Here is a 144,179-nt window from a genome sequence, read left to right on the forward strand (position 1 = left end):
TTGTACATGAAATTTGTACATAGTTATGGTATAGTATGTGATGCTTTGATACATGTATGAATTGTGCATGTTCAAATCAAGTTAAGTGTATCTATCTGAAATATATATCACTTCTTTATTGTAAAAACATTCAAAATCACTTCTTCTAGTTTTTAAAACATAGTGAATCTATAATCTCTGCTCTGAGTAACCTCTGGTAACCATTGTCTGCTCCCAGTTTTTATGATAACATTTTTAGATTCCACATAGTGAGAGCTCATTCAGAGGTCCCTTTTCTAAGAGTGAATTTTAGCTAAAGAAAGCCAGGGTATAAGGAAGAGAAAACAATGAATCTAAGAAATAGTAAACCTAATCCAGGATGTCACTGAAAATAAATTGTAGGGAATCAGTTGTCCAGTAGGCTTGGAAAACAATCAGCACAAAACAGAGTTAGAGGTTGGGAGGGAGGTTCCTTTTCAAAAAGTAGGCAGAGTTTTAAAAAACAAAATGTGGTAAAAGCCAACTGCTGTTTACCTGCTTCACCTAAAAATACCAATCTTGGCAGCATTCAAGCCTCTTTTTGCCATAAATGCCTGGTGATATTCACCCTCCTCTAGTTCTGGCTTATGCCTGTTTTTGTGTTGCTATTTGCTGCTCTGATTCCTATAAACTAACTTATAAATGTAACTCCCAACATCATATCTTTCATGTAGCTTATAATTACAAAATAATTATATTTAACAATTATTTAATTGGATTGTAATTTTTTTATTCAAAATTTATTCTTCTGCCAGGCGTGATGGCTCACACCCAGCTACCTATGTGGGGGTGGAGATTGGAAGGTCAGAGGATCCAGGCCAGCCCTGGGGGACAAAGGAGAATGTTAGTGAGACTGTTAGCTAGCAATTAGTCATGAGTGATGGATGGATGAGGCAGGATAGATAGATGAGGAGACTGAGAAATTATATTATTTAAATAAATATTAAAAGGTCCAGACTAGGACATTGAAACAAGAAAGTAAAAACTAAAAGGAGGACTTTCTCTGTCCTCCTCCTTTTAATGTTAAGTTACAAGAACAGGGAGACATGAAGGGTTCTCTGCATCTGCCTTCCTCTTTGAAATGTTAACAAGCTGCAAATCTCCTTGAATGGGCAGAGGGAAGGGCTTGTCTGCCAAAGGGAAGTTCTAAAGCACACCTATTGTCTCTGTTTTGGGTAGGCCTGGATGACTTCTCCCTGTTTTAACACCCATTTTAGCCACTCAGATCCATTATCTTAGAGATTAGAGCTTGCTAGACATGACCTTTGTATTTCTCCCAGCCTGGAAAGTATAAGACTAAGAGATGAGGACCACCATTTTGAGTTTCTACTCCCATTTCCTGCACTGGGAGCAGGAAATGTTTCTTTTTTTCATTTCTCCTGACTTTTGTCTTGTTATACTTTCCTAATAAACTTTACTGTTAGATTTACTGCATTTTTGTGTCTTGCTTGAATTCATCTCTTACCAGACACAAGAAGTGATGTATCTACCAGCATTAAAGCTTTCTGGTAACAAGACTCCATCCCAGCCAACAAGCCAGGCATGGTGGTTTGTACCTCTAATCCCACCTATGTGGTAGGCTTAGGTAGGAGGATCATGGGCCAAGGATGTGTTATGTGCCGGTTTGAAGTTTTGCAGGCTGGTGTCGAGAGTCCTTGTCTTTACAGGCCAGAGAACTGGCTTTTAAGGCAGCTGATTGATGAACCAAAGCTGGTATATGAAGTAGGATTTATTAGAGAGAAAGGAAAGGCTACAGCTAGAACAGTGCAGCGTAGCCTGGAAACTGGTAGCTTCCTGCTTAGGTGAAGGTTGGGTGTTTTATGGACGTTTTAACTCTGGGTTAGGTGGGTTCTTTTCATTGGCCATGGATTTGTGTGTTTTCTTAGATGAACTGCTCTATTTGCCCCTTATTGGGGGAGGGGAAACAATTTTGAGAGCATTTTGCTCATCATCCCTGTGGCAGATCTATCAGATCCTGTATCTCTCTTCAGGGTGCAGAAATGCAGGTTTACAACTCCTCCTTAGGATGCAGGAACCATAGTGCTCTCCATGGGGGGATGGGATACTCACTCATCTGCCTTAGGTCTCCAGACCCAACAGCTGGTCCTGGGCAAAAATGTGAGATCCTGTTCAGAAAATAAATAAAGAAATAAAGAGCTGAGGTAGGGGTCTCAAGTGGTAGAGTGTCTGCCTAACAAATTCAAAGCCCTGAGTTCAAAAACCCAGAACTACAAAAATATTATTCTTTTAAGACATGAAGATATTTACATCTTTTTGATATTGCTACAGAGAGCAAATATCTTTTTTGTAAACTATTTCAGCTGTTATGTATATGTTTGTATATCTCCTTTAAAAGTAGAAAAGTAACAGTCTTTTCTGTTACTGTCATACTTAATTTGTTCACATTGGCGTTGTGACTGTTTTATTCAATCCAAGGGACTGTTTGTTAATAAGCATAACTGACAAACCTGATATGGTCGTAAGAAGCCCTTTTCAGGTCCAAGAAAGCAATACAGTTAACTCTGAAAACTTGAGGTAAACTTATGAGTCACAGCCTTTTAAAAAAACATTTTTTAGAGTACTTATATCACAGTGTATAAGATGCTTTAAGTGAGAGTCATTAAGTTATCCTAAAATAAATTTGTTATGTGTGGGGTCAAATATAAATAATATTAAGCATTTTCCTAGTTCAGAATTTGCCTTATCACTTCAGAAGGCCAAAAGCTGCATGTTCTCTTTTATATGTGGAATATAGACCTAATAAAAATACAGCAATATTATGAAATACAGGTCACACTAATGGAAGTTCACACATGAGTGAGGGAGGATAAAAGAAGGAAGTCAAGAAGGTGAATATGGTTGATCTACTCACTATACATGAATGAACATAGAATTTTTACATTCATCATATCACCATAAGAAGGGGACTAAGACAGTGTAGCAGTCCCATAACATAAATCAGCCCCATGTCATCTTAGGAATGCAGAAGCCCCTGTAACCTGGGAGAGGTGGAGAAACCACCTCGGGCAGAGGACCAGGAGGTACTGGAAGCCCATGCATGCCAAGAATGGACATTTAGGATTCCACTATGAACTGTTCTTTAGGTTAGGGTGGAAGCTTTACATTATATATACATATATATATATATATATATATATATATATATATATATATATATACATATATATATATATATATATATATATATATATATATATATATATGTATATGTATGTATATGTATATATCCCCACTCCAACGCTCAGGGAGCATCCATTTCCAGATCCTGCTATGTGTCTCTCTACTCAGCCTTTCTCTATCAATAAAGTTTCTTTCTTGCCTGTAACTCTTGTTCTCCAGCCATTTGTTCCTGAGAGTGTTCTGAGAGCAAGAACCCTTTAGTGTGCCATGGATTTCCCTGTGACATCTTGTGCCCATGATAAGAAAAATAAGAAAAATCGAGAAGACGAGCCAATTTGGGTTATAATACATATATAAATGGAATTGTCACAAGGAAACTCCCTGTATAGCTATCTTAAGCAAACAAAAATGTCATTTTTTTTCTTTTACAAAATTGGAGAACAAGGACATGGAACAGGTCCTGCCTGTGGGTTGGTGCCAGTGGGAGGGGGTAGAAAGTGGGAAAGGGCATGGGAGAATAAATATAGTGCAAATAGTGTGTACACATGCATGTAAATGTGTTAATGGCATTGGTGTAGTCTGTGATCAGAAGACTTCCAATTCTTTGTCTCACGTGGAAGAGTCTATTGCAGGACACGTGGGTGTAAATGGAGTTTATTAAAAGTTAAGGAAGGGAAATACAAGAGGGAGCATGGTAGGTGCAGGGGGAGTCTTCCAGCAGAGAGAGCTTGATTTTCTTCTCTAGGTGCTTTAAAAATTTACGTTAATCTATGGGAAGGGAAGAGCCAGGTGATTCCATCCAATAATCATGAGTGTGTATGTGGGGGGCGGGGGACACAGGCAATTTCCAGTCAGGTGAGGGTGGTCTGGCCCATCCCTGAGCCAGATGTGGGCAACCTACATATACATATGAGTTTCAAACTTTCCCTATTTCTAGTCTGCCTCAAATGGTAAAATGATACCTCTTGAAACTATTCCAGGAATGGGGGGAGGGAGGATAAAGGAAAATGGTGGAGGGGGTGAATTCAAATATGATATGTTTGTTATATTGTAAGAACTTTTGTAAATGCCACAATGTACCCCCACTAAGCACACAGCACAACAATTAAAAAAAAAAAAAGAATTTGCCTGATCCTAAATTTGAACTTTTCCTAGGCTTTTAGTAGTGGTATAGAAAGAAATAAGAGCTGCTGATTTCAATATACATTTAAAAAATGAAAGACAGGATGGTAAAACAGATCCTGTTTGGGGGTAGATGCCTGTGAGAGATGGGAGGGTAAACAGAGAGAGTAAAGAAGGGCGAATATGATCAATGTATTTTGTATGAAAATGACTGATGATACTTAATGAAATTGTTCTAAAAGAGGGTCAAAGGGTCAAGGGAGAATGATGGAGGGGTGAATGTAATTAAGATGTATTGTATATTTGCAGATGATATGATCCTATACTTTAAAGACCCAAAAAACTCTACTCAAAAGCTCCTAGACACCATCAATAACTATAGCAAGGTAGCAGGATATAAAATCAACATAGAAAAATTATTAGCATTACTATACACTAATAATGAACAAACTGAGAAAGAATATATGAAAACAATTCCATTTACAATAGCCTCAAAAAAAAAAAAATCAAATACCTAGGTGTAAATCTAACAAAAGATGAGAACAACCTCTACAAGGAAAACTATAAACTTCTGAAGAAAGAGATTGAGGAAGACTATAGAAAGTTGAGAGATCTCCCATGCTCATGGATTGGTAGAATCAATATAGTAAAAATATCTATACTCCCAAAAGTAATCTACATGTTTAATGCAATTCTCATCAAAATTCCAATGAAATTCATCAAAGAGATTGAAAAATCTACCATTAAATTTATATGGAAACACAAGAGGCCACAAATAGCCAAGGTAATACTCAGTCAAAAGAACAATGCTGGAGGTATCACAATACCTGACTTCAAACTATATTACAAAGCAATAGCAATAAAAACAGCATGGTACCAGCACAAAAACAGACATTAAGGCCAGTGGAACAGAAAAGAGGACCCAGATATGAAGCCACACAACTATAACCAACTTGTCTTTGACAAAGGTGCTAAAAATATATGATGGAGAAATAGCAGCCTCTTCAACAAAAACTGCTGAGAAAACTGGTTAGCAGTCTGCAAAAAACTGAAACTAGATCCATGTATATCACCCTATATCAATATTAACTCAAAATGGATCAAGGATCTTAATATCAGACCCCTAACTCTAAAGTTGGTACAGGAAAGAGTAGGAAATACTCTGGAATTAATAGGTATAGGCAAGAACTTTCTCAATGGAACCCCAGCAGCACAGCAACTAAGAGACAGCATAGATAAATGGGACTTCATAAAACTAAAAAGCATCTGCTCAACAAAAGAAATGGTCTCTAAACTGAAGAGAACACCCACAGAGTGGGAGAAAATATTTGCCAGCTACACATCAGACAAAGGACTGATAACCAGAATATATAGGGAACTTAAAAAATTAAATTCTCCCAAAATTAATGAACCAATAAAGAAATGGGCAAGCGAACTAAACAGAACTTTCTCAAAAGAAGAAATTCAAATGGCCAAAAAACACATGAAAAATGCTCACCATTTCTAGCAATAAAGGAAATACAAATTAAAACCACACTAAGATTCCACCTCACCCCTCTTAGAATAGCCATCATTAGCAACACCACCAACAAAAGGTGTTGGCAAGGATGCAGGGAAAAGGACCCCTCTTACACTGTTGGTGGGAATGTAAACTAGTACAACCTCTCTGAAAAAAATTTGGAGGCTACTTAAAAAGCTAAACATTGATCTTCCATATGATCCAGCAATACCACTCTTGGGGATATACCCAAAAGACTGTGACACAGGTTACTCCAGAGGCACCTGCACACCCATGTTTATTGCAGCACTATTCACAATAGCCAAGTTATGGAAACAGCCAAGATGCCCCACCACTGATGAGTGGATTAAGAAAATGTGGTATCTATACCCAGTGGAATTTTATGCAGCCATGAAGAAGAACGAAATGTTATCATTCACAGGTAAATGGATGAAATTGGAGAACATCATTCTGAGTGAGGTTAGCCTGGCCCAAAAGACCAAAAATTGTATGTTCTCCCTCATATGCAGACATTAGATCAAGGGCAAACACAACAAGGGGATTGGACTATGAGCACATGATAAAAGCGAGAGCACACAAGGGAGGGGTGAGGATAGGTAAGACACCGAAAAAACTAGCTAGCATTTGTTGCCCTCAATTCAGAGAAACTAGAGCAGATACTTTAAAGCAACTGAGGCCAATAGGAGAATGGGACCGGGAACTAGAGAAAAGGTTAGTTCAAGAAGAATTAACCTAGAAGGTAACACACACGCACAGGAAATTAATGTGAGTCAATGCTCTGTATAGCTATCCTTATCTCAACTAGCAAATGCCCTTGTTCCTTCCTATTATTGCTTATACTCTCTCTTCAAGAAAATTAGAGATAATGGCAAAATGGTTTCTGCTGGGTAGCGAGGGGTAAAGGGGGGTAAGGGAGGGAGGAGCGGGTAAGGAAGTGGGTGGGAGGAAGGGGGGAGAAATGACCTAAACACTGTATGTACATATGAATACAAGAAAAGATGTATTATAAGCACACATATAGCTTTCACAATGTATTCTCCCTGTATAACTATTATATGTCCCTCCCTTCAAAAAAAAAAGAACATAAAAGCACAAATTGCTGATGGTTTTAAAGGTTCTATTTCAGCCAAGAACCTTGACTTGCATTGGAAGGGTTTCAGAGGGAAATGATATCTAAATATGGCTATTTTTGACCCTCTATTGTGAAATGACAGGAAAGAATTATCATTGGAGAACTATTTTTATTTCACATCAACAAAGAGAGAGGGATGTTTCAGAATTTAAATTGGTATTTAGTAGGACTATAATCAAAAATCACAAGTTTTATTGAAGTATAATTCATATCCCATAAAATTTGCTTATTTTAGATATAATTCAACAATTTTCAATAAATGTTGAACTATTCAACCATCATCACAATCTAATTTTAGAACATTTCTATCATCTCAAAAAGAAATCTATCCATTGTAATCCCTCTCTATTTCCACTCTGAGCCCCAGGTAAGCACCAGTCAACTTTCTGTCTGTCTAGATTTGCTTTTTCTGGATATTTCATACAAGTTAAATTGTACAATATATTTTGTATGGCTTCTCTCTTAATACATATCATCTGCAAATAGGGGTAGTTGAATTCTTCTTTTCCTTTTATATCCCTGTTATTTCTTTTTCTTGACTTACTGATTTAGTTTGGAATTCAAACACTATAATTAAATAAGAGTGGAAATAGTGAGCATCATTTTCTCATTCCTGACTTTGGAGAAAATGGCTTCATTTTTTTCCCCCACATTTAGTATGATGCTGTCTATTCATTTGTCAGACATACCCCTAATTACATTGAAGTACATTTCTTATATTTCTAGTTTCTTCAGAAATTTTCATCAAGGATTGTTGAAATTTTGTTAAAGGCTTTTTTTGCATCTATTAAGATGTTTATCTGATTTTTGTTCTTTATTCTGTTGATGTGCTGAATTAGGTATATTGATTTGTGAATGCTGAACCATTCTTGTATTCCTGGGATGTAACTAACTTGATGAGGGTGTTTAATCTTTTTAATGTGTTGTTGATTTCAGTTTTCAAGTATTTTATTGAGAATTTTTGCATCTATGTTCATTAAGAAGATTGGTCCTTAATTTTATTTGTTGTGTCTTTCTCTGGTTTGGATATCAGGGTAATAGTGGCTTCATAGAATAAATTTGACAATACTTCTTCCTTTTCCATTTTAAGGAATAATCTTAACAGCATTGATGTGTTATTTCTTCCTTAAGGGTCTGGTATAATTCAGCATTAAGTCCATCCACTCCTGCACTCTTCTTTTTTTGGGGACACTTTACTACTGCTTTAATTTCATTGCTTTCTATAAATCTGTTTAAGTTGTTGATTTTCCTCTTGGATGAATTTAAGTAGGACATATGCATCTAGAAATTTACCCATTTCATCTTAATTTTCCAGTTTTTTAGAATATAAGTTTTCTCAGCATTCCCTAGTGAAACCATGACATTCATTGTTTTTTTATATCCCCCTTTTCTGAATTTTATTTATTTTTATTTTATTTTATCATTTTTACACTTACTTACATTTACTTGCATGTGTATACAATATTTGTGGCCGCCTTACTTCCCCTGCCTCCCTTCTAGGCAGAATAGACTGATTTTATTGAAGAGAAAACACAAGAGATAAGAAAAACCTAGTGTTTTTGCTAGTGTGAGATAAAAATAGCTAAATAGATTCCTAGCATTGCTTCCTTGCACATGTGTATTACAACCCACACTGGTTCATCTTTACCAGACCTCTACTTTTCTTCCTGGTCCCCTTCCCATAGTAGACTCTGCCAGTTTAAGTTTACTATATTTGTTCCTGTACAGTGAGCACATCAACAACATTCAAGTTTTAGGTTTCCTTCTCTTTCCCTGTTCCTCCCGTGGGCATTCTCCCCTAGTGTCAGACCAATGACTAATATTACTGCATTTATTTTAGGTCTATAATCTGCACAGGAGGAAGAACATTCAATTTTTGGCCTTCTGAGCCTGGCTAACTTAGTTTAAGATCATGTTCATCTCCAGTTCTATCCATTTACTTGCACATGACAAAATTTCATTCTTCTTTGTGGCTGAATAAAATTTTACTGTGTTTAAGTACCACATTTTCTTAATCCATTCATTGGTAGTGGGGCTTCTTGGCTGTTTCTATAGCTTGGCTATTGTAAGTAGTGCTACAATAATCATGGATGTGCAGGTGCCTTTGGAACAACCTGAGTTGCATTCTTTTGAGTATATCCCTAGGAGTGTGATTGCTGGATCATATGGCAGATCTATGTTTCATTTTTTGATACCTCCATACTTTTTTCCAAAGTGGTTGTACTAGCTTGCATTCCTACCAGTGGTGTATGAGGGTTCTTTTGTCCCCACATCCTCACCAACATTTGCTGTTGTTGGTGTTCTTGATGGTAGCAATTCTAATAGGTGTGAGGTGGAATCTTAGTGTGGTTTTGATTTGTATTTCTTTTATGGCCAGGGATGGTGAGCATTTTTTCATGTGTTTTTTAGCCATTTGAACTTCTTCTTTTGAAAAAGTTCTGTTTAGTTCAGTTGCCCACCTCTTTATTGGTTCATTGATTCTGGGAGACTTCAGATTTTTGGGCTCCCTGTATAATCTGGTTATCAGTCCCTTGTCTAAGGGACCACTCCCATTCTGTGAGTGGTCTCTTCAATTTAGAGACTATTTTTTTTGTTGTGCAGAAGCATTTTAATTTCATGTAGTCCCATTTGTCCATCCTTTCTCCTATTTGCTGGGCCACTTGAGTTATACTGAGGAAGTGTTTGCCTATACCTATTGCTTCTAGAGTTCCCTGCTCTTTTATGAACTAACCTCAAGGTTTTGGGTCTGATATTAAGGTCCTTAACCTACTTTGAGTTGGTACTAGTTCAGGGTGACAAGAGTGGATCTAGTTTCAGTTTTCTGTTGGCAGATAACCACTTTTCCCAACAACATTTGATGAAGACACTGTCTTTTCTCCATTGTATGTTTTTGCCACCTTTATCAAAAATAAGGTGGGCATAGTTGTGTGAATTCATATTTGGGTCCTTTATTCTGTTCACAGGTCTTCATATCTGTTTTTGTGCCAGTACTGTTTTTATTGCTATGGCTGTGTAGTTTAGTTTGAAGTCAGGTATTGTGATACTTCCAGCATTGCTCTTTTTTTCTCAGTATTGCCCTGGCTAGTCATGTTTTTTTGTGTTTCTAAATGAACTTTAGGGTAGATTTTTCAATCTCTAAAATGAATGTCCTTGGAATTTTGATGGGAATTTCATTGAACATGTAGATTGCTTTTGGTAGTATAGCCATTTTTAGTATGCTGATTCTACTAATCCATGAGCCTAAGAGATCTTTCCATGTTCTGTAGTCTTCTTCCATCTCTTTTTTCAATGGTTTGTAATTCTCCTTGGAGAGGTCATTTACATACTTTGTTAAGTTTATTCCTAGGTATTTGATTTTTTTTGAGGCTATTGTAAATGGAATTGTTTTCCTATATTCTTTCTCAGTTTATTCTTTGTTGTTGTATAGAAAAGCTACTGATTTTTATAAATTGGTTTTGGTTTTTATAAATTGGTTTTCTACATTGCTGAAGCTGTTTATGGTGTCTAGAAGTTTTTGAGTGGAGCTTTTGGGTCTTTGAGGTATAGGATCATGTCATCTGCAAATAGAGACACTTTGACTATTTACCTATTTGTATTCCTTTTATTTCTTCTTCTTGCCTTATTGCTCTGGTTAGGAATTTCAGGACTATGTTGAATAGGAGTGGTTGATATCCCCTTTTTCATCTTTAATTTTATTAATTTGGGTCTTCTTTCTATTAGTTTGGTTTAGGGCTTGTCAATCTTTTTTAACTTTTCAAAAAAACCTTTTTGTTTCATTGATGCAGTATTTTTTGTTGTTGTTCATTTTTAGTGTCTATTTCATTAATTTCTGCCCTTATCTGTTTCTTTTTGCTAACTTTGAGGACAGCTTGGTATTGTTTTTCTTAGTGCTTGAGATACATTAGGTTATTTATTTGAAATCTCTGATATTTTAATCTAGCACTCATAGTTATAAACTTCCCTTTTAGGACTGCCTTTGTTATTTCCCCAAAATTCATATAAGCTGTATTTTTATTTTCATTTGATTCTAGGAACTTTTAAAAAATCTCCTTCCTTATTTCTTGGACAACCAACTGATTATACAACAGTGCATTGTTTAGTTCTATGTTTTTGAATATATTTTTGTGAATACATTTGCTATTGATTTCTAGGTTCATTCCATTGCTGAATAAAATATAGGAAGTTATTTCAATTATCCTATACTTGTTAAGACTTTGTTTATGTTTTAAAATACCTATTTTGGGGAAAGGTCCATGGACCACTGGGAATAATGTATATTCTGAAGCTTTTGGGTGGAGTATTCTGTAGATGTCTGTAAAGTCCATTTGGTCTATAAAGTCATTTAATTCTGTTTTAATTAATTAACTATTAGTATAGATGTTTGACACTAGACCCTGAGGCTTACTATCATTGAATTCTGAAGATTCTTTTTTCATTTCTCCTGTGGATGACCTATGTATTTATGAGAGGGGTATTGAAGCTACTTAATGTTATTTTACTGGGGTTTATCTGTGCTTTAATGTCCAGTAGTGTTTTCTTTTTAGAATTGGGTGTGCTAATATTTATTGCATATGTGATTACAATTGTTATCTCCTCTTGATGGATTTTTCCTTTTATCAATATGAAGTGACCTTCTTTGTTTCTTCTGAGTAATTTTATTTTGATGCCAAATTTGTCAGTGTGAGTACAGCTACTCTTGTTTTCCTTAAATGTCCATTTGCTTATAAAATCTTTTTTTCTTCCTTTTGTTTTAAGCCTGTGTCTTGTCAGTGAGGTGTATTTTCTTCAGCAAAATATAGGTTTTTTTTTTTTTTTGATTTTTAATTCAATCTGCCAGTTTGTGTCTTTTGATTGGGCAACTGAGACCACTGGTATTTAGAGTTAGTGAATGGTATGTTATAATTCCTGCCATTTTGTTGTTTTTTGTAATGTTTGAGTCCTAATACTCATTTTCTTATAGATTCATCTAGTGAGTTTTATTCTTTCCCATATTTTCCTGGTTGTGTTTATCTTTCTTTTTTTTGTGCAAGATTCCTTTAGGTATCTTCTTCAGTGCTGGGTTGTTGGTGATGAATTCCTTTAGTTTTTGTTTAGTACAGAGATTTTTTTTAAATTTATTTTTATTTTTGAATTAGCACACATCAATAATATGAGGGGATTTCATTGTGATATTCCACATGTGTACAATGTACTTCGAATACTTTCACCCTCCATTATATTCCATTTCCCTATTTGCTTCTCTGCCCTTTTTCAAAGTGCTTGGTAAGTTTCATTATGCTATCTTCATATGAACATACGCAGTGTATCCTTTTCTTTCCCCCTTAGCCCTCACACTAATAGCCCCCAGACAGTCCTCCATGTACATTCTTGTCCCATTATCATCATCACCATTGTTGTCATCATGATCATCTTAAGTCTAGGTTCCACAAATGAGCAAGAACATGCTTTATTTTGGCTTTTGAGTTTGGCTTGTCTCTCTCAGCGTGATGAACTCCAGTTCCATCAGTTTTCCTGCAAATGGCATAATTTCATTTTTCTTTATGGTTGAGTAATATTCCTTGATATATATATATTATATACATTTATATTATACATATATCATATTTCTTTTATCTATTCATCTGTTGTTGGGCACCTTGGCTATTTCTCTATTGTGAAGAGAGATGAATTAAACGTGGATATGCAGGTATCTCTCTTGCACATTGATTTATGCTCCTTGAATATATGCCTAAGAGTGGTTTAGTAGGGTCATAAAATAAGTCTATTTTCAGTTTTTTTGTGGAACTTCCATACTGATTTCCATAGTGATTGCACTAGTTTACATTCCCACCAATGGTATATGAAGGCTCATTTTTCCCTGCATCCCCACCAGCATTTGTTGTTTATTTTCTTTATGATGGCCAATCTGACTGGGGAACTAGTTATTTTAGTATAGTTTTGATTTGCATTTCCTTTATTGCTAAGAATGCTAAACATTTCCCCAGCTATTTATTAGCCATTTTTATTTCTTCTTCTGAGAACTGTCCATTTTTTTGCCCATTTGTTAATTGGATTATTTATTCTTTTGCTGTTTAGATTTTTGAGCTCTTTATATATTTTAGATATTAATCCTTTATCTGGCTTGATGCTGTTTCTGCAGTGATCCTCAGGCAATGGGATTTTCTTCCATTCTATGTGGTCTTTTTTCTGGTAATTATTTCTTTTGATGTGCGGAAACTTTTAAATTTGTTGCAGTCCCATTTGTCAATTCTTGCTCTTATTTCCTGGGCAAATGGACTTATATTCAGAAAATAATTACTTATGCCTGTATATTCCAGAGTTTTCCCCATTTTTTCCCCTGTGGTAGTTTCAATGTTTCAGTTCTCACATTAAGATCTTTGATTCATTTGAAGTTGAGTTTTGTATAGGGTGAGAGATAGGGGTCTAGTTTCAGTCTTCTGCATGCATATAGCCAGTTTTCATAGTCTTATTTACTGAAGGGGTTGTTTTTTTCTCCAGTGTATGTTTTTTGGCTCCTTTGTCAAAGATTAGTAGGCTGTAGTTGTGGGGTTTTATTTTATTCTATGTCATTGGTCTTCATGTCTATTTTTGTGGAGAATTTTATTCCTTCTTCCATTATGAAGGGTAGTTTTCCTGGATAATAATTATGTAGATTGTTGGTTATTTTCTTTCAGAGCTTGAAATACATCATTTCATGTCCTCCTTGATTTTAGAGTTTCTGTTGAGAAATCTGCTGTTATTCAGATGGGTTTGCCTTGATATATTACTTGGCATTTCTCTCCTGAAGATTTCGATAATCTTTCCTTGCTCTGAATGCTCTTGTGTTCTTTATGGCTGTCTCTTTCTCAATATTTGGGAAAATTTCTCCTATTATTTTACTGAATATGTTTTCTATGCCTCTAGCTTGCACCTCTTCTCCTTCTATACTGTTTCCTTATAGGTTTGGTCTTTTAATGGTGCCCCAGTGGTCTTGCATGTTTCATTCATTTATTTTTTCCTGTATCTTTGTTTTTTTCATGTATACTCATATGTTTTCTAAAAATATTTCTTATGTTTCTGCACTGGAATTTTGTGCATTGAGGCCATGTCATTGGTTGGAACTTTTAATCACCTTTTGTCTTTCACTCAAATTGTTCTGTATGTGCAGGACTGTGTAGTGGCAGGGTTGTGGTGTAGTTTATCACTAGTGGACTGCGAGGTAGCTCAGTAGCCAAACTCTTCCTGAGTTCTCAGAGCACCAGTCCTGATGCCCAGCACCATTCAGAGAAAAGAAAACTAGCACAAATTTCATCTAGTTTTTTGTGTATGAGTTGATATTGTATGAGGATTTTAGGTCAGGCTGGTTGAGGGTCTGTGGCCCAATTCCATGCTTCTTTTGCCTTAGATGCATTGTGTAATGGAAACTTCTGCCCACAAAGAACTTTGTAGTCTGTGGGCCAGGCAGTTTCACACTTGCTGTATAGGTCCCCAGTTTGCACTACCAGGACCAGTTTTCATGCAAGCTTAAGGGTGTCTCCCAAATGCTTCTAATTGTGGGGGAACCAAACAGTGCATTCAGTCCTGCACTGGTTATGGAGATCTGAGGGACTCAGGGACTCTGCCTGAATGGTTCATCCCCTCAGGCACTGCCTATCAGTCCATCACCCTGTTGGAGGTAGAAGGCTGTGGGATATCACATGATTCCCGGGTCTTGTGCTCTGCCTGGCAGCAAGTACTCACAGCTAACAGATAGCTTCTGAATGCTGAGCACTTTGCCGGTCACTGGCATGGTGCTGTTTCTGCAGTGATCCTTAGGCAATGGATCACCAGGGAGGGCCATGCCACTGATTACCATGCTTTGTTGCCCAATCTCCAACTGCTTATACGTCTCAGTGGGTTCACATTAGACCCTCTTCCTGTCCACAACCACCTCTTGTGGCCACCTACCCATCAGTCACAGTGGCAGGATGTCCCAAGACTTCCTGAGTCATGGTTTTTCATTGGTTTTCAATTTCCCAGAATAGCTCATTCTCAAGCTCTGCCTGGAAGCAAATGCCCATGGCCAGCAGGCAATTCCTGGAGTCAGGCCATTCCAATTATAATGAGCTTGGTGGTTTTTTTTCCCACTGTGATCCTCAGGCAATAGGGCTTTCTTTAGCCAGGGAGGGCAGATCCACCAACCACTGTGCCTTTCGCTGGCAAGCTCCTGACTGCTTAAATTTCTCAGTGAACCCACTTTAGATCCTCTCTCTCTCTCTCTATGACCACCTCTTGTGAATGTCTCCCTCCCAGATACTGTGAACTGGTGTCCCAAGGCCCCCTGAGCTATGACTGTTCATTATTTTTAGGCTCCCAGGGCAGCTCAGTCTCAAACATTTTCTAGCAGCAGACTCCTGTAACCAGCTAGCAGGTCCTGGGACCTGAGCACTTGGCTGGCCTCAGGTTCTGGGGTCTGCTTCTGTAGTGATCCTTAGGCAATGAAACTTGCTCTCACCTGGGAGAGCAGGGCTGCTGATCACTGTACTCTTTACTTCCTGAGTTCCTGGCTAACTAAAATTCTCAACTTGCCCATGTCAGATCTTCTCTCTCTCCCTGACTACCTCTCCTTTCCCTCCTATACACTTGCCTGGTATCCCCAGACACCCTGAACTATGATTGTTTCTTGTTTTCAAGTCCCTTGAATAGCTCAGTCTCTAACAGTAGGCCCTGTTTCAAGATGGCATCTTGCCATAGATACCTGAGACATCAGGAGCAGAAGCAAGACTTTCTTTTTGATACTAGCCTGTCACACAGGGGAAGTTACTGTCTCACCAAATTCCCACACTGGATTTATAGCTTGTGGGAGGTGGGCTTGTTCTACAGTGAAGTCTGCCAGTCTATCATCAAGGCTGCCTCACTTACCTTGTGGTGGAGATTTTGGTTTTCCCTCTCTCCATGGGAGCCAGGGCTGGAACTGCAAATTGCTTCCTAATTTATTCTGTCACCTTTCTGATTCTCCATGATTTCCAGCTGTCTTGTGCCTCTTTCATGGTTCTCAGAGCTCTTTTTTTTTCTCTCTTCTAAATATAGTCTCTCCTTTGTTACTCTGACTCTTTTCATTCACAGAGTCAGATAAAGCTTCAATAGAGGATGGCAGAATACTACCATCTTTCCTCATATTTTAGTATTTATCCATAAAAGAACCATATTATCCATTTTCCTAATGACTACTAGAAAGAGCATTTAAGCACTTGCTACAAATTATTTCTATTTTTGTAGCTTTGGGCACCAAATTATTACAATGTTTTAATTGTTGAGTCAATTTTTTAAATCAATAAATAAGAAAATTTTACATTATCAGAAATTTATTATATAGACAACTTTGGATGTAGAATCAGCTTGAATTCTTTTTTTTTTGTTGTGGATCTTTTCTTTTTTCTTTTATTATTCATATGTGTATACAAGGCTTGGGTCATTTCTCCCCCCTGCCCCCACCCCCTCCCTTACCACCCACTCCGCCCCCTCCCTCTCCCCCCACCCCCTCAATACCCAGCAGAAACTATTTTGCCCTTATCTCTAATTTTGTTGTACAGAGAGTATAAGCAAAAATAGGAAAGACCAAAGGTTTTTGCTCGTTGAGATAAGGATAGCTATACAGGGCATTGACTCACATTGATTTCCTGTGCGTGTGTGTTACCTTCTAGGTTAATTCTGTTTGATCTAACCTTTTCTCTAGTTCCTGGTCCCCTTCTCCTATTGGCCTCAGTTGCTTTAAGGTATCTGCTTTAGTTTCTCTGCGTTAAGGGCAACAAATGTTAGCTAGTTTTTTAGGTGTCTTCCCTATCCTCACCCCTCCCTTGTGTGCTCTCACTTTTATCATGTGCTCAAAGTCCAATCCCATTGTTGTGTTTGCACTTGATCTAATGTCCACATATGAGGGAGAATATATGATTTTTGGTCTTTTGGGCAAGGCTAACCTCACTCAGAATGATGTTCTCCAATTCCATCCATTTACCAGCGAATGATAACATTTCGCTCTTCTTCATGGCTGCATAAAATTCCATTGTGTATAGATACCACATTTTCTTAATCCACTCATCAGTGGTGGGGCATCTTGGCTGTTTCCATAACTTGGCTATTGTGAATAGTGCCACAAAAACATGGGTGTGCAGGTGCCTCTGGAGTAACCTGTGTCACATTCTTTTGGGTATATCCCCAAGAGTGGTATTGCTGGTAGATCAATGTCTAGCTTTTTAAGTAGCCTCCAAATTTTTTTCCAGAGTGGTTGTACTAGTTTACATTCCCACCAACAGTGTAAGAGGGGTCCTTTTTCCCCACATCCTCGCCAACACCTGTTGTTGGTGGTGTTGCTGATGATGGCTATTCTAACAGGGGTGAGGTGGAATGTTAGCGTGGTTTTAATTTGCATTTCCTTTATTGCTAGAGATGGTGAGCATTTTTTCATGTGTTTTTTGGCCATTTGAATTTCTTCTTTTGAGAAAGTTCTGTTTAGTTCACTTGCCCATTTCTTTATTGGTTCATTAGTTTTGGGAGAATTTAGTTTTTTAAGTTCCCTGAATATTCTGGTTATCAGTCCTTTGTCTGATGTATAGTTGGCAAATATTATCTCCCACTCTGAGGGTGTTCTCTTCAGTTTAGAGACCATTTCTTTTGATGAACAGAAGCTTTTTAGTTTTATGAGGTCCCATTTATCTATGCTATCTCTTAGTTGCTGTGTTGCTGGGGTTTTGTTGAGAAAGTTCTTACCTATACCTATTAATTCCAGAGTATTTCCTACTCTTTCCTGTATCAACTTTAGAGTTTGTGGTCTGATATTAAGATCCTTGATCCATTTTGAGTTTATCTTGGTATAGGGTGATATACATGGATCTAGTTTCAGTTTTTTGCAGACTGCTAACCAGTTTTCCCAGCAGTTTTTGTTGAAGAGGCTGCTATTTCTCCATCATATATTTTTGGCTCCTTTGTCAAAGACAAGTTGGTTATAGTTGTGTGGCTTCATATCTGGGTCCTCTATTCTGTTCCACTGGTCTCCATGTCTGTTTTTGTGGCAGTACCATGCTGTTTTTATTGTTATTTCTTTGTAATATAGTTTGAAGTCAGGTATTGTGATACCTCCTGCATTATTCTTTTGACTGAGTATTGCCTTGGCTATTTGTGGCTTCCTGTGTTTCCATATAAATTTCAAGGTAGATTTTTCAATCTCTTTAATGAATGTCATTGGAATTTTGATGGGAATTGCATTAAACATGTAGACTACTTTGGGGAGTATCGACATTTTTACTATGTTGACTCTACCAATGCATGAGCATGGGAGATCTCTCCACTTTCTATAGTCTTCCTCAAGCTCTTTCTTCAGAAGTGTATAGTTTTCCTTGTAGAGGTCTTTCACATCTTTTGTTAGGTTTACACCTAGGTATTTGATTTTTTTTGAGGCTATTGTAAATGGAATTGTTTTCATATATTCTTTTTCAGTTTGCTTATTGTTAGTGTATAGAAATGTTAATGATTTTTCTATGTTGATTTTATATCCTGTACCTTGCTATAGCTGTTGATGTTGTCTAGGAGCTTTTGAGTAGAGTTTTTTGGTTCTTTAAGGTATGGAATCACATTGTCTGCAAATAGGGATATTTTGACAGTTTCTTTACCTATTTGTATTCCTTTTATTCCTTCTTCTTGCCTAATTGCTCTGACTAGGAATTCTGGTACTATGTTGAGTAGGAGTGGAGATACTGGGCATCCTTGTCTCATTCCTGATTTTAGAGGGAATGGTTTCAGTTTCTCTCCATTAAGTATAATGCTGGCTGTAGGTTTGTTATATATAGCTTTTATAATGTTGAGGTACTTTCCTTCTATTCCTAGATTTCATAGAGATTTTATCATGAAATAGTGTTGGATATTATCAAAGGCTTTTCTGCATCTATTGAGATGATCAAGTGGTTTTTGTCTTTGCTTCTGTTAATGTGCTTTATTAACACATAATATTTTTGTATGTTGAACCACCCCTGCATTCCTGGGATGAAGCCTACTTGGTCTTGGTGAATGATCTTTTTCATGTGTTGTTGAAATGGTTTGCCATTATTTTATTGAGGATTTTTGAACAAAGTTCATTAAGCAGACTGGCCTATAATTTTCCTTTTTGGAGTTGTCTTTGCCTGGTTTTGGATAAGTGTAATATTGGCTTCATAAAATGTGTTAGGCAGTTTAAGGAGAGTTGGTATTGATTCTTCTTTAAAGGTCTGATAGAATTCAGCAGAGAATCCATCCAGTCCTGGACTTTTCTTTTATGGGAGACTCTTGATTGCTGCTTCAATTTTATTTTGTGTTATAGATCTATTCAGGTGATTAATGACTTCTTGGTTCAGTTTTGAATGATCATAAGTATCTAGAAATCTGTCCATTTCTTCAAGTTTTTCAAATTTATTTGAATATAGGTTCTCAAAGTAGTCTCTGATGATTTCCTGGACTTTCTTGGTGTTTGTTGTCTCCCCTTTTCCATTCTTGATTTTACTAATTTGGGTTTTTTCTCTCCTCATTTTAGTCAGGTTTGCCAGGGGTCTATGTATCTTGTTTATTTTTTCAAAGAACCAACTTTTTGTTTCATTAATTCTTTGTATGTTTTTTTTTTGGTTTCTATTTCATTGATTTCAGCTTGCATTTTTATTATTTCTCTCCTTTTATTTGTTTTGGGATTTGCTTGTTCTTGTTTTTCTTGGAGTTTGAGATGTATCATTAGGTCATTGATTTGAGATCTTTCAGTCTTTTTAATATATGCACTTATGGCTATAAACTTTCCTCTCAGGACTGCTTTGCTCTGTCCCATAGGTTCTGGTAGGTTGTGTTTCATTTTCATTGACTTCCAGGAACCTTTTAATTTACTCTTTTCTTTCATCAATGACCCGTTGTTCATTAAGCAATGAGTTATTCAATTTCCAGCTGTTTGCATGGTTTTTGTCTTTCTTTTTGTTGTTGAGTTCTAGTTTTATTGCATTGTGATCAGATAGTATGCATGGTATAATTTCTATTTTCTTATATTTGATGAGGCTTGTTTTGTGCCCTAAGATATGATCTATTTTGGAGAAGGTTCTGTGAGCTGCTGAGAAGAATGTATATTGTGTAGAAGTTGGATGAAATGTTCTGTAGACATCAACTAGGTCCATTTGATCTATGGTATGTTTTAGATCTTGGATTTCTTTATTAATTTTTTGATTGGATGACCTATCTATTGATGAGTATTTAAGTCTCCCACTACCACTGTGTTGGAGTTAATATATGCTTTTAGGTCCTACAGGGTATCTTTGATGAAATTGGGTGCATTGACATTGGGTGTATATTTGTTATTTACTTTTGATAATTGTTAGTATCCTTTTGATAATTGTTATTTCCTTTTGGTCTATTTCCCCTTTTATTGGTATGGAATGTCCTTCTTTATCTCATTTGATCAATGTAAGTTTGAAGTCTACTTTGTCCAAGATAAGTATTGCTACTCCTGCCTGTTTTGGGGGCTATTTTTTCATTGACTTGGTAAATTTTCTTCCAGCCTTTCATCCTAAGCCTATGCTTATTCTGTCAATGAGATCAGTCTCCTGTAAGCAACAAATTTTTGGATCTTCCTTTTTAATGCAGTTTGTCAAATGTTGCCTTTTGATGGGGTATTAAGTCTGTCAACATTAAGTGTTAGTATTGACAGGTATGTGGTGATTCCTGTCATTTTGCTGTCTTAGTTGTTTGAGGGTTTGATTGTGTGTAGCTAAATCGATGTTACTCTCTAAGTTCTTGCTTTTTCTTTTCCTGTAGTTTGGTACTGCCTGCCCTTTCATGGTTATTTTGGGTTTCGCTTTCTGTGTGCAGAATCCCTTGAAGAATCTTTTGTAGTGGTGGCTTTGTGGTCATATATTGTTTTAGTTTCTGCTTATCCTGGAAGACTTTTATTGCTCCTTCCATTTTGAATGATAATTTTGCTGGGTAGAGTATCCTAGGGTTGAAGTTATTTTCATTCAGTGTCTGGAAGATCTCACCCCAAGCTCTTCTTGCTTTTAATGTTTCCTTTGAGAAGTCTGTTGTGATTTTGATGGGTTTACCTTTGTATGTTATTTGTTTTTTTCTCTCTTAAAGCCTTCAATATTCTTTCTTGAGTCTCTGTACTTGTTGTTTTAATGATAATATGCCATGGGGTAGTTCTATTTTGGTCAGGTCTGTTCAGTGTTCTGGAGGCTTCCTGCACCTGTATGGACATAGATTTTTCTAGATTTGGGAAATTTTCTGTTTTTATTTTGTTGAATATATTACACATTCCTTTTGCTTGCACCTCTTCTCCTTCTTCAATGCCCATGATTCTCAGGTTCTGTCTTTTGATGGAGTCAGTAAATTCTTGCATTTTCTTTTCGTAGGTCTTGAGTTTAACTAATAGTTCTTCAGTTTTTCCTTTAATTACCATTCATCTTTGTGTTCTGAGATTCTGTCTTCTGTTTATTCTATTCTGCTGGATTGACCTTCCATTTTGTTTTGCATTTCTGTTTCATTCTTTTTTCTGAGGTTTTCTCTATCCTGAGTTGCTTCTTCTTTGATATTGTCTATTTTCCTTCTGAGTTCATTTATTTCTTTATTAATCATGTTCTTTGTTTCACTTTGGTATTTATACAGTGCTTCTCTAGTTTCTTTTATTTCTTCTGGTGCTTTCTCAAATTCTCTATTTTTGTTGTCTTGGAATGTCTTGAGTGTCTCCTGTAAATTTTGGTTGACAATATCCAGTATCATCTCTATAAAATTCTCATTGATTACTTGCAGGATTTCTTCTTTTAGATTATTCTTGTGGTCTTCTTTGGGTTCTTTGGCACAGTTTATCTTCATTTTGTTGGAGTCTGGATCTGAGTATCTGTTTTCTTCATTTCCCTCTGGTTCCTGTACTGATTTATTATTGGAGGGAAAGTGGTTTTCCTCTTTTTTCTGTCTTCCCATCATTGCCCTTGCTCTTATTATTGTCCCTGTAATTCCATATTGTCTAGCTTGTAATAATAACAATTATGATTTCTGGTGGTCTGTGTCTTCCCAAGCAGTCTGGGAGCTGGCATCTGGTGGCATGGGAGCCCTCCTGGTTTCTCTGTTTAATGTGGAGTGGGTATGCTATGCGTGGGCTGGGGGTGTGGAGGAGTGGAGTTTGCCTCTTCTTGGTGGTTTTTCCTGCCAGGCATATCTGCAGTGTCTCTCCAAGATTTTACTTTAGGAAGTATGCTTTCTGCTTCCTCCCTGTAGTCGCCATCTTGGAATCTTCCTATCACCATTGTGATTGAATGATCACATATTGGTTGTCCAGGATATTTCTGTGGGTTGGGCAACTAGCCCAGTTGTTGATGTGTTCTTTTCAGTGCTCTAAGTTGTCATTGTTTGTTTACTGCCTCCTCACAGTTTCTGATATTAAGGATTTCCTAGAGCACTTCACATCTTACAACTGGAGGTGAATGCCACTCTGTGTACACAAAAGTACAGCTCATCATTCAACAGTGAGGAGCTCAGATATATGTTTATAAGGAACTGAATGATTCAGATGTTTGGGGTGACCAGTTTTACATTGGGCACATCTATGATAGTATGATTGTTAGGACTGCTGGATATAACAATAATAGAAATACAGCAATGGGAATATGACAGAATTCTCCTCCTCTGCAGTCATATCTCTTAGGTGTATACTCCAAGTAATTTAATGTAACTGTTATGTTATAGCAAATCATTTTAATAACTGAAATTGCAATGCCTTGCATTTGGGTGTCATATCTTTTATCTCTGTAAAACTGTATCCCACATCACCAGTTCTGCTTGAGGCATTAAATTGTGATCATGTTAAAAAAAAAAAAAACAAAACCAGTGACTAGTTAAATTTAATAAAGTTTACTACAGGAAAAAAGTTTCTCAATTGGGCAGCATTCCAGACCAAAGATTGTTCAGCATGCCACACCCTACTCCATGTGCAGAGAAAAAGAAGTGATATACAGGAAATCCCAGTTGGCTGTAGTTAGCTTTTGCTTTATATGGACATGATCAGATAAGTTGGCCACCTATGATTGACTGAAGCTTGACTGCCTCAATTGGCTGAGACTCGGTTGCATGGTTGCAAGGAAATACTCTTGAATTAGGTTACAGTTTGTTTACAGTTTACTATGTACAGAGACCACTTTAGGCCAGAGTTATCTGTCAAGAATAGAGACTGGTTTAGGTCAAAATTATTCTGGTTCAACAATTATATCACAGAATTCTTAAAACATTGATGAATTGGTTATTAAAGCATTTTAGATAATAAAACTGAAAATTTATTTTGAAAATTTTGGGATTTTATTTTTTATTTCATTGTGAAATTTTCAACTTAAGTGTTGGTTATAGGGCTACATAATGGAAATCCAAAAGATATACTTCTAATATACTTCCAAAACCTTTTCCAGAATGCTTATGTGAGGGAAATTTTAGAATAGCAGAGAAGTGCCTTGGTAAAGTGATATAGCAGTATGTAGCTGGCAGACTTTCCCACATAACACAAAAAGGCAGCCAACTATAATAGATAGGGTAGGAAGCTATAATGCCAGTTGCCATAGAATGGTAAAATCCACTTTAAGCAGTCTGATGTAGCCAGGGTCTGTTGGTCAAAGGTATCACCCAGGGGCCCCCAAGAGATTCTGAGGAGTCAATGTAGATGTTGTGGATGGTCATTTACTGACCAGAGGAAAACAACTAAATATTTGTTCCTCAGTACTACTTTTGTTTTTTGCAGAATACAGTTCTTAACTTTTGCAAGTGTGAGCTCTACAGCACTATTGGGAAGGGGCACATTTTTTTCTGTAAAAAAAGGAAGTTTATATCTTCAGGAGCTTAGATGTGGTTGTGAGTTTTGAATTTTTACTACCTAAAACATTACTTCAACCTGAAAATATTCAAGACCAAATATTACCTTGCTATGATAAAGCTTCAGTATGGTCTCTGTAGAAAACTGGATTTTCACTTATTTATTTTTGGAAACAGTTTCTCACTATGTAGGCCAGGTTGGCTTGGAACTCCATATATAGCCCAGGATAGCCTCAAACTTGTGATCCTTCTGCCTCAGCCTCCTGAGTGCTGGGATTACAGGCCTGTACCACCACACCCAAATTAAGACTGTATTTGTTTAAATAAAAATTTATATTATTGGCACATTAGTTAGCTACAAAATATTCTCTTATAAGAGTGGGCTGTTGGATGCATTATTTTGGTGATGTTTATTTGATTAGAGAGTAATAACTTATGGCTACAAGAGATACAGTTTTAATATTTTTTATTTTTTATGACATAGTTAGTCAAGATAAAACATCTTTTATTCTCCCAACTACTTCTATGGGAACTTCTAGTTTGTGATCATAAAGATATGTAAGAACTGAGGAGAAAGCACATGGTAATATTTCTAACACATGCAAGGTCTGGTCTGGTAGAAGGTGGGGAGGTGAAGCAGCTCATGTATGGAACCCACTTATTTTCATCACTGGTGCCTAAGGTCTAGTAGGTGTTCAGTAACTTTGCCCTCTTTAAAATGGCTCCTAATGATTTGTGGGAATATTCTAAAAGTATTTTGTTTGTACTTTTGAGCCAGCCCTTCTCATTATTTTATTGTCCCATTTTTTTTTTTTTTAATTTGGCTTCTTTCCTTTGATCTGTCCTCTGGCACTTGGGTAACAATATCTGTGGGGTTTCTTTGAATCCCACTGATATTCTGAAGTCTTTCAAGTGTTAAAATCATTATTTGCATTTTTCAGTGTCCTCAGAAAGACATTTACTTGCTTTTAACTTTATGCTTTTCCTCCTCAAGGGTACCAAAGTGGAGTTGCTTGTGCCCTTACATTGCTCCCACTACTGAGGCCTTGACTGCCTGACCATTTCATTTCTTTGGGGTAGTTTCCCCCAGGAAGTGCCCCATTTTTTCATCCTAATGTATTTCTAGTGGGATGTCTTACCTTGTATAGATCTATAACTCTTGTATATGGACTGAAGTTAAACCACCAACCTTGCTTATTTCTTTCCCTCACATAAGTTACTAAACATGGAATTTCATAAAATACAAAGCTCTATTATGTGAAATCAGCATCTTATTGTCAATGCCAGAGCTACCTCTTCAGGTGGAGGCAGCTGTGCCCATTTCATTTTTCTTGGGTGCTTATCAGGAGGACAAGAGTTTAGCACTAAGCAGGAAGGCAGACGAATGGTTAGACTTGAAGTAAGGTTTCTCCTGGGTAAGTGAGGGCTGGGGTGAATGGGGATACAGAGCATTGTGGAGAGGATTTCAAGAACAGGAGAAATAAAGCATTACCTGGCTCTTTTGGAAAGTGATGATGGGTAGATCTTTTTATTAGTTACCAAACAAACTTAAAACAAATCTTCCAAAGAGGAAGTTAAAAAATAGAAAATTATAGGGAAAAAAAGTCATCATGCTATATATTAAATTTTTCCTTTTATATACTACAAATGTTAAGCTAAATAAATGAGAAACTTCAAATATATTAATTTTACTTAATACATTCCATATTTAGACTGGTATGTTAGGGAAGAATATTAGCCATGGGAATTAACAAACTTGGTCATATTTGACTTACAGTAAAGATATTTTCAGTTCAAGCCAAAATTTCAGGCTAAGTGGGGCAGGTATGAAATGAAAATAAAGTGACATTGTTTCCCTATTACCTTCAAAGGACTGTTTTCTTGACCAAGAGAGCATTTTCATCCTGATTATGCAGAATTGTTCTAGAGAACAAAGCAGTATGGCAAAAGTCAACATATATATGGGTGGGGTAGGGTGATGGTGGGGAAGGGGGTGTGGTGGTGGGGTGGTGGTGGGGGAGGGGGTGTGGTGGTGGGGTGTGGGGGGGTATTTTCTTATAAATTAAGCTTCCCTTATGAGATTAGACACTTAAAAACTCCCAACGGTGTCTCAACACTCCACAGGGTTTTCCTTGAGGACCTATGCACACATTTTGGGGAGTTGATTTTAACTTTTCTGACTCTGCTCCTCCATCAAAAAAGGAGAAGGGGGAAGATAAGACAGAGTAATCGAGAGTTATTTTGATTAAAGTACAATACATTCACGGGTAAAAAAAAAATGGTGAAACCCGTTTAAACAACAAATACATACATAAAAAATAAAGAACAGGAATATAAACCAGGTCTAGTTTGAGGTGCTACTAGTGAGAGAGGAGAGGGTAAAGGCAGAGAGCTAAGGAGGACAAATACAATGTACTTTATCTACTTGTGTGAAAATAGAACAATGAATTCTGTTGAAATGAGGGGAAGGGGATGAGGGAAAATGATTATGGGGAGTGAATCTAACCAAGGTGCACTGTAAGCATATGTAGAAATGTCACAATGAAACCCCCTTGTAGGTGATTGGATTTTGGTCACATGATAAGGTGAAGCACACAAAGGAGGTATGAGGATAGGTAATAAACCCAAAAAACATGATAGTATTTGATGTGCTCAATGCAAAGGAACTAATGCAGAAATTTTAAAGCGACAGAGGCTGATAGGAGAAGGGGACCAGGAACACTAGAATATAACACATATGTATATGAAAACAATGCAAGGAATCTCCCTGTATAGCTATCCTTATCTCAATTAGCAAAAACCCTTTGTCCTTCTTATTATTGTTTATACTCTCTCTTCAACAAAATTAGAGACAAGGGCAAACAGTTTCTGCCTGGAAGTGAGAGGGTTGAGGGGGAGAGGGAGGGCATGGCATGGGGGGATAAGAAGGGGGTGGTGGTTAGAGAGGAGAAATGACCCAAACATTGTATGCACATATGAATAAATGAAAAAAAGGCCAGAAGAGAAAAAAGTAAGTTATTAAGAATGCTAAGGGTGGCTATGAAAGGGAGGACACTGAGCAGCACAACCCAGGACAATGGCAAATGGAATCATCTGAGAAGTAAAGTGCTTGCTCTGGAAAATTCTATCTTGAATCTAAGCAGACCTACAGAACTACATTCTTACTGCCAGTCAAAAAAGTGAGGGGGGAGAAAGAGTGGGGAAGGGAATTGGGGGGTGGGGAGAGAAATGACCCAAACAATGTTTGCACATGTGAATAAATGAATTTAAAAAAAAAAAGTAAGGGGGAAAGAAAAAAACTCTCTGCAAGTATTCATGAACCCTCTCACACTTGCAAACTTTCTAGTTCAACTGTGCTTTGAATAAATGACTTATCTGCTTACTAATGGTATTTGCCAAACCTTCTTAAGTTGTCTTGTTACTTAAATAAAGAAGGAAAGAGTTTAAATGGATTCATTTTTAACTGTGACTTCTAAACCACATTGTTTTGTTTGCCTGGTTGTGGGGCTTTAAAGGAGATAATTTAAACCTTTAAGTTTGTATCATAAGGCACTTTTTCTGTAGGCACACCATAAATCTGCAAGATGAATTGTGACTCATTGCTGTAGGTGTTAGTATGTGATTATGTAAGCATTGCCAATAATGAAAAAAATTACTAGAAATATGGCAAAGAATAAATAAAAGCAGAACTATCTATAAAAAAAAAGAAACCTCCTTTGTACATCTAATATATGAAAATGTTAAAAAAAATTAAAAAAAAAAAGGAATAAGACTAAGCCAGCAATCCTAAACTCCAGTAGTGTATTGGGATCTTCTGTGGACTAAAAATGTGTTGCCCAAATCCCCTCTGGGAGGTTCTATTTGCTACTTCTGAGGAGTGGTCTTGGAGTTTGTGTTTTACCAAGTGTAGAATCAGTTGCTTAAATAATCTCTTGTCCTTTTAAAAAGTGGGAGTGGAAATTGGCCTGGGGAGACAAAGTATGGGTGCCTGTGGAGGCTACTCTGAATTTTTTGCATGAATTTACCTCTGAGAATGAGATTAGAAGAGTTTGCTTTTCTGACCTATTAACCATTACTAATTCAAAGCCTGTCACTTAGCTCAGCTCAATGACCAGGTTGACACTGCCAGTGCATGACATGATCCTCTTGGCACAAAACCTGTGATTTATCCTTGTTTGTATGAATAAAACAAGTGCCCTTTGCTTACAAATAAATGAGGAGTTTTCTATTAATAAAAATCGGTTTAAGGTTGCAGAGGGAGGGCTGCCATTGCTAATGTTAAGATATGAATTCTCATTTCTCTTTTGATGCTCTCGTGGTATTTCTGATTAGAAATAGAGTTCTGGTTAGGGTTTGCAATCAGGGCCAGGAGAATATGTGTCTTCCGTTCCAGCATTAATTTGCAAAAAACAAAAACCAAAACAAAAAGCCTCCTACTTGCATTGGGTGAATGTGTTCAATTGGTGGCAGCAAAGTTCTTTCCAGAAAATTCTGAGACCTTGGTCTTAGATATTTTGAGGAGAAGCAGAGGCAACAAAGCAGCATGTTAATAACATCCATGTTTTCCGTTAACCTGCAGAACTATAAATTTATTGCATGTGCTCAGGAAAAAGAAAAACAGGTAAAAGGAAGATTTCTTGCTGTCTCTGTCTAAATCTAACCCTCTAAATATGTTCCTTTGTTTTCAAATACAGAAGTAGTATGTATCAGCTTCAGATGGGGGATTTAGACAAACTGTGATCCAAAAAGGTGTGCATTTGAGGATTTATTGTTGGTTGTCATGTAAATTTATTAAAATGGAAGCTTTGATCTTGAAATACATCCAGACAAGATTAATGAGTTAGCATCTGGGGAAATCAAGTATTTGGTATAATGAAAGGATAAGGAAGGCTTTACAATTTCACGTTGGCAAAGATAAAAAATTCAGTATTTAAACGCCTTTTAGATTTTTATTTGAATAGCAACTATAATAAGTGCCACAGAGCATTAGGTGATAGCTGACTATTATATAGGCTAAAAGGACTTGTAAGCAATAAGCAGATGAAAATAAATGACAAAAAAAGAAATGAAATTGGAAAGTTAGCACTGCATATAAATAGAGACATTTTATGGTTTATAACTTCAGTTTTCTGCCTGTGCCCCGGTGGTGAATTAATCATTGTGTCTGTTAAATTGGGTGTTAATTCAGGGGCAAGTGGATAATTGAACCCTAAACTAGCCCACTGATTGCTTTGCTGTTGTGCTACTAACTTTATCTAAGTGATTATCATCCAGAATGTCTCATTCTCTTGGGGACACTGTCATCAGTGTTGACACCATTATTGTGAGATGTGGGGGTGAAGGAGAAGAGATACTCAATTGGAGAAAATAGGTACTCAGGGAGTGGCTCTGGAAAAATTGTTTTGATATCTTTGGGACATAATGATCTAGGAGACTGCAATCTAGAAAGATGGATAAAATGTGAAAACATGGTTAGCAATTGATGTAATGCATGTAAACAGCCAGACATTATGCTTTTATTCTAATGCTAAGCTTTAGAACATGTGATGATTACTAATATTTCTGAATTGAAATTCAGATTATAATCCTTAACCTCTCTTCTACATTGTTTTAATGATGTAAAGGTTTTTCATGACATATTTGCAATTTTGCTCTTAAAGCAATTTTTATTTAGGTTGCTAATTATCTTATGTTAAAGTTGCTTAAAAACTTACAAATATTGTATGATTATTTCTTAACTTCAAATACTTGAGTGTTGAAATGGCAACTTATAAGTTATCCAGCATGAGCTTAAATCAAATAGACACCATCAAACCTGAACATTCTAGGTTAAAATTTCAAAGTCGGTTGGAATGTAGCCATGCAAATCCCATTTAGAGTAATGGGATTTTTCAAACTTGAAATGGTGCTCCATGTGCACAATTTTGAGAACATGCCCTAAAAATACTCTTTCTGTTCTTGTCATCATATTGTCAGTCAGATCAAAGTTTGTTTCTTCTTCATCTTTCAATTTTAGAATTGTATCAAGGCAACAGAACATTGTGAACATAAACATTTCACTTGTGGGGAATTTATGACTGGATATTAGAAAAAACATAAGAAATTTTGAAAATGAATGTCTTTTATTATAGCTGAATCTAAAAAATATGCTGCAAAAAATTTTCCATTTAAATACAGAGGTGAATAATTTTGTACGCTTATTGAAATTTATATAGTAGTTACCTCATTTCAAGATAAACTTTCAGAAATAGATTCTCTCCAGTGTGAACTTAAGTCATATAATTCCATTAAATATTGAACATTGTAGGTTAAAATTTCAGAGTAGGTTGGAATATAGAATCACCATAGGAAATTTTTCTTAGGTGACCCCTGAATCCTGTATTAAAAAACAAGTTGGGGATGGGGATGTAGCACAGTGATAGAGTATTTACCTAGTATACATGAGGCCCTGGGTTTGATCTCTAGATTATAAAAAAATAGATAAATCATGGGTGTTTCTGGTGGGCACCAAGATTGAAAACTGGTGGCCCATTGCATTTAAAGAAGTTACCTAGGTCAGAGACCTTGGTCTACCATCAAATGGTTGGTATCCTTTCTTTTGTTGAGGGTCCTATAAGTGACTTGCTGTTATAGAATTAATAAACTGTAATATGTGAGAATGAAAGATGCAGATAGGTAAGAACGTTCTTTTTCTTATGTTTTTCTTCCATATAGTCTCTCTCTTTTCCTTCCTAACCTCTCCCCATAGCATGGCTATCTAATTTGTCTCTTTTCATCTGTACATTTGTAAGCAAACATATAATAGTACCTCTAAATTGTTTGAGGGGTTAATTATATGGCAAATTTTCAATTCAACAACTATTAAGTTGTTGGATTTTGTAAACTAGGTATTAAACACAGCACTATTAAAAATTAAATTAGCAAGACATGGTGGTGCACGCCTGTAATCCTGCACCTCAAGAGGCTGAGGCAGGAGGATTATGAGTACAAGGCCAGCCTGGGCTACATAATGAATTCCAGGCTAGCCTGGGATACATGGGGAGACCCTGTCTCAAGAAATTGTATTTATATTAAAATAAAAGGAAATTCATAAAACATATTGCTTTTAAATTCTTTTTATTACTTTTAACTATTATGTCTGATGTGTTGAGGTTATATACATCAATTGACTGATGAAAGAAATAGTATTTTCCATCTCTTCCAAACTTGGCTGTGTGTGAAGCCAGGGCCAGGGAGACTATACTGTGGTAATTAGCAAATGGTGCAAGTAAGGCAGGGCTTGATTTAATCACTTGTTGATTGTCTAAATTTTAGAAGTGATGGAGAAAATGTTAAATGCAGAATAATCTTAAAGTGTGTCTCTTCTGTAGCTATTAATTTGTGAATAGCATAAAAATATGAGGAAATTTCCTTCCCATATTTGCAAACTGTTTTTTAATTAAGCAAAGAAATCACTAACATCATTCCTGAATGACTGAAATTCTGGAATATATCTTCCGTATTTTACTTTTGTCTTCCATCTTAATATAAACAAAATTGTTAACTAATATTTATGTCACAGCCACACTCATTTGTTAATGATGTGACTTTTTTGCTGAATTGTATGGTAATCAAGTATATATTCATAGTCTGATTTTGTGACACTATTGTTGGGTATACAATTATAAAATATGATAGTAGATTTTTAAGAACTAGCAAGTCACATTGAAATTATATGGAATTTACAGTAAAGACTATTACATGTTTTATTATCTGTGAATTATTACATATCTTTTATATCATCAAAATTTATAACAAAATATTTATGTATATACATGCATACATATGTCTGCATATATATAAAGTATAAATTATATTGTAACATAAAATATATACATAAAGCATATTATATAAATAAATAATATATTTTGTATGTATATCACATGCACATATGTATACACACACATATTTTCCTGGAGATCTGGTTGTTAAACATTTACCAGGTCATCACTGCTTATAAATCTTGAAATGGGGTGGGACATCATTTAATTTAAATATTCTGCATTCAGATATTGGCTAGATGTAAGTTTAAAGCAGCTCACCTTGGTTAGGTTTATGTATAGGTGGAGAGGCATTTGCTAATGTGTGATTTCCCTTTCCACTATGTGTTAAATTCTAATTTAGAGATGTATTGCTTTGGGTTCTGGGTTCTGGTGCTTTTTGATTTTGTATGTAGTTTCCAGATGGAAATATGTTTATTAGGAATACCAGTTAAAATATAGTTTTCTGGCAACACTCTCCCCCCCAAACCTGCTAAATCATAATCATAGGTAGTATGGGCCAAAGAATCTACCTCTCTTTTGAATTATTTTCTACACTGGGGATCAAACTCAGGACTTTTACATGTGATAGGCAACTGCTACCACTGAGTTACACTCCAGTTTCTTAAGAATCTGTCTTTTTAATATTTTCCAGACTGGGATTTGGGAGTACTCTTAGTCTATTTTCTGTTGATGCAACAGAGAATACCATAGATTGTCTATTTATAAAGAAAAGAAGCTTATTTCTTATAGTTCTGGAGCCTAGAAAGTCTAGTATCACAATGTAAGGGCCTTCTTGTTATGTCATATCTGGATGAAAGACATCACTTGATGAGAAAGAGGAAGAGTGTTAGCTTGGGTCTTTCTTCCTTTTTATACACAGGCACTAATCCCACTATGGAAGCCCCACTCTCGTTGCTTCATTTAACTTTAATCAGCTGCCTAAAGCTCCACTTCCAAATACTCTCAACATATGCATTTGAGATTAACTTTCTGGACATGAACTTTTGGGGGACATATTCAAATCATCTGCAGTGAGAACCACTGATTTAACCTTGTGTTAAATATAGATAATCAATAGTGTAACTGAGCTGGTCTAGTCAGACAGGATTGACAGCAGAGATCCAGGCCATGTGTACCCAGCACTTCTTACCCTATCTCTCCCAGGAACCTAAATTGAATGGAATCACAAATCCTGGTAAGAGATATGCCAAGCACAACCAAGCTAACTGCAAATGGAAATTCTGCATACACACTTAACTGTCTTGAAAAATATTAGAAAAGATTCCCTTGGCTTCATTGCTCATGCAAGAATTGTGCTGGATATTCAAGTGCAGTGTTATGAAAATCAGGAATTGTTCATTTGTTTTATGTGCACTAGCTATATGGCTCCCCCAAATGCACGCCCATCTGTCCTACAGTAAAAATATTAATGTTTTATGCCTGCAGTTTTCTTATAAACTACTGGCAGAAATGAAATGATCATTATCTGGTTGGTCATTTTGAAACCCCTTGCTGTTTTCCAGGACTGGTTCTGGGCCTTTCATAAGGCTTTCAAGGTGTCCAAACTAAGTCAATGAGAATAATCATTCTCTTTTTAACCCAACACACCCAGTTTGCCTGGAAATCAACAGGGTTTCCTTCTATCCATCCAATTAATATTTAATTGTATTTTTTCCAAGGAGAAGGTCAAATGTTGCTAAAACAACATGAAGTTTCTCTGACTTTTACTTTTTAGAGTCATGTTTGGAGTCATTAAGAAAGGTTCTATATCCCAAAATCTACTAAGTAATGTGCGAATGATGTAAATATATTTTCTAATTTCTTGAGTGTCCAGGCAAGTGTAGTTAAGATATTATAAGAATATATACTAAGAGACAATTGTGTATTTGTGAACATCTCCTTTCTTACCACCTAAGAAACACTGGACATGTTGGCTGATACAATTTTCTTTTTAATTTTTAGTTATGTCTTTGATACAAGCATCATTTTTAGTTAAATTGCTTTAGCACTTTTATGCTGTTATCCACAACAGTTATTTATTTATTTTGGTTTAGGAACTCTCAAAGAAGAAGGACTATAATTACTAAAGCCATTTTATGGATAAGATATCTTTAACATTTAGAAATACAGATATACATTATATGCTGTAAATAAGCCAATTTTTTTGTATTTGTGTTTCTAGATATAGTACTCATCCCTTATAATCTGGAGTAAGTCACATGTATACCTACTTATGGCTGAATCATAAGTACTTAAAGTATTGATATTCAGATGGAGTCTTAATGAACATTCTGGGGTCACATCACTTTTGAATATAATTTAAGCAAACAACAGGAAGGGGCAGGAGGAGAAAGTGAGGGAAGAGAGAGAAGTAACAGGTGGCTTTACCATCCAACTCAATGTGTCTATGATCCAAAGTATGAGGAAGAGGCACCAATCTGTTGCTCTTCCTCAAGTGTTCATTTCTTTTATGACTCTCATGGCATGAGATCTTACTGTGAGGTTATGATTGTAACATTCAACGATAATTATTTATTAGCACAATTTGGACTCCAAATACAAACTATTTTTTTCAACTGATGTTCAACCAAAAAGAACCATCTAGTCTAGTCCTGGAGGAAAATCTGTGGTTGATTTATTGGAATATTAGTTTCCAATGTGGCTCTCCTAAGCATAATTTTCATATATATTTTTTATGTTTCATGCATTATAAAAATCTAGAACCTAAGAGGAAAGTTTACAATATGTCTATAGCAAGGATACTTTAAAATAATGAAGATAATTCTTAATCACAAGTATCAAGAATCCTGGAAAAGATTTCTTAGGAAAATTGCCCTATTGGTGCCATTGTTAGGAAATATAAGATTTCTGAGAGAAATAAATTATTCTTCCATGTTGTGCAAAAGCAAGGCAGGAGGATTTGTGGAGAGAATAAAGAGTATCAGAGTCTAGTGGGAATTAGGTATACATAATTCATAGGATTGAGAAATAGACTTTTGAAAAATGAAGAAGGCAGTAAAAGAAAGAGAAAAAGACCAAGGAGAGCGTGGAGTTTGAGTGAGTACATCAGAGGTGGTTGCCAGGACAAGCAGATTCAAAGTTATTCAGTTGCAATGTCTGACCGTGTGGTAGAGCGGGAGTGTGTGGCCCCTGCTAATATACAACTGCCCACCATGAAGTCCATAGCCAACACAGGAGGAGAGATGATTTGAGATGCTGTGTGATAAAAGAATAAAGAAGAACAAAGAGGAATTGGCCTTCTGACATACATATTGGTGGCTAATGTAATTTGGCCAGGGAAATTAGGAGTATAAACTCTGATTTGTTTAAGTTACTTACAAACCAAGGCACTTTTATTTTTATAGTGTGGAGTGTTTTATTCGAGTATTCAAGAAGCTGTAGTTATATTTTGAGCTATACTAACATTTTCAGTGTCCTGTCTTTATCTCTTAGTGTTTGTACTCTTTAGAGAGTCTACAACTTTCTTGACCTCTGATACTATATTTTAGTCCTTTGAACTCATCATTTTGCTTGACTTTTAAAATGCAAAAGCCCTGAGACCAGATTGAAGATAGGTCTATGGGTCAGAAAAGAGGCATATGGGAAGTGAAAGGAAATGGAGGAAGAGAGTTCACTTGTATGTACCTCACTATACTTGCATTGTGTTTGTTACCAGTTAAGTGACTGTATGATTAGGATCATTCACCCTCATTTACATGTATTCAGTATAACCAGCAAAAGGAATCACATAATGTCATGACATAATTTTAAGCAGGAGAGTACCAGTCTTTTCATTTACATTTTAAAAAGTTCACTTCTCCTGCTTTGTGAAAAATAAACTGCAGAGGAAAACTATGGAAACAGGAAGCAGTTAAGTCATTTAGGCTGTCTAAGCCAGAGATGACCTGACATATATTAGGGTAGCCCTCGAGATAGAAGGAGTTAGATTGGAGTGGTTCTTCAGAGGTACAACAAGCTCTATAAAATCAAACGCATACTTTTTATTTAAAATTTAATTATGAAAATATACTTTTTAATTTAAAAACAAATCTCAAAGTTGTTATGAGAATTAATTGAGATGGTATGTATAAATGTTACAGTGATGAAGGAGCTTTTAAGTAAATATCAGAGAAACAACACGGGTAGTGGAAAGAGTATATGCTACAGCAGTTAGAAAAACCTGGTTTCACCCTTGTTTTGCCACTTACTCACTGAGGCTTACTTACATTCATTATCTCTTACTGTGCCAAATAACCTCCAAATATAGCATCTTGAACAACAAATGTTTAATCTTCTCAAACAGTTTCTATGAGTAAGATACTTAGGGTAAGCTAAGTATCACAGCCCTGGCTGTGACTCAGGGCTCTCATGAGGCTACCGTCATCTGAAGGCTTGACTGGGGCTTGGGAGCTGCTGCCAAGCTGGCTAACTCACATGGCTGCTGGCAGGGGGCCTCAGTTTCTTGCCATGCTAACTTTTTTATTGGGCTGTATTATGAACTGAATGTTTATGCTCCTCCCCCTCAGTTCATATGTTGAAGCCCTAACTTTCAACTTGATTATATTTGGAGAGAGAACCTGTGAGGAGGTATAAAGGTTAAGTGAGATCATAAGGATGAGGCTCTGTGTTAGTTAGTGTTTTTGTCATTGTGACAAAATACCTGATAGACAACAATTTAAGAGAGGAAGGACTTATTTTGGCTCATAGTTTTAAAGGTTTCTTTTTATCATATAGGGAGGTGTGGTAGCAGTTCACTCATGGCACAGAGGAAGGAGAGAGGAGAGAAAAGAAGAGGAAGAGGAGGTAAAGAAACAAGGGTGAACAGGGGAGACTAGATATAACATTCAAAGGTACACCCCCAGTGATCTACTTCTTTCAGCTTGGCTTTACCCCCTAAAATTTTCACCACTTCCCAAAATAGCACCACTAGCTGGGTACCAAGCATTCAACAGATGAACCTGTGAGGAACATTTCAGAGTCAAGCCATAACAGGCTTTTGTTTGGTAGGGCTGGTATTCTCATAAGAAGAGGAAGAGACACCAGACACATATGGTCTCTCTTTCATGTAAGGGCTAGCAAGAAGGCAGCCATCTATAAGCCAGAAGAGTGCTAGTTCAGGGACTGTATCGGCTAGCATCTTGATCTTGGATTCTCACCCTCAACAACTTTGAGAAATCAATTTCTGTTGTTAAGCTATCTAGTCTTTGGAATTTTGTTTTAGAAGCTTGAGGTGACCAATATAGGGTGCTTGAGTATACTAAAGACATGGCAGATTGTGTGCCCTAGAATGAGTCATCTAAGAGAGAGAAAGGAGGAAGCCTTAATATCTTTTATGATCTAGTCTCAGAAGACACAAAACAGATACTTTGGCCATATTATGAATCACTAAATTTATCCTTAGTCAAGGGCAAGAGAATTAGGCCCTACCCTTGCCATAGATCTTCTTTAAAGTAGCTTAATTTTTTCTTTTATGAAATGGGAACCAATAAGAAAGTATATTGAATGGATGAAGTAAGTTAGGTAAAATGTGTATTAACACATGACTGGCTAGGTGGCTGCTCAATAAATGTTAGTTTCCTTCTTGGCAATTTTCAGATAACCTGAAAACAAAGAAATGAATACTGGATAATGAAGTTATTCTGAGTGGCTATTAAATATGTATCTTATCTTTTCTATGTTCATGGTAACATATTTTGCATTAAGTGAACACATATTAAACCCCGCTTATCTAATTTAATTAGGCACATGAATTTAATAGTGACTATATTATTTTTCTCCTTGAGATTAAAATATAAAGCTCTCAGGAACTTTCCATATGTAGGAACTATTACATATGTCAGTGACATATTTTCTTAATTTTCTATATATAGGAATTTTAAGGACTAAAAATTTAAATTGAAATAATGTATCTCTAACACAACTATGTGAAAATCAGTAGAATCTAAAAATAGAAAAGAAATTCATGATTACATGTTTGCAACCTTATTTTTCTACAAAATCTAACAGTATTAAAGAGAGATTCAAGAATAAGTTTTGACTTTTACTAAATTATTATTTTTTTCTTGTTTTCAAAAGAAACCCATTCTCTGAATGCAGGATTTGAGATAATGATGAATACCTTGTGAAGTAGAAAACTGACCATAGCAGGAGACCATTGTATTAGATTTTTAAAGTTCAGTATTTATTGTTTGAAGTAAATATTTAAAAAGTTGAATGCCTGGGAACATGGTCTTCTCTCTTACCCAGGATCAGTGATACTTAGATTATATTTATTAGCAAATATATAATAAGTAAATACATAAATGAATAAAATTTAAGAGAAGAGAGAGTTTGATTTTGGTTATAGCAAAGTTAAGTGTGATAGCAGTTTTATTTGATATATTTTGGAGCAGAGATACTGACTGTGTTATTGTGCTACTGACTGAATAATTCTTAATGTTAATCTCTGTTAGGGAAGAGATTTGGCATATTAATTTCTAAGTGTGATATTTTTGTGTGTGGTTTCCATTTCAAAACACAATTTGGGGAGAAGTTTTACTCAAAGTACTATTGTACCTATATAATTACTTCGGCTGTAGTAGTCACTTCACTGTGTATATCTATATCAAAAACATTATGTTGTATATCTTAAATTAGTATAACTAAAAAGTAAAACAAATGAACTAAAGTTCAAAAAGCCTTATCTGTGTAGTGCTCTTTATAAGATCTTGATTCACACATAACTACCTCCCGTGAATTTCCAATAGTGTATTCCACATGCAATTGAAATTCAACATTTCCAAAAACAAGCTCTTCAACTTGGCCTTGAAACCTTTTCTTACCTATCCCCAAATCTTTTAACTCAGTGAAGACAAAATAATCATCCAGCTTCTCTTGCTAGAAACTTGGGTAGAATGTTTAACTTTCTCTGTTATTTTCCTCCTCTACATGTCTTTTTTCTCCACATGTAAATTAATCACTTGATCCCATTTATTTGTTTCAGGCTAAGTGTCTCTCTAGCCTGTCTCTTCTGGCACTAACCCTTTTCTGGTTGCTGCTAGTATTAGGTTCTCAGTATTTCTCTAGCTTGTCATCTGCTTTCCCATCTCATCTTTCTCCAGGTTTTTGTTGCAGTCAGAGTCATGTTATACAGTGCAAATCTGATCATGCAACTCTTGTGCATAAAGTCCTTCAGTGGCTCTCCATTTAGTATACCAGTTTAAAGATCAGTCTCTAACACAGTACACAATGTCATTCTACATTCTGACCTTGCATTTCTCCTCAACCTATTTCTTCCACCCCATTTTATGCCCCTTATCCTCTAGATATGCCTTCCAGACTGAAAAGTTCTGTAGTGCTTCTGTGCCATGGCACATATCATTTCCTTATTCTCCAATTTATAGATTTTTCCAGTCTGTCAAGTTATACCCATCCTCCAAGCCATGACTCAATGTTATATTTCATTTGAGGATTTTTTTGGACACCACCAGACAGTTAGCTCTGCCTGCCTTTGAGCTCCCATTGTACTTTGTGTTTGTTTATGGTGTAGTGTTTATTTTGATCATATAAAAATTAGTTATAATCTTGTGAGGTGGGCTAAGAAAGGAAAAGTTCAGGACTCTTAAAACATGGAGTTAATATTGTATTTCAGATTGAACATTGAGTCTTCTTTTCAACTGCAAATATGTGCAGATTATTCACACCTTGGCCCAGGAACCAGACAAACCCCTCTCCACTCATTGGTTAATGGTGATCTAAAATTGCTCAGGTTTTCCCCCTTCCATAGGTTAGCGCAGGTTTTAAAAGCATCTGGAAATAGACAGAGCCCCTGCTGCTTCTCTCTGCTTCCATCTCGTGCCCGACCCATCATGGCTGTTTATAACTTTTTTCCTAACCTTTAATAAACCTTTATTGTCACCCTTGTTGTGTCTACATATCCTGCCTGGATGCATCCATGTGGGATATGAGAATCTAGATTTTCTGTTCCAAGTGACTGCAACACTTGCTACTCTCCTCCACACAGTGTGGGTTTCTTGAGAAGATGGGCTATATTTACATTATAAGTGCCTAGCAAGAAGCTCTAAAGATAATAGAAACTTGACAAATGCTTATTAAACAAGTAAGTACAGAAAAGTGTCGTATTAAAAGCTTGAATATCATCAACATCTTCATAGACAGAAGATTCTATAAGGGTGAGATGTGTTCATCAAAAACTCTTTCTTATATCCACTCCACAAATTCATCACTGCTGGAACATTGCTAAACAAATCCATTTATAAGAAACTTTGGTTATCTGGTACCCTCAAACATTTGAGTGGCAATGAGCCCAAAAGTAAGGAAAATTTTAAATGAATGAATCTTTGTTTGGAAAAATATTCCAAATCCATTTATACAATGAATAAGGACAACTGAAATCTTGACATAGGATGACTGATACATTCCCTGTGTAAACAGAAGGTAATAAAAGCTCTAGCAGAAGGCAAACTTTCTTGTGTGAAATCTGAGCATCATAAACGAGACAGGTGGTAGACAGGAAAGAAAAGAAAGGGATACATCAGAAAGAAAGGTGGTAACAGCAATATTGGTAATGGAAGGAATCATATAACTCCAGAAATCTTAGAAGAAATTCAGAAAGTCTGCAAGAAGTTAAAACAAGTTTTCTGTGAATAAGGGTGTGTGTAGGGGTGTGTGAGAGTGTGTGTGTGTGTGTGTGTGTGTACAATTAATGACACCTTATAGTTCTGGAAGCTCCAGTCCTTAAGATCGAATTCAGAAGACTAGTTTTTCCAGAAGATGGTGGAGGATGATGGAGATTTTAATGAGGGAGTTCTTTATGGCCAGGATGTGGTTAAGACTCCATTTGGTGCTCACTATTATATGTGGGTAAGTACTTGATAAAATATGTTCCAGATAGATGGAATACTGTGACAAATAAGGAATGTTTGTGATTAAATCCAATTTTTGTTTAATGTCTCTTAGACAGTTTGGCCTGGCTGTAGGATAAATTTTTTTACAAAAAGGTAAAATAGACTTTCAGTATTTCTAGCCTTTCTGATGCTTTGGCAATGAACCTAATCTTCCTAGCATAATCACTAAAACCTATCCACCAAGTTAAGCCCATTGCCAGTGATTTCCATTCACTACGGTCTTTCAGGATCTTTAGGTGGACTTTATTATGCCAGTATTTTCAGCAAAAACTAAGATTAGTAAATTGTGGATCAGGCTCAGGTTTTTCCCTCCTTTATCAGCTAGTCTTAAAAACTGCCCAATTCCATAGGCATGAGATGAGAGATTAGAACCACCATACAGAAGCTAGGCAACATGAAAGTCTGGGCCTGTTTGTGTAATTTACTTGTGCCTTTTGGTCCTGCTCAGGACAGATTCTGCAAGTGACGTTTTCATCATGTGATGGATTGCTGCTGTATTATTTGGACCTTATCACTTTGTGGCTGACAATACCTAGTGTGTGAGGAACATCTTCTGTTGGACAGTGGCTTGATGTGCCCTATTCAGACACTGAGTGTATGTTAGGTCTCAGCATCATGCTGGGAACTGCCTTTCTAATAGAGAACCGTTTTCTGTTGTAGACAACAGATGAATCACAGGGGTCTGTGCTGAGTTTCTGCAAAAAATACACAGGCCATCATTTGGATCTTGGATACCTCTGGTACTTTTGGATCTTTTCAGTCATATAGCCTAAGTGCCAGGGCTGCTTCTGTCCTGTCCTGATTTGGTCTTGCTACAGAGCCATCTTTTGCTCTAGGCTTACTTAAAAACGGGAGCCTGCTTAGGTACTCAATAAATGGTTTGGAGCAATTTCGCTAAGTGTGTTGTATAGTCCCTAAAACCTAAAGAGAATAGTCAGTGCTCTGCCTCTGTCTCAGTGATAGGAAGGCAAGATGAAAAAACTTACCCTTTATTTTTAAAAATTATCCTTTTGCTTTTTATTACATATTTATACTTTTCTACTTTATAAACTTTTTACACAGTTATGGAGTTTCATCTTCCCTTCTACCTTTCTCCTTCCAACTCAGCACAAGTAAGAGCCTTAGTAAATGAGATATTGCATCATGCCAATAGTTATTACCACTCTACTTAAGCCTAAAAATGTGGATATTGTTATCTGGCTGGCAAGTGAAACTATGTTAGAATCCCATCCAACAGATTGCTTCCAGGGACTACTTCTTGTGACAATTTTCTTGGTTGGTTCTAAAACTAGGATTGATGGGCACATGATTTATTTGAAAGATTAAGGAAATACTGACAGATTTGGGGAACTGAGACAGGAAAGGAAAGGTAGCATCCCATGGTACAGCAAGTGAGTTATTGCAGTGGATACTTGGCCTTCACTTCATTGGGGAATTCTGTGGTCAGTGTAGGCATGTCTCAAGATTATGTTCCTGGAGGAGTTATGCCTACTCCATTTAGTCATTGATTGAGAGTTTGTGGGGGCAGTAGATAAATCATTAACTCCCCAGTATTTCTAGATTGCTATATGGGTGGGTAAAATAGACATGGATGTCCAGTGAAGAGCTTCATCAGTTGGAAAATTGAATTGATGTGTGCTTAAATAGGAAGGTCAAGGGGATATATGGACAGGATGTTGATAATGACTGTTACAATGTCCAATTATAACTAGAGCAGAAAGCTTTAGGGCCTGTATATTAAAATTTGGAATATGAAATATATTCATGAAGCATAGCATTCTCATAGATGATACAATAGTTATCATTACCTATTTTTTCTGCTGATGTAAAAATAGCAATAGCACTACTGAATCCTTCATAGTCTATTAGGCCACTGAGGTTTTGTTTTAGAATAGATAAGAAATATTTGGCTCTTGATAGTAAATAACCAGATCAAAGATCTATGCACTATAGAAGGTTAACAGAAGGCTATGTACTATAATTCCACACTGAGTAAATGAATATTTGAGATAGAAGAAATGTATATGATTTAAAAAATTTTGAATTTTTCATTATTTCCACTAAAATAAGAATTCTATAAAAGGTTTACATGAAGTCTGCAAAACTTTTCAAATGCTAGGCCAATCCTTCATATAATAGATCATTCAATTAAAAATTTCCAAATAACTTTTAGCTTTGCTGTTTGTTAATCTCCCCAAAGTACAACTTTGCATTTAGTTTTATACACTGCTGCAATTATCTCTAAATATTTCTAAATGTTTGTCTCATAAGTATAATTTTTATATTTTGCTTTCTGAATTGCCAGGATCTTTATTATGGATAAGAATTTATATTTTACTCCAGGAAGAAGGTATTGAAAAACAGAAATATTTAGGAATAACATTTTGGCTTAACTGCTCTATTCTTTCCCAAATAGTCTTATAAACACTTATCATTTCTCTTAATGATAAATACAGAAGTATTACATTGGTTCTACTTTAGGAAACAAAGAAAATGTTCAATAGTTTCAATTTGAAGCTGTCCAGAAAGAGTCCTTTGAACAATTAGTATGTGATAAGAACTTTTAAATAAAAGATAAATTCAAATTAAAGAAACAATTAGTATGAAATAAAAAATACATTTAAACAAAAGATAAATTCGAATTTGGAAAACAAGGTTAGAAAGCTGTTTCATTGCCAGCTACATGACTGTCTGAATATGTAAGTATAATTTGCTAAAGACTGTGATGTTTCCTTAATCATCAGGACTTTTAAAATCAGTTAGTAATGCAAAGGTCTAACTCAAAGTCTATAAATTCAACCTATATGAACTCAACCTTTGTGAATACAGTGACTTTGCTCTTTTTTAGATTTAAGAAATTTATCTATGATTATATCACCCTGAGAACAAGGAAAGGAGAATAAGTGTCAGGATATTGCTATGATCCTTCTTTTAATATGATAACCACCTTCCAAATGTTTAGGTTTATATACTGAGTATTCCCTGGTTCAGATTACATAGTGCATTAGAGGTAATTTGGTACAGGTTAGCATGACCCAGTCTCAATTCTGTCTTTGTTAAATTTTGTCTTCCTAAGCAAAACAAAACATTGAGTTAATCATGATTCTTTGAATTGGTCAGAAAAGTAAACAAGCTGAACAGGAATAAGCCTTGGAAGCTGGAGAGAAGCCAGGAGGGAGAATACTGAAGACTCAGCCCTCTTTGGGAGATGAGATCTCTGTCTTGGGATGGATATTGGACTGAACTCATAGGATCTTCTTCCTCTTCCTGTTCCTCTGCCTGTCCTCCTCCCCTTCCCTGCTTCCTACACTTTCCCTTTCTCCTCTTCTAAAATTTTGGTTCTCAAATTTCATAAGCGTATATTTTTCTAAGTTCTACTATTAAAAATGTGGCCTGTGGACCAGCTGCACTGGCATTACTTGGGAACCTGCTAGAAATGCAGAGTCTCACATGTGTGGAATCAGAATTTGCATGTCAGTCAGTAATTTGTATGCACTTGTCTGACTCTCATCTTTCCTCTCATCTTTTCTATTCCCATTTTTTCAACTTTACCTTCTAGCTCTTCTGGATTTTCAAAACTTTCAGGAAACATGTCACCTTTGCAACGTGATTTTTAAAATTCTATGTTGCTCTAACAGTATCCTATTCTAATCTTACAGATACAGTATGATTTCCGTCTTGAGAATCTTAATTTAGATAAAAATTATTTTCTGTTTTTCTGAATTATCAGTTTCTTTGGGTCAATTGTTCCGTTTGTTTGCCATGGATTTTTGCTTTTATGTATCTTTCTCTTAATTATTGGAGTTTTTTATTATCTATTCTCATTCATGCAGAAACTGTAAGGTAAGTCTGGACATGCTGATTTTGTGCTCTTTGTAATAGGCAGAGAGAATCAGCCTGCAGGGAAACTGTAGGAACCATCCCAAAAGGTTAAGGGACCTACTCTGATGGGCTAGAGGTGGGAGATCAGTTTCTTTAGAGCACATGTCATACTTTGTGTGTGGAAGTAAGCATGGCCCCTCTCAGTGGAGGGCTAAAGTGCTTGGGAGGAGAGAGAGAAGGTAGGAGGGGCATAGTTCCATAGACAGACGACTATAAGGCTTGCAGATTTTTTGTTCCTCTTTTTATTGCCACCTTCTTTGTCTTCTAGTCTGATCCTTGAGTCTTGTCTGGATTCATTTAGATGGACCAGAGAGCAGTTCCACAGCTTTGCTTTGCTTTGTCTTTTCATGTTTTAGAAAAAGAAATCATTAAGATCTCTGCTAAGTGAAAGTTCTTTTGCTATTATTATTGCTCTTGGGACTTTTTTTTGCTGTCATTTCACTAGGAATTTTGGAGACTGTGAGGTCCTTTTTTTTTGTGGTACTAGGGTTTGAACTCAAGCCCTTGAGCTTGAGTTAACACTGTACCATTGAGCCAGGATACTGTCCCTACATTTGGTTCTTGATTATTACCAGATTATGGTGAGAATGTTTTTATTGCAAATTTTATCAACTCACTAGGTAATTGGGTAGGATTTTTTGTAAAATTGGTAAATTCTGTATTGACATAATTTTCATATAATCACACATACCAAGACAGGAACTGCATCTGTTCCTGACAGAATATCAAGCACCTGAAACACAGTGAAGTGACTGTGTTGTTTCCGCACATATGTGTATGCATGCAAGCACGCACTTTTCTGTGAGCAGGTGAGCAGGCATCAAGAATGGTGAATAGTGATTGACATTTGAGTGATAGCAAAATGGTCATGTTTTGAATTTTTATTAAAAGAAGCATAATTTTTATCATGTCTCAGGATAAACCTATGACTTCTATTTTACAACTTATAGAGTTGGCTCTGTATACTTTTGACAGTTATTTTGTGTTTATGACATAATAATTTTTTTTCCCTTGAAAACTATGTAGGTGGGATATTTCTTCTTTCCAAGACAATTCACTCCAATCCTAGCCTTATTCAAGATAATCTTTTCTTCTGTCTGGAAGTCAGTTATCTGAGGGTTTCCATTCTTTTCTCCACCATCTTTACAATCCTCCTAGAACATGTTAGATGCATTGACTAAGGTTTCGTTATTTTCTCTCTTTACATTTCTAAGTTTCACTTAAGATTTCTGTAGCAAAACATCCACATCTGTTTTATTATTTACATCACTTTTTCCTTTTTCTCTCTAGAGTTCAATTTCTTTTGTTGTTAGTGTCTAACATAATGCTTTGGTTTTAGGCTTCTTATAGCAAAAACCGCATTTTAAAAATTATGGCAATTCTGTATCCTTAAAGTTCATGCTGTTAAAGCCAATTTTGAGCCTGGGCAAAAGAAGTAGTCTGTATATAGCCACAGACTTATTTTAAATGTGCTAACTGTATTTTCTGCTACTTACAATGATAAGAACTAGGTTAGGTATTGGAATCCAAAGTTGGCTAAAACCCAGATACTGTTCTTCTAGGAGTTTTTAATTAAATGGGTGTGAGATGTACCAATGTGTATGTGTGTGTGTACATGAACACATACAAGCACACATACATAATTAGTTAGTTAGAAAGTTAACCATTGAAGTCCATCTAAAATGGTGCCATTATACTTATCTCTCTCTGCCTCTCTTTCTCTCTCTCCCTGCTCTTGAATAATAGGTATAGTACATAGTCTCCAAACTGGTGAATATGACCATATTTGGAAAGAACGTTTTTGCAGATGCAATAAAATTAAGGATCTTGAGATAAAGTCATCCTAGAATACAAGATTACACAAATGGATCCTCATTCCAGTGATGAATGTCTTTATAAAGGAGAGAGTTGGAGGAGAGGCCCATAGTGGCCTCTGCCAGTTTATGATCACTATATTCACTCCTATACCGTGAGCACATCAATCATATTCAGGTTTTAGGTTTCCTCCCTTTTCCTATAATTCCTGTGTGTGTTCTCCCCTTAGTGTGTGACCCATGTCCAATAATATTTCTGTATTTGTTGTAAGTTTATAATCTGCATATGAGGGAGAACATGTGATTTTTGGCCTTCTGAGCCTGACTAACTTCGCTTAAGATGGTATTCTCCAATTCCATCCATTTACTTGCAAATGACAAAATTTCATTCTTCTTTGTGGCTGAATAAAATTCCATTGTGTTTAAATAGCAGATTTTCTTAATCCATTCATCAGTAGTGGGGCATTCTGTCTGTTTCCATAGCTTGGCTATTGTGAATAGTGCTGCAATAAACATGGGTGTGCAGGTGCCTTTGGAATAACCTGAGTCACATTCCTTTGGATATATCACTAGGAATGGGATTGCTAGATCATATGGCAGATCTGTTTAGTTTTTTAAGAGGCCTCCATATTGTTTTCCAAAGTGGTTTTACTAGCTTACATTCCCACCAGCAATGTATGAGGGTTCCTTTTCTCCACATCCTTGCCAACATTTGTTGTTGTGATATTCTTGATGGTAGCTATTCTAACAGGTGTGAGGTGGAATCTTAGTGTGGTTTTGATTTGTATTTCCTTTATGGGCAGGAATGCTGAGCATTTTTTTTATGTGTTTTTTGGCCATTTGGACTTCTTCCTTGAAAAAGTTCTGTTTAGTTCAGTTGCCCACTTCTTTATTGGTTCATTGATTATTTTGGGGAGTTTTGTTTTTTGTGCTCCCTGTATATTCTGGTTATCAGTCCCTTGTCTGATGTGTAACTAGCAAAGATTTTCTCCCATTCTGTGGGTGGTCTCTTCAATTTAGAGACCATTTTTTTAGTTGTTCAGAAGCTTTTTAATTTCACGTAGTCCCATTTGTTCATCCTTTCTCTTAGTTGTGGTGCTGCTGGAGTTCTACTGAGGAAATCCTTGCCTATACCTATTGCTTCCAGAGTATTCCCTGCTCTTTCCTATACCAACTTCAAGGTTTCAGGTCTGATATTAAGGTCCTCGATCCATTCTGAGTTGATACTAGTATAGGATTATAGTTATGGATCTAGGTTCAGTTTTCTGTAGGCAGATAACCACTTTTCCCAGCAACATTTCTTGAAGAGACTGTCCTTTCTACTTTATATGTTTTTGGTGCCTTTGTCAAAAATAAGGTGGGCATAGCTGTGTGGATTCATATCTGGGTCCTCTATTCTGTTCCACTGGTCTTCATGTCTGTTTTTGTTCCAGTACCATGCTGTTTTTATTGCCATGGCTCTGTAGTATAGTTTGAAGTTGGGTATTGTGATACCTCCAGTGTTGCTCTTTTTGCTGAATATTGCCTTGGCTATTTGCAGTCTCTTGTGTTTCCAAATCAACTTTAAGGTAGATTTTTCAATCTCTGTGATGAATGTCATTGGAATTTTGATGGGAATTGCATTGAACATGTAGATTGATTTTGGTTGCATAGCTATTTTTAGTATGTTGATTCTGCCAATCCATGAGCATGGGAGATCTTTCCATCTTCTGTAGTCCTCTTCAATCTCTTTCTTCAGTGGTTTGTAGTTCTCCTTGTAGAGGTCATTTATATCCTTTGTTAAGTTTATTCCAAGGTATTTGATTTTTATTGAGGCTATTGTAAATAGAATTGTTTTCCTATATTCTTTTTCAATTTTTTCATTGTTGGTGTTTAGAAAGGCTACTGATTTCTGAAAGTTGATTTTGTATCCTGCTACACTGAAGCTGTTTATGGTGTCTAGGTGTTTTGGGGTAGAGTTTTTGGGTCTTTGAGGTACAGGATCATGTCATCTGCAAATAGGCATACTTTGATTATTTCTTTTTTTTTTCTTTTATTATTCATATGTGCATACAAGGCTTGGTTCATTTCTCCCCCCTGCCCCCACCCCCTCCCTTACCACCCACCCACTCCACCCCCTCCCGCGCCCCCCCTCAATACCCAGCAGAAACTATTTTGTCCTTATCTCTAATTTTGTTGTAGAGAGAGTATAAGCAATAATAGGAAGGAACAAGGGGTTTTGCTGGTTGAGATAAGGATAGCTATACAGGGCATTGACTCACATTGATTTCCTGTGCGTGGGTGTTACCTTCTAGGTTAATTCTTTTTGATATAACCTTTTCTCTAGTTCCTGGTCCCCTTTTCCTATTGGCCTCAGTTGCTTTAAGGTATCTGCTTTAGTTTCTCTGCATTAAGGGCAACAAATGCTAGCTAGTTTTTTAGGTGTCTTACCTATCCACACCCCTCCCTTGTGTGCTCTCGCTTTTATCATGTGCTCATAGTCCAATCCCCTTGTTGTGTTTGCCCTTGATCTAATGTCCACATATGAGGGAGAACATACGATTTTTGGTCTTTTGAGCCAGGCTAACCTCACTCAGAATGATGTTCTCCAATTCCATCCATTTACCAGCGAATGATAACATTTCGTTCTTCTTCATGGCTGCATAAAATTCCATTGTGTATAGATACCACATTTTCTTAATCCATTCGTCAGTGCTGGGGCATCTTGGCTGTTTCCATAACTTGGCTATTGTGAATAGTGCCGCAATAAACATGGATGTGCAGGTGCCTCTGGAGTAACAGTCTTTTGGGTATATCCCCAAGAGTGGTATTGCTGGATCAAATGGTAGATCGATGTCCAGCTTTTTAAGTAGCCTCCAAATTTTTTTCCAGAGTGGTTGTACTAGTCTACATTCCCACCAACAGTGTAAGAGGGTTCCTATTTCCCCCGCATCCTCGCCAACACCTGTTGTTGGTGGTGTTGCTGATGATGGCTATTCTAACAGGGGTGAGGTGGAATCTTAGCGTGGTTTTAATTTGCATTTCCTTTATTGCTAGAGATGGTGAGCATTTTTTCATGTGTTTTCTGGCCATTTGAATTTCTTCTTTTGAGAAAGTTCTGTTTAGTTCACATGCCCATTTCTTTATTGGTTCATTAGTTTTGGGAGAATTTAGTTTTTTAAGTTCCCTATATATTCTGGTTATCAGTCCTTTGTCTGATGTATAATTGGCAAATATTATCTCCCACTCTGTGGGTGTTCTCTTCAGTTTAGAGACCATTTCTTTTGATGCACAGAAGCTTTTTAGTTTTATGAGGTCCCATTTATCTATGCTATCTCTTAGTTGCTGTGCTGCTGGGGTTTCATTGAGAAAGTTCTTACCTATACCTACTAACTCCAGAGTATTTCCTACTCTTTCTTGTATCAACTTAAGAGTTTGGGGTCTGATATTAAGATCCTTGATCCATTTTGAGTTAATCTTGGTATAGGGTGATATACATGGATCTAGTTTCAGTTTTTTGCAGACTGCTAACCAGTTTTCCCAGCAGTTTTTGTTGAAGAGGCTGCTATTTCTCCATCGTATATTTTTAGCTCCTTTGTCAAAGATAAATTGCTCATAGTTGTGTGGCTTCATATCTGGATCCTCTATTCTGTTCCACTGGTCTTCATGTCTGTTTTTGTGCCAGTACCATGCTGTTTTTATTGTTATTTCTTTGTAATATAGTTTGAAGTCAGGTATTGTGATACCTCCTGCGTTGTTCTTTTGACTGAGTATTGCCTTGGCTATTCGTGGCCTCTTGTGTTTCCATATAAATTTCACAGTAGATTTTTCAATCTCTTTAATGAATGTCATTGGAATTTTGATGGGAATTGCATTAAACATGTAGATTACTTTGGGGAGTATCGACATTTTTACTATGTTGATTCTACCAATCCATGAGCATGGGAGATCTCTCCACTTTCTATAGTCTTCCTCAATCTCTTTCTTCAGAAGTGTATAGTTTTCCTTGTAGAGGTCTTTCACATCTTTTGTTAGGTTTACACCTAGGTATTTGATTTTTTTTGAGGCTATTGTAAATGGAATTGTTTTCATACATTCTTTTTCCGTTTGCTCATTGTTAGTGTATAGAAATGCTAATGATTTTTCTATGTTGATTTTATATCCTGCTACTTTGCTATAGCTATTGATGATGTCTAGAAGCTTCTGAGTAGAGTTTTTTGGGTCTTTAAGGTATAGGATCATGTCATCTGCAAATAGGGATATTTTGACAGTTTCTTTACCTATTTGTATTCCTTTTATTCCTTCTTCTTGCCTAATTGCTCTGGCTAGGAATTCCAGTACTATGTTGAATAGGAGTGGAGATAGTGGGCATCCTTGTCTGGTTCCTGATTTTAGAGGGAATGGTTTTAATTTTTCTCCGTTAAGTATAATGCTGGCTGTAGGTTCGTCATATATAGCTTTTATAATGTTGAGGAACTTTCCTTCTATTCCTAGTTTTCTTAGAGCTTTTATCATGAAATGATGTTGGATCTTATCAAAGGCTTTTTCTGCATCTATTGAGATGATCAAGTGGTTTTTGTCTTTGCTTCTGTTAATGTGGTTTATTACATTTATTGATTTTCATATGTTGAACCACCCCTGCATCCCTGGGATGAAGCCTACCTGGTCGTGGTGAATAATCTTTTTGATGTGTTGCTGAATTCGATTTGCCATTATTTTGTTGAGGATTTTTGCATCAATGTTCATTAAGGAGATTGGCCTATAGTTCTCCTTTTTGGAGGTGTCTTTGCCTGGTTTTGGGATAAGTGTAATACTGGCTTCATAAAATGTGTTTGGCAGTTTTCCTTCCCTTTCTATTTCATGGAACAGTTTAAGGAGGGTTGGTATCAGTTCTTCTTTAAAGGTCTGATAGAATTCAGCAGAGAATCCATCAGGTCCTGGACTTTTCTTTTTGGGGAGACTCTTGATTGCTGCTTCAATTTCATTTTGTGTTATAGGTCTATTCAGGTGATTAATTTCCTCTTGGTTCAGTTTTGGATGATCATATGTATCTAGAAATCTGTCCATTTCTTTTAGATTTTCAAATTTATTTGAATATAGGTTCTCAAAGTAGTCTCTGATGATTTCCTGGACTTCCATGGTGTTTGTTGTTATCTCCCCTTTTGCATTCCTGATTCTACTAATTTGGGTTTTTTCTCTCCTCATTTTAGTCAGGTTTGCCAGGGGTCTATTGATCTTGTTTATTTTTTCAAAGAACCAACTTTTTGTTTCATTAATTCTTTGTATGGTTTTTTTGGTTTCTATTTCATTGATTTCAGCTCTTATTTTTATTATTTCTCTCCTTCTATTTGTTTTGGGATTTGCTTGTTCTTGTTTTTCTAGGAGTTTGAGATGTATCATTAGGTCATTGATTTGGGATCTTTCAATCTTTTTAATATATGCACTCATGGCTATAAACTTTCCTCTCAAGACTGCCTTAGCTGTGTCCCATAGGTTCCGGTAGGTTGTGTTTTCATTTTCATTGACTTCTAGGAACTTTTTAATTTCCTCTTTTATTGCATCGATGATCCATTCTTCATTAAGTAATGAGTTATTTAGTTTCCAGCTGTTTGCATGTTTTTTGTCTTTACTTTTGTTGTTGAGTTCTACTTTTACTGCATTGTGGTCAGATAGTATGCATGGTATTATTTCTATTTTCTTATATTTGCTGAGGCTTGCTTTGTGCCCTAGGATATGATCTATTTTGGAGAAGGTTCCATGGGCTGCTGAGAAGAATGTATATTGTGTAGAGGTTGGATGAAATGTTCTGTAGACATCTACTAGGTCCACTTGACCTATTGCATATTTTAGATCTTGGATTTCTTTATTGAGTTTTTGTTTGGATGACCTATCTATTGATGATAATGGAGTGTTAAAGTCTCCCACAACCACTGTGTTGGCGTTTATATATGCTTTTAGGTCTTTCAGGGTATGTTTGATGAAATTGGGTGCGTTGACATTGGGTGCGTACAGATTGATGATTATTATTTCCTTTTGGTCTATTTCCCCTTTTATGAGTATGGAATGTCCTTCTTTATCTCGTTTGATCAATGTAGGTTTGAAGTCTACTTTGTCAGAGATAAGTATTGCTACTCCTGCTTGTTTTCGGGGGCCATTGGCTTGGTAAATCTTCTTCCAGCCTTTCATCCTAAGCATATGCTTATTTCTGTCGGTGAGATGAGTCTCCTGTAAGCAACAAATTGTTGGATCTTCTTTTTTAATCCATTTTGTCAAACGGTGTCTTTTGATGGGTGAATTAAGTCCATTAACATTAAGTGTTAGTACTGATAGGTATGTGGTGATTCCTGCCATTTAGTTATCTTAGTTGTTTGAAGGTTTGATTGTGTGTACCTAACTTGATGTTACTCTCTACTGTCTTGCTTTTTCTTATCCTGTGGTTTGGTGCTGCCTGCCTTTTCGTGGTTAAGTTAGGTGTCACTTTCTGTGTGCAGGATCCCTTGCAGAATCTTTTGTAATGGTGGCTTTGTGGTCACATATTGTTTTAGTTTCTGCTTATCATGGAAGACTTTTATTGCTCCATCTATTTTGAATGATAGCTTTGCTGGGTAGAGTATCCTGGGGTTGAAGTTATTTTCATTCAGTGCCCGGAAGATCTCACCCCACGCTCTTCTTGCTTTTAATGTTTCTGTTGAGAAGTCTGCTGTGATTTTGATGGGTTTACCTTTGTATGTTACTTGTTTTTTCTCTCTTGCAGCCTTCAATATTCTTTCCTTAGTTTCTGAACTTGTTGTTTTAATGATGATATGTCGTGGAGTAGTTCTATTTTGATCTGGTCTGTTTGGTGTCCTGGAGGCCTCTTGCATTTGTATGGGAATATCTTTCTCTAGATTTGGGAAATTTTCCGTTATTATTTTGTTGAATATATTACGCATTCCCTTCGCTTGCACCTCTTCTCCTTCTTCGATGCCCATGATTCTCAAGTTTGGTCTTTTGATGGAGTCGGTGAGTTCTTGCATTTTCTTTTCACAGGTCTTGAGTTGTTTAATTAATAGTTCTTCAGTTTTTCCTTTAATTACCATTTCATCCTCAAGTTCTGAGATTCTGTCTTCTGTTTGTTCTATTCTGCTGGATTGGCCTTCCGTTTTGTTTTGCAGTTCTGTTTCGTTCTTTTTTCTGAGGTTTTCCATATCCTGGCTGTTTTCTTCTTTATTGTTGTCTATTTTTGTCCTGAGTTCATTTATCCATTTATTCATTGTGTTCTGTCTTTCACTTTGGTGTTTATAGAGTGCTTCTATGGTTTCCTTTATTTCTTCTTTTGCTTTTTCAAATTCTCTATTTTTATTGTCTTGGAATTTCTTGAGTGTCTCCTGTACATTTTGGTTGACCCTATCCAGTATCATCTCTATAAAATTCTCATTGAGTACTTGTAGTATGTCTTCTTTTAAATTATTCTTGTAGGCTTCATTGGGTCCTTTGGCATAGTTTATCTTCATTTTGTTGGCGTCTGGCTCTGAGTTTCTGTTCTCTTCATTCCCCTCTGGTTCCTGTACTAATTTTTTGCTGTGGGGAAACTGGTTTCCTTGTTTTTTCTGTCTTCCTGTCATTGTCCTTGGTGTTGTTACTGTCCCTGTACTGTGTGTAATTAAGTATTTTCTAGCTTGTAATAATAACAATGGTAATATTGAGAATGGAAGAGTGAGCTGAGATGGAAAGCAAGAAGTTAAAGAAAAGGGGAAAACAAATATACAGACAAGAGGGAGAAAGCAGATCAAGGTATCAGACAAGAGAGTTTCAAAGGTATAAACAGGGAGTGTTAGTGTACTAATCGACAGTAAGCTGAACAGACAATAGAGTGACAGAGAGAGGATTGAAAATCAAAGATAAAAAAATAAAAAATAAGTATATGAAAGTAATATCTATTTATAAAAATGAATTAAAATAAAATGGAAAATAGAAAATTAAAAAAAAAAAACAAAAAACCAAAAAACTTCCAAGTTTATATGCAATGCAATTTCAGTCTTAATAATTTGGATGTCCGTCTCAATCTCCAGTCCTGGAGTTGGTGCCTCAGATGTTGTTCTGTAGTTGTCTCATCAAAGGGGATGCATAAAGTAGAACAAAACTACACTCACACACACACAGAAGAAGAAAAAAAAAAAGCCCCACCAAGTGTCCCCAGTTCAAATGCAATACAGTTTCAGTAAGTTTTTCGGCTTGCAGGTGTAATTTGGTTGTTCTCTCATCAAAGGTAGGGAGAAAAAGAAAAAAAAGCGTCTGGAGGCAGTTCTGAGAGTGGTATCTGCAACTGTGGCTCGCCTGCCTGCTGCTCTCAGCCTGTAGTTGGTGGCGTTATTTATGCAGATCTCTGGGGTGAGCTTAGCACTCACCTGGTCCCACAGGCTTTGTTTGCTCAGAGTTCTCCTGTGCGGGGGGCCTCTGCCACAGGCTTTTCCCTTTCCAAGCACTGGGAAAGGTGACACTGCCCCGCGTTGTCAGGCCTGTGTGTTTATTTACAGTTCACGTGGGAAGTGGGTCTTCCCTCCTCTCACAAGCGTCCCCGATCCTGGTTGCTGGGCGCGCCCCGCTCCCGCCAGAGCCTCTCCGGCCCACCCGGCTCGTTTATTTACAGTCCCGGGAAGGAGTCCCTTCCCCCAATCTTCAGTGCTCAGGGCGCCCCACCCTCTTTCCAGCGTGTCTTAACTGTTCTTATTGCTTAGTACTCAGTTTCTCTTTTTTTCCGGGGTGGAGGTCAGTCTGTCCAGGGGGCTATGCTGCTCTGGCCCAGGCTTGTCTGTGGGGCTACCGCGGTACCGTGAAGCTCACCTGGTCCGCGTCTTCCCGAGCCATATGGGCGCCGGCCACTGGCGGCCCTGGGGGCTCTCCTCGGTTCTCCGTTTAACGTGAAGTGGAGATTCTCTGCGCTGGCTGCAGATGTGGAGGGGTCAAAGTTATGCCTTTTCACGGTGATTATGCCTGCAAAGTGTGTCTACAGCGTCTCTCCAAGATTTCACTATAGGAGGCTCGCTTTCTGCTTCCTACCTCTAGCCGCCATCTTGGAATTCCCCTGATTATTTCTTTACCTATTTGTATTTCTTTTATTTCTTCTTCTAGCCTTATTGCTCTGGCTAGGGATTCCAGGACTATGTTGAATAAGACAGTGGCACCCTTGTCTCATTCCTGACTTTAGGGGAAATGGTTTCAGTTTTTCCCCATTAAGTATGATGTTGGCTATAGGTTTGGTATATATAGCCATTACAATGTTGAGGCACATTCCCTCTATTCTTAGGTTTCTTAGAGTTTTTATCATGAAATTGTGTTGAATGTTATTGAAGGCTTTTTCTGTATCTATTGATATGATCAATAGGTTTTTGTCTTTGCTTCTATTAATGTGCTGTGTTACATTTATTGATTTGCATATGTTGAACCATCCCTGCATCCCTGGGATGATGCTGACTTAGTCATGGTGAATGACTTTTCTGATATGTTGTTGGATTCAGTTTGTCATTATTTTATTGAGGATTTTTGCATTGATGTTCATTATGGAGATTGGCCTTTTGTTCTCCTTTTTGTATTTTTCCTTGTCTAGTTTTTGAATGAGTATAATCCTGGCTTCACTGAATGAGTTAGGCAGTGTTCCTTCCCTTTCTATATTGTGGAAAGTTTAAGCAGAGTTGGTGTTAGTTCTTCTTTAAAGGTCTTGTAGAATTCAGCCAGAGAATCTGTCAGTTACTGGACTCTTTTTTTGGGGGGGAGATTCTTAATTGCTGCTTCAATTTCATTACATGTTATGGATCTATTTAGGTGGTTAATATCCTCTTGGTTCAGTTTTGGATGGTCAGAAGTATCTAGAAATTTGTCCATTTCTTCAAGATTTCCCAATTTATTAAAATATGGGTTCTCAATGTAGTCTCAGACAATTCCCTGGATTTCCTTGGTGTTTGTTGTTATCTCCCCTTGTGTGTTTCTGATTTTACTAATTTGGATCTTTCCCCTCCTCATTTCACTCAGATTTGCCAGGATCTTGTCAATCTGATGTGGTCTCACCAGGTGACTGGCTTGTTAGTAGAAATTGGTTCCTTCTGTCCACAGGGCAAGTTGCAATTGGGAGCTGAGGTAACTCACTTCCAGTTCATGCAGGGTGGTCAGAGCTATTGTTGTTTTCACCACGTGTTGCCTTACAACTGCAACTCTGTTTGGTCAGCTCCTCCCCCAGCAAGGTGGGGCAATTCAGTTTTGAGTACTGCCTTCTGTCCCATAAGAACAGCTCCAGGATTCACCACCTACCCTGCTTTGGGAGGTTGGCTTGTTGCCCCATCTCTGCTTTCAGACTTTGTGCCTCTCCCAATGTCTGCTCCATGTTAGTTTGGCTCCACTGGGAGGTTGGCTTATTACCCTACCCTCACTCTCAGCCTTTGTTGTTTTTCCCATGTTCATTCACTGAGAGTTCGGCACTGAGAGTTTAGCTCCTTGCCAAACTCCTGTTTTCTGGGGCAGGTTCAGTGTTCCATCCCCACTTTCACTGTTGGTGTTAATTACAATTTGCTGTTAATGCTTTTCAGTTTTGTTGGTGGAGATTCAATCTACCCAGGGGTCATGCTGGATTACGTTCCTGGAGGTGGGTAGGGAAGTCATGTGTGTGTGTGATGCTCACCAGTTTGTTCTGTAGATTCACACAAGCAGTTTTTGGAGCAGGCCAGCAGGGAGAGATGGCACCACTTTTCTTAGTGTGGCATGCTATAAGGAGGCTTTCCACCAGTTAGGGGTCCAGGATGTTGAAGAGTTTGATTATGATTGATGCTCTATCTTCTGCTTGTTGAGAGGAAAAAAAAAAAAGAATCATTTAGGGGGCTTTTTTCCCAGGGTGTGCAGCATGGGATTTTCCTGGCAGTTAGGTGCAATTAAAAGTTGTTTTGTGGGTCAGCCCTTGAATTTTATGTGCACCTAATGTGTTGGTGGTTTTTTATTTTGGCTAGAAGCTTCAGAATTACCCTAGTGTAGCTCTGATGTCTCAAGGTGGTTCTTGGAGTCCTGGAGATTAGGATTTCTGAAAACCTACCATAACCACCATCTTGGATCCAATTTTCTGTTGTTTTAAGCCATTAAGTTTGTAGTAATATTTTGATGTGGACTCAAGAAATTAATGCAACTGGTGAGAAGAGATTAAACTTTGGCTGACTAGAATCATTGCTCTATGATATATTTTACTGATAAAAATTTAATTCTTATGAGATGATTTGGAAAGTTTAAAAGACAGTTGCCTGGGGTTACATAAAAATGATACGGGGAGAAAGTTGAGGTTCATACCTATATTTCCTGGGCAAGGGGAAGTCAGGTGAAGAACATGATTAATGAAGATAAACTATGCCAAAGAATCCAATGAAACCCACAAGAATAATTTAAAAGAAGACATACTACAGGTACTCAATGAGAATTTTATAGAGATGATACTGGATATGGTCAACCAAAATGTACAGGAGACACACAAGAAACTCCAAGACAACAAAAATAGAGAATTTGAAAAAGCAAAAGAAGAAATAAAGGAAACCATAGAAGCACTGTATAAACACCAAAGTGAAACAGAGAACACGATTAATAAAGAGATAAATGAACTCAGGACAAAAACAGACAACATTAAAGAGGAAACCACCCAGGATATGGAAAAACCTCAGAAAAAAAAAATGAAACAGAACTGCAAAACAAAACAGAAGGCCAATCCAGCAGAACAGAACAGAGGACAGAATCTCAGAACTCGAAGATGAAATGGTAGTTAAAGGAAAACCAATTAAACAACACAAGACCTGTGAAAAGAAAGTGCAAGAACTCACCAACTCCATCAAAAGACCAACTTGAGAATCATGGGCATCAAAGAAGGAGAAGAGGTGCAAGCAAAGGGAACGCATAATATATTCATCAAAATAATAACAGAAAATTTCCCAAATCTAGAGAAAGATATTCCCATACAGATGCAAGAGGCCTCTAGGATACCAAACAGACCAGATCAAAATAGAACTACCCCATGACATATTATCATTAAAACAAAAAGTTCAGAAACTAGGGAAAGAATATTGAAGGCCATAAGAGAGAAAAAACAAATAACATGCAAAGGTAAACCCATCAAAATCACAGCAGACTTCTCAACAGAAACATTTAAGGCAAGAAGAGCGTGGGGTGAGATCTTCTGGGCACTGAATGAAAATAACTTCAACCCCAGGATACTCTACCCAGCAAAACTATCATTCAAAATAGATGGAGCAATAAAAGTCTTCATGATAAGCAGAAACTAAAACAATATGTGACCACAAATCCACCACTACAAAAGATTCTTCAAGGGATTCTGCACACAGAAAATGACACCCAACATAACCATGAAAGGGCATGAAGCACCAAACTACAGGAAAAGAAAAAGCAAGAAAGTAGAGAGTAACCTCAACTTAGGTACACACAATCAAACCCTCAAACAACTAAGAAAACTAAATGACAGGAATTACCACATATCTATCCGTACTAAAACTTAATGTTGACAGACTTAATTCCCCCATCAAAAGGCACCACTTGATGAAATGGATCAAAAAGGAAGATCCAACAATTTGTTGCTTACAGGAGACTCATCTCACTGACAGAAATAAGCATAGGCTTAGGATGAAAGGCTGGAAGAAGACTTACCAAGCCCTTGGCCCCCCAAAACAGGCAGGAGTAGCAATACTTATTGTGGACAAAGTAGACTTCAAACCTAAATTGATCAAATGAGATAAAGAAGGACATTCCATACTAATAAAAGAGGAAATAGACCAAAAGGAAATAAAAATTATCAACCTATATGCACCCAATTTCATCAAACATACCCTGAAAGACCTAAAAGCATATATTAACTCCAACACAATGGTCGTGGGAGACTTTAACAACCCATTATCATCAATAGGTAGGTCATCCAAACAAAAAATCAATGAAGAAATCCAAGATCTAAAATATACAATAGATAATGGACCTACTTGATGTCTACAGAACATTTCATCCAACTTCTACACAATATACACTCATCTCAGCAGCCCATGGAGCCTTCTCCAAAATAGATCATATCCTAGGGCACAAAGAAAGCCTCAACAAATACAAGAAAATAGAAATTATACCGTGCATACTATCTGATCACAATGCAATAAAACTAGAACTCAACAACAAAAGTAAATACAAAAAACATGAAAACAGCTGGAAACTAAAGAACTCATTACTTAATGAACAATGGGTCATTGATGAAATAAAAGGAAATTAAAAAGTTCCTGGAAGGTAATGAAAATGAAACACAACCTACTGGAACCTAAGGGACACAGCAAAGGTAGTCCTGAGAGGAAAGTTTATAGCCATGAGTGCATATATTTAAAAGACTGAAAGAGCCCAAATCAATGACCTAATGATACATCTCAAACTCCTAAAAAACAAGAACAAGCAAATCCCAAAACAAAATAGAAGGAGAGAAATAATAAAAATAAGAGCTGAAATCAATGAAATAGAAACCAAAAAAACCATACAAAGAATTAATGAAACAAAAAGTTGGTTCTTTCAAAAAATAAACAAGATTTACAGACCCCTGGCATACCTGACTAAAATGAGGAGAGAAAAAAACCCAAATTAATAGAATCAGGAATGCAAAAGGGGAGATAACAACAAACACCATGGAAGTCCAGGAAATCATTAGAGAATACTTTGAAAACCCATATTCAAATAAATTTGAAAATCTTAAAGAAACAGACAGATTTCTAGATACATATGATCATCCAAAACTGAACCAAGAGGAAATTAATCACCTGAATAGATCTATAACACAAAATGAAATTGAAGCAGCAATCAAGAGTCTCCCCAAAAAGAAAAGTCCAGGACCTGATGGATTCTCTGCTGAATTCTATCAGACCTTTAAAGAAGAACTGATACCAACCCTCCTTAAACTGTTCCATGAAATAGAAAGGGAAGGAAAACTGCCAAACACATTTTATGAAGCCAGTATTACACTTATCCCAAAACCAGGCAAAGACACCTCCAAAAAGGAGAAGTATAGGCCAATCTCCTTAATGAACATTGATGCAAAAATCCTCAATAAAATAATGGCAAACCGAATTCAACAACACACCAAAAAGATCATTCACCATGACCAAGTAGGCTTCATCCCAGGAATGCAGGGGTGGTTCAATATATGAAAAATCAATAAACGTAATAAACCACATTAACAGAAACAAAGACAAAATCCACTTGATCATTTCAATAGATGCAGAAAAAGCCTTTGATAAGATTCAACACCATTTCATGATAAAAGCTCTAAGAAAACTAGGAATAGAAGGAAAGTTCCTCAACATTATAAAAGCTATATATGACAAATATATAGCTTTCTACTTAACGGAGAAAAATTGAAACCATTCCCTCTAAAATCAGGAACTAGACAAGGATGCCCACTATCTCCACTCCTATTCAACATAGTACTAGAATTCCTAGCCAGAGCAATTAGGCAAGAAGAAGGAATAAAAGGAATACAAATAGGTAAAGAAAGTGTCAAAATATCCCTATTTGCAGATGACATGATCCTATACCTTAAAGACCCAAAAAACTCTGCTCAGAAGCTCCTAGACAGCATGAATAGCTACAGCAAGGTACAGGATATAAAATCACCATAGAAAAATCATTAGCATTTCTATACACTAATAATGAATGAACTGAAAAAGAATATATGAAAACAATTCCATTTACAATAGCCTCAAAAAAAAAATCAAATACCTAGGTGTAAATCTAACAAAAGATGTGAACGACCTCTACAAGGAGAACTATAAACTCCTGAAGAAAGAGCTTGAGGAAGACTATAGAAAGTGGAGAGATCTCCCATGCTCATGGATTGGTAGAATCAACATAGTAAAAATGTCTGTACTCCCAAAAGTAATCTACACGTTTAATGAAATTCCCATCAAAATCCCAATGACATTCATTAAAGAGATTGAAAAATCTACCATTAAATTTATATGGAAACACAAGAGGCCACGAATAGCCAAGGCAATACTCAGTCAAAAGAACAATGCTGAGGTATCACGATACCTGGCTTCAAACTATATTACAAAGCAATAACAATAAAATCAGCATGGTACTGGCACCAAAACAGACATGAAGACCAGTGGAACAGAATAGACGACCCAGATATGAAGACACACAACTATAACCAACTTGTCGTTGACAAAGGAGCTAAAAATATACAATGGAGAAATAGCAGCCTCTTCAACAAAAACTGCTGGGAAAACTGGTTAGCAGTCTGCAAAAAACTGAAGCTAGATCCATGTATATCACCCTATACCAATATTAACTCAAAATGGATCAAGGATCTTAATATCAGACCACAAACTCTAAGTTGATACAGGAAAGAGTAGGAAATACTTGGGAATTAGTAGGTATAGGTAAGAACTTTCTCAATGGATCCCCAGCAGCACAGCAACTAAGAGATAGCATAGATAAATGGGACTTCATAAAACTAAAAAGCTTCGGTTCATCAAAAGAAATGGTCTGTAAACTGAAGAGACCACCCACAGAGTGGGAGAAAATATTTGTTAGCTACACATCAAAGGACTGATAACCAGAATATATAGGGAACTTAAAAAACTAAATTCTCTCAAAACTAATGAACCAATAAAGAAATGGGCAAGTGAACTAAACAGAACTTTCTCAAAAGAAGAAATTCAAATGGCCAAAAAAACACATGAAAAAAATGCTCACCATCTCTAGCAATAAAGGAAATGCAAATTAAAACCACGCTAAGATTCCACCTCATCCCTGTTAGAATAGCCATCATTAGCAACACCACCAACAGGTGTTGGCGAGGATAGGGGGAAAAAGGAACCCTCTTACACTGTTGGTGGGAATGTAAACTAGTACAACCACTCTGGAAAAAAATTTGGAGGCTACTTAAAAAGCTAAACATTGATCTACCATTTGATCCAGCAATACCACTCTTGGGGATATACCCAAAAGATTGTGACACAGGTTACTCCAGAGGCACCCGCACTACCATGTTTATTGCAGCATTATTCACAATAGCTAAGTTATGGAATCAGCCAAGATGCCCCATTACTGACGAATGGATCAAGAAAATGTGGTATCTATACACAGTGGAATTTTATGCAGCCATGAAGAAGAACGAAATGTTATCATTCACTGGTAAATGGATGGAATTGGAGAACATCATTCTGAGTGAGGTTAGCCTGGCCCAAAAGACCAAAAATAGTATGTTCTCCCTCATATGCGGACATTAGATCAAGGGCAAACACAACAAGGGGATTGAACTTTGATCACAAGACAAAAGTGCGTGCACACAAGGGAGATATGAGGATAGGTAAGACACCTAAAAAATTAGCTAGTATTTGCTGCCCTTAACACAGAGAAACTAAAGCAGATGCCTTAAAAGCAACTGGGGCCAATAGGAGAAGGGGACCAGGAACTAGAGAAAAGGTTAGATTAAAAAGAATTAACCTAGAAGGTAATACACATGCACAGGAAATTAATGTGAGTCAATTCCCTGTATAGCTATCCTTATCTCAACTAGCAAAAACCCTTGTTCCTTCCTATTATTGCTTATACTCTCTCTTCAACAAAATTAGAGATAAGGGCAAAGTAGTTTCTGCCGGGTATTGAGGGGGGGAGAAGGAACAGGCAGAGTGGTGGTAAGGGAGGGGATGGTGGCAGGGGGGAGAAATGACCCAAGCACTGTATGCACATATGAATAATAAAAAAATAAAAATTAAAGAAAAAAGAACATGATTAACTTCTTTTTTATGGCATTCCATAAGTGGCATTTTAATTTTATTCTTTCAATTAGCAAAAAGAACTTCAATTTTAGTAGAAAGAAAATATCACTTGCATATGCAGAGACTAAAAATTAACTGACAACATGATGGTATGAGAATTATTTACATGGATATGGTAATGAAAAAATTTTCAACTCTCCCACAGTGAAAGTGGCAAGAGAGCAAGCTGAAATAACCACAAGAAAGAAGTAGGCTATAGAATAAATTTCTTGTAGCAGGGTGGAAAATTAAAAGCACTGTTCCCCAAATATGCAAGGAAAATGGTAGCTCTTTCTTGAGTCTTATTAGAATTTTTCTTGTAGAAATTACTTAATGAATTACTTTGATATAAAACTATGTAACAACTACTCAGATGAAGAATAGAATATTACCAGTACCGAAGAAGTCCCACAAGCCTTTTTCAATTATAGTCTCCTAATATGCATCTCTGAATACTTGAATTTTGTTTTTGAATTTCTTATAAATCAAAAATTGAAAGTATGTATCAGAGAGTTTATGGAGAAACAATGAATTTAAGAAAGACTTTGAGCCAATCATCAAGCCCAATAAAAACTGAAACATTTTATAGAAAACATTAAGTATGTCATGGGATTTAAGTGATACTCATTATATAACCAATATCAGACTATCATACCAGAAGAAAACCTTATAAATATAATGTCAGAGCTAATAAAATGCAGCAGTATTATGAAACACTGGTCACAATAAGGAGACTCATGCACGGGAAGGGTAGGGTGAAAGAAGGAAACTAAGAACTTGAATATGGTTGATATACTTTCTATACAAGAATGAATATAGAAATCTTAAACTGACTGAAACTACCATAAGAAAGGAACTAAGGTAGAGTGAAGAAAATTAGAGGAGATAAACCAATTGGGGTTATAATACAGATACACATGGAAATATAAGAAAACTTCCTATTAGGTATCTTTATCTCAAAAAATTTCATTTTTTAAAAACTTTTCTACAAAATTGGAGAACAAGAGGGCAGATCAGGTCCTGTGGGGGGGGGAGGGAGGTTGCAGGGAAAGGGGGTAGGAGGGTGAATATGGTGCAAAAAATGTGTACACATGTATGTAAATGCAAAAATGATACGTGTTGAAACTGTTCCAGGAATCAGGGGAGGGGGGTAAAGGAGAGTGGTTGAGGAGGTGAATTTAAGTATGATATATCTGATATATTGTAAGAACTTTTGTATATGCCACAATGTACCTCCACTCAGCACAAAAATAAAGAAAAAAATACAAATATAATGTCAGAGGAAAAGCTATTTTAGGTAGTGTAAGCCTCATTCAATATCCTAGCATTGATATTGAAAAGAAAATTTGAAATGAAATTTAGGAGCTCCCTTAGCAAATGCTCAGGACCTAATTCTCATTTAAGAAACATCATACTAGAGAGAAACTTTACAAATACAATAATTGTGGAATAGCCTATAAATAAAGATTAAATGAAATAAATATCAAAGATTTCTTGCTACAAAGAAAACATTCAAATCTAATAAGTATGCAGTAATATTTAAGAAGCTCATTGAAATATTATTGCTATACAGAACTGCACATATTTCACTTCTATGAGTTTGGATATTTGTACATCCCATGATACCATCACCATGATCAAGGTACTAAAAAATCTATCACCTTTCAAAATTTTCTTGAACTTGTATATATGTGTATTTGGCAGTAAAAACTCTTGACATGATTTCTATCCTTGTAATGTCTTTTAATGTACACCATACTAGATTGTTAACATCAGCTACTATATTGTATCTCTTGAACTTATTTATCTTGCACAACTAAAGCTTTATACCATTGATCAACATCTTCCTTCTTCTCCTTCTGTAGTCATCCTTCTATTTTCTACTTCTATGTGTTTTTTTTTCTTTTATTATTCATATGTGCATACAAGGCTTGGGTCATTTCTATGTGTTTGACTATTTTAAATACCTCATGGAATATCATGTGTTCTTGTCATTCTGTGACTGCTAGTTCACTTACTATAATGGCCCTGAAGTTTACATTGTTGCAATTGGTAGAAATTCCTTCTTTTTAAAGGCTGCATAATATTCTGTTGAATGTATATATCACATTTTCTTTATCTATAGTTTTTTTCATATCTTGTCTGTTGTGAGTAATGCTGAAATGAATGTGGGAGTGAAAATATCACTTTGAGAAGCTAATTCACTTCCTTTGGAGATGTATGTGTCCAGTAGTGGGACTGCTGAATCAGGTGGTAGTTTTGTTTTTAATTTGCTGGAAACCTCTAATCCTTTTTTCCCTAGTGGCCACACCATTCTACATTCCCACCAATAGTGTGTAAGTCTTCCAATTTTTCTATATCTTTGTCCATACTCATTCTACACATTGTTTTTTTTTTTTTGAGACAAGATCTCACTATGTAGTTCAGGCTGTCCTTGAAGTCCCAAACCTCTTGCCTTAACTTCCCAAGTGCTAGAACTATAGGCATGTACCACCATGCTCAGCTTTGGTGGAGCTTCTTGTGTCCAGTGTTGTTTTGTTCCCCCATGTTTTTCTATACTATAGCTCTCTCATTTTCATTATAGTTTAGTGTGCCATTGCAGGAATGTGTACATTGTACATATTGATAGATATTTGTGTTATTTCCAGTTGTTTTTGCTAGTAATGATGCTTCAAACATTCATGTGCATGTCTCTTAGTGTGCAAATGTCCACATTTGTATAGAATTTATTTGTAGGAGGGGAAGTTGCTCAGTGTGTATTATTTTATTTTTATTACATTATTTTTGAACTGGGTGTACATTGTGACATTTACAAAAATTCTTACAATATAGCATAGTTGAATTCACCCCCTCCATCACTCTCCTTCATGGCCCCTATTCCTGGAACAGTTTCGACAGGTCTCATTTTTCCATTTTCTTACATGTGTACATAATATTTCCACTGCATTCACCCTCCTACACCTTTCCTTACATCCTACCCTCTTGCACTGGTACCAGCCCCCAGACAGGATTTGTTTTATCTTCCTGTTCTCTATTTTTGAAAAAACAAAACAAAACCAAACATTTTTGTTTACGATAGCTCTACAGGGAGTTTCATTGTAACACACACATACATACACATATGTAAATATATATGTGTATTATATTATATGTGTAATATATGTATATGTGTATATATATATATATATATGTAGGTATTATAACCTGAATTGGTTCATCCCTCTATTTTTCTGCTTTCTACCTTAGTCCCCTTTTAATGGTGATTTCAACAAGTTTAACAATTCTATTTTCATGCTTGTGTAGAAGGTACATCAACCATAATGCTTGATAATGGCAAATTGAATGAGTTGGTGCACCAATCTGAAACCTGTATGAGACTTCCTGTGGTTTTGTGTCTTGACCAAAACTCGGTATTATCAAGCTTTTCCATTTTAGCCACATCTGATAGATGTGTAGTCATATCTCATTATAATTTTAATTTACATTTTTACTTTTATGGTTAAAATTAAGGCTAAGAATCTTTTCACATACTTACAGTCCATTCATATTTCCTATCAAGTCTCTTGCTTATTTAAAAAAAGGTGTTATTTTGATTGAAGGTGTGGCTCAACTGATAGAGCACCTGTTTTTTTTTAAGCACAAAGTCTTGAGTTCAAATCCAAGTCTCACAAAAAAGTGTTATTTTTCTTTTTCCTGCTGATTTAAAGTAGATTAAAAAATGTATTTAAAAATGTATTTTGTCTATTAGACCTTTTAAGTTTTTTGTGTTGTCAAGAAATACTCTCCATCTCTGTTGGTTTACTTTTAGTTTTCTTAATGGTATTAGGGACAGAAGATTCAGTTTTAATGTGGTACAACTTCTCTTTCTTTTCTTTATGGCTAGTGATTTTTTTTGTCTTATTTAAACAATTTACATAATATGCATTAAGAAGACATTATCCAATATTATCTTCTATCTTAGAGATGTCCAATAGAAATACGAGGGCTATATATGCAATTTAGAATTACCTACCTTTTAAAATTTAGGAAGAATCAGGTTAATTTACTTTTAATAATATGTCTTACTTTATTCCATACATCTCAAAAGTTAGCATTTCAGCATTTAATTAATATAAACATTTATCAATATTTTATATTTTCAAAATTATATAAACTCTTTGAAATCTAGTCTGTATTTTACACTTATGGTTGTGGTCTACTTCATAGTAGTTAATTTCAAGTGATTAGTAACCACTGGTGGCTAGTGACTATCTTAGAGGCAGCAGTTTTAGAAGACACCTTGTTTTGACACCTGTGTATGGGACAATGCAGGGATCAAGTTTTATTTTTTCCCCACATGGTAATCTAATCATTCCAGTTAGGTACATTGAAAGGAACATTTTCCCCATCACTCTGTAAATGTTTAAAAATGAGTAGGTGCATTTCTGTGCTTAATAAATGTTTACTTCTTACTGTGGATCTAGTTTTTCCATGAGACACACTGTCTTGGCTGGTGGGGATGGAAGGAACAAACTGTGACTTCTCAATCAGCTGAGCCTGAGTCTCTGCCAGTTTAACACTATCTTTCAGGAAAGTCACTTTCCTTTGTGAAAATGTGCAGTCTCAGATTTATTCCCATTTCTCTTCCCCCCCACCCCCCCACCAAGATTTGGCCCAGGTATGAGGGGCAATGACATGACCTTGGAGTGCTGGGGAAGAAGGGCATTTGATCTAGCAGTAGGTGCTTTGCTAGCCTTTGTGCCTTTCTGGTTCCTACTACAGCAGATATGTATCTTGGCATCTTGGAATGGGATCTGTTAATTTGTGGCAGACAAAATTGACTTTTGTTTTCTTGTATCTGGTAGAGACTAGTCACCCTTGTAATTTTTTCTCACATAAACTTTACTCCTTTCTGAGTCTGAACCTACCCAGCTAGTGGCTACCAGCTTTACTCTCTGGAGGGGTTATATTGCATATCACCACAGGCCCTCAACTCCCAACTGTCAAAGGAGGCTAAGAAGTACTGATTTCAGTCTTTTCTCTGCCTGTTTATGTCTTAGAGCTAATCCCGCTTTGAAACAGCCTTATGCGTCAGTGTGGGGCCATCCATGTTCTAGTATCCTCCAGAGTTCCCAATGGAGTTTTCACACAAGATCACCAAACTCTTCTTATATACCTTCTCTCTGGAGTTTTGTGCCAGGGTATACCTATGACGCTTTCCTTTATTTCTGTCTCCCTTTCCTTTCTGCATTCTACAGGCTTCAGTGGGCAGGGTTTCCTTTCTGGTCCAGGGGAAGTTTTTATATCACAGCCTGATTTACCTCTACTTAGGTTCTTGATATATTAATTAGTGCTTTAAGAATTTAAAAATGGCTTAAGAAAATGTGGTATCTGTACACAATGGAATTTTATGCAGCCATGAAGAAGAACGAAATGTTATCATTCGCTGGTAAATGGATGGAACTGGAGAACATCATTCTGAGTGAGGTTAGCCTGGCCCAAAAGACCAAAAAGCATATGTTCTCCCTCATATGTGGACATTAGATCAAGGGCAAACACAACAAGGGGATTGGACTATGAGCACATGATAAAAGCGAGAGCACACAAGGAAGGGGTGAGGATAGGTAAGACACCTAAAAAACTAGCTAGCATTTGTTGCCCTTAACGCAGAGAAACTAAAGCAGATACCTTAAAGCAACTGAGGCCAATAGGAAAAGGGGAACAGGTACTAGAGAAAAGGTTAGATCAAAAAGAATTAACCTAGAAGGTAACACCCACGCACAGGAAATCAATGTGAGTCAATGCCCTGTATAGCTATCCTTATCTCAACCAGCAAAAACCCTTGTTCCTTCCTATTATTGCTTATAATCTCTCTACAACAAAATTAGAAATAAGGGCAAAATAGTTTCTGCTGGGTATTGAGGGGGGGGGAGAAGGAGGGGGAGGAGTGGGTGGTAAGGGTGGGGGTGGGGGCAGGGGGGAGAAATGAACCAAGCCTTGTATGCACATATGAATAATAAAAGAAAAATGAAAAAAAAAGAAAAAGAATTTAAAAAGGTTTCTTTCCACCAAGGCTGGCTTTCAGGACCATTCTCCTGTTAGGGATTTGAGAAAAATCAAATGTGACAGTCAGCGTTGAGCAGTGACTATTGCTCGATCTGGGGGCAGCCCTTTCTCTGGTAAAGAGTGGATAGTGAGTCATAGACAAACATGAGTTAGAGGCTATAAAAATGTATCTGAAAATGTCTCAAAAAATATTATTCCTGTTAGAATACCAAAAAAGGAGAAAGAAGAAAAAAGTCCTCAGTTTTTCGCATGTGAGTGCCACATAAGTAAAAGAGAAAGCTAAAAGGGAAGCCTGGAAGCAGATTTGTGAGTCTGTCAGTTAAGCAAGGACACCTGTGTGGGAATTCACTTTCAACATGAAGCAGCTCCAGAATTTTAAAATCCTAAAGCAAGAGGAAAATCACCTGTGCAAATAGAGCATGCTGATTTGAGTTAGCAGCAGCAAATAGCAAATTATGCATGAAATAATATCACATAGTCTTAGATCTGCAAAAAATTATGTTAAACACAAGTTCGAAAATCATGTTTGTTACAGAAAATTTAGAAAATAACAATAAAATTAAAACACAATCTACCCATAATGCCATCAGGCAGAGAATCCACTTTGATCCTCATTTTTTATGAGGCTCAGAATAAAGGCCCAGAAGGAGAACTGAAGGAACTAGAAGGACCAGCTCATTCAAACTGAGAGTTATTGGTAGGGGAAAATTAGAGACATTAAAGGAAGGAAAACTAGCTTGTTTCCAGAGAGGAATTTGGACTTTGCATGCAGGTTGGATGAGAAAGAAACTTTAAAAACATTTATTATTATTTTTTTAAGCAGTGCTAAAACAACATGTTTTCTGCATGTTAGGCAAATGCTCTGTCACTGAGCTGCAATCCTAGCCCATCAGAGACTTTGAGGACAACTGCCATGTAGGATGAAGGCCAGGGAAATGGAATTTCTTTTGGCTTTCAGTCTTAGTAAGAAGGAACCTGAATCTTTCTAACAGGTCTTCCACTGAGGAATATTAAAGTGGCTCCCCAGTTTTGTCTGTATTCTTAAAGGCATCACAAAGCTAAGAAGGTTTATGAAGAATTATGGCACTAAACTGTGGGAGAAGTGGAAACCCAGAGAGGTTAAGTAAGGAATTTGGGGCTACCTTCTATCTAGGGAACTTTGGTTATTCAGGAAGTGATGGAAGAGGAAGCAGTTTTGATAGTTTCTCAGAGAGGAGGGCAAAAATTGATGTTCAAAGGGCTTTGATAATTCTACTTTTTAAGCATATATATATGTATATATGTGTGTGTGTATATATATATAAATATGTGTGTGTGTGTGTATATATATATATATTTTGGGGGGAACAGGGTCTCACTAGGTAGGCCAGGATGGTCCAGAACTCGCAATCCTCCAGCCTCAGCCTCCTGAGTGCTGGATTATAGGTTTGTGCCTCCTTGTCTAGCTTTCATAATTCTTCTATACCTTGAAATATTTTCCTGGGATATAAGGGAAAATAGAAATGAGGTTTTGCAAGAATGACAGCACAGATTTGGGTCATTTTAGACTCTGTAATTGGAATAAGGTGATGCTAGATTTTTAGTTTCTTTAATAGCCTTTTGCAAGTACATATATATCTTTTTTTGGAGAAAAATAAATCAACCTTTGTGATAAAATTTTATAATTTTTCATTTAAAATGCTTGAATATTTTATTGGTTTATAACCTTCACAACTCTTCATATTGTCAGACTCTTTCATTTTTATAAAATTATATTTCATCCATATCTTAATTTATATTTTTCTGATTAAATTTGTGCAGGTTCCTACTTGTTTATACCCATTTGTATTCTTCTTTTGTGAAATGCTTGCTTTTGTCTCTTGATCATTTTAAAAATAGGCTTCCTATTTTTTTTCTATTGATTTTTAAAGGTTCTTTATTCTGTCCTTTTGAAGAAATCCTTCCCTTTCTTGAGAATAGGGACTTAGATATTCTCTACATTTTATCCTAAGCATCTAAAGAAACAGCGATAAGGGACATTTGTTTTCCTTTTTGAAAAATGATCTTAAAGGGAATTGTTCAGATTTTTTGTAACTGATTATTAACATGAGGATTTTTCTAATTTTCTGAGAGTTTTTTTTTTAATGGTGCATGAGCATTGAATTTTATTAAATGTCTTTTCTACATCTACTTGAGATAAACATTTTTCTCTTTAATCTTTCTTTGTTGAATTTAATCTTCTCTTTAACCTAAACATTGAGTTTTGAATTTTCACTGTAATATATTTTTTATTTCTAAAAATTCTATTTAGTTCTTCTGTAAATCTACCTGAATATTTTTGACAATATCTTCTTGCTTGCTTATTTTCAGGATTTTAATCTTTTATTTCTCTAAACATTTTATGTATTTATTTGTATCTGAGGTCTTCTAATCCCCCATGTGGTTTCTTTGCAGGTACAGTTTCTTCTTTCCCCCTTGATGCCTTATTTCCTTGTGTAGTTGTTCATTGTTGATTGTGAGTTTGTATTCATTTGATATTCATCCTTGGAAATTCTGAAGGCTCAAAGTGGTGAGTTTTTCTGCTGACAAATATTTATATTGCTTCTGTTTAAAATGTTTAGTAGCATTTTAAACAATTTGAGATATCTCAGGATTAAATCTAGGAGTTTCATGTTCATTTTTCCACTTTACCACTAAATTTTTCTCCTATTTGTCAGAGCATTGTCAGTTATTGTCCTCTGGACAACTCTGTTTTTCCATTCTCCTTAGTGCTCACTGTATAGTTCTGCATTGAGTATATATGTGCACGATACGGTAGGAGTATGTGTGTGTAATAAAGAACAAGAGAATCTGTTCTCAGTGATCATTCATTTCCTATAAAACAAGAATGTATTAAAGGGTATTAAATTCACTTAAACAAATAAATGCATTAAGAAGATCATAGCTGTTTTGTAATTGAAGAGTCATATGAAGTAACTAGTCTACAATGCTCTTTTCTACATGATCTTTTGCTTTTTTGACTTAATCTTTATGTTACCCTGTAAATGCATTTGTGTCTCCTTTTGCTCATGCTTTAATTTATAGTAATCTAGATCCCCACCATTACCCTATGTCATTTGAAATTCTATTTGATTTTAAGATTTATCTTTAGGTTCTTCTTTTCCATAAAGACTTTTGTGGCAATACTGGCATAGAATTAATTTGTTTTGCTACCAAATCTCTTTTAGTGCTTCTTTGTAGCACTCTTTAACCATTTCCTCTAAAGTCAGGAATGAGACTAGGGTGTTCACTCTCTCCACTCCTATTCAACATAGTTTTGGAACTCCTAGACAGAGCAATAAGACAAGAAGAAGTAATAAAAGAAATACAAATTGGAAAGGAAATAGTCAAACTATCCCTAATTGCAGACGACATGATCCTATACCTAAACGACCCAAAAAACTCCACCAAAAAAACTCCTTGCCCCATAAACAGCTTCAGAAAAGCATCAGGATATAAAATCAATTTATAAAACTCAGAAGTCTTTCTATACACCAACAATGGACAGAATGAGAAAGAATATAGGAAAATAATTCCAGTTCCAATAGCCTCAAAAAATACATAGGAATAAACTTGACAAAGGATGTGAAAGACCTCTACAAGGAAAACTATAAACCGAAAGAAATTGAGCCTGGCACCGGTGACTCACGGCTGTAATCCTAGCTAGTTAGGAGGCAGAGATCAGGAGAATCATGGTTAAAGCCAGTTCAGGCAAATAGCTCCATAGAGACCCTATCTTAAAAAAACCCTTCACAAAAAAATGGGTTGGTGGAGTGGCTCAAGGTGAAGGCCCTGAGTTCAAGCCCCAGTACTGCAAAATAAATAACTAAATAAATAAAAAGAAAGAAAGAAAGAAATCAAAGAAGACTACAGAAGATAGAATGATCTTCATGGATTGGCAGAATCAACATGGTGGAAATGGCTATATTACCAAAAGCAATCTACTTGTTCAATGCATAATATTTTGTATTTGTGTTAGCTTCCTAAGTAGGCAGTGAGATTATGGACTGTAGATTCAACGATTTGAGTAAACATATTCTTACCTTTCCTGGAAATGGTCAAAGGTGCTTCCTTTTCTGCAGACTAGTTTTCACAAAGCATGAAGGAAAAAGAGGATCTTAATAAGCTGCTATTTATTAAGTGCTCATCACATGGAAAGTATTCCGGTAGATGGTGGTGTGCAACTGATGTAAATAAACCTGGCATTGTGTTTCAGGGACTCAGAGTAAAGAGAGAGGATACCACATTTATCAAGAATGGAAATTTGTTTTCAGTTGTAGCACCAGGACAACAGTTTGACTGAAATTGTGCACAATAAGAGAAAACCTTGAGGATGCTTGTTCCAAAGTCTGAGTATTACTATAACTCTGTAAGAGTACAATTGGAAATATGAGTAAACGTCGGATTTCATGTACCTTACTGGGTGAGTTACTTCTAAAATGATGAATAGAAACATTATAATGGCAAGTAGTATAAATCACATTTTATGCAATATTGTACACATAATTTTACATTTAGTTTATGCATTTTTATAGTGTTCTATTTTGGGCTTAAGAACTTTGACATTGTCAAATTTATTGCAGTGGTTATTTTGTAGTTCAGGAAATATTTAATAGCAATTTTAAGATATAGAAAGTTCCATGAGAGGGCAGAACAGGTCCTGTCTTGGGGGTTTGGTATCAGTGGAAGTGGGGAGGCAGTGGGGAAGTGGCATGGAAGGATGAATATAGTGCACAACTGTGTACACAGGTATGTAAATGGAAGAATAATATCTGTTGAAACTGTTCCAGGAATGGGAGGAGAGGGCATGAGGGAGAACGGTGGAGAGGGTGATTTCAAGTATGATATATTTGATATATTGTAAGAACTTTTGTAGATGCCACAATGTACTCCCATCCAGCACAACAATAAAAAAATTTCAATGAGTTTTCAAGTGTATTGTCTTATATTTATACTACTTTCTATGAGAGAGAGAGAAGAGAGAGAGAGAGAGAGAGAGAGAGAGAGAGAGAGAGAGAGAGAGAGAAGAGAGAGGGAGAGAGAGAGAGTGAAAGAGAAGGTCTCATTTATTTCAGGCTGGGTTGAAACACATTATTCTCCTGCCTCTGCCTTCCACGTGGTGGAATTGGGATGCCCAGTAGGCAAATGTATTTTTTTCTTGAGGTAGAGAGGGGTAGACTGACTGTTTTGGATTTGTTAGTTGTTAATTGAGAACAGAAATGTAATGGTGTGATATCAGGATGGCTTCATTTGATGACTGTTTCAGAGGCTATCTTCTAATAGACTCTTTGGAATGGGCAGATGGAAGTGAAAGAAACGACTTAGGAACCTGCATAAAAGAATAGCTTAGTAAGAGCTCATGCACATAATTTCATTGTTGATTTAAAAGAAAGGATACTTAGTGTTATTTAAAGAAATAAATGCTGACAATCGGCTGGAATAGTAAGGCACAGCAACTAAATCTTGCACCCCAGGAAGTCTTGCCAGGCAGCCTGTCTACTGAACATGGAGTGATAAAACATCTAACGAAAGTCAGGTTCAGTGCAGAGCTTTCACCAGGGATAAAACGAAATTTTTGTATTCTCTCTGATAAGTAAAACAGTATCAACAAAAACAGCACTGTAGAAATTATGAATACTTATAGTGAGAAATAAGATTTGAGTACTGTTTTTGTATGAACAGAACCAAGACTAATTGTTTAAGGAAACTTGTACTGCTTCACATTTCAAGTTCTTATTCTTGTTTGTGGAACAAGCTGGTAAATAATGCTTCTAGCTGTAACTCAGCTGTGGCTTGTAAGACCATAAGTTCTGTTTGGATGAGAATAATTTTTATTTTATTCAGTCTTTTGTCTCTCAGTGCCCAGTAGAGTGTTTGTCATGTAGGAGATCTTTCATCAGTATTTTTGAAAGATAATTATTTAGCTATCTGTGGTTTAACTTGAAGCAAGGAATAAGGCCGAATAATTTTCTAATACTTCAAAAAATTATCATGAAGTTAATCCAATACTATACATTTTATTTATGGGAAATGGGGACAGTATGTATTTAAACTAATTTACCTACAAATTCACTAGCCTATCTTTTTTGATTTGTAAGTCCATGTTGGAGTAGAAGCAGCAAATTAGAATTGTTAAAAATAGATTATCAATAAACATTCAATAGCTGTTCTCCTCGTGCTTCCTTGTTAACTAGACTTTGGTGCTTTCACTCTTTGCTGCATCTTTCTAGGTAGGTAGGTAGGTATGTGACTAGTAATTGTACTGGTCTGGTTGGGATGACCTGACAGTCTAGTCCTGGACAGGAGTTATAATTATGGACCATAACACAAGTGGGTATCTCTTCAATATGGGCTCTTTGAAAACGTTTCCTTGCTTTTAAAATGAGATGCAAGATAGGAAAACTGCAAACTAAACTGTGCATGATGTTATCTGCCTGTTAGTAGACCCTCTTGAAATTGTAAGAGAAAGCCAAGACAATTGCAGAGAAATCAAACTGGAGCTCTGACTTTGCTAAACTAGGGAATTTATCAGTCCTGGAGGTCACTTCCAGGTTTCTCAGTTGGTGAGATTATATGTCTTTACTGTTTAAGTTGTCTCTAGTCGGGTCTTGCTACTTGTAGCTAACAGTGTCTGTCCTGATTTTGGAAGTCACATGACATCAGAAAGAAGGGAATTATTATTTAGAATGAGTCTTAGAGATAATTTTCTCCAAGTCCTTACCTTGTATGTTTTATGAGTCCTCTGCATAACAGCTGACCATCTGATGGTGAGGGAAAAGTCAGAAAAAACCTCATAAATACAAGTACCATTGCAATCAAAGAATGGATTTCTTCAGTTGTTTGGAGTGGAGGAATGTATGCATAGCTAGCTCAGTGCACCCACTGGGTATCTTACTCACAAAAAAACTTGGTATAGGGAAAATTATTTTCTGCTTACTTGGGTAAGATAAGAAAAGAAATTGCTCTAAGAGATTTCCATTCTAGATGACAAAAACAAAAATAATTTTCTTTTTAAAGCTGTAAATTTAACTCTTCAGAATGACTACTGGTTTGAGGATTTTGGTACATGAAATTAATTACAATGCAGGCTTTTTTGAATAGAATTAAAATATAGATGTAAGGTACAGGAAATTCCTAGCTTTTGAAAGTCTGTATTCACAAAGTGAAACTTTGTTGTAGTTGTTTGGCACTCTTTTTTTCTTTTTTGCTACCTACACATTTTAGCTTAAATCTTAGAATTTAACTTATTTTTGCTTTATCTCTTTTTGTACACATTCCATTTTGTAGGAGAGTAGCAGAAGTAAATAAAATATAAGCAGCATGACCGTTTAGTCCATTTATTACTTCTTTAGTTATTGAAGTCATTCATATAGATATTTTACAGCTTTCTGAGAGTATAATAAATAAGATTAAATTAGAAAAATACAATATCTGGACTGGGGCATGGCTCAAATGGTAAAGTACCTGTCTATCAATCAGGAGGCCCTGGATTCAAACCCCAGTACTGCTCCCTGCCCCAAAAAAGACAATACTCTAAAATAGGCAAATTAAAAATCATTAGTTTTGCTTTTTTTGTGACACTCATTAGTTTTATTTTTCACTTAGTGACAACCCATTATAAAGCAATATTTTGGAAGAAGCACTCATTAAGAGGCATGAAAATAGGAGTGTATCATTATTTCCTCACCTTATTAACTCTGTAACCTTGGGTAAGGCACTTAATGGTTTTAGTCCTCAATTGCTAATCTCTAGATTGTGATAATATCTTACTTGTTAAAGGCAGGAAATTGTGTGAATTAATTTCTTCCTTGTTAGTTATAAGATCTATGATCACCTCTGTCCAATGACTTTGAATGTTATGAAAAAGTCAGTAAATATAGTAGGTGTCTATATTTCATAGACGTTTTCCCAGAAATGCAAATATTCTGTAAGATGTAGTCCATCTGTACTTTTCATGAAAATTTCTTTCTGATGAAATATGCATTTTTAGACTTTTGTTGCATTTCAAAAGGAAAGGATTTTTAAAAGCTGGTTCATAGTTCAAAGAGAATGTGATCATCTTAACTATGTTTTTAAAGATGTTTGAATTAAAAAAATTTCATTTAATAAATGTTTTTTATATAGGTATATGTATTATACATTTTGTATATATATATATATATATATATATACACACACACACACATACATAAATATGTATATATACTATATTTTTGGGTACCCATTCAAGGCAACAGAGAAAGAGTTGAGTCCACCTGGAAGGGCACATAGTCATTCTTCCTCAAATCTATAGGAATCCATGAAGGATGAACTGTATAGCTGTTTGGGTAACTTTCAGTGTGGAAACATATATAGCCTAATTCATGAGGACCGTTAATGCTGACAACCAGGTACTACCTCTTGGTTAGGAGACATTGTTTTTGTCACTTGCCTGTAAGTGGCTGTGATTTGTGGACAAGTAAACACTTATGTTTTTAACCATTTTCCTAGAATATTCAGAAGAGGAGTAAGAATGAGTGTGGAAATTTTCAGTCTAGTTGAGCTCAGTGAATAGAGCAAGAGCACATATGTTTACAAGGTTTGTTTATGTGATGACCTTGGCCTGTCCTCACTGCCTCTATGAATTCTGGAACAAAAATAAAATTGAGCTAGTAGGCCTATGAACAGTAACTAAAACCTCAGATCCTATCTACAAATTTAAAATAAGTGTTTTTAGTGTGAGACTCAAAACAGACTTGTATCATCTACTATTGTTCTCTGGTAAAGGAGCTTTTCACTATGTCATAAGGAAGCCTCTGAGGAAATTCACTTTTCTCCAATTAGGACTTTAGGAAAAAAAATCCATGTGACAGTGAAACTTTATTCGTTAGAGAAAATTGTAGATCATTTTGACAAGGATGTTCAACTCTTTCTGTGAAAACCAAGTTGCCTTAGGCGTAGATTCAGAAGACTAAAAAAAATCAAAGTCACAGAGACTTCTGTGAGCTATTCATATGTGTTTGAGGCAGCTTGGCACTGTAATAGATCCTCTCCACCCAGTGCTGGAAGGTGCATGTGCATTTATTATTTTTTTATTGTGTGTATGTGTGTTTGAGACATGGTCTTTCTATGTAGCCCAGGTTGGCATCAGACTTTTGCTCTCCTGCCTCAGCCTAAGTGCTAGGATTACAGGTTTGCATCACCACACCCTGCTGCAGGTGCTTTTAAAGACATCTTGGCATGCAAAGAGGCTTAGATGACCAACCCATCCAAAGCATGGTATCTTCTCTCCCCATCCATCCCTTCTGTCTGGTCTCACATTTCCAGCTCACACTTGGCCTCTGCATCTGTGCCTAGTTCCCATGTTCGGATGCCTTGAGACTAGACTTCTTGAATATAGACTCTTGGTTAACTTTGGGTCTTTACTCTTGTCCTCTGTCTACTTTTGAGACTGGACTTGACCTCAAGATTGCAAAGCATTTGGGCAACTAGTTTACTGGAAATATCAGTCATTATTTATGGTAATTGGAAAACATCTGATTCTCAAGAGGATGTTTATATAGTGCTAACAGAAATAGAATTATTAAGAAAAAAAGCCAGGCATCGGTGGCTGACGCCTGTGATCCTAGCTACTCAGGAGGCAGAGGTGAGGAGAATTGTGGTTCGAAGCCAGTCCAGGCAAATAGTTCTCAAGACCCTATCTCAAAAATACCTAACACACAAAAAAGGGCTGGTAGAGTGCCTCAAGGTATAGGCTCTGAGTTTAAGCCCTAGTACTACAAAAAAAAAAAAAAAAAGAGCTATAATCACATCAGTGTCTTATGCTACCAGTTGTAATAACTCTCAGACAAATTTGTTGAAATTAGGTTTTTCTTTGCAATATGCAGCAAAATTTAGTCTCATGCTTTCACTTAAAAGTATAAGTACTTTTATAAGAAAAGAGAGGTTTTACTAACTGAGATAATGTACTAAAATTTCCAAGCGGTTGCCTCTTTTTTGTAAGACTTTGTCTTTTGTTAGAGAAAATGCTGGGGAAATATGTTGAGAGTACAGCAGTTTCTTCTAAAAGGCAACATGTTTATTAGTAAAAGGTGCAAATGAAAGTAGTCAAGGTGCTGTAATCCTATCCAGTAATACTGCTTATGTGAGAAATTTTGCAACTTGGAACAGTGAACCAGGCTTCTTACATTATCTTGTGACTCTTTACTGTGCACTAAAGAAGGAAAAAGCAAACACAGCGGCATTCAATTGTTGCAGCTTGTTGGTACATGCTTTCACTAGATCAATAGTGAAGGTAATCAAGGTGACATTTAAATTAATTAAGCTTTCTTTGAGTTTCAATTAGACAACATATTTTATTTACTAGACAAACAAAGTATGTTTAAATGGGATTTAAAAAGCTTTCCTTTTCTGGCTGATGAATTTCAGGAAACTTTGTTACACATACCATTTCAATTCAGGGTTCTGTGCACAGAGGTCCACTGGAGAGTGATAATAAGATTTGTCACATAAACAAATGTCTCTCGTGGTTTGTGTACAGATGAGTGCTTATCTTGATGATGATTTTCTCTTTCAAACTCAAATTAACTCACATTACACTCTTTTTTTAAAATTTGTTTTGTGTTTTTGATTTTTTGAGACAGAGTCTTGCTATATGGCCCAGATCAGCCTGGAAGTTGCAATCCTTCTGCTTCAGCCTTCTCAGTGAGTAGGGATTATAGCCATATTCTGAACTTAAATAGGTGTTTTTCTTTTTTTTCCCCTTTGTAGGTCTTTTGTTTCCAGGGTAGGGCTTTCTGTAGTTTGTTATAGCAGGCAAAGTGCATTTTAGATATGTAGCACACTAATTTGTCCTCTTCTGGGAAAAATTCCCAAGTGATTAAGCCAAAGCATTTAGTTGTATGAATTAATGTTAAATTCATTAGAGTAACAGTTCCCCAGGGAGCACATTTTCTGGGCAGGCTGGCACAGCATCAATTCATGTCATTGCCAGTGTATAGAGAGGCTCAGGTACTGGCCGTTGAGCAAAGTGTGCCATAGCATCTTGAAAGACTGCTATGCTCAGAAATGTGGGGCTGGGCTGTTTGTTTCTGTCTTTCTCAGTTCCTGTACCTCCCGCTTGAAATGCCTGTGTTGTAGCATGCCAGTGGACAAGCCCAGGAGTTTAGGTTTGATAAGCTAGTGTGTTACATAGTTGGTCAGAATTGGTGGTGCTTTTTTTCCCTTCAACTTTGGTTCATGGTTGGAAGCCTGCTTTCCCAGGCTTTTCCCCAGTCTCCCATTCATTTCCATGGAATATAAGGGAGGACTATGGATTTGCTTATGTTCATGGAATGAGAGAGGAGGCTGGAGGAGTGCCTGTTATAAAGAAGGATCCTGTTGTGCTTTAGAAAACCGGAACTAATCCCTCTTTACCAACTGCGTTTTGATGCCCCTTATCTAACTTCTTTGGGTCCTCTCTCTTCCAATTCTTCCCAGTCTCTACTAGTGAGACTTTTTATTTCCCAAATGAGTGAGAACTCGTGGCATTTGTCTTTTTCTCTTATCATGACTTAAGGTTCTATCTGTGTTGCTACAAATGTCAGAATGTCATTCTTTTTCATGTTGGAATAATATTCCATTGTGTATTTATGCCACATTTTCCTCATCCATTTATCTTTTGATGGACATCTTTGTGGATTGCATATAATGCTTGAAGAGGTGGTAGTGCTTATTATCCTGCTTTAATAATTACACAGTGTATAATATATTGAAATATAATAGTGTACTCCATAAATAAACATGTACAAATATCACATCTTAAAAATTTTTCTCTGTATTCTTCCATAGCTCATAAACACAATACTAACTAAAATTGAGGGACTTGCTGCAAAATTCCTGAAGTGTACAGTTTCTAATTTATGGCAGACAGGAAAAACTGAGAAACTATTATGGATTGGAGGTATCTAAGGAATGAAGAAAATGGAATGTAATGTGGGGTATTGGATTGAAACTTGGAGTAGAGAAAAGAAGATAGTACTGGAAAAACTTGTGAATTCCAAAGAAAGTATGCACTTTGGTTTAAAATATTATACTAGTGTTAATTTCTTAGCTTTGACAGTTATGGTCACATAAAATGGTTACATAAAATGTTAATATTAAGGGAAGGTGAATGGAAAGATACAGAAATTCTCTCTATCTTTCTTTGCAATTCTTTTGTGAACCTAAAATTACTTCAAAATTAAAAGTGAAAAAAGCTAATTTAAGAACAATTAAAAAGTCCTGTAACATACTGAGGATTAAGGAATGATATAGATATCTGGAAATTTGTTGAAATGTTGGGGAAGATGGTCTGGCCATGTAGTTAGGATTGTACAGTTTTGGCCTTACTATCCCTTCTTTTTCTCTCTCACTTGGTAGCAGTTCTGCAGTTTGAGGTGAGGTGAAATGGATGGTGAGTGATCTATACCCACAATTGCTGGTAGGAGGCTCTAATTGTTTTAACCCTAACAAGTGAATCCCATTCTCTTGCTTCTGTAGCTAGAGAATAAAAGTGTAAGCCAATCTGTGAGTGCTTTCTACGGTGGCTTAGAAAAGAGTCATGACTAAATTTAAGCTAGAAGGTGCAAAGTAATACTTGCTGGGGTGTGACTATTTTCTGTCCTCTGGATAGTGTGATTTGAGTATGTCACCGCCAGAGAAGAAATACACTGGATAGTGCTGACTGGGAGAAAGGCAGAAGGAAGAAAAAAAGTAGCCAGGTCCTTGACACTTAGTTGATAAACCAGTATTGAAATTCATTCCACTGAACCTTCAGTTACAAGAGTCAACAAACCCTCTTTATCACTTAAGCCAGTTTGGACTGAGTTTTTCATTATAAAATGAGGAGTCCAAGATGGAATAGAATGATAATTTTGGAAGAATTAGAGAAAAATGTAACAATTTTGATTGTCCCATATCAATATTGAGCAAAGAATAAAATACAAAACTGTCATTTTGCATGATATCCTAAACAATGCACGAAATAAAATGTAGAAATATAGAATAAGGAAATAAAATCTTACCCAATTTTTTTTAGTTCAATATAAAAGGCCAGTTGGAAGAGTATAATAGTCATTATTAAAAGGCTAATTATTTTCTATTTAACCAGTAGGAGATTTACCTTTATTATTTATGCAGTCCTGTTTTGAAAACATTCCCTTACACTGCTCTGTATATTTGAAACCCGTAACTAAATCTTTTTTTCTCAATCTGAATGTGGCTCAGAGCAATGATAACATCAATAGTAACTCAGTACCTGGCTCATGCATGTCCAGGTGATATAAACTAAATATTACAAAGGACAGGTAAAATTAGCAAAGAATGCTAAGTCAATCAAGGAAAAAGACAGTGACAATGAGATTTGAAGATAGATTCCTATAACTAAATGTTCCATATCAGGCCTAGGAAAATCACTTTTATGTATTCAACAAGCATTTATTAAGAACAGGTACTGCCTGGTGGGGGTACCAGTCAGAGGGGGAAAGAAGTGGGGAAAGGGTGTGGGAGGGTGAATATAGTGCAAATACTGTGTACACATGCATGTAAATGGAAAAATGATACCTGTTGAAACTATTCCAGGAATGGGGGCAGGGAAGGGTAAAGGAGAATGGTGAAGGGGGTGAACTCAAATATGATATAATTGATAAATTGTCAGACATTTATAAATGCTATAATGTACCCCACCCAGCACAACAACAAATATATATATATATATATCTCATCTCTTAAATTAAGATCTTTTTATTAATTTTAAGGAAATAATCTAGTGAAGTGAAAAAGGAGGCATTTTGCTACCAAAGAACAGAGACTCCACATTTTGCTAATTAATAATGGCAACAATGATTAACATGATAAGATAATATATTAAATATTGCTTTTCATCCTAATTGATAGATATAGTATGAACAAAATTTTCAATGCATACTTTTCACAGAGAAATAAATTAGCTTTATATATTAAAAAAAAAGAATCTGTTCTGTGCATAGTCTGCATGCAGTGCTGCATGGAATAGTCATCAAGTTAAAGTCATGCCTCATATTCTAATGCAATACCACTGCTTCCTTGAAGCCTTCCCTCCATGCTCCATATCCCTGTCCCCCCCTTTTTTTTGTATTTATAAAAAGTACTGTATCATTTGGCTTTGTTATATGCTATTTTCTTTTTTGAGACAGTGTAATTCAGGCTGGCCTTGAACTCATAATCCTTGCAACTACTGAGATTACGGGCATGTACCACCACATCTGGCTCCTATGTTTGTCTTTATTGTATTTAATGCATACAAGGTAGTAGACCGAAGGGATTTTGGAGACTGCACATCTTTTTGGGAATCCCAGTCAGTCCCTGTATCTATAAGTTGTATCATTTTGGCAGGTCTGGCATTCTCCTAAACTTCGATGCTTTATTTCCTAGGTTTATGTTTGTCAGAATTAAATGATATAACAAATGTAAAGCATATTTCATAACAACTGAATAAAAAATATATAATAATATGTGTAATTAATCATGATAGATTTAAAATCAAGAAGTAGATTTTTATGTTAGGCTAATCATGTTGAGCCAAATACATTACATTCCATTATTTAATAAATGTTTATTGATTTGAGATCAGTTTTAACTGGGATTTCAGGAAATATAAGTTTTGAGACCCTGTATTCAAGCATAACTTCTAATTCATATAATTTCTAATCTTAATTACTAGTAATAATGGGCATTGAATCCATTAGATATTTTCCTGCCTTTAAATTAACTTTTTTTTGGATGACTATGTAATTTATTGAGAATTTAAAAGTACCAAGTACCTAACTTGAATTATTTCATTTGGTCACAAAAACTAACAAATAGTATTTTGGGAAATTATTAATATTCCTATTTTTACCAATGAGACAAAGGAGGAACAGAGAAGTGAGTCTCACTTCTCACCAATCTCACAGCTGATTGGTGGCAGACTCTTTTTTTAAATTTCTTTTATTCATATGTGCATACAATGTTTGGGTCATTTCTCCCCACCTTCACCTCACCCCCTCCATCTCCCCCCTTTACCCCTCACTACCCGGCAGAAACTATTTTGCCCTCATCTCTAATTTTGTTGAAGAGCAAGTACAAGCAATAATAGGAAGGAACAAGGGTTTTTGTTAGTTGAGATAAGGGTAGCTATACAGGGAGTTGACTTGCATTGCTTTCCTGTACATATGTGTTACTTTCTAAATTAATTCTTCTTGAACTAACCCTTCTCTAGTTCCTGGTACCCTTCTCCTATTGGCCTCAGTTGCTTTAAAATTTCTGCATTAGTTCCTTTGCTTTGAGGACATCAAATGCTATCTTGTTTTTTTTGGGGTGGGGGTTTCTTGCCTACCCTCATACCTCCCTTGTGTGCTCTCATCTAATCACATCATCAAAGTCCAATCCCCTTGTTGTGTTTGCCCTTGATCTAAAGTTGTCATATGAGGGAGAACATATGATTTTTGGTCTTTTGGGCCTGGCTAACCTCACTCAGGATGATGTTCTCCAGTTCCATCCATTTACCTGCAAATGGTAAGATTTCATTCTTCTTCATGGCTGAGTAGTATTCATTTCTGTATAAATACCACATTTTCTTAATCCATTCATCAATAGTGGGGCATTTTGGCTGTTTCCATAACTTGGCTATTGTGAATAGTGCTGTAATAAGCATGGGTGCCTTTGGAGTAACCTGTGTTGCATTCCTTTGGGTAGATCCCCAAGAGTGGTATTGCTGGATCATATGGCAGATCTATATTTAGATTTTTAATAAGCCTCCATATTTTTTTCCAGAGTGGTTATACTAGTTTGCATTCCCACCAGCAATGTATATGGGTTCCTTTTTCCCCACATCCTCGCCAACACCTATTGTTGGTGGTGTTTCTAATCATGGCTATTCTAACAGGGTGAGGTGGAATCTTACTGTGGTTTTGATTTGCATTTCCTCAATGGCTAGAGATGGTGAGCATTTTTCATGTGTTTTTTGGCCATTTGATTTTCTTCTTTTGAGAAAGTTCTGTTTAGTTCACTTGTCCATTTCTTTATTGTTTCATTAATTTTGGGTGTGTTTAATTTTTTGATTTCCCTATATATTCTGGTTATCAGTGCTTTGTCTGATGTGCAGCTGGCAAATATTTTCTCCCACTCTGTGGGTGGTCTCTTCAGTTTAGAGACCATTTCTTTTGTTCTAAGGAAGATTTTAGTTTTATGAAGTCCCATTTGTCTATGCTATCTCTTAGTTGCTGAGCTGCTGGGGTTCCATTGAGAAAGTTCTTGCCTATACCTATTAGTTCCAGAGTATTTCCTACTCTTTCCTGTACCAATTTTAGGGTTTGGGGTCTGATATTAAGGACCTTGATCCATTTTGAGTTAATACTGGTATAGGGTGATATACATGTATCTAGTTTCAGTTTTTTGCAGACTGCTAATCAGTTTTCCCAGCAGTTTTTGTTGAAGAGGCTGTCTTTTCTCCATCATATATTTTTAGCGCCTTTGTCAAAGATAAGTTGGTTATAGTTGTGTGTCTTCATATCTGGGTCCTCTATTCTGTTCCACTGTTCTTCATGTCTGTTTTTGTGCCAGTACCATGCTGGTTTTATAGCTATTGCTTTGTAATATAGTTTGAAATCAGGTATCGTGATACCTCCACCGTTGTTCTTTTTGCTGAGTATTGCCTTGGCTATTCATGGCCTCTTGTGTTTCCAAATAAATTTAATGGTAGATTTTTCAATCTCTTTCATGAATGTCATTGGGATTTTGATAGGAATTGCACTGAACATGTAGATTGTTTTGGGGAGTGTAGCCATTTTTGTTATTTTGATTCTACCAATCCATTAGCAGGGGAGATCTCTCCACTTTCTATAGTCTTCTTCAATCTCTTTCTTCAGGAGCTTATAGTTTTCCTTGTAGAGGTCATTCACATCCTTTGTTAAGTTTACTGCTAGGTATTTGATTTTTTTTTGGAGGCTATTGTAAATGCAATTATTTTCACATATTCTTTCTCAGTTTGTTCATTATTAGTGTATAGAAATGCTAATGATTTTTCTACGTTGATTTTATATCTAGCTACCTTGCTATAGCTGTTGATGGTGTACAGAAGCTTTTGAGTAGAGTTTTTTGGGTCTTTAAGGTATAGGATCATATCGTCTGCAAATAGGGATATTTTGACAGTTTCTTTACCTATTTGTATTCCTTTTATTCCTTCTTCTTGCCTAATTGTTCTGGCTAGGAATTCCAGTACTATGTTGAATAGGAGTGGAGATAGTGGGTATCCTTGTCTTGTTCCTGATTTTAGATGGAATGGTTTTGGTTTTTCACCATTAAGTATAAGGCTGACTGTAGGTTTGTCATATATAGCTTTTATAATGTTGAGGTACTTTCCTTCTATTCCTAGTTTTCTTAGAGCTTTTATCATGAAATGGTGTTGGACCTTATCAAAGGTTTTTTTCTGCATCTATTGAGATGATCAATAGATGGTTTATTACGTTTATTGATTTTCATATGTTGAACCACCCCTGCATTCCTGGGATGAAGCCTACTTGGTCGTGGTGAATGATCTTTTTGATGTGTTGTTGAATTTGGTTTGCCATTATTTTATTGAGGATTTTTGCATCAATGTTCATTAAGGAGATTGGCCTATACTTCTCCTTTTTGGAGGTGTCTTTGCCTGGTGTTGGGATAAGTGTAATACTGGCTTCATAAAATGTGTTAGGCAGTTTTCCTTCCCTTTCTATTTCATGGAACAGTTTAAGGAGGGTTGGTATCAGTTCTTCTTTAATGGTCTGATAGATTTCAGCAGAGAATCCATCAGGTCCTGGACTTTTCTTTTTGGGGAGACTCTTGATTGCTGCTTCAATTTCATTTTGTGTTGTAGATCTATTCAGGTGATTAATATCCTCTTGGTTCAGTTTTGAGTGGATCATAAGTATCTAGAAATCTGTCCATTTCTTTAAGATTTTCAAATTTATTTGAATATAGGTTCTCAAAGTAGTCTCTGATGATTTCCTGGACTTCCATGGTGTTTGTTGGTATCTCCCCTTTTGCATTTCTGATTTTACTGATTTGGGTGTTTTCTCTCCTCATTTTAGTCAGGTTTGCCAGGGGTCTATGGATCTTGTTTATTTTTTCATAGAACCAACTTTTTGTTTCATTAATTCTTTGTATGGTTTTTTTTGGTTTCTAGTTCATTGATTTCAGCTCTCATTTTTATTTTTTCTCTTCTTCTGTTTGTTTTGGGGTTTGCTTTTTCTTGTTTTTCTAGGAGTTTGAGATGTATCATTAGGTCATTGATTTGAGATCTTTCAGTCTTTTTAATATATGCAGTCATGGCTATAAACTGTCCTCTCAGGACAGCCTTTGTTGTGTCCCATAGGTTCTGGTAGATTGTGTTTTCATTTTCATTGACTTACAGGAACTTTTTAATTTCCTCTTTTATTTCATCAGTGACCTATTTTCATTAAACAATGAGTTGTTCAGTTTCCAGCTGTTTGCATGTTTTGTCTTTATTTTTGTTGTTGAGTTCTAGTTTTAATGAATTGTGATCAGATAGAATGCATGGTATAATTTCTATTTTCTTATATTTGCTGAGGCTTGCTTAATGCCCTAGGATTTGATCTATTTTGGAGAAGGTTCTGTAGGCTGTTGAGAAAAATGTATATTGTGTAGAAGTTGGGTGAAATGGTTTGTAGACATCAACTAGGTCCATTTGATCTATGGTATGTTTTAGATCTAAGATTTCTTTATTGATTTTTTGTTTGGATTACCTACCTATTGATGATAATGGGGTGTTAAAGTCTCCCACTACAGCTATGTTGGAGTTAATATATGCTTTCAGGTCCTTCAGGGTATGTTTGATAAAATTGGTGTGTTGATATTGGGTTCATATAGGTTGATAATTGTTATTTTCTTTTGGTCTATTTCCCCTTTTATTAGTATGCAATGTCCTTCTTTATCTTGTTGGATCAATGTAGGTTTGAAGTCTACTTTGTCCAAGATAAGTATTGCTACTCCTGCCTGTTTTGTGGGGCCATTGGCTTGGTAAATCTTCTTCCAACCTTTCATCCTAAGCCTATGCTTATTTCTATCAATGAGATGGGTCTCCTGTAAGCAACAAATTGTTGGATTTTCCTTTTTAATCCAGTTTGTCAACTGGTGCCTTTTGATGGGGGACTTAAGTCTATTAACATCAAGTGTTAGTACTGATAGGTATGTGGTGATTCCTGTCTTTTTGTTGTCTTAGTTGTTTGAGAGTTTGATTGTGTGTAGATAAATTGATGTTACTCTCTACATTCTTGGTTTTTCTTTTCCTGTAGTTTGGTACTGCTTGCCCTTTCATGGTTATGTTGGGTTTCACTTTCTGTGTGCAGAATCCCTTGAAGAATCTTTTGCAGTGGTGGCTTTGTGGTCACATATTGTTTTAGTTTATGCTTATCCTGGAAGACTTTTATTGCTCCATCTACTTTGAATGATTTTTTGCTGGGTAGAATATTCTAGGGTTGAAGTTATTTTTATTCAGTGCTTGGAAGAGCTCATCCCAAGTTCTTCTTGCCTTTAATGTTTCTGTTGAGAAGTCTGCTGTGATTTTGATGGGTTTACCTTTGTATGTTATTTGTTTTTTCTCTCTTACAGCCTTCAATATTCTTTCTCAAGTCTCTGTACTTGTTCTTTTCATGATAACATGTCACAGGGTAGTTCTATTTTGGTCAGGTCTGTTTGGTGGGGATGCTATGTGCAGGCTGGGTGTGTGGAGGTGTTGGAGTTTTGCCTCTTCTTGGTGGTTTTTCCTACAAGTGTATCTCCAGTGTCTCTCCAAGAGTTTACTTTAGAAGCATCCTTTCTGCTTCCTCCCTCTAGTCACCATCTTGGAATTGCCCTTAAATTCACTTTAATGTTTTTGGCATAATTTAGTTCTGTCATTCTATGATCTCTACTTGATAATTAAATTTACCTGAATTTTGTAGGTATGGTTATTTGGGATCAGAAATGATAGCACTGTCTGTAAGTAGAAGACTTAAGCTCAAGCCTTTATCTTCTCTCTATGATTCTACATTCCCCCTCTGAAAATGACATTGAAGACACCTATTCTTGGATGTTCTTAATGATTTATCTTTGTGAATATGGAACTACTGCAAACTCTTACATCCTTAACTCTTATAGCCTTATATTCCTAGAAAAAGATCATGGAGGATGGGAAAAAGTCAAGAAAAAGTGCATTTAAAAAAAGTTTTTGGGGAGTTGAATAAAATCTCTCAGAGGCACAGACAAATTTTCAACCTTGAATTGATACTGTATAAACCTAAGTTTCTGAAGATTTTTGGAAGGTTAATAATTGTTGCTTTTAAAATATTTTCTGTTTTTTAACAACAATCATTATTTGGAGACAATTGATTTTCTGCAGATATTTATCTTGTGAAGAATTAAAAAAGGAAAACAAAACACTCAATCACTTGAGGACAGGACTGAAACAAAGAGAGAGACCAAAAAAAAAAATGTTTTTTCTTAGCCTCAGACAATGTTTTCAGATGACCATAAACAAACTGGTGGTTTCCTAAGCAGCAGTATATCAGCAGAATATAAAAATCACATTTCTACATTAATGCCATTATATTCTGAGGAGATGAGACTACTGAAATAATTTTTCAAAAAGTAATTGTAGCAGTGCTAAAAATAGCACTCTGGTACAGTCCAAGTTTTGATATAAATCCCTGAGCAGACAAGTTTTTACCATCCTGTGTCTTTAGTTATATTCAATATGTGGTCAGTGATGACCATATGAAGAAGCTACTTGTTCAGTGTTATTTTATAGCTTTGATCCAAAATGAGGTAAGCCTAAATTTTTAGCAATGAACATGATGGGGAAAAAGAAATAGACTTAATTTGGTTTCACTAAGGCAAATATATATATATATATACATGTATATACACATAATCTCTCTCTCTCTCTCTCTATCTATCTATCATCTATCCATCTATCATCTGTCTATATATCTATTATCTACAGGGTCTTGCTATAAAACCCCAGCTGACCTTGAACTTGTGATGCTCTTGTTTCAACCCTCTAAATGCTGGGATTACAGAGGTGTACCACCAGTCCCTGCCAAAATTAAATTTCATTACTTTCTCTACAGAATAGTGAAGGTATATTTTAATTAGTCAAGCATTTAATATTAACTTACTTAACAATTTGGGAATCACAAAAACAGAATTTGGTTTTATAATCTTTGGGTTGAGAGGAGAATACATGAAACACTGAAATCAGCAGTTAAAATTTCAGAAATAACTATTAATTCAGAAGTAGTTCATTGATATGAAATATCAGGGAAAGCCTCAGTGAAGGAATGGGTTTTGTGCTGATTAATGACTTATAGAGAAATTAAAGGCTACTGGAGGCAAGAAGTATAGAATATGTAAAGGCCCCAGGGGTAGGAAAAAGCATACAATAAGCCCACCTTATTTGTGGGTTTATTATACACAGTTTTGATCAAGCACAGTCAAATAATAAATAAACTCAAAAGAAATTTCAAAATAAAAAATTTTAAATTCTCATTTGCACTTTGCACAGCGAGGTTGATTCAGAAACAGTTAATCCCATAGTATAGTCAGTTGTGTTTAAATCATTGTGTGATCTGCTGCTTCTTGACTTAATTTTGTGAAACTATGCCTCCCAAGAAGCAAATGGTGCCCCAAAAGCAAGGGAAAAGTTATGGTAATCCTCCCAAGCCAGAAAGGTCATGTTAATGTGCTTAATTTAAGTGATTTTAAAGTGAAAATTTTAGATTTGTTGAAAGGCAGCATGTCTCTAGCAGAAATTGTGTGACAGTATGGGAAAACTGAACCAAGCGTCCTCAGTAGCCTACTCCATGCAGTTGCAAGTTATGGACACTCAGACCTACTGTACGTGTGGTATAGATTTCAATGGAAATCTCCATGGAACACATGCTTGTGGATATCAAGGCTCTACTGTACTTGCAGCAAATGAGGACACTGTCCATTTTAGCCACATTAGTCTTTCCTTCCTTTAATTTACAAATACTTCCTGATACCTGTTGTAAAGTTTTTCACTAGCTGTATGTCCTAAAACTAGTTTTCTGTTGTCGTATAACAAATTACCACAAGTTTAGCAGCTTACAACAACACTGCTTTTTCATTTACCATTTTCGTACATCAGAAGTCCATGTGGCTCAACAGTGTTCTCTACATAGAGTCTCACAAGGCTGAAATAAAAGGGTTGGCTAGTCTGGGATCAGGTGGAGACTGGTACAGAATAGACTTCTGAGCTCAGTTTGACTGTTGGCAGAATTTAGTTGCTTGGAATTGTAGGACTGAGGTTCTTATTTTCTTACTGGCTACCAGACAGAAGCTTCTCTCCATTTTTTTCTATGCATCGCCCTTCATTGCTAAGTCAGTAGGAGCATGTTGAATCCTTCTTTCTCTTGGAATCTTTCTGACTTTCTCTTCTGGGATAGTCAGATAAATCTCTCTTTTGTTTTTAAAGGACTATGTGATTACATTAGGTCCATCTAGGCAATCTCTCTTTTTAAGGTCAACTGATTAGTATATTACATTTGCAAAATCCCTTTTGCCATATAATATAACACAATCATAGGGTTAATGCCAGGGGCTGGAGATTGTGGTACTGTTTTAGAATTCTGCATACTACAATTATAATATTGTTGTTTAGTTATTTCCTGAATAGGCATGCCTTCCCTGAACAGCTCAATTATAAGCTGCCTGAAGATAGGTCCCTATCTTCTACTTTGCCAAAGTTAACCACAGTATTTGCAGCAGTACATTCTTGAATTAAATTGCTTTGTGCTAGAAGGAGAATAAGCCTTTTTATTTATTAAATTTGGGTCCTCCGATCTAAAGCTAAGTGAAATGTCACTCAGCTGTCTAGAAGTGTTCAGACTTATCTGGCTAACCTGCCCAGTTAGTTCAGGCACTCAGCTCTTGTGGTTGACCAGTGATTGCTGTGGGATATTGGGTGTTTGAATGCAAATTTTTGAAATACGGAAAAAGCCATGCATGTTCTGTAGAATGTCTTTTGTTTTTAAGGCTCAATAAATAAAACTGGATGATGTAAAAGAATATGTTTATGAATTTTTATTGCATGGGTGCTTGCGTCCTTTATTTTACTAGTTTAAATTATGTGACTCAAGGAGATAAGTCTATCTTTCCAATTGTGTTGAATAACACAAATGTTTAGAAAATGTTCAAAACTTCTACTACTAATAAAGATGGATTAAATGTGTTTTAAAGATGTATAGTAGGCATTTTCTTTCTACTGGAAGAAACATGTGTATGCCAACCTCTGATATTAGAAAGGATGTTAGCTGTATGATAAAAGTTTTGAATTCCAAAAATGGAAAGAGAATTTTCTTCAAGAAACATTATTATTCAAGAAGAGAAAGAAAATTTATAATCCGTGGACAGAGCATCAGAAGGGTTGAGGAATTAGTTCAGTTGGTAATTACAAACAGTACTTGAAAACTGACTCAGAAAGATCAGAAAGGTAAAAATCTTTTGCTACATCACTGGTATAAATTGTCCAGAAAAGATTTCAGGTTTCTTATTTTATTCCTTTCAGTAGGTCATCATTATTTTACATGCTGTTTATTTGCAAGTCAGAAAATCCCCTGCCAAAAGGAATTTATATCATCACATAACTGTATGTTTCCTATCTCAATCCCAAATTTAAGACTATTGCTATTTTAACCTTTCATAAACAACTCCACACGAAGGCAGCATAATGTATTTTAAACTTCTCAAAGGACTGTGCAAATAGTACAATGTTCTTTCGTTTTTTGCAGTAGAGAAAATTGATAGCCAGATATCTTAAATCCCTTAGCAAATTCATGCTGGAGTTGGCAGGTTTTGTAGAATCTCTATCACCTGGCTGCCATTGCTCTGCTCATTAACTTCCTTTATGATTAGCTCTAATAATTAGCTTTCTCTGAGGAACAAAGAATGGAGTAATCACCTTTCATATTTGAAGGTGATGCTGCCAGCATTTATTGTCTGCATTATATTTATCATCACAGAAAGATTTGTCCTTGACTTGTTCATAGAGATGAGAGTTTGAATCACGCCTTCCTCAGTTATGCTTTTTTGTGTGTGTGCCAGGAGGAGAAAGGTTATAGCTTTTTCTCTGGTACTATTGAGGAGGAAATGTTAAAAAGTGAATCTATGACTTCAAAGACTGTGTTATATTCAAATGCAATATTCTGCAGCATTATATGTCCCAAATGGTACTTAGGTTTTTGTAAAGATCTCTTCACTATGGAACATGCCAATAGCATTGACTTGTTCACTTGTTATGTTTTACACTTGGCTTTCTCACATTTTTAATGAAACCTTTCAATAAATCTATCTCTCTGAAAAGGAGCATATTTAAACTCAGCAGTGGTACTTAATGCCATAAGAACAGTTTCTTTTTCTTCCCTCTTGTGCCACTATCTAGAACAGAATAAGAACAAATTGTAATAGCAAGAAGTTAAGTTCTTAGAGGAGTTTTCATTAGAATTGTAGAAATGAGCAAGCTGGTGTGTTTGCTAAGCTGAATTTCAAATAGCTGATAGGGATAACATGGTTAGACTGGTGTTTTCTTGCAAACTTACTATAGAAAAGACTGTAGAAATGTCACTGATTACTTGTGGCATCATTAATATTTTAAACTGTGGCATTATAAAATATTTAGATGTAAATATTTTGATGTGAGTGTCTTAATACAGTTGCTGCACAGTAAGATTAGAAAGGTCTCTTATGCAGCAGTTTAATTAAATCCATAAAGAATACTCCTTTAGCTTCTATGCAAGTTCTTGTTTAAATCCAATAGAGAGCTTGCATTTCATTGATTACTTCTGCAAATTATGGGTCTCATACTTATACTTTCTTTTTTCTTTTTCAGAGAAAAATGATAATTCTGCTTGGAGTTTTCCCTGAGCAATTTATTTAGACTGTTAAATTTGATAGCCTGACACACACACACACACACACACACGTATATGTATATTGGGGGGAGTGTGTACTGGGATTTGAACTCAGGACTTCACACTTGCCAGGAAGGCACTTTCTACTTGAATTATGCCTGGTTACTTTGAAGACGAGGTCTCATTCCTTTGCCCAGGCTGACTAGGACAGTGATCCTTTTAGTTTACACTTTCTGTCATAGTTGGAATGACATGCACACCATCATCCTCAGCTTTTTTCCCTTTGAGGTGAGGTTTCACAAACTTTATTTTTGCTCTGAGTAGTCTGGAACTTCAGTCCTCTTGATACCAGCCTCCCATGTAGCTTGGGATGACAGGCACATGTCACTGTGCTATGTGGTTGAAGTGGGGTCTCTCTAATTCTTTTATTTATTTGTTATTGTTATATTGGGGGTACATTGTAACATTTACAAAAGTTCTTACAATATACCATAGTTAAATTCACCACCTCCCATCGTTCTCCTTTATCCCTCTCCCCAGTTCCTGGAACAGTTTCAACAGGTCTCAGTTTTCCATTTACACACATGTGTGTATAATATTTCCTTCATATTTGCTAACTCTTTGCCCATGATGGCCTTGAACTGTGATCCTCCTGATCTCAGCCTCCTACATAGCTAGGTTTATAGTCGTGAGCCATTGGCACCTGGGTAAGATGTTGTATTTTGATGGAGTCAATGAAAAGCATATACCTACTTTAAACGTATTTACTGTATTTTGATGTTACTATTGTCATTTTCTGAAAGTGTTGTAAAGACTTTCATAATCATCAGCAGAAGCAGTATGTACTGAGTCCATAAGCTGGAGTCTATCTAACAATGTTGATGTGTTCAGAATATGCTTAAATATTGATTTCATATTCCTATAAGAACTATGGAAAGCTAAGAAGTTAATATTCATTCATTTTTTTGTTCATTCCTTTATTACGGAATAAGTATTTGCTATGTGCCAAGCACCATGCCAGATGCTGGGGGATAAACTAGTAAAATATATAATCTTTATTCTCAAGAAGCTGACATCTAATTTAGGAAATAGATGAACATGATAAATCTTTTAGTTCAAGACCCAGTATCGATTTTACATTCTTCTTTTTCCTGTGGTGTGGCCAGTCCTGGTAAAAGATAAGGAGTCTAGGGCTTAAAGTAAGCCATTCATAGTCACATTTCTTTCCTACCTTCCTGAAGCCAGAGCTGGCATCGTGATTCACTTCTGCCTAACAAGACAAAGGTGAAATAACTTTTCTGTGAAGGTTTCTGGAAACACTTTTGTTGTCCTGGTAAATGAGACCGTCAGTGATGGTACCACATGTTTTCTTCTCTTTTACCCCTTGCTGCATGTCTCAAACATGGGTATGACTCATTGGAAAGCACTTGATGACCACAAGGGAAATGGCAAGAACATAAAGATACCATTGACTGGCTGAACCAAAGCCAGCAGTCTCTTACCTACAGATTTAATTTTATGTGAGGAAAATAAAGTATTGTTTTAATCTCTGTTAGTTATATGCTGTTACTTCAAGTTGAATGCATCCTACCTCATATAAGGAGCAAGTGGGCAATGTACAGTGGAATGCATGTTGTGATAGTAGACTTACAGAAGCTGTTGGAATGGACAAGAATAGTCCTGTCATTTGGTTTCAGATAAAGCTTCTTAAAGAACTGATGACAAGATGAGTCTCTGTTTAATTAGGATTTCTGATAAATTCATTGCAGTGAGGCATGGGAATTGTAATTCTGATGTTCACTATGATGTTTTAATGAAATATAAAAGATTTGGTTTTCTTTTTGTTTTTATAGACAGGCAACAGTGCTCCATTTTATTTATATAAAAAATAAATATCTATATTTCTTAGAAATATTTATATTTCTAAGAGGATTTTTTTCCAGCTTACAAGTGAAGATGGTAGGTAGTTTTAATTTTATTCTAGCATAAGTTGATCACAGCATCATCAGGAGTTCCAGTGCTCCTGGTTTGAAATCAAGGTAGTTTTAGGCAGCACTATTGAAAGGGGAGTCACTTAGCCTCTCCTTTGGCCACACATGCATAGGTGTGGCATTACCTTTGAGTCAAGTTCTCTTCAGACACTTCTGCTTCATAAGAGGATGACAATTTACCTCCAGCTTGGCTGGCTGTTAAGCATAGAGCTGTACTTAGCCTGCAACCTAGAATAATAACAACAGAGGTTCTTTGAAGAGACGTTATCTTGGGCTTGCTATTGCTTAATACTTATGGAAAGCTTGGTTGAAAGAAAGTATGTATGCAGGTTTGTTCAAATGATTTGCTGTACATTCCACAAAATCAATCACTGGTTCATGCCAGATAAACATGGAGCTGGCAACCTCACTCCATCTCTGTCTCCCCTGTAGAAATGCTTTAGCTAAATTGTACTAAACATTAAATCATCGACTGCATTGAAGGTGTTAAAGACCTGTCCTGTGAGACATGTCATCACATTTACTGTGGGGCTGCTATGAATGGTGCTACGTGCTACCTCACACAGTTAACGCCTTCACAGATCCATGTGAAACATGTCCTTTTATTCTGTGGAATTGGTGGGTTTTACTTTATGTGTAGGCACTGAGAAATGTAATTGCTCATGTTTTCTTTCTGGTATGGCTGATAAAAATTCCAAGTTCTCAACTTTCACAATCTTTGACAAATAAACAGACTTTTGACATGCCTCCTACCTTTTTTTTTTAAAGTTAACCTCATTCATGGGTTCATCTTACATTTTTTAAATGTAAGATGCTTCTCTTCCCTTCTAGATTATTTTAAATTTTGATTTTATTATATTTTATGGTTGGTATTTAGTGAATTGTTATTATCTAACATCATTGCTGGTTTAAGGTAGAGTATGTGTGTACATACACAACAAAAATACATGAGAAGGAAGTATTTCATCTGTAGTCTGCAACACTTCAAACTATTTTTGTGTGTATGTTGGTTCATATAAGTGAGTTTAGGTAGGAGTTGTTTTTGAAAGATCGTCCTCAACATGACTCTTAGTATTAGAAGAAATGTATATTTCAAAACTCTTTTCCCTATTCATTCCTTGAGTTAACTTTACTTTGGCTTGAAAGTATTTTTGGTTGAGAAAGAAGGCTGCAATTGATAGTTCTCTGGGCAGTATTTTCAATTAAAGTAAGAGCTTGGGGAGAGATGGTTGGGGTATGTGTACAGAAGATTTTCCTTCCTTTTTGCTTTTAGTTTTAGCTCTAAGTCAGATTTTTCTGATCTTAAAGTGTTGGTTTAAAATTATCTGGCAATCTGAGTGCTATTAGTTACAAATACTTTTCTAAACATCTGAACCACCACATTTAGTATTTTGATGCCTAGCCTTTTTGAACTTAACCATGAATTAATTTAATATTTACTATACATTTATTTGCATGGGTCTTATTGTAAGAGAACCTGGAGAAGATGGAAAATTTTCTATGAATCTGGAGGGTTTTTCTGAAGATATTAGTTATTATTTTAAGTCTTTGAAGAAAGTGAGTGTGTTTTGGACAATGATGGAATATAGAGAAGAAGTGAAGAAGCCTAGTCAATCAGGAACTTCATGCAGTGAGGTTCCAAAAAACCCCAAGGGGACTGATTCCTACAGGGACCTCTGGGTTTCTTTTAGTGTGGTGAGCAGATAGGGAAGGATTTTCTTCATTCACTTATTGTTATTCTACCTTGTCATAGAGACAAAGCTGAAACTGGGAGAAGATGGCAGCTCAGGATGAAGAGGAGACTTGGGATATAGAACCAGCTCCTCTTCCATGAACAACCTAACCAAGCTTTTTGTGAAAGATCAGCCTTCAGTTTTTCTAGGTCCACAAGAGGATTTTATAGAGTCAGGGTCAGGGCTTTCTATACCTGTGGCTCTATTCTCTGTCACATGGAATCATGTAATCAGAGCTCAGGGGAGTCTCATGGTTCTTTTATCCTAATATGTGCATGCATACACATAGGCACAAATACACACATGCACACACTAGGAAGGAGAGAAGGCTGCCACAGTTGGCTTTACCTACTGAACCCATAGGGGGTCTGGGAAGCTATTCTTCCACTTCTGATGCCGAGAATGTAGGAAGTGGAGGCTGGGCATACTGAAGGTGGCAGAGTATTATTTATGAAGAGTATTTGCAAGGACATGGCTGAGATAATATCCAGAGATATTTTTCTTTTTTTTTTTTTTGTATTTTCCATTTTTCCTTCTAGGAAATCAAATTGATAATGTGCTCTTTTGTGCTTATTATTTTAGAGAATGAATATAGCAGATTAAACAATAGAAAGATATACCCAATCTTGTCACTTCACTTGTTTCCTCAAGACTTGGCCTTAGAATTTGGAAAGGATTTGCACGTATAGACAAGTGTCTCTTCTAAGAGGGAAAGAATAGTTCTTTATCTCAGACTAGAGAAAGACAGTCCTCCAGTGTCTGCCCTAGTTCTAACCAAGCCACAGAGGTGGCTTCTGAGGTCCTCAGCCTTTTCTCAGTTTGCCAATAAGATATGTATATGGCATCTACAGGGCCTGTTAGTCCAGGCTTAGTTGAGCTTCCAGAATTTTTTGCAAGGCTGCCTGTAGTCCACCTGTACCTCTGTTGCACACAGCTATTTTCTCTCAGGGACTCTGCTGCCTATCTTGGTGGTCTTACTGGAAAGCAAAGCCAAACTATTCTGTGTTCTACAGCCCCATAGAGCTGTGTCTGTTTTTCTCTATCCCTGTCCCTGTCTCTCTTCTCTCCACCTCATAGGACTCTTTTGTCTCCTCTACCCCCAAGAAAATTTTTTTCTTTATGGTTCTGGCTAGTATATTGTCATTGTTTCAGACTCCCCTTCTTTTAATCTCTTGAATGGGATTCCAAACCTTAGGCTTTGGGAAATAATACGAAGATTTAGATTACTTTCTTACTCTATATTTATCTTGAGCACAGGTAACAGTCTGGTTGTCTACCTGAATTAAAGGAAGAAAAAAGGGCAAGTGCAGGGATGAAGAGTAATCACAGATCAGTATTTCTAAATACCCTAGTCAACTGTGCATTGTGGGATATGTGTATAGGATGAACAAACAAATCACAGTGAATTTGGTAAATATCTACTGAGATACACCTGTTCAGAGATGCCTGAAAATGCAGGCACCTTCTTTTCCCACCAAGATGATATGTATTTTTATGTTGTGTGGTGTTAGTGTACTTCAAACCTCAGTAAGTGAATATAGAAGTTCCTATCATTAAAAAACTGTGTATCTAAACATGATTTCAGGTGATAATTTGAGTGTGTTCTATTTTAGAAGTGATATGTGCAAAGGCAAGCCATTCTTTCTATACTCCAAGAGGGTACAGTTTAATTTCTTCTTCTTCTTTTTGTTTGGGGGTTTGTGGGTTTGAATACAGAGCTTCACACTTGCTAGGCAGGTGCTCTGCCATTTGAGCCACTCCACCAGCCTTTTCTGCTGTGGTTATTTAGAGATAGAGTCTCAATTTTTGCTCAGGCCAGTCTGGACTGCTGTCCTATTTTGCACTTCCCACCATCACTGGAATGACGGGTGCATGCCACCATGCCCAGTTCTTCTTTTTTTTCCATTGTGATGAGATCTTGAGAATATTTTTTGCCTGAGCTGGTCTAGAACCATGATCCTCTCAATTTCAGCCTCCCACATCCAACTATTGGTTAGATGGAGTCTCATGAACTTTTTGCCTGGGCTGGCCTGGAATCGTGATCCTCCTGATCTCAGCATTCCAAGTAACTAGGATTACTATATTATTGTTAATGTGAGGGAGCTATTGAGTCATGTCATATTTACAATCAGTACTTATAAGTATCATTATAATCCCTCTTTATTCCTGTCTTCTCTGTAGTTGATTGTTTTCTAGATTTTTTTTTATGATTTTGCACTTCTATTAAATCAATCAGCTTTACTTGAACGCCTTTGATTTAGCCTTTACCTGAGGACTAAACTTTGATGTAAAGCTGAGCTCTTTGTTAGTCTACGCCTCCCTCATGCATCTGCTGCTTTTGTTTATACCTGGGCATGAAGTGTGCCTGATCACCCACTGAGCTACATAAAGAATCTCTGAAAAGTAGAAAAAAATGACTGGGCTGGCAGGCTCCTGAAGTGCTCCCTAAACCTGTGACTGAAGCAATTCCAAACCTCCCCACCACACTGTCCATAGCCAATGTATCCTCAGGAGGGCTGCGTTCCCTGGAGCTGGCACTGGGGCAGCTGTGGGTTAGGTTAATGTGGTCTTAGTGAGGAGGCATTGCGGTTTTTTAGTGTCTTCAATTCCTGCTGTATGCTGAAAGAGGCAAGGGATACCTATTGATCTGTTGGCTTCAGGAGGGGTCCTTGCCAAAATGTCTCTACAGGAGCTCTTAGCAGAGCTCTTTATGTCTGCCTTCCACAGTGGTCTGCCAGGTACTAATCCCAGGGCATTTTTTAATTGGAATGGCTGTTCAAACAATAAGAGTGATTTCATAGGTTTTACTCCCCCCAACTACAGTTTAGGCCTTTTCTTTTTAAATAAGAGAAATTTATTTTTCAATGTTGAATTTTCGTTTCTGCTTAAAAATAGTCCATAGGATGTTTTAAAGGAATTCAGGCAAATGAGAACAGTCTGCCCAGTTATCTTTACTGAAGTCAACTAGCAGATTATTAAAGCAAAGGAAACTCCTTTATTACTAGAGTTGCCATCAACCCTACTTTCTGCTTTTACATAAAACTTGCCAAGTATGCAGATTGTTTCCCTTGCGAGCACCTAATAATTGTTTAAAGAGCAAGGCCCCACTGAAAGGGCTCTTTGAAAAGAAAGTACAGTGTTTCGTCCCCTGCCCTTGGTTACTTCAGTCCCACCCTCTACCTACTGTTGAAACAATTTCTTGTGGGAGTGAGGAGTTCAGCTTAAGGCAGCCTAATTCTTATTAGCTGGACCATCTTGAACAAGTTGTCTAGTGTCAGGAATTTTCAAAGCCTCTTACAAATATTTCGTGTAACTTATTATCTCCTCTCCCCTTTTTACAGCTGAGGCATAGAGAGACTGACACTGGGTTAGCTATGACCAGTATTGCCCATAACCTCTCCCTTTCTTAGACTTTGATACAGCGCTGATGGCCTCTCTGTATGGACCCTTATCTGCTCCTCAGATCCAGATGTGGATATGGAGAAAACAGGCAGTGAGTTTTAAAGAACTGTCTTCTTCTTTGAGTATTTATGCCTATTATTAATCATTAACATTTGTGTAAGCCCTATTGCTTGCAAGTTTTACTGTCTTTATAGGGTTTAGGGTTTACTTATTTTTGTGGTGATGGGGCTTGAACTCAGAGCTTTGCTCTTGTGCTTGCTAGACAAAGTGTACTACCACTTGAGTTCCCCACCCCCACCCCCAGACCTTTTGCTTTTAGTGCTTTTTTGAGATAGGGTCTTGCATTTTTGGCCAGGTTGACCTAGGACTACTATCCTCCTGACTTCGCCTCACAAGTAGCTGGAATTATAGATGTGCATCACTCTGCCTGGTCCTCTTTATGGGGTTTAGCTGCACAACAATCCTGTGAAAAGCTAAGAATTGGTAGTAGATGTTTCCATAACACAGTGTGGTCTTGCACTCTTTTTCATAGAACTACATAATAATGTTAATGATATATAAAAGGACAATACTAAGCAGACCAAGTTCAGGTTCAATGGAGAGAGAAATTTTTACAGACATACAGCAGATGAAGTAGAACACCTTTGTCCACAGTTATGATTTGCACAGTTACAGTTAACTTGTGGTCAACACTGGTTAAGAAATATTAAATGGGGAATTCCATGAAAAACAATTCATAAGTTTTTTTATTGTGCACCATTCTGAATAGCATGACAAAAATCTCCCACCATCCTTATCTTTTGTTTATCATGTTCACGTCACATGCCTCTTCATGGGTATCTGGTTATCAGATTGAGTGTTACGATATCACAGTGCTTGTGTTCAAGGAACCCTTATTTTATTCAATAATGACCCAAACCACAAGGCAATTTGGATATATCACAAAGGAGCTGTAAATTTCTCTCTTAAAATGAAAAGGTGAAAATTCTTGATTTAATAAAGGAAGAAAAAAGTATGCTGAGGTTGCTAAGATCCATAGTAAGAATGAATTTTCTGTCTGTAAAACTGCAAGGGAAAAAGAAAAATGTGCTAGTTTTGCATCTGTACCTCAAAGTGCAAAAGTAATGCCCATGCTGGATGATAAACTCTTAGTTAAGGCATAAAAGGAATTAAGTTTGCTTATACATGCGTAGGGAAACGTAGTATATATAGGTTTGTATATACTATATGCCTGAAATGGTGATTTCAGGCATAAATTGGGGGTCTTAGAACATATCCCCTGCACATAAGTGCACTGTTACACATATCATGGAGCCAATGCCATAGAGCTGTTGGGCTCTAGACTCAGAGGCAGGAAAGTGGCAGCAGGAACCTAGCTTTTGGGAAATATGGTCTTATATATTTTCACATCAGACAGGGAATTAAAGCTTCCACATCATAAATCTAGGGAATAAAGAAGAGTGCCCCATCCATGGAAAGATGCTAATAACCCAAATGGCCACATTGCTGCTTAGAGCTATGGGTCATAATAAGCAGCATGCCTAGGAGAAAATGGTTCAAGTTTATCCTTGCAGACAGGAAGCAAACCAAGTCCTATAGCTTACCTGACTGTGTGGAAAATATCCCTCAACAAGTAGGTTGTTGGAAGACCTGATCTGGAATAAAGGCTTATTGGGTGGAGGGGAGAGGAAGGAATAGATAGGGAGTAAGTTTCCATTGGATTTGACAACAAGGAGGCTATTGATGATCCTAATTTTAGTAGTTTCATGAAATGGCAGATGCAAATACCAGAAGAAAATGTGTAAGGTGAAATGAGGAATTAGATATAGACAGTATAGATATCTTTTTTAAGAAATATAGATTATGCCTCTCCTATGGAGAGTTGGTGCAGTGAACACTGAAGGAACTCTAGCATGCTTATATGAAAAGGAAGGAGCAAGTACAATGAGTGTGATGGGAATGTTTAGAGGGCAGGCTGAGGCAGCAGACACTGATGAGTGACAGAACAAGGTCCCTGAGAAGAACCCTATGATGCTTTGGTGAGAGGGACTTGGAAACAGTCTTTAATTAAAACTGGCAGAATGCTTGCCAAGCATGCACAAGGCCCTGGGTTTGATTCGCAGTCCTGAAAGAAAAAAAGAGTAATACAGAGTAACAGAGGTTGTACACCACTCTCCCACTTCACAAGAGATTGCCCCAAATGTTGGAAAATCACAGAGACTAGTGTGAATTGAGGTGAATCTGTGCCTTTGTGGAACCAAAGCTTATGTGGAATGAGAGCTCTGGGGTGGTGAATAAAACACAAAAGAGTGAAGATTAGAGGAAGTGAGAGCACAGAATTTATAGCATGTTAGGCCAACCCAGGTAGAACAGCTAACACCAGCAGGGCCTGTGGCAGGAAGAAACCAAGTGTATTCGTGAGTATATGTAGCAAGTCCAGGGATGTTTTGTTGCTGCTGAGAATGGACGAAGGAATTCTCAAGAGACTAGACTTTCTGTGAGAACAAGTAGAACTTGAAATTACTAAAATTTATATATTATGTTAGTGTAATATTCAAACTTATTCACAACTAGGGGTCATTTTAGGTATATTTACTTAAAGACCATATTTTATTTATGTGCCATGGTTGACAGGACTAGTTGTATGAAAGAATAGTGTGAAGGATGATCACACAATTTAGTACTTCTCAATTAGGTTTGTCAGTATTTGAAACAATTTATTCAAAAGATAATGTGAAAACCTGCAAATAAACCTTAACACTTAGAAATAAATCTTGGAAAGATTTATTTAAGCTTTTGAGCAAGAACTTACTCAAACGTTTCCTAGGATCATATTTTCTGTAGCATCATCTGTTTTATTGGCATTAAAATAATAGAATTTGTTTTACACTTCTCTTTTATTACTCTTCACCCTTAGTTGTACGATTATTACCAGATATGATTAAGGAAGGATACATTGTAATTGAGGGAGGGAGATTTATATGATGACAATATCTTTTGTTTTATTTTTGAGACAATGTCTTGCTATGTGGCACAGGCTGGCCTCAAATTCAATCTTTCTGCTTCAGCCTCTTGAGTGCTGTGATTACAGACAAGAGTCACCTTGCCAAGTGATAATACCTTTTGATATCTATTTTTGGTAGTAATTGAATCATACCACAAAAATGGAAAAGTTAAATATATTAAAATTTATAATAATTATTGTCACCTGCCATTTGAATGTAATGTGAGTTTAAGAAAATGATCTTTATTTGATTTTACAGATGTCTCAACAGAGATGATATTGGTCATACCATCACACACAATGCAATGTTGTTTTGATAGTATTCACTCTCTATCATTTTCCTTTCCTCTCCATTATCCTCCTAGTCCTCTCAAACAGTCCACTATTACAAACATATTCTCTTTCTGTATGTACATATATATGATATATATATATGTATACATATAAAATCATGTATGCATTTATGCATATGTTTATCTTTTAGGTCTAGCTTCCACATATAAGAGGAAGCATGCAGTCTTTTTCTTTCTGCATTGGGCTTACTTCACTTAACATGATGATCTCCAACTCCATCTATTTACTTGCAAACAATATAATTTCATTCTTCTTCATGACTGAATAATACTCCACTATGTAAATATACCATATTTCCTTAAATCGTTCATCGATTGTAGGGCATCAAGAGTTTATACTATTATGAGCAGGTGAGGAATTGAACAGAGTGAGTCCCTTCTCTTGTTCCAGGGCCAAACAACAGAAAGAGAAGGAAAATATAAAATGACACCAATGAGCATATAAACAAAGATAAAACAAAAATGATTTTCTTGTTACTGACTGAGATACTTGAGAGATGTGTGTTTGGTGTACTGACTTGTAAGTTGTAATTTCTACTTTATCTTATCAAGAAGTAATTTTATAAATTGTGATGATTAATTTTATGTGTCAACTTGACTGGGTCATAGGGCGTCTAGATATTTGGTTAAATATTATTTCTGGATTGTCTGTGAACATGTTTCTAGATGAGATTAACATTTGAGTTGGCAAAGGAATAAAGCAGATAACATTCCTTAATGTGGGTAGACTATCCAGTCTGATAGAGGCCTGTACAGAATTAAAGACTGAGTAAAAATATTTGTCCTCTCTGCCTAATTGCCTATGATTGGGGCATAGGTTTCCTCTTCAAACAAACTCAGACTCAAAGTGAAATTTATACAATCAGGTCTCCCAGGCTTCTAGCTTATTGGCTGCAGGTCTTAGATTACCACCCTCATAATCATGTGAGCCAATTCTTTATATGACATCTCTTAGTCAGCCTCCATAATTGTGTGAGACAATTCCTGATACATATATCATATATATGCATATACATCATGTTTGTCCATCTCCTATTGATCTGCTTCTTTGGCGAACCCAGACTAATACACAAAAAATCCACCTCCCATCTTTTCAATGCAAAAATTAATGAAACAGTATTAACTTTTCAGGACTAAGTACTAAAAGACTAGCATTGGACTCTGACTTCCATTTTTAACACTGATCCTTTGTGAGTGCATTGAGATAGAAAGTTATTGTTTAGAACACAATTTGTTTTTAAGTTGAGAATAACTTTTAATTTAAATGGATGACAGGTATAGTTTTAGAAGTATTACCTATTTTAGAAACAAAATGCATATTTCTCTATTCTTAATAATTATATTTCTTTATAGTGCTGCCACACATATGGCAGTAAAGAATTATAGAGCTATACACCAAGAAGTCTTCCCTTGGGCCTATCAGCAGTGCAATTTGAGAAAAGATGTCTTTATTAGTCAGAATGAGCTAAGTTATGCAGCAGGAACAAACAACACTCCAAATCTTAGTTTCTTAAGGAGAAAAGAAAAAAGAAAACAACTACAAAACCCTCTTTCTTATCCATGCTTCATATCCGTTGTTGGTTGACTGTAGCTCTGTTCTATGTTATCTGTGTTGTCTTCACTCCAGGATATAGGTTAATGGAGAAATTTTTCAACTGAAAATTGTCGATTGTTATAGAAGCCAAAATGATAGAATGGTAAGGCATGACTTGTACTTAAAGCTTCTTCTTGACGTAATACATGTTCCTTCCCACATTTCATTGCCCAAAGCAAGTCATAGGCTGCCCTGCATTTAACAGGATGAGGGTGTTTAATCTCTCTATGGGAACGGCAGTACATTTTTGTGAATAGTTACATAATCTACCACAGCAGCAAAGCTGTTTTATTTTTCATAAGCATTCTTGGGAGGAATATTTTGAAGTAGAGTCAAGCATTTTACTTGCATAAAGCTATATCAAAACAACGGTGGGAAAGAAAGTCATGCTCTGAGAAATATACATGTACTCTATTGTAAAGCAATTTCCCTCATGAGGTTATGGGAGTGGTGTAATTCCTCACTGCTTGTCTAGGTCAGCTCCTCTCAACGACTCCCGTTTTGCCCTGGTGTCAGAGTTAACCTCTTTGCTTCCCTCCCTGAGCACTATGGGGTAGCAGTGCCAATATATCTCTGCCAGTAAGGCTGCTAGGTCTTGTTGGTCTCAGTCACTTTGTCCTGACTCAGCTCTCACCATGAACAATGAAGGTAAATAACACCAGTTTAATGTAAAATAGTCTATTTTTCATGCAGTATTTTCATTCTGTAAGAAATTTCTTTTTACAGATGGAAGCAAGTTTTTAAATTTTAAAATGCTTCTTTGTGTCAGGGCACTGAAAGAGAATCTGACAGGTTACTTAGCCATGACATGGTGAGTATCTTAGCTTTTAATTTGATGTGTGATAGATTCTGCACCATCTCTGGACTAGTCACACTACATATGGGAAAAAATAACATGGAAAATCCAAAATGTAATTTTTAGCTTTCAAATGATTTTTATTTTCAGTACATTAACAAAATTTCACGTTCGTAGTGTTCAAATTAGTTTGTCTTTCCAAAGGAGGCTATGTGCTATTGTGAGTGTGGAATGGATTGTGGATCATTGTTGACTAGCAGTTTTTCCTCAGCTTTCCCCACTTGTGTTTTCCGCTTTTACAACTAATCAAACATAAGCTACCTAGAACCTACCTAGACCTATGATGATTGCCTACTTTTTTTTCTTTCCTCATCAGCCATGGTGCTTTGGATTCTTTCTGTGGCAATATCTGTCCCATGAAAAGATCTGTTCAAACCTTAGAACCCCATCCTAATATTTGGTGGTCAATTAAGCAAATCTACATACATATGATCCATCATTTAATGGATTTGTTTATTCATGTTTCCAATAGGCTCCTACTTCTATACATTGATTTTTCATTTGTTGAATGACAAATGTGTGTCAGAGTCTAGGGAAACAAAGAAATAAATAGATTTTGCCCATCAGAAGGTTACCAACTGTGTGAGCAGACACTAGACAGACCCAATAATAGTGGTATGAATCAAGTGCTATGGGAATAATTGATACCTGGAGAGGTCACAGAGAAATTTCTAAGATAGGATCATTGAGCTGAGGTTTGAAAGATGGGTAGAAGTTGGTCAAGTGGGAAAGAGAGATAGTAAGGGAGGCAGTCTGGTCAGGGGTGACACTGTCAGAATGTTAGAAGAGAGAAAGATAAAGCTTTTTCAGGAAGCCCTATTGGTTTCAGCTCCATTCTGGCTCAGATGAAGCCTAATATATATATGTGTGTGGGTGGGAGCTGGGGTACAGGGTTGGAAAGGGAGGGACTAGATGAGATAGAAAGCAGCTGAAGGAAGACTAGGGGCGTGGCTCAAGAGTTAGAGCACTTGCTAAGCAAGAATGAGGCCTTTATTTCAATCTCCAGTACCAGGTGTGTGTGTGGGAGGGGGGGCATTGAGTAAAAGCAACTAAAGGAAATTACAGTATGTGGTAATAATTTGTGCTTCAGAAAGACCACCTGCAGCTGAGTGGTGCACACCTTTAATCTCAGAGCTGGGGATGCTGAGGCAAGAGGATTGTGACTTTAATGCTGGCTTGGCTTACATAGCAAATTTAAGGCCAGCCAGAGGCTACATAGCTGGACTCTATCTCAAAAAACAAACTTGAAAGACCACCTTTGCAATTATATATAATTTGCATGCCAGAGAAAGCATGGCCTTTGATTAAGAAAGAAAAACAAAAAACAAACTTAAAAAGCCCTTAAACATAAAATACAGGCAATAATTAATGATCAATGAAATGATTTAACTTTAGTTAATAGCTATGCATATACTATGCATAAGGCTCATAACTTGCTTTTTTAAACCCAATTTTTATCCATGTATCATGGATAAAAATTATCATCTCTATTTTACAATTGAGAGATATGTTGAGAGAAGTTAAGTAATTTGCTATATAAGCTAGAAAGTGATAGAGATAAGTGTTTGAATCAAATTCTGGTCAACTACAAATCTAACACTTCTGCTAATTTTTTTTAATGTGGCAAACTGTGAATACCTAAAATTTACTATCTTAACTATTTTAAGTGTGCAGTTCAGTGGTATTAAATACATTTAAAGTGTGCAACTGTTACCACCAATCTCCTGCCATATTACTTTTTATCTCATTGATTTTAGAATTCATACTCAGAACATAAAGAAGGAAATGTATTTGCAGATATATTTTAAAGAAGCATTTGTTGATTCAATGTTCTCTGCTAGGTTATGGTGTGAGGATCAAACTTTCAGATTTAAATTCTATGGGTAAAATAATTTAAGAAGGTGAGAGCCAGATGCTGCCTGCTCATGCCTGCAATTCTGGTTACTTGAGAGGCTGACATTGGGGAATTGTGGTTCGAGGCCAGTTCAGGCAGATCGTTAGCAAGATCCTCCATCTCCAAAATAACCATAGCAAAATAGACTGCTGGAGGTGTAGTTTAGGCGGTAGAGTGCCTGTTTTGCAATCCTAAAGCCCTGAGTTTAAGCCTAGTCTTACAAAAAAAAAAAAAAAAAAAAAGAAAAGAAAAGAAAAAAAGGATGGAAAACAATTGGTTGGAGGAAGAAGTGAGCTGAAGTTTCAAGGTTATCATAGTGTCTGCTGATAATGATTCATTTATGAGTAGAAGATAATTGGTATTAGAGATGATAGAAGAATGTAATCTGTGGACAGATGCAGGAAGTAGGTAAAATGGTCTAAGATTAAGTAACCACACAAATTGTGCCAAGAAGTTAAATTCCCCATAGTGACTAATTAACATTCAGCACTCTTGAGTAAGACATGGCAAAGGAAGAAAGGAGAGATAAAAGAATGGGACTCAAGCCCCAGATGTTATGTGGCTAGCTCTTGGTAATTCCCCTTTGTCTTCTCTGATTCCCACCAGCTTACAAGTTACTAGTTTTCAAACATAGAAATTTCATTAAATTTTTTTATAGCCAATAAAATATTTTTATGCATGCTCATTTTCTTGAGAGTGATATTTATCTAATATATTAAAAAATTACTTTAATTTTAGAAAACCTTTCAGTTCCTTCTATCAAACTGTCATTTCTTAAGATAGCAAAACAATGAGCATTTATCATTTATTTCCTGCATTTCTAAACAACTTGCAGACCATTGTGAAAATGTATTAGTATCACACACACACACACACACACACACACACGTATCTGGTATATTTCCAGATGAAATGACTCCAAGTTCCTGGAATATATCTCTAGCTTTTAGAGTGTACTGAAAAGAGGATACAATGTTTTAAAATTACCTGGTTTTAAAATCTGAAAGAAATCCACAACAAAAGCATTGACCCTGTGATAAACATGAATATAAAAATAACTTTGGTTGTGTAGTTTGCATTTTAAAAGCAGACATGAGATATCCCAGAATTAATTGTGTGCTGGTTTATTATTCTGCAATTATAATTATACAGACTTCCATTGGGTCATCAAGCTTAAGATTCTTACACATTACAATTGAAGTTTTTCTCCTGATTAGCAATTTATTCCAAGGACAAGTTCAAATAGTTCTTAGCCATCCACATTATGGATGAAGTTTGCTGTACTTCATGGTGAATGATGCAAGGTATGGTCTATTAGTTCTTTACCTTTTTTTTTTTTTTTTTTTTGTCAGTACTAGGGTTTGAACACAGGGCCTCTCACACTTGCGAGGCAGAGGCTGTACTGCTTGAGTCACTCTACCAACCTTTTTTTGTATTGGGTATTTTTGAGTTAGGGTCTCATGAGCTATTTGCCTGGACTAGTTTTGAACTGAGATCCTCTTGATCTCTGCCTCCTGAGTAGTTACGATTATAGGCATGAACCACCAGCACCCGGCTAGTTCTTTACTATTTAAGCAAAGTGATGCTTCATTTATAATATGATAAACATATATAAAAGAATTTTAATTTGTCTAACTATTGTTTTATGCTATGTTAATGTGATCTGTAATTACAGTGTTTTGTATTATTTATTTTCATATTCTAGAGACTTTGAACACAAAATCTTTACTTTGAAAAACCTCCAAACAGAAAAAGAATATCCTCATTTGCCTCCAGAAGAATATAATTGTACCACTTCTCTTTTTTAGGAACCAAATCTAAGGGGACAAAATGGTAGGAAACTTCTTAAGGAAAGCCAAGGAATTACATTTCAGCAATTACCTAAACATTGCAAGAAGATGGCATTTGACAGGTAAATCCTCAAAATGGAAATCTCCATTGTCTAAAGTTAAACTTCATAACTATTTTAAATGTTTTATCCACATGACATTGAAAATAATGATGGAAAACTTATTTTTTTTTGTACAACCATTAGTTCAGTAAGCCCTAAAATACATACTTACACCCACCAAGAATTACTTATGCTTTGTCTGGTAAAATAAAATTTCTACCTCAAAGAAGTTGGCAATTCCACTAATTTCACTTGCTTTGGGTGAAAGTCATCTGATATTTAATAAAATGAGGAACTAACAAAAGAGGAACACAAGAGGTGATGGCTGTGTTTATTAAGTTGATCATGCTCTTGGTTTGATAGGTATCTACATGTCAAAACTGAGAATACTCCTTACCCTAAATATATTAAGTTTCTTGATTTTCAATTTTAGTTCCATAAATATGCTAAAATAACAATAATAAGCTCAAATAGAGATTCACCTGTTATAATCATTTCACTAATTGTTACATGATTATAGGAGACAATTCATGGGTCTGTCACATGTCTGCACATTTTATGAGCAAAGGCTATGGCTGCCTTTGTTTTTGGCTGTCTTTTCAATGGTTATATAGTGAACAACCTTGGAGGATCCATAGAGATAATATCTCCCTCTATATCAAAGGATATGTTTGTTTAGTATGATAAAGATAGTATCTCACTCTGAGACAAAGGGCAGGTAGAAAACATCTGGGTTTCCTAAGATTGGGGTTCTGTCCTATCATACAACCCATGACATGTGCCTTCTTGACATTATCCTTCAGTACTGAAGTGTGGGGATGTGGTGAAAATGATACTTTAGATATTCTTATTGCTACAAGTAATATGATGACCTTTGTGTCATTAGTAGGAGTCTTTTTATTGCCAGCCTCCATGAAACGATGACTGCCTAACTTGTATGTTTGGTAAAAATCTCAGACCTTTCAAAATTCTTGATAGTTTTGGCAATCAGCAGTGGATGCTGTTAGAGATATGACTTTTTAGAAAAGGAAGAATGAAGATCTAATGACTAATAAACAGGATTTAAGGAAACTCCAGGAAGAATTGATAACAGATATGTTGAGCAAACTATATATGGTCAACTGGACAGTAAACAAGTTTCTACTTTACTATTGGTTAATGAGGAGGATGAGAACCAGGAAGTTAAGTTTAAAGACAGCTGCCTGAATGGAGCTCTGGGTGTTTCCAACTTTCCCCAAGCAAGAAGGCAACTTTGTTTAATCTGGTGGTCAGCCTCAAGTCTACCTCATTGTAACAACTATTTATTATTAAAATTTACCCTGGAGAAACCAGAAATTTCTGATCTCTATCTAAATTACAAGTATGAATACTTATTACTAAGCATCAAGGAGGGAAATTTGTAACCCCCATGGACAGAAAACAGGCAAATGGCTAGTACTTCAGTTGGCTTACCTGTGAGATGAGAGACAGGGTATCTAAAGCTTGTTAAAAAAGAATGGCAACTGGAGATTCCAAGATGGTGGATAGAGGGAGGAAGCAGAAAGCATGCCTCCTAAAGCAAAAACTTGGAGAGACACTGGAGACACACCTTGCAGACAAGGCCACCGAGAACAGGCAAAACTTTGACCCCTCCACACCTCCAGCCTGTGCAGAGCATCTCCACTTCACATTAAATGGAGAAAGCAGGAGGGCCCCCAGGCTTCCACCAGACGTCTGCACCCAGATGGCTTGGGAAGACGTGGACCACAAGGTTAGCTAAGTGGTACACGGTACTCCCACAGACAACCCTGGGCCAGATCAGCATAGTCCCCTGGACAGACCGACCCCCACCTAGGGAAAAAAAGAGAAACTGAGTAATAAGCAATAAGAACAATAAAGATACATAGCAAAGAGGGTGGGGTGCCCTGAGCACTGAAGAGGGGGAGGGGAATCCCTCACAAATTGTAAATAAACAAGCTGGGCCTGGCCAGAGAGGGTGGGAGCAGCGGCACACGCCCAGCAACCAGGAGCGGGAAAGCTTGTAAAAGCAGCAGTGGGAGGAAAACTCCACAGGAGAGTGGGGAAGACCCACTTCCCACGTGAGCTGTAAATAAACACGTGAGCCTGAGAAAGCGGGTGCAGTGTCATCTCCCCCAGCATGCTTGGAAAGGGGAAAGCTTGTAGCAGTGGTATCATGCACAGAACTCTGAGTAAACAAAGCCTGCAGGGCCAGGTGAGTGCTAAGCTCACCCCAGAGATCTGCATAAATAAAGCCTCCAGCAACAGCAGGCTGACAGCAACGGGCAGGTGAGCCACAGCCTCAGATAACATTCACAGAACTGTCTCCAGACTCTTATTTTCTCTCTCCCTACCTTTGATGAGAAAACAACCGAACTACACCTACATGCTGAAAAACTTACTGAAACTGTATTGTATTTGCACTAGGGACACTTGGTGGGGTTTTGTTTTGTTTTGTGTGGTTTTGTTCTATTTTATTTTTCCCCTTTGATGAGACAACTACAAAACAGCATCTGAGGCACCATCTCCAGAATTGGAGGCTGAGGGATGAACACCAAAATTATTAAGACTGAAACTTCATTGCATTTGAACTTGGAGATTTTTTTTTAATTTTTATTTTATTTATTTTTTATTTATTTTTATATATGTATTTTTTCTTTCATTTACTTATTTTTTATTTTTCTTCTTTATTCTTTTTATTTTTTATTTTCAATCCTCTTTCTGTCTCTCTAATGCCTTTTCAGCTTACGGTTCATTAGTACACTGTCTCTCCCTGTTTATATCTTTGAAATTATTTTGTTTGTCTCTTTGTTTTTTTTTCTACTTGTTTATTTGATTTCTCTTTTCATTTAAATTCTTTGCTTTCCATCCCCTCTCACCCTTCCATTCTAAATACCACTAGTGCTATTATTACAAACCAGAAAATAATTCACCCATCAAAAGGCACCATTTGTGAAATGGATTAAAAAGGAAGATCCAACAATTTGTTGCTTACAGGAGACCCAGCTCACTGACAGAAATAAGCATAGGCTTAGGATGAAAGGCTGGAAGAAGATTTACCAAGCCCATGACCCCCGAAAACAGGCAGGAGTAGAAATACTTATCTCTGACAAAATAGACTTCAAACCTACATTGATCAAATGAGATAAAGAAGGACATTCCATACTAATAAAAGGGGAAGAAGACTAAAAGGAAATAATAATTATCAAACTATATGCACCCAGTGTCACACACCCAATTTCATCAAACATACCCTGAAAGACCTCAAAGCATATATTAACTCCAACACAGTGATTGTGGGAGACTTTAACACCCCATTATCATTAATAGATGGGTCATCCAAACAAAAAAATCAATAAAGAAATCCAAGATCTAAAATGTACAATAGATCAAATGGACCTACTTGATGTCTACAGAATATTTCATCCAACTTCTACACAATATGCATTCTTCTCAGCAGCCCATGGAACCATCTCCAAAAGAGATCATATCCTAGGGCACAAAGAAAACCTCAGCAAATTTAAGATAATAGAAATTATACCATGCATACTATCTGATCACAATGCAATAAAACTAGAACTCAACAACAAAAATAAAGACAAAAACATGCAAACAGATGGAAACTGAATAACTCATTACTTAATATACAATGGGTCATTGATGAAATAAAAGAGGAAATTAAAAAGTTCCTGGAAGGTAATGAAAATGAAAACACAATCTACCTGAACCTATGGGACACAGCAAAGGCAGTCCTGAGAGGAAAGTTTATAGCCATAAGTTCATATATTAAAAATACTGAAAGATCCCAAATCAATGACCTAATGATACATCTCAAACTCCTAGAAAAACAAGAACAAGAAAATCCCAAAACAAATAGAAGGAGAGAAATAATAAAAATAAGAGCTGAAATCAATGAAATAGAAACCAAAAAAACCATACAAAGAATTAATGAATCAAAAAGTTGATCCTTTGAAAAAATAAACAAGATTGACAGACCCCTAGCAAACCTGACTAAAATGAGGAGAAAAAAACCCAAATTAGTAGAATCAGGAATGCAAAAGGGGAGATAACCACAAACACCATGGAAGTCCAGGAAATCATCAGAGACTACTTCGAGAACCTATATTCAAATAAATTTGAAAATCTTAAAGAAATAGACAGATTTCTAGATACTTATGATCATCCAAAACTGAACCAAGAGGAAATTAATCACCTGAATAGATCTATAACACAAAATGAAATTGAAGCAGCAATCAAGAGTCTCCCCAAAAAGAAAAGTCCAGGACCTGATGATTCTCTGCTGAATTCTATCAGACATTAAAGAAGAACTGATACCAACCCTCCTTAAACTGTTCCACAAAATAGAAAGGGAAGGAAAACTACCTAACACATTTTATGAAGCCAGAATTATACTTATCCCAACACCAGGCAAAGACACCTCCAAAAAGGAGAAGTATAGGCCAATCTCCTTAATGAACATTGATGCAAAAATCCTCAATAAAATAATGGCAAACCAAATTCAACAACACATCAAAAAGATCATTCACCACAACCAAGTAGGCTTTATCCTAGGAATGCAGGGTTGGTTCAAAATACAAAAATCAATAAATGTAATAAACCACATTAACAGAAGCAAAGACAAAATCCACTTGATCATCTCAATAGATGCAGAAAAAACCTTTGATAAGATCCAACACCATTTCATGATAAAAGCTCTAAGAAAACTAGGAATAGAAGGAAAGTACTTCAACATTATAAAAGTGATATATGACAAAACTACAGGCAGCATTGTACTTAACGGAGAAAAACTGAAAGAATTCCCTCTAAAATCAGGAACTAGACAAGGATGCCCACTATCTCCACTCCTATTCAACATAGTACTGGAATTCCTAGCCAGAGCAATTAGGCAAGAAGAAGGAATAAAAGGAATACAAATAAGTAAAGAAAGTGTCAAAATATCCCTATTTGCAGATGATATGATCCTATACCTTAAAGACTCAAAAAACTCTACTCAGAAGCTCGTAGACACCATCAATAGCTATAGCAAGGTAGCAGGATATAAAGTCAACATAGAAAAATCATTACGTTTTCTATACACTAATAATGAACAAACTGAAAAAGAATATATGCAGATACCTTAAAGCAACTGAGGCCAATAGGAAAAGGGGAACAAGTACTAGAGAAAAGGTTAGATCAAAAAGAATTAACCTAGAAGGTAACACCCACGCACAGGAAATCAGTGTGAGTCAATGCCCTGTATAGCTATCCTTATCTCAACCAGCAAAACCCCTTGTTCCTTCCTATTATTGCTTATACTCTCTCTACAACAAAATTAGAAATAAGGGTAAAATAGTTTCTGCTGGGTATTGAGGGGGGGAGAGGGAGGGGGCGGAGTGGGTGGTAAGGGAGGGGGTGGGGGCAGGGGGGAGAAATGAACCAAGCCTTGTATGCACATATGAATAATAAAAGAAAAATGAAAAAAAAAATATATGAAAACAATTCCATTTACAATAGCCTCCAAAAAAAAAATCCAATACCTAGGTGTAAACGTAACAAAAGATGTGAATGACCTCTACAAGGAAAACTATACACTTCTGAAGAAAGAGATTGAGGAAGACTATAGAAAGTGGAGAGATCTCCCATGCTCATGGATTGGTAGAATCAACATAGTAAAAATGTCTATACTCCCAAAAGTAATCTACATGTTTAATGCAATTCCCATCAAAATTCCAATGACATTCATTAAAGAGATTGAAAAATCTACTGTTAAATTTATATGGAAACACAAGAGGCCATGAATAGCTAAAGCAATACTCAGTCAAAAGAACAATGCTGGAGGTATCACGATATCCGACTTCAAACTATATTACAAAGAAATAACAATAAAAACAGCATGGTACTGGCAAAAAAACAGACATGAAGATCAGTGGAACAGAATAGAGGACCTAGAATTGAAGCCACACAACTGTAACCAACTTGTCTTTGACAAAGGCGCTAAAAATATATGATGGAGAAAAAGCAGCCTCTTCAACAAAAACTGCTGGGAAAACTGGTTAGCAGTCTGCAAAAAACTGAAACTAGATCCATGTATATCACCCTACACCAATATTAACTCAAAATGGATCAAGAATCTTAACATCAGACCACAAACTCTAAAGTTGATACAGGAAAGAGTACAAAATACTCTGGAGTTAGTAGGTATAGGTAAGAACTTTCTCAATGGAACCCATGCAGCAAATCAACTAAGAGATAGCATAGATAAATGGGACTTCATAAAACTAAAAAGCTTCTGCTCATCAAAAGAAATGGTCTGTAAACTGAAGAGAACACCTACAGAGTGGGAAAAAATATTTGGCAGCTACACATCCGACAAAGGACTGAAAACCAGAATATATAGGGAAATTAAAAAACTAAATTCTCCCAAAACAAATGAACCAATAAAGAAATGGGCAAGTGAACTAAACAGAACTTTCTCAAAAGAAGAAATTCAAATGGCCAATAAACACATGACAAAATGCTCACAATCTCTAGCATTAAAGGAAATGCAAATTAAAACCACACTAAGATTCTACCTCATCCCTGTTAGAATAGCCATCATTAGCAACACCACTAACAACAGGTGTTGGTGAGGATGCGGGGAAAAAGGAACCCTCTTACACTGTTGGTGGGAATGTAAACTAGTACAACCACTCTGGAAAAAAATTTGGAGGCTACTTAAAAAGCTAAACATTGATCTACCATTTGATCCAGCAATACCACTCTTGGGCATATACACAAAAGGATGTGATACAGGTTACTCCAGAGCCACCCACACACCCATGTTTATTGCAGCGCTATTCACAATAACCAAGTTATGGAAACAGCCAAGATGCCCCACTACTGATGAATGGTTCAAGAAAATGTATCTGTACACAATGGAATTTTATGCAGCCATGAAGAAGAACAAAATGTTATCACTCGCAGGTGAATGGGTGGAATTGGAGAACATCATTCTGTGTGAGGTTATCCTGGCCCAAAAGACCAAAAATCATATGGTCTCCCTCATATGCGGACATTAGATCAAGGGCAAACACAACAAGGGGATTAAACTTTGATCACAAGACAAAAGTGAGAGCACACAAGGGAGATATGAGGATAGATAAGACACCTAAAAAATTAGCTAGCATTTGTTGCCCTTAACGCAGAGAAACTAAAGCAGATAACTTAAAAGCAACTGAGGCCAATAGAAGGGCACCAGGAACTAGAGAAAAGGTTAGATCAAGAAGAATTAATCTAGAAGGTAACACACATGCACAGGAATTTAATGTGTGTCAACTCCCTGTATAGCTATGCTTATCTCAACTAGCAAAAACACTTGTTCCTTCCTATTATTGCTTATATTCTCTCTTCAACAAAATTAGAGATGAGGGCAAAATTGTTTCTGCTGGGTTTTGAGGGGGTGGGGGGGGAGAGGAAGGGGGTAGGGGAAGGGGGGTGAAATGATCCAAGCATTATATGCACATATGAATAATAAAAAAAAAAGAATGGCAACTGCAAAGCTTCCGGCAGTTTATCATGCCAATCTTAGACCCACTGAGGGAGGAAAATTAAAATTGTCAGTTTTTTCTTTTTTTCCTCTCACTGATTCATCCTTGCTGTAAGGGTTTCTTAGTCTTCTTGGGAGATTTTTGATATAAATAAACTCTGGTGGGAACCATAGATGGGCATTAACAAATATTTGAGGTTTTACAGATTCAAATTGGGCTTAAAATGTCAAAGGTGACCCACCGGAGATTGAGAAAGAGCGTCAAATTCATACGTAAATCCTGTGGTTAGCTCTGAAGTACTGAAAAACTTCCCAATTTCTTATGTTGACACTGAGAAAAACATATAAGATGTCATCTTGTAAGTCTAGTTGAGTTGAAAATATTATGGATTAAGGTGGATTCCTTAAAAAAGGTTGCTGTTGTGTGTCAGGCTTGAGTTAGGCAAAGAGAATACCCCTTTTGGCCTCAACCAGAACGCCATGCAGCTGTGACAGCTAAATAAAGAGTGAGTTCCCAGTATGGAAATAAATGGCATCGTCCACGAGGATCTTGCCATCCGAAACAGTGTTGGGTGGATAGAAAACATTAGCAGGATCTTTGGTTGAGCCATGAATTATGACACTCAAAACTGAAAGTAAGGGAGTTTTGCCTGGATGCAGAACCACCTTTTCCTTTTGTACCTCTCTATAAAACCCCTCCCCCAAGTTTCTTCTCAGCTCTTTCATGAAGAAAGGTGAACTCAAGTGAGAATATCTCCCTGTTCTCAACAAGGGCCAAAGGACATACTCACACATCTAAGCATGCTAGGGAACTTTGGGGAAGGGAAGGACTCACACTATTATGACTCTTCAATATAGGTTTCCAATTCAGCGTTCTACTTGGTCTTAAAGAAGAAAGAACACTTATATTTAACTGGTCAGATTGGGCAATGTTTACAGTGCAGAAAAGAAACTACATAATTCATTGTACTATTTTTGATTGCTTTTACATCTGAATGTATAATAGGAATTGATGTGAATATTTTTGTACCCTACATCCTGTAAGTACCAAAGGGAATTCTTTTTTTAAAATTAGCTTATATTAAGTATAAAAATCAGTTTCATCATGCTATTTTCATACATGCATATATTGTATTTTGATCAAATTCAACCCCTCTATTACTCCTTATCCTCCCTTCAGTGGGAATTTTTATCAGGAAGACCTATATGAAGAGAAGTGGTAGTAATTTTGAGGTCACACAGTTCTGACACCCCTTTGAACTACAAGTCTCAATGTCTGATTTTTTTTCCAGTTGAAGCCTCTGGCAGTGGGAGGTATTATTCACCAGGAGGTAAGGTTCTTTACAGTCTTTACATAGACACATCTCCTTCCCCCTTTTGTTTTTGATGGTATTGGGGCTCAAACTCAGGGTCTTGTAATTGCTAAGGAGGCTCTCTACCACTTGATCCACTCCCCTAGCCATTTTTACTTTTAGTTATTCTCTGAATAGGGTTTCACATTTTTTCCTGGGGCTGGCTTTATTTTATCCTCCTACATATGTCTCCTGAGCAGCTGGAATTTCAGGTGTACACCACCACTCCCAGCCCTAGGTGGATCCCTTTGCTTCTGGGCTATTCCAAATTGAATATCTCACCCATGGAGACCTTTGACTTTCATTCTGATGTTCCTATTTTGTGGTGTCTTAACTCAGATTTCAGAACTAATAAAGCAAGATGGGCCCTAAATATCTCACTTGTCAAATGAAATGGTATATCTAACACTGCAGCCAGTGTGGCTTGCACATTTGGCTGGACATGAAAAGTGGCAGCTATTCCTCTGGAGTCTGGAGACCCTTTGTTCACAGAGGCTTTCTTATATTCCTTTACCTAGTCAAAAACCTGAAGGTGTCCACTGAGCTGTTATAGCTGTTTGTCTTCAGTACAAGCTATCAAGAACTAAAAATGGACATGATTACTTTGCACAGTGGGCAGAACTCAAGGCTGTTCTTGTGCCTCTGACCAATGCTACCATAAACAAAGGTTGTTATACCTTCATTAATTGTAGATTTCAGTCAATCTTCTAGCTACTGGTCTGTCCCACTGAAAATTTTGACTGACAAATTAAAGATATGCCTCTTTGAGCCTATGAAACAGAATAAATGAACGGAAATTGTGGATCCAACTGTCACTCATGTAAGTGTCCATGGTAAGGATATTATCATTCTCTGATAAGTACAGCTAGAATTAAGCTGCTGATAAAGTTTTTTCTGTCCAGATTGCTATCATTGCATCCTAGATCCATTATTGTCCTGGACATGGAAATATACCCACAATCACAGATTGGATACAAATTAAAGGAATCTGTGTTTTTAATACAGAGGCTATTTTGCATAGAAGATTTATAATGATTGCCAAAAATTAAACCAATTGTTCTGCAAGAAGGGAAGCCACAGCTTATGTAGTAGGAGGCCTTGCCTTCTTTTGGCAGACTGAATACACTTTGGGGGTTAATGTTACTTCCCTGATTTGGACACGTTTTTAGGTTATGAAACTGTTATTCCTGTCTGAGGCTCATTATGACCTTACCATTGTGGCCCTTGCAGGTAACCTATGTTGTATTTTGTGTTTTGGACCATTTGCAGCCTGACAGTGTTGCTCCTTTCATCATAAAACCAATTCCACAATAAAATGATTGTCAAAGTATTTGATGGGCCCTCTGTGCTTCTTGCTATCAATAGAAATTGTAGAATATTAGAATAATACTCTCAAAATTTGACTTTAAAAGATTTCTAGTTTTACTTTTCTTACCTTCCTTTGGTCCATACAGTGATGTAGTTACTAAAAAGAGATTGTCTTCTTTCAGCTACTTCCTGGGTAATTATTAGAATGAAAGTTAAAAGAAATGGAAAGGTAATGGTAATAGTAATGAAAGTTCAAGGTTCTACCATAACCATTCCTGGACAAGATGCTCCTTTCTATCTGTAAATGTCAATCCCAGACAGTCTTGTTTATATACTTTCTTGATGACAGGTCACCTAACAGGGGAGCCAAGGGAACCAAACTACTTTCTTATTCAGCCATTTGAGGTCTCTTTTTCAATCAACTGTGGCCTTAGATTACAAGGACAGTGACCATTTTGTTGAATACACAGCTTACCAATTTCCCTAGTTGAATCAAAGTGGGTACATCTGTAAATTTTAATAAAAATGTCCTTGTCTCTCTTATATCTTATTTTTTTCAACAAAAGATCTAAGTGTGAGTAGTGGATGATTAGAGGAAAGGTGAAATTATAGCAATAGGAATATAACATGCAAACTTGTGGCAGTGAAAGAACAACCCTGTTTCTGAGAATGGAACATATTAGGCCTTAGGAGATACTAAGATGAACGCATAAGTGATCTTTGATTCTTAAGAACCACTTCAGGACCCGTTCTTACAAAGAAAAATTCCCTGGAGTGACTTTCTCAAATCCTTGAAATAGTTTTAATTTAACTGATTGCTGGTTCTGCAATGCCCTACCAGACAATTGCCCATAGTTTGATCACCATTTTTCTTACTTTACTGAGAAGTCTATCAGAAACACCAAGGGATGGTCCCAGCCTCTGAAACCCCTGCAACTCCTGTTGACACCTTTCAGATGTCTTTTCCTCTTCTGTTCCCATATGATGTCTCTCAGGAATTATGTGAGATAGATGAATACCACCCACCTGTTAGTGTAGACATACAAGACAGACTAGACTTATGACAGTCCCTCCAAAAACAAGGACTAGACTCAATTATTCTAATTGAACTGGGAATCTTGAAGTTACCAGCTGGCTGGGAGGCCACACTGAATGAAGGCAATTGTCAACTTTTGTCTTCGGACTAATGTAGATACCTACATTAGTCTTAGAGGCTCCAAAAGTTATAAACAGCATTTTCATTCCAAAGTACCATGTATGTTTGGGACTATGCATTTTGTGGGAAAGCTAGGCATTAAGTTAATATCCAAAAAATATATAGTGACTATACCTTAGGGGTGATCAGAAGAGATATTCAAGTGATCAGTGATACTACCTTCACTCAGGAGGACATTCAGATCAGCCTCAACTCACTAGCCAGAGTTATAGATATGAAATTACCTTACTTTTCCTCCTTAGAGGCCAAGGCAAGACTTGTGCATTTGGTAATACACTATGCTGTAACTATATTTATCCCCTGTGTCAAATAAAAAGATACATATACAAACTTGAGAAAACCATTGGTTTTATAAGGTGGTTCCTCTCACCCTTTTTGTGAAGTGCTGGAAAACTTGATCTATAAAAATTCTGATAGTAAATATTTTCATCTTTCAGGGCCAAAGGTGACTCCAGTCATGTTGCTGTGACCATTGAGACTAATTTGTGTCATGTATTTGGATTTCCTTGTATTTTCAGTCTGATAGGGATGCGCCTTTCACCACAAAAGCCACTCAGCAATGGGATGAGTGTCAAGGTATAGTGAACACTGTTATTGAAGTATAAAACAGCCAAAGATAAACAGCCAGAGACAACACATGTTCCAATGAAATGTCATTAGCAAAAACTAGTGACAGATAAGATTTAGCTTCTATTATTCAGATTAATTAACATGATTGATGGAATGTTGTCTTCCCAGGAAAATTTTCCAGAGGATAAGACCATGTAGCAATGAGACATGGTTATTGTTTCAAGACAATTCTCTAAAGGTCTCTTACTCTCTTGCAAATAGAGACACTTGCTGACTTTGTTCTGGATATTTGTATAGCAAACAGCCTTGAAATATGAAGATAATGTTGGCCTCTGTAGCAAAGGAAATGTTTTCTTACTGTCCAGTGTAATAAAATAAAGTCTCCCTCCCTGGAAAGATTAGGTAGGCTCACTGTCTGTTATAAAAGATTTGGATTTCCTAAGCTTGGGGTTCTTTTTTAACAACCCACTGTGTATGCAAATGTCACTGACTGTCTTCACATTACCTTTGGCAAATGAACAAATACTCTAGTCATTGCATTGCTATTGCCTTTTGTTTCTTATGCAGAAGTCTTGTGTCTCCTACTAGCATCCATGAAACTGGTAGACTAACCTATCAGCTTGCAACTAATGGTTCATGACACTTTCCACAAATAAAAAAGACCATGTCTGTACCACATATAAGTTTTTACATGAGAATTTATCATGTCTTTGGTTGATACCATAAACAGTTTTAAACACCAGCTTTTAAAGAGATTAATTTATATGTGTTCCCTGACCAGAATTAAAGATTTCTTAATCCAAGTAGTATTTAACGATGACAAATGATAGAAGTGGAATATCTAAAATGTGATTGCATGGAAAGAGCAGAGAACTAGGGAGCAGTTGGCCATAGTTGAAAAAAAACACTGTTACAAACTGGTTGTATAATCCTACAGGGTTCAGACTGTGTGGCCGGGAATCAGGGACCTCATCAGCAAAACAAGAGGATTAGGTGAGATTATTTCTGTGGTCTTTTCTGTGGTGAGATTGAATTATTCTTTGTGAAGAAGCTTTTTTGTTTTCTTCTTACAGCCTAGACTCCAGAGGCAGAATCTTTACATATAGCAAAAGAGATTGATTGATTTTGTTCATACTGTTTCCTGGATATTTTTTTTCCTTCCCAAATATGTGTCAATTCAAAATTTTTTCTTTCAATCTGCAAAACATGAAAAGTATAAGATCTTTCTCGTTTGTATTTTCGTGTGTGTGTGTGTGTGTGTGTGTGTGTAATAAATTAGGCTTGTGAAAGTGCTTAGTTACCATGGTGATACCCACTAAATAAATGTAAAGGAATAGAACTCTCTTCTTTTAAATAAAAATTGTACATTCATAACACATCAACTATGCAATAGATTCATTGGCTTCTTTAGATCAGAAATACCTGACAATAATACCAAATTTATCATAGTTTGTTTCTTAAAGGCAACAAAAACTAATGGTAAAATGGTTTGAGCTATGTAATAGAATATGTGATTATGCAGATTAAAAAAAGATGTCTCTGAATTTAAACAATGTAAAACTCTATAGTGGTGGGGAAATTACAGTGTATACTATCTGAGGTACATTATTTCAATTCTAATCTTACATTTCTGACCCAAAACACACATAAAGAAAATATTTCTCTTGGTTTTTCTTTTATACAGCCTTTCTTATCAGAATAGATTCCATTTTCTGTTTGAAAAGATAATTGAATAGAAACAAGATAATTTAAAAAGTTTATATGAAGTTAGGATGCTGTACATTTCCCATAAAATCTGTTGTCTGGAATAGCCTAAAGTAGCTTTAGACATGATCAATTACAGACCTTATAGTAGCCTAAATTATATTAAATTTTGTTTTATAGGGAGAATGAAGTGTCTTAGCAAGATATTAGAGCACCACTAACAGTAGTCTGAACTGGTTTTTATATTTAAATAAAAAAGAGAAAAAACTTAAGTAATAAACTGAAGATTTGTAGGATACAAATAGCATGATTTAGAAGTGAGAAAACTTTAAGCTTGTTTAAATAAAGTTGGCTATTGTAAAGGCCATAACCGAAGAGGAATAATATTGCTGTTTTAAACTATCTGAAAGGATATACCAAAAGAGTTTTTCAACCTTTCTTTTGGGTTCAGTCAGAGTTGGGAGTAAAATGGGAAACCTCTTTATTTCTGATGCTTTATTGTATTTGGAGAGAGATCCAGTAAATTAACATTCTTGTTTTCTCTCTACTCCCTTACTCCTTTATCATAAAAATGAATGACTTAATTTAGTTAGTGAACTTGGAAGGCAAACTAAACATATGAACATTAAGTCCCCTTTCTGTTCCCCTTCTCTTTGGGAATTAGCTGCCCACAGAAGACAGGTACATATTCTAGCCTATTCCTTTGCATTGTTTTATAGTTGTGATCTTCCATATCAAAAAGTCTGATGAATTCAGTGCTATCAATAACTGGGTAAGTCTGTATATTTTTGTGGTTTGGTATGAAGGAGCTCAAAACCCTTCAGATTTAAATTTCATTCTACAATACCAGCTTTATAGTAATAGTAAAAATAGCATTTTCATCTTTAGAGTTTGTTTGTTATTACAGCAAAGTTATAATTAACCTACCATGACTAATACACTTGTTTGAATTACCTTTTTTAAATATAGGCAGTCAAAATTGCTGTACTTAATGACAGCTAGATTAATGGGCTAAGTCCACTCTTTTATTTCTTTCTTTTCTTTTTATTTCTGATTCATGTTTCTAGTTCTCTAGTCCCCATAGACACTCATTCTATTGTATACACTTTTACAGAATATGACTCATTGTGTCACACATATTTTATAATTTACTGAAACGTTATATATGATCAGCTGTGTACCTTACCCAATTTTTATACTTTTCTCTCAAATTAATGTTTCCAAATACCTATACCTAGAGAATTGCTTCTTTGCAGAACACTTGAACTTTTTTGAGAGACTCCCTGTGGGAGAGTAGGAAATGTTCGAGAACAGATAGTTGGAAAGCAATGAATGCTGTGTAGTATCTCAGGTGAGGTTGTATATGGTTTTGCTTACTATGCATTTCTTTCTTTCTTTTGTTTTTGGTGACACTGGAGTTTGAACTCAGGGCCTCATGCTTGCTAGGCAAGTTCTCTTACTGCTTGAACCACTCTGCCAGACTATGCATTCTTTATGAGGATATTAACCTGCGGGTGATCTGGGTGAGGGAGTCTAAACTCAGTTCCAGATGTAGGTTTAGAGAATTTCTTTTTGGAGAATTAGATTGAGAAAGAAGGAAAAACTAAGAAATACTGGTAAGATGCAGGAAATACTTGCAGTATATGCTATAAACTGTTGAATATTGATAAAAAGCCAGGAACTGAGCTTGAAACATTGTAACATTTTTCCCCACTTGAAGACTAATGAATATAAGGAAGTGATAGGGTAGGCTTGCAATCCCAGCACTAGGGAGGCTGACAGGAGGGTTGTGAATTTGAGGCCAAAGTGGGGTAAGCAGTGAGATCTTATCTCAAGAAAACAAAACAAAAACAAAACAAACAAATAAACAGCAACAAAAAAACAAACCAATGATTGACCCATGAAGAGAATTGCATGCAATAAACATTGTATAGTGTCCATGGAACATAGACCTTAGCAGGGACAGTTAGATGAGAATGGGAATAAAATTCTAGGACCATGAGAGAGAATGTTTATATTTAAAAAATGACCTGTTTATCCAATGCCTACTTGTGTTCTATGTATTTATATATATTATGAAATTTTAATTCTTATAAGAATTCTACAAGGCACACACAATTCTTTTTCTCATTTTATAGCTGAGGTCCTTGAGGATACACTATTATAATACTTAACTCTAGGATTTAAAATCCCAAGTGTTTTTGTCTGAAATCTGCTTTATTTCCAAGTAAGGTCACAGTACCTCTGTATTTAAGGTGTAAACTTTCAGGGACCTCCCTCTTTGCAGTTGATATATGTTGGCAATAATGGTGCTGATAGGTTTCAGTTCTTACTGCACCCTTAAGCTTCTGTTTCCCAGGGTCACAGTTCTGCCTCAAGTCTAGCTTGAATTCTCCTTCTGCCCCAACCTCCAATCAGCATGAACCATAAGATCCTAACCAATCAGATCATCAGATCATGCCGAGTCTCATTGAGGGGTATTTAAGCCCCTGCCCCTCTCTCTCTCTCTCCTCTCTCCCTCTCTCTCTCTCTCTCTCTCTCTCTCTCTCTCTCTCTCTCGGTTCTCTCCTTCTCCCACCTGGCAATAAAGAATCTCTTGGCCAGATCACTCCTTTCTGTGTGGTCACTTTGGGGCCTACATTTGGTGCCTTGACCTGGATCGAGTTTCCCCACTAATCCTGGTGACCCCAATTCTGACTCACCCCACAACCACCCTGAGGACATGACTGGCCAGGACTCATCCTCCTGATTGCCCTCACTTGCATCCAACACTGGACATTCTTTGGTGAGTCCACATACCCTTCTTGGGCTCCCTTTGCGGTCTCTCCCTTTGGTGTCTCCGGGGTTTTCAAACACTTCCCCTGTTTGGCTATCTTTGGGCAGCTCAGGTGGTAGAGGGATTCCTGTTGGAATTGGATCCATTTTGTTGTGGGTCTCAGAGACCCATTGTCAAAAAGCCTGGGCCCAGGTGACCCATAGCCCTCAGCCCTTTGGCCTTGCATGCCACTAGAACTCAGTGATGACTGATTCTCGTGTGCCTTGCACTGTTCTCGGGTATTTGAGTCACGTGGGGACACCCCACAATTCATAATACCCCCCCATTACGGGACCAGGTCCCACACAATGGGTGCCTCTACATCCTCTTTGCCGTCTGACTCCCCATTGAGATGCCTCCTCAATAATTTGGACACCAGATATAAAACCAAAAAATTTAATCTGCTTTTGCACTCAAATCTGGCCCACTTATCCTTTAGACAACCAAAGTCACTGGCCCCTTTTCGGGTCTTTAGATACCAACCTTTTATGGAACTTATAACTACTGTGAGTGATCGGGACGGTGGGGAGAGATTGCATTATATCCAAGCTTTTCATACCTCCATCTAAATCCGGCTCTCTGACTTCAAACCCTCCCTCTGTACTTCCTGTTCCCCTGCGTAGATTCTATCAGCCTGTAAACCAGTTTCTAAATCAGCCAATTCCTCTCCAAACCTCCTCCCTTCCCCACATAAACAGACTTCTTGCACTGCTTACCATACCTGTCTCCTCCTATCTTCCTGAAAAACTTTCCATGTCATGGAGTGAAGCAAGCCACTCCCTGCCAACTCTGGCCTCAAGGCAGCTCTAGCTCTGTGAGAGCCCATGCTCCCTTCCTGTGGGCTGAGACCAAACCTCGGATTTATTTGGTGACCGAAGAGTGGAAGTTTTGTTTTGCTGAAAGCCTGCCAGTACAAATCAATGGGAGCAACCTGGAGGCACAGGTGATGGCTAATCCCTTAAGCGTGTGTCATGCCTCCAGGCTCTGCCTTCCCTTCCTCACCTAAGATGTCAGCACACCTTTTCTACCTCCTTCATGGTCTCACCACATGTCCTCTGTCTCTGTCTGCCTTCCCCTCTCTGAGCTTACTGGGACCCTGCCTCCCATGAAAACTTGTAGCATGGTACTTTATGACTTAAGCTATTCCAACTAGTTTGCCAGGCCTCTCGGTCTAAAGTAACCTTAAGTCAGCTGCTTTACAAAAGCACTTACAAAAAACTGCAGCTGCCATGCTCATGCTGTAACTCTGCCCCAACAAGGGGAGGAGGGAAAGCAAACAGTCACACCTGTGCACAGGATGCCAGCTCCTGGACACAGCAAAAACACCTGCCATAGCTAAGAAAATCCATAGAGAGGACCCAGTACATCCTGGGCCACCAGCCACACGTGGCGATGGCTGTGGCCCGCCACCACTTCTCCTAGAAAAATGCGTGCAGAGTACACAGGAAGGGGGAAGGGGCGACAGGCCACAGGATCAGGCCTAGGCAGTCAGGGTCATTTGTCCCAGGTGTGTGTGGAGAGAGTGGCACCTTGCACAAGTCCTGCTCCTAGCCCCACCTCACACCTCAGGGCATCAGACCCAGCCCTTATAAGCCAATTGTTAACTCAAGGTTATAGTTCCAAAAATAACAAAATAGACATTACTGTTGTCTCTAAACTTCTCATTTAGAAATTTCTATACCTTTGGCCTCAACATAAATTTTTCCCTCCAAATATTAACACTAGTTGTCCCGTATGGCACTGTTATTGGCCTGAAATGCCCTCTGAATGCCCTTCTCTAACTTTACGAATGATTTCTTTGTTAAAAAGGTAGCCTTTATTAAAGAGGCTGCCTGCTGTTAGCAAAAAGACAGGATCCTAATGTTTTGCTTTTTCTAGATGGGACCTGCATCTTCCAGTCTTCTGGCTGGTAGATGTTGGAAGCTTTGTACTGAGGTCTGGCCTCAGTATGGCTTGGGTGACCAAGAGAAGTGGCCTTCACAGGGTTCCTTAAATTACAATACCATACTCCAATTAGACCTTTTCTATAAAAGTAAAAGTAAACTGAGGTCCCCTATACAAATTTCTACCTTCTAAGCCACCCCAATACTCAGAACCTCTTAATGAGTGCTTTCCAACAGGCAATGGTAGGAAGAGGGCAGGTCGTATGTCCCCTTCCAGTTATCAGATCTAAGAGAAATTTAAAAACATCTAAACAGCTGTACTGATGCCCAGACAAATACATTCAAGCCTTTATCTCTGTGATCCAAACCTTTCAACTGACATGAAGGGATATCATGCTTCTACTAGACCAGACTCTTATCTCATTAGAAAAGCAATGGGTTCAGGCCCAGGCCACTCGGGTTGGAAATGATTATATGGCTCAAGCAGTAGAGTGCCGCTTTACAAGCATAAAGTCCTGAGTTAGATCCCAGTACAGCCAAAGTAAGAAATAATAATAATAATAATATTTGGGGCTGAGGAAGTAGCTCAATGGGAGAATGTCTGCCCAGCATGTGCAAAGCCCTGGGTTCAATTCCCCAGCATTACTAAAAAAAAATAAAAAATGGTAAAGAAGATAAGTGGCATTAATGTCACCTCAGCCATCTCATAGTAGAAAACGTAGTTTAACCTAGACCAGATCCCTCATTCTTCAAGTGAGGAAACTGAGGCCCAGAACAGTTCAGAGACCTGCTCTCCAGAGTGTGAGGTTTCAATGTAAAATAACAACTTTACTTTACAGCAACAACTTAAAAAGAAAAAAAATCCTCTTACCTTTCTACAGCATCTCAAAGATGCCATCAGAAAGCGTACCATGGTGGACTCAGAGTCACAGGTGAGAGAGGTTCTCCTCAAAGATAAATTTCAACAGTCAGCCCCAGATATTTGTAAAAAACTCAGACTGTGGCTGAAGGGAAAATTCATTGAACCAAGTAATACAGCTAGCCATGTCTGTATTTATAGCTATGTCTGTATGCCTGGGACCTTACTAACAGGAGAGAAAAAGATAAGAGACACCATGGCCTCATTGCTGCTCTCAGAGAGGGCCCCACCTGACTGGGGCCTGTATCCTAAACTTGCTACCATGGTGGACAGGAGGGGCACTTCTGCAGAGAATGCTTAAGGGGGGACAGCCCGGGAGACAGCTCCACCCCCAACTGGGACCCTGCCCTCTGCAAGGGTAACCACTGGAGGTCTAAGTGCCCCCCGTCACCAGATGGAAGATGAGGTGCCACCTCCTATGGATTGATGGGACCAAGTTTCCTGGCCACACTCCACTTCTTGGCATCAATGTTGAGGAGCCATAATGGCAGAAAAACAAAAGGTCATTTTCCTCCTAGACAGTGGAGCCCGTTTCTCTATTCTACCTTTTTCTCCTGGTCCCTCATCCAATGACAAAAGCTATCATTTGGGGCAAATCTGGCCAGCCTCTAGAGCACTAGTTTACCTGGCCTCTGGCCTGCTCTTGGGGAGAACTCCTCTTCTGTCACTTTTTCCTCATAGTACCTAAAACTCCAGTGTCCCTGATGGGACAGGATCTACTATCTCAATTAAAAGCTCAAATTCTCCTCCCCCCAGGCTGCCCCCTCCTTCAGGAACAAAGAAGATTCCACAGTGTGGACTGATGAGATGAGTGTAGGGTGAGCCAGGACGGCCCTCCCTATTCAAATAAAACTCAAAAATCCCCCACAGTTTCCTAAACTAACCTAAAACAATATCCCCTCAAGCCTGAGGGATGATGAAGCCTTATGCCTATTTCTTAAAACAATAAGGGCTACTAATTAGTTGCTCCAGCCCCTATAATAAATTTAAAATTCTTATAAAAGTTAATTTTAAAATACAAGTTACAAAGTAAACAACTGGAAAGGATATAGATAGGTAATAAATGTATTTTTTGGGAAGTTAAAGGAAAAAGGAATGGTTTTTTGGATGAGAAAGGATTTTGTAAAGAAGGGTTTGTCCTAAAGATTGTTTCAAATAGGAAGGATAAGGACAAACCATCAAAGGGTTTAGTATGTTGTATGAAGGTCTGAGTAAGTTTGAAAAGTGTGTAATAAAAGCTTCAGTGTGTGATAAAGTTAAAGTTGAATATAATCTAAGAGTTGCCTAAAAGATTTTTAGGGTCATGTCAAACTAAAATCAAATCCTCTATGTCTATGAAATAGCAAGGTTATCTTAATATTGTTCTGCTGTGAGTAACATCTACAAAAAACCATTACAGAGAAAGATTTTATCAAAGAAATTATTCGTGTTTCTGCTGATCTTGTCAAGCTTTAAGTACTACTAAATCAGAGTTCATTTACTATTTGTTTATGTGTCTTAAATGACCACCTTGTAACAATGTTATGTTATACTTTATCTAAATATGGTACAAACATTTAAAAGGTTAAGAGTGTCAACTTATATAAAATAATAAGCTAAAGCTCTTTTATCCAAGAGTATTACATTTAAATCATGACAGCCCCTGCCTCCAAAAGGTCACCTACCTAGGTGTGGCCTTAAAGAGACAGACTCACTCCCTGAGTCATAAATGCATCAACCCAATCTTCTGTTTCCCAACCCGCATACCATAAGACAGCTTACAGCTTTCCTGGCAGTTATAGGATTTTGCAGAATTTAGATCCCTAGGTATGTAGTCCCTGAACAGATACCTTTTTATGTTCCTCCTAATATTCCTATTTGGGTCTTAGATAATGTATGGCCACCCATTTCTCTTAGAAAACTTGCCTCCAACAGACTCTGCTCCTCTGGCTGACTACCTGCCTTCTCAGGGAACTTCTCAGAGAGCATGCAAACCAGATCCTGCCCCACCCTATAACAATTTCTGTTAAACCAGGGCATCTTGTTCTCCAAAAAGGATCTTCTACCCTCTCCACTGGGACTTCGATGGACCAGCCCTCATCTGGTCATTCTCATGACACCCACTACTGTCAAGCTCAATGGGCTCCCCCAATGGCTGCACCTCTCAAGAAACAATTAGAAAAATGGAGAACAGAATTGGAGGACTCTTGAAATTGTCTAGGGAACAACATTTCACAGTGGTTCTCCTGGCCAAAGGCCATCCTAATGCCTATGTTTCTTGCTCTCCTATTCTTAAGCTTCCTCCCTTTTATCACACTACATGTCTGCTCTTGCTAATCAAAAATTTAACCAGTTGACCTCCAGGGATGCCAACCTCTCCAAAATGCGAGGATAGTTGGCTGATACCCACCATGTGGATGTTGGAGGATTGGCTCGAGACTCTTTAAGACCTATGGCTACAAGGGACCTTCATCAACTTCAGGGAAGAGGAAACCTTCATTTTTGGAGCCTGGGTGTACACCATCATGAGGCTTAGCACCCCAACATTGTTTGCCAACTAACCCTCCCTTCCCCTATGCCGCCTCTTGCCAGCTTGAAGAAGCCAGAGCGAACAAAACACCCTCCTTCCTGAATAAACAAGGGAGGAATGTTGGCAATAATGGCGATGATAGGTTTCAGTTCTTACTGCACTCTTAAGCTTCTCTTTCCCAGGGTCACAGTCCTGCCTCAAGTCTAGCTTGACTTCTCCTTCTGCCCCAACCTCCAATCAGCATGAACCATAAGATCCTAACCAATCAGATCATGTCCAGTCTCATTGAGGGTTATTTAAGCCCTTGCCCCCCCGCCTCTCTCTTTCTCTTTTTCGGCTCTCTCCCTCTCCCACCCGGCAATAAAGAATCTCTTGGCCAGATCACTCCTCTCTGTGTGGTCACTTTGGGGCCTACAATATATTAGAGCATTGCTGGCATGTAACGCAGAAGTGAACGATGCTTGGAGACAAGGACAATGAAGACCTAGAGGCAGATGAACGCCAGGGTGGAGGCATGACCTTTTAACACTTGACCTTGTGTTGAATGAATGTTTGTTCACTGGGCCACGACAAGAACCACACCTGCAGGGCATTTGCTATGCATTTATATGGACTACCTGGTGTTTAACCAAAGGCAGCTCTTTTCATTCTTTTTCATTTTATTTTTTGTTTGAGCCACTCTCCCCCACCCCCCACCCCCCACCCCAACCCCCCGCTGGGCATTACCTGTTCTGCTGTCTTGTATCTGATTTTGTTGAAGAGAAATCAGAGATAATAAAAAAGACATAGCATTTTTGCCAGTTTGAATTAAGGACAGCTATACAGAGAGATTCCTAGCATTATTTACATGTATATGTGTATTGCAACCCACATTGGTTCATCTCTACCCGATCTCTTCACTACTTCCTAGTCTCCTTCCCATAGTGGTCTCTGTCAGTTTAAGATTATTTTATTCACTCCTCTACAATGAGCACATCAACCACATTCAAGTTTTGGGTTTCCTTCCCTTTCCCTATTCTTCCCATGCATGTTCTCCCCTTAGTGTGACCCATGCCCAATAATATTACTGCATTTGTTTTAGGTCTATAATACATATATGAGGGAAAACATGTAATTTTTGGCCTTCTGAGCCTGGCTGACTTTGCTTAAGATTATGTTCTCCAATTCCATCTATTTTCTTGTGAATGACAAAATTTCATTCTTCTTTGTGGCTGAGTAAAATTCCATTGTATATAAATACCACACTTTCTTAATCCATTCATCATAGTGGGTCATCTTGGCTGTTTCCATAGCTTGGCTATTGGGAATAGTGCTGCAATAAACATGGGTGTGCAGGTAGAGTGGCTCAAGTGGTAGAGCACCTGCCTACCTCTTTTCATTCTATATCTTTAGTTTTCCCCAGCTGTTTTGTTAACTATTTAAGTAGCAGGCTAGAAAAACAACTTACTTAGGTATTGTTAAGGAGCAATACCTAAACCAGGTGTACTCAGTCAGCAATTATAGACACTAAGCCATGACTTCAGCTAGACAGCCAGGTAAGCAACCACTCATTAAGTAGACAAAATGGCTTACTTATTCCTTTTGGTGGTCAGGCTGTCTAGCTTCTATATGAACAGGTAGTAGAATGGTTCTAAAATATCTAAATATTTAATGGTCACATTATTTCTTTTGTTTCTAATCCTATTTTTCCTATCCACCTTCTTCTCTTAATACTTTGTTTGCTGTCTCCCATCCCCTTCTTTCTCCTTTATTATTATAATCATTAGCAGGAAGTTAACAATAAATCGTACCAAATGTATTACTTAGACTCTAGGAGAGGAATTTAAAGGATATTACTATTCTACAAAAGGAGTATAATCATTATGTAGTGGAACCATTAGACATTTAAATAGGATATTCAATCAAATAATGCAATGAATACTCTTACAAAAATGTACATATAATATCTGAGGAGGAGAGAGAATTTAGGTTAGGATATTTTGGATTTTGCCCATTTGGTGAAAATGTGATGATTTTTCTTTTTCTAAATCTTTTCCCCACTCTGGAAGGCTTTTAACAGATCATTTTCTTATATCAAGAGAAGAAAAATATCTGTTTGAAGTGAAATGTGTGTCTTGTTCTTTCTTAATGGAATACAGAGCCTGGTAAGTAGAACAGAAAAATTTAAATTTGATGTAAGTCTGAATAGTGGCTAGCACTAGCCAAAGCAGAAGTAATGGGAGGACAACAGGGAATCTGCTCAAGTTTTGGTTTAGGCAACTGGATGGATAAATTAGAGACAGAGGACAGGCAGAGAAAAGGTTTAGGGCAGAAACAGGAATTTGGTGTTAAACTAGTTGATACAGTCAAGTGAACCACTTAAGCTTTTCTTATTTTTCTTTGCATTCATTTGAGAATTGTTCTGGCTGGATTTTAATAATTTGTGTTCACATAGGTATTGCTTTATCACTTGTGCTTTATTCATTAATTTTCATTAGTACAACCATATTGTAAATGACTTAAGGACAACATACTTTTTTTTTCTCCCTTTTTTATGTTTCTTAAACATCTAATGAAATCCTGGTATATATAGTAGAAATCAAGTTGTATGGTCATATTAATATTAATTACTCCATTACTTATGTGAGTCTTTAATGGTAGACATGATTCATCAAGCATCCATTCCCACTCCCATTAAAGAAAAAATAGAATGTTTTAGAAAAACATGGAAAAATGTAGATGGTTTTGGAGGAGTTATTTGAAGACAAATTATGACTTAGAACTGTTGATACATTTTAACAGTATTTAATATTATTTTATTTGTTCAAAAGTATTGATGTTAATAAAATAATAATTTTTTCAATTTAGTTGATAAAGGGAAAATAAAGATTATACATTAATAACCATCAGAAAAACATGTTTTGAGTTTATATTTCAGTAACTCTTTTCTAAGAATTAATGCTTCAGGTTTTGTTATCAAACAGGTAACAACTAAACATGATGGCATTCAGTGCTAATGACTATAACGGGAACGTTTACACTTTTTTTGTTACACATACTCTTTTTTTTGTGGTACTGGGGTTTGAACTAAGAGCCTTGCACTTGCTAGGCAGGCGCTCTACCACTTGAGCCATACCTGAGCCTTGTTATATATAGTCTTAATAGGAAGCTATTTGGCTCTATATATTAAGACTCCTAAACTGCTTGTTAACTTTGACATATGAACTCCATTTAAGGAATCTATCTAAATGAAATGATCAAAAGTTTTATTAAGGAATTATTTTCAAAGATGTGTATATCTTTATATAACCATAAAAATTTAATAAAAAATATGAATGGCTTAAATGTTCAGCCACATAGATTATTAAATTATGGTCTTGAAGTCACCTTCTCTTCCTGTTCTTACTGTACCCAGCTTCAAGTTCATTCTTCATTCCAATCAAGTGCAAACTCTTCAGTATCTTTGTTTCTTTCTTTTTGCTTCCTTTTCTGGCAAAATTCTAACTCTGAAAAAACTCAACTACCAGTGGTCTCTACACCTGCATCATTGCAACTGAGAATCAACTTCTGGTAGGCTACTAGACTGTTTTTTAGCATTTGACTGTGTTTTTGAGTCTCTTATTCCTTAAAGCAAATAAAAACAAAACAAACTATCAAATACACCTTTCCTTAAACTCATTTCTCTTTTTCTGTAATGCTCTTTATAGCCAAGAATCTTTAAAAAGTTGTGTGCATATGTTATCTTTATCATCTCATCCTCATATCACTCTTATTTGGCTTCTGCTCCCCACTTCTTACTAAATATTCTCATTGAGGTCATTGTAGATTCCATATTGTAAAATCCAGGATAGCATTGTCAATCTTCATCATACTTAACTCTTATTGAGATGATGGATAATTTCCTTTCTTTGGAACATTTTCTTTTCTTGCTTTTCTTCATGTTATACTACTCTGGTTTTGTTCTTACTCATTTGGCCATTCTTTGTTATATTATTTTTGCCTAGGCTTTATCTCCCTTGCAACTTCTAACCACCTGAGTTCCTATTGCACTCTTTGCTTACTGTACACACTTAAAATATCCCACTTATTCTGAAGTCATCAGGTACCATCTCCTTGTTAGAGACTTCAAAAATCTAAGCTTCTACCCAGGTGCTTTATAGAGGATTAAATTTTTGGTTCACATTCAGATGTTAATTTGATTTTTTTGTTTTGGTATTTCATGGGCTGCTCAAATTTGTTGTCTTCTCAGGTGAACTCTTGATTGTCTCCTTCACATTTTTTCTTGGCCAGTTTCTCCCAATTTAGTAAATGGAGCACTAATAAATTGCTCAGTTTTTCATGCTAGAGACCTCTGAATTTCCTGACACTAGTCTCACATACTTCCTATGTTCAATCTATCATCAAGTCCTATAGAGTCTATTCCAAAATATATATTGAATGTTTTGGTTTACTCTCTTTCCACTTCTCTGTTTTTGTCCTCACCAGTAACTCTAACCTGAATTATTACAATTGCTCTCATTGCTTCTTACTTCTACTTTACTCTCCCATAATTCATCTGTGTAGCAGCTGAGAGGTCTTTTTAAAATGCAAATCTAATCATTTTACTCCAAGGACTAAATCCTTTTATTTGGTTTCCCATTGCTTTTAGGATAAAACCCACACACATCCTTAATATGTCTTAAAAGACCTTGGGAACTCTGCCCTGACCATCCTGCCAGCTTAATCTGTTGAACTCCTTCACCTGCTAGCACTCTGATCTTTCTGTTCTTCAAATATCTATGACTCTTTCTTAGGTCAAGGACTTCACATATTTTGTTTTGTTTGCTTACTTTTCCCTCTTCTCTTTCTGGCTTGACTCCTACTACAACAGGTATCATCTGTAATTGAGCTTTTAGAGGGAGTGAGGGAAGCCTTTCCTGATTTCCCAGCTAATATAGGCTGAGCTCCTGTATTACTTGCTCTCATAGGACATTTTAGGTCTCTTAAAAATTGTCTTCAGAGTATTTATGTACATAACTAACAATTCAGAGCTTATCTCTCCATGCGGTTCCATTCAGAGCTGTGTACCAAGAGTTTAGCATAGTACCTGACAGATATTAGGTCCTAAAATACTTTAAAATGAAGGAGCCAGTAAATTATTATACATCATAAGTGATCATATTTTATAATTATGATAGAAGGAAATGTTCATGATAAATGTAATGTCAAAAACAAAGAGCACAATATAATACTTAAAATATGATCTCAACTTTGAAAAAGTTTTACCTATTTCCATATTGAAGAGCCTGGAAGAACTCCCCCCACTCTAGATGTGAACATTTTTGGAAAATAAGTTTTTAAAATATTAATATGGCTGAATGTAGGGATTACCAGTGATTTTTATTGTTTATACTATTTTGTATTTTATTTATTTATTTTTTGTGGTACTCGGGTTTGATCTTGAGCCATTCCACCTGTCCTTTTTGGTGATGGGTTTTTTCAAAATAGGGTCTCGCAAACTATTTGCCTGGGCTGACTCTGGACTGCGATCCTCCTGATCTCTGTGTCCTGAGTAGCTAGGATTACAGACTTGAACCACTGGTGCCCAGCTGTATTTTTGCATTTTACCAGTGAAACATCATTACTTTTATTATTAGGAAAAATAAATATTATTTGCAAAGAAAATTCAGTTACTGTATTCAAAAATACATGCCTATTTCATGTCTCTTGTATTGTCTCCAGTTTCCTTAAGCCTTTGCAGCAATCAGTTCTAAAAAATAGGATGCATTTTACTCTAATACAAAACATCTTTGTGTTCAATGATCAGTTGCATAGAGAGGATATGCTAGCTCAAAAATATGATGCTTATGAGTTGTAGGGTACCATGGTTTATAACGCTGATCCAACTAGCAGGAGAATTAGTCAGGGTCATTGAACAAAGACAATTTGTTCAAATATATTCAGTAAACTGCTTGCTGGAATATGAGCAAAAATTCCTTATCGTTGGTAAGTGTATGGCTTATTTATTAGTGCAGGTTCTTTGAGAAAAAGATACAGGTAACAAGCTGTGAAAGTCTTCAGCTGTTTTATTCTTTACAGTACAGTGCTTAAACATTTAAAAAGAAATCCTAATTTGCAAAGTTGCATTGACATTGTAATTTTTGCATATTAAATAAACCTTGACTACTTTAACTGAAAAGTGGAATTTTTCATGGAATGCTACCCTTTTCATTACTGCATACATCTTAGATTTAATTTGGCATTGGACGTATCAACCTTGGCTCTTGGAGACAAGGTTAGAATCTGTAGTGCATGAAAACAAGCTCTTCTAAATACTTTTTTTTTTCATTTGCTACTCATTCAGTGCCAGCTTTAAAGAGAACAGAAGGAATGAGAATGATCCTTTTACTTAGCTTGACAGAAAATTGTTAGCGTAGGTGCAAATATTTTCCTTTTTAGAACACAGAGGGTTGCATTCTCCATACCTCCGTTCCCTTCAGAATGCCAACAAGGTAGGAGTTACTATAAAACAAAACAGCAACTGTGGAGGTCTTATGTGTTTTGAATAAAGCTATTATTGTTTAATATCCAATCTTCTGACATTTTGTTTTTTATAGAAATTCAGACTGAACTAATTATTATAAAAAGATATTCTTTAGCTTTATATTAATAACTTTTAATGTTTTTTGAAAAATTTCAGATACATTTCAAAGGAACCTTTGTGGATGAATTTAAGATATGGAAAAAGTCCAATTCTCTGACATTCATATTATTACTCCTTTTATTTTCCTTGGGAATGCAGATAAATCATCTGCACTTATTGTAACATACATCCTGCGTACCCATTTGCAGGACAGTCGCTAATAAAATTAGCTTTCTTTGAAAAGTTTGTTTTATGATTCACTTGAAAAGTATAATTTGAATGTAGCTAGAAAAGTATAATAAAATTATGTACTAGGACTCTTTGTTGCTTAAAAGGAAAATGAGGTTATTGATTCATATAATTAGAAAGTACAGGCATTGGTCAGGCTTATGGCAGAACTGTCTTTGAGGCTAAAACAGTGTCTTCAAGGTTTAGCTTCACTTTTCAGAGAGGCCAACACACACCCACCCTCATGTTCCTCCCCTTTGTCTACTGCCTTTAGAAGGGCAAAATTTTCACTTTCCTGAAATTATCACTAAATGTCCTTGTGGTTGAGTTTCTTTAATCTTGCAGATTGGTTTGTGTGCCCATGACCTAAATTTCATGTCCTAAATGAAATCATTCTTATCACCAGTCATGGTACTCTGATGGGTATGACCTAAGACACATGTGAGCACAGAGCCAGGCGTAAAGTCCACTTACAAGGACTGAGAATGGGGAGAGGGAAGATATCCTAAGTTGTTATTAATCACTTAACAGTAAGAGGAATTTGATATAGAGTAGGGAAAATGATAACTATCTAATACAACTCCAAAAACTTTTGTATATATATATAATGTAAGTCATAATGAATACAATATACATACCTACACACACACACACACACACACACACACACACATGCACACACACAATTGATTGGATCCTTTGATTAATGTGTACTTTCACCTTTGAGTCATAACATGAATGCCAGTTCAGGAGTAAGACAATACCATGGCACCCATACCTAGTGGTTGCAGGTGCTACACTTATTAGTTTGTAAAGACAGGACTGTGAGAGTTAGGTTTTCACTTTTGCCCATACAGATTTACCAATTGGGAAAAAGCATTGTCTTGTTAGAAAAAAAAAAACCCACATGATTTTAAACTTTGAATTTTGAAAACAAATCACTACATTTAATTTTCTTCTCTGGCATGAATAAAATAGAGTATATGAGACATTTTGGTTGTTCTGAAAAGCAATTATAACAAAGGGTTTAAAGTTGTTTGTTTCAAAACAACTTTTAGAAAGATGCATCATTTGGTAAAGTTTTTAATTTTACTCCAACCAGAAAATTATATTTCTCAAATAAGAAAATGAACATTTTCCTCCAGCAGATTAGATTGAGAAAAATCATAAGGGCCGGAAAAGAAAGTAAAGTGTCAACTATAGATATGATAGGTCCTCCCCACCATCTGGTGGTAGCATTGGTATAAATAAGAAATTGTCGAGCTGGATAATTTAATTGAAAAGCAGATGATGCTGCCTTTTCTACTGACTAGGGTCTATTCCAAGTCCTCATTACCATAGGCACAAAATGTTTTGAAGAAAGTAAATAGGTCAATGAACCTCAAGTGCAATTAAGTTCTCATGTGTAGGGCAATAACTTTAGCCCATGTCTTCCAAACTTTTAAAATTACCCCAGTGAACCACCAGCAACTTTTAATGAGACTCAAGCAAGGAACATACAGATTCTGTAAGATGGAAAATCAGATGGCTATGGCAAAATCGTTGCTCTGCTACACATAGGTTTACTCCATTTGCTGTTAATGAAGTGTGGCCACTTTCTGTGTTCCTGCATTTAATTCCACTTTCTGTGTGTGCTCGTTTCACCTTCCCAGGGATAAAGAGATGCGTGCATTCCAAAGAAATGAATCAATAAAAGAAGAGAAACATCTTTCTGGTACAAGATTAAATAAGAGACAGAGAAAAGTGAAGCAAGAAACATATATGGATGAAAGTGAATCAGAAATCAGAAATCTGGGTACTTTAATTTTGATATTTATTAGTCATATGACTTTGGGTAAATTATTAACCTCTGTTGTTCTCAATTACATTATCTATAAAATTAAGCAAGTGATTTAGATAACCTAACTTAATTTCATACTATGGTAGCCAAATAAAAATTTTAAATGACTGTATAACTTTAAAAACTCACTTTAAGAATCAGGATCCTTATACTAAATTGCCATTTAAAATTCACAATTGCTTTCTTTATTCAGTGCATAGTGGCAAGCAGGTAATTTAGAATCTTGGAAAAGCAAAAGAGTATGAATTTACTTAGAAGCAGTAGGAGAAGAGGCTGAGATTTAAAAAAAATTCTTATTTATCCTATTCTCCCCCATCCCTAGCTGGCTTTCTTTGTGGAACTCCTTTGTTTAAGAAACATTAGAAACTACATTGGTTTCATCGAATTTTTTTAATGGTACTAGATTTTGAACTCAGGACCTTGAACTTTGCTAGGCAAAAGCTCTACCAGTTGAACCATACCTGTAGCACTTTTTACTTTTATGTTATTTTTTAGATAGAGTCTCCTGTTTCTTGCCTGGTCTTAGACCATGATTCTCCTACTTGTTGTCTCCTTTGTGCACTATGCTTGGATTATTGATTGAGAGGGGTGGGGAAGATGTCTCACTAACTTTGCACAGGCTGGCTTCAAACCATGACCCTCCCCATCTTCAGCTTCCAAGTAGCTGGAATTATGGGAGTGAGCCACTGAGCCCAACTCTTTCATTAATTTTAAATTAATATGTTTTAGCCCTCTTTTCCTTTATGTCTTGGGAGAGCTTCCAATATCAATACTAGTTACACTTATTGCTATTTCTTCATTTAATCTTTATAAAAAATGTTATGGGGCAGGTGTAGCAACAACAATAAAAGCTAATTCTGATAGCATGTTCTCAATATATCAAATGTTATGTAAGTGTGTTAGCTATCTAACACCCACAGGAGGATACTTTATAACAAACCTGTAATGTAAGTCCCATTGACATCCCCCCATGAGGGATGAAGAAATAACCACAGGGAGGTTAAGCAAGTTCCCCAGAGTCACACAGCTGTTAAGTGCCAGGGTTGGAAGTTGGGTCCATAAGTGTGGTACACTGTCCTTGCGTTGCACCATGACTCTGCACTACACTGCCTCTCTCTACTTAGATTCCACTCTTTCTGGAGAAATTTGAAAATAAGTCTGGCTGTTATGACAGTTGTGTTCCTGAATAGTTTTTAATTACTTTTAATTCATTCATTCTGAGTTCCTTTAAAAAATTAAAATGGGTTCTGTGAATGTAAGAGGTAAAGTTCACGAAGTTGAAGAAAAGAAGATACGGGATTGGTAATGAAGACAGTAGTTACCGCGAGAATGTCACAAGTTAGGGAGACTTACCTTTAGTGATGACACGACAATAAAGACAGGCCACAGCGGAGCTGAGACATTTTAACACCTCTCTCTCTCTCTCTCTCTCTCTCTCTCTCTCTCTCTCTCTCTCAGGGACTTAGTAGAGTAAGATACATTGATATAGCCAAGGTTTTGGGTGTGGAACAAAATTATTTTGGTGACTGTCAGATATTGTCCTGGGTTTGATGAGCAATGTCTTCGGGGGCCTCTGACATGTTTCCACGCTACTTGCCGTAGTCAGTCTTTAGAGTGTGGTGCCAGCTGGGTTTGGGGGGATGCCCTCACTAACTTGAAAATGGGCTTTGGACTCAGTTACATTTCTATCCTGAGATATGGAGGTCATTTCTAGTAATGCAGGGCTTGCAGAGTAGAAGGAGTCTCACGTTCTATGACTTAATGGTCAAGAAAGTGAGTACAGTGTAACGTGCTGTTGTCAGGTTGGCAAGGAAAGTCAATGGAAAGTAGAAAGGATTTGGGGCATATGGAAGACTTTGGGCTTTTAGGTCTTGATTTTATGGATGTTCATACTGAAGTCTATGAATTAATCTTTTTGAGGATTGATGGAATGGAGATATTTGTTTAATTATCAGATTTCCCCTTCTTTATAGTGAGAACACTTTGAAGGTCTTTGTTTTGCATCATATCTTGTGTCCCGTTGTCCAACCAAAGGAGTTCTTTGTAAAGTTTCCCCAAAGTATTTGCTGCTGAAGGGGATGGGGAGGTAGGGACTTCAAAACACCTTGATTAGACTACTCGGTTTGGGTGGACAGAGGTGTTGCATTGAATCAAATAGTAAACTCAGTGGGAAGAAGTTGCAAGTGGTATTGGACCATGTGCTATGTTCTCATGCTCAATGTTTGTGGTATAATGGGTGCATTTGAAAAGGAGAAACTATAGTAACAAATGTACATTTACTGAGAGCAAAGATAAAGGAACCTTTCCAAAGTGTAAAGTTAGAACTCATGCGCCAGTCGTATGGGTGTGAAGCTTGCAGAAGTAGCAGATGCTCAGAATGAATACACAGGCAGCAAAAGTTATCAGAGAGGCCCAAGGTGTGAATCAGCTTTGAGAGCACCCCAGTGATTATGGAGATGGGATTGTGTCCCTGAATTTCAGGTAGAACTCTCGGATACACATTTTGCGGCAGGCTTGTAATGGCTCCAGATTCAGCAGGTAACATGTTTCCATCTCTGACTTATGTTTTATTCCTACATCTAACACATTTCTATGTGAGGGTTTTGTTCTCTAAGACTTGAGGGGTTCAAAAGTTTTAGGTTTTAGAGTTCAGAATTTTAAACAGGTCAAAAGAGATGTGACCTACTGGCAGGGATGGGAGTTGCAGGAGCAGGTAGAGTAAAAAGGCCTCAGTGGTTGTGAAGCTGGTTGGTTTAATGATTATGCTGTATGCCTTAGGATAGTTGTACTGGCACTGCTGATTTTAGACAAAGGAAGTTAGAGCCTGTTGTAGGATGTTGACATGGCAAATGTTCAGGATGGACTCCAGGGGACAGTGTTGCTGCTGGTTTTTAAACAGGGCCTTCCAGGTCCCTAGCTCCTTTTCTAGATGCATACTAACACTTGGTATTTAAAGAGCTCCCTATGTGCCTGTTTTACCTAATCTAACTCATTTAGACTATAGGCCCTTAAGTTTAGTGTACTACCATATTCCCATTTAAAGAGTAGGAAACTGAGGCATAAGAACTTATAGGATTTGCCC

Source organism: Castor canadensis, chromosome 3, assembly GCF_047511655.1.
Source record: "Castor canadensis chromosome 3, mCasCan1.hap1v2, whole genome shotgun sequence".
NCBI lineage: Eukaryota > Metazoa > Chordata > Mammalia > Rodentia > Castoridae > Castor > Castor canadensis.